This window comes from Curcuma longa, chromosome 8 (assembly GCF_044706935.1).
Source record: "Curcuma longa cultivar G26 ecotype Majalengka, Jawa Barat chromosome 8, ITB_CL_G26_1.1, whole genome shotgun sequence".
In the NCBI taxonomy this organism is placed as follows: domain Eukaryota; kingdom Viridiplantae; phylum Streptophyta; class Magnoliopsida; order Zingiberales; family Zingiberaceae; genus Curcuma; species Curcuma longa.
In genome coordinates this window covers 7,209,468-7,330,437 of record NC_133868.1, presented here as the reverse complement: position 1 = coordinate 7,330,437, position 120,970 = coordinate 7,209,468, and the positions used below count along the sequence as shown (strand labels likewise).

Genomic DNA, 120,970 nt, shown 5'->3' with positions numbered 1-120,970 from the left:
TGTTATCGCAAATGCAACCATGAGCCCTCGAACCGCCCACCTCATGCTGCAAGCACCCATGTCCTGACCAGCTGACCCCGCCCGTGGGGGCGGTACTGATTCATGAATATATTGTGCATGAAACTAGTAACAGAGTTATGTAGAAAAAAAACAAAAGAAATATTCTTACTAGTAACAGAGTTATGTAGAAAAAGAACAAAAGAAATATTCTTACTTTCTCAATGAAAGGTCTAATGGAGTGAACGAGCATCCCAAAGTCGTGGAGATCGATAATTCAGAAATAAGCTTCTTACAATCATAGTTTTGAGATATCTAAAAGAATAATTCTACCCAAATACATTGAAATTGTAGCTTAAGATAGAAGACTACTAAAAAAGTTTAAGTTGTTGATGTTGATTTAGCAATTTGGATCCAATTAGTCGACTCAATGATAAATTAATGGCTTTAACTAATGGAGTTTGGTATAATGATATAGATCTAATTTCGATACACTCTTTTAGATGTCAAGATTTTTTTTTTATAATAAATGTATTTTTTTAGTATTGTCATTGTCGACTTAATCTTACCGTTCTTTGAGCTATGACACACTTCTTCCAATATGAATGAGAGTGTCGAGGTCAAGACAAAAGTGATGCTTTTTTCCATGAGTTTACAACTTATTAGCTATTATCTTCCAAAATACAACAATCTATAATTCGAAATACAAACACTCTAAATTTTAAATTCCAATAAAGTTTTGTGTCTTACATTAATTAATTCATTAGTTACTCAAGTAGCATTCCCAAATTTAATTTATCAATCTATAATTAATTTTTAATATTTAATTGATTAATTTATATTAATTTGTAGACAAATTTTAAATATGAATTTTGATTTATTTACACACACATTCAAATATATTCCAATTAACATTCATATATTTATTCACATTCTTGAAGTCAACAATGACTATATCACTACTCGATTAAAATTCATTTTCTAATCCATGAGAATTAGATTCAATTGATTATTACTCAATCAAAAATATTATACTCACCGTACTCTTACATTCAATCAATTTGTCGATATTGACTCATCTAGTTAATTAAAATCACATTAATTGCCCTGATCCAATTGATGACCGGCCTCCCTTTCACTCAGCTTACTTCTACCATGAACTCATGTACCTAGAATCGAGCTAAGTCCAAATAACTTTGAGACCAATAGTCCTTCCGTCAGATGCTTCATACTAAGTCATTAGATAATTTATCCCCTATATCTAGTTAAATATATCATATACCATGATATTGTACGAAGATAAAAAACTTAAAATTATAATTTCCTGATCTCATAATCTCTCACACTTTCATGAATGCATATCTTTGACCACCCAATGTTCCTTGCTATAGAGTTCATCAAATGCATCAAACTTCTCTAGCTCGTTACATGTCCTATAACCAATCCACATGAATCCACCTATAGTGAGGCGCTTAAAGTTCACCTTGTTTCAAACCTCTAGTCCATTGAATGCACTAAGTTCCCCTCATCCCATCCTCCATATCTATCAAAGTATTAAATATTAATCTCCATGAGTACATCCTTAGCCATTCAATGTTCTATGCCATAGAGTTCATCTTGTGTAAGGCCCTCGATCCATTGGAAGCATCAAACTTCTCAAACCTACTTTATATCATTCAATCCATCTTGCCTACAAGTCCATAGGGTGATTTTAAAGGTCCAAGCTTATTACTTTTAATAGGATTTAGGATTGGCATGTGGATGGTATTAGGGGAAAGAAGCTTCTGTGAAATATATAGTTGAACTATTCAAACCGTTCTCACTTTTTTTCTTTATCGATACAATAAAATGAATTAAATAGGAGGAGGAATTGTTTGTTGTTGGGATTATAATCAAAATTCCATATTGATGCGTTGCTAAGTTTGAAGTCTATTACTAATTAGTTTAATTACAAATTCAAATCTGATTAGCTGCAGATATAAAAAGCTTTACTCTGATTGGATGGATATATAAAATATTTTTTAATGATAAGATTAATGATATATATAAATTGTTAATACACTAAAATAAACACACTAAATATACATATAATTAATACTAAATATTAAACATGGTGAGGATAAAATAACATAGTAAAAGTATTAAGCATGCTAAAATTAGCAATAAATTCTTCGTTGGAGGAGATTGTCGAGGCAGTTGCGGAGGAGGCTATGGTGGAGGCTTTCTTTTATCATGAAATAGGAATATGATTTAATAGTTTTCGATATATCATTTTTTAAAAAAATAACCCAAACAAATGAACACTAATATATATCAAATTTAATATAAAATTATGCTTATAAAAATATAATAGATTATATCAAATATTATAGAAATAAATTTAGATTACTTTAGTAAAAAATGAAATCTGCCATCTAACGATCCAATAAATTTAGATTACAAGTTTTTATTCAGAAACTTGATTGAATCTCAATTTTTTTAAAAATAATAATGGATATAATGGGAATTATAAAAAATAAAATTTAGCCGTGCATTTTGAAAATATTTCTGAATTGAAAATAATTTTAACATATTTTATTTTATTATTAAAATGCCATTATTTAAGAGAATACTTTTTTATAAAAATATTTTTTTGGTTTTCAAAAATAGAAAGAGAATTTGAATTCGCTGCCATGTGTATTATCGTAACGGCTATAAATCGGCGTCGACTGAAATATATAGTCGCGCGTGAGCACGGATTCCTAAAATTCAAAACCCTTGGCCGTTCCCCGTCGCGCGCTATCTTTTCTCTCATTTCCGCTCGATTCTCCTCGTCGTCGCCGTCGAGTCTACAGCCGGAGATGAGCGTAGGCGGCACCTTCTGAAGCCCTATGTGCGCAATGAGGTCGTCGACTTCCTCCTCAACAAGCGCGTCGCCGTCGATCTCTCCTATTGGATCGTCCAGCACGACGCCGTCATTCGAAGACGAAACCTTAACGCTCGGAACCCTCACCCGCGCAACACCTTCTTCCGCACCGTCGCCCTCTTCTCCAAGGTTCGAGTTTCTCGACCCCATCCTCCCCTTTTTCTTCCAAATGGAGAACGAACGGTTAGGGTTTGTGCTCCATTGGCTTAATCGGTTGCGTGGTTATGGCTATGCTATTTTTCTTAGATTGGGGCTTATCCTGGTATTCTTGGTGGACGGAGAGCCGTCTCCATTGAAGTCGCAGTCCAGGATCGAGCGTTTCTTCCGGATGTCAGTTTCGGATCACTCGGAGCCGAAACCCATAGAAGGTGAGGGGAGGAAACTCCCGTGAGGCAGAGGAACCAAATATGTGCAGATGCACGGTGAGCATGAAACCGCTAGCTTTTGGATTCAATCTCTTTTTGCCATCTCTGGACTAATGTTTAAGTTGTCTGTGTTAACATTCATGTTACAGCCGGGGGAAATCTATATCTCTCTGTTCGAGGCATGATCTTGGAAAATGGTTTGAAATATGAAACCCTCTCTGAGAGTAAGAAAACCTCTCTTTCAATTCTTTATGAAAAATATTTTGTGTTTTGTTCATTAGTTGCCCTTTCCTTTTAATCTCTTTGCAACCTAATAGAGACTTAGGTCAATACAAGAGACTTATTTGTTGCACGCTCACACAATAAATAAATATAGGCATGCATTGATGGTCAAATTGCTTCAAACTTCTAGATTTGATTTTAAGCATTGATATGTTTTTGGTTTCAAATCATTAGAATTCAAAAAAATTAAATATTATTTTACATTTATCTGGTTCATTTTTTGGAGAAACACTTTGAGACCTAGTGAGAGAGAGTCTTATCCATACTATATTGTTGTTTGCCATTTACTTTTACCTATTTGTAGACAGGACAAGTGTTGGATCTTACAGCTTGAACGAGGTTCCTTGATTACGACTATGTTGCTTTGAATTTTTTTGTTTAAATTCTTATAAAATAACTGTAATTGCATATTCATAATTCTTTTAATTCACAGGAGCTCCTTAAACTACTGTGGATGCCTGTTTCAGAAGCTCATTGTGAAGCTGAAGCTCTTTCTGCACAACTAAATCATGAAGGTCATGTGGATGCTTGCATTACTGCCGACAATGCATTATAAAATGCTTAAGTTCTAATTCTAAAGTAAGGACCAGACGTATTTTTTTTCATCTTAACATAATTGTTTCATTCATGTTCTTGTTGCGTCTATTCCTTTTCCTCAGTGTTTTATTGTTTGCATAAAATAATTTCCTGCTAATAATTCCATTTTTTTGTTCGGCTTCACAACATTTGTACAATTTCCTTACTTTCTCATTCTCCTATCCTAATGTTTTTGCCACCATTTTATCAAGAACCAGTTCAACTATCTTTTCTATAAAATGGTTCAGGGTTCAGGATTTGGGGTCAGGGGTTAAGGTTTTAAGGCTAAAGGCATAGGGTATATGGATTTAGGGGTTCAAGGTTAGGGGTTGAGGGTTTCAGATTTTGAGTTTGGGGGATGCTGCAGGAAAGTTGGGAGAACTATTGAGACAAAAAGTAGAAAGGATCTTCAATAAATCCTGTCTTGAAAAATCATACGTTTGATGTCTTGATTTGTTGTTGCAAAGTAAAATTACAAAATTCTGGATAACAAATGAATCACAGTATGTTTCCTATTTGTGTCAGCTAGTATGGCATCATTTTTTTAATTTTTTGTTGAAGAAATAAAAATGCAAAAATGTGGATAAAGTGCTGGATAAATTGATGATTATCGATGTATATTAACTTCATGTTTCGGAATGACAGATCTTTATATGCAACCAAACATGTTTCATTTTGGCAGTATTTTACAGATTTTGAGAGTACCATGACATACCTATCCAAGATTAGCAACTAGAATATGGGTTTAGGGTTTAGGGTTTAGGGTTTAGGGTTTAGGGTTTAGGGTTTAGGGTTTAGGGTTTAGGGTTTAGGGTTTAGGGTTTAGGGTTTAGGGTTTAGGGTTTAGGGTTTAGGGTTTAGGGTTTAGGGTTTAGGGTTTAGGGTTTAGGGTTTAGGGTTTAGGGTTTAGGGTTTAGGGTTTAGGGTTTAGGGTTTAGGGTTTAGGGTTTAGGGTTTAGGGTTTAGGGTTTAGGGTTTAGGGTTTAGGGTTTAGGGTTTAGGGTTTAGGGTTTAGGGTTTAGGGTTTAGGGTTTAGGGTTTAGGGTTTAGGGTTTAGGGTTTAGGGTTTAGGGTTTAGGGTTTAGGGTTTAGGGTTTAGGGTTTAGGGTTTAGGGTTTAGGGTTTAGGGTTTAGGGTTTAGGGTTTAGGGTTTAGGGTTTAGGGTTTAGGGTTTAGGGTTTAGGGTTTAGGGTTTAGGGTTTAGGGTTTAGGGTTTAGGGTTTAGGGTTTAGGGTTTAGGGTTTAGGGTTTAGGGTTTAGGGTTTAGGGTTTAGGGTTTAGGGTTTAGGGTTTAGGGTTTAGGGTTTAGGGTTTAGGGTTTAGGGTTTAGGGTTTAGGGTTTAGGGTTTAGGGTTTAGGGTTTAGGGTTTAGGGTTTAGGGTTTAGGGTTTAGGGTTTAGGGTTTAGGGTTTAGGGTTTAGGGTTTAGGGTTTAGGGTTTAGGGTTTAGGGTTTAGGGTTTAGGGTTTAGGGTTTAGGGTTTAGGGTTTAGGGTTTAGGGTTTAGGGTTTAGGGTTTAGGGTTTAGGGTTTAGGGTTTAGGGTTTAGGGTTTAGGGTTTAGGGTTTAGGGTTTAGGGTTTAGGGTTTAGGGTTTAGGGTTTAGGGTTTAGGGTTTAGGGTTTAGGGTTTAGGGTTTAGGGTTTAGGGTTTAGGGTTTAGGGTTTAGGGTTTAGGGTTTAGGGTTTAGGGTTTAGGGTTTAGGGTTTAGGGTTTAGGGTTTAGGGTTTAGGGTTTAGGGTTTAGGGTTTAGGGTTTAGGGTTTAGGGTTTAGGGTTTAGGGTTTAGGGTTTAGGGTTTAGGGTTTAGGGTTTAGGGTTTAGGGTTTAGGGTTTAGGGTTTAGGGTTTAGGGTTTAGGGTTTAGGGTTTAGGGTTTAGGGTTTAGGGTTTAGGGTTTAGGGTTTAGGGTTTAGGGTTTAGGGTTTAGGGTTTAGGGTTTAGGGTTTAGGGTTTAGGGTTTAGGGTTTAGGGTTTAGGGTTTAGGGTTTAGGGTTTAGGGTTTAGGGTTTAGGGTTTAGGGTTTAGGGTTTAGGGTTTAGGGTTTAGGGTTTAGGGTTTAGGGTTTAGGGTTTAGGGTTTAGGGTTTAGGGTTTAGGGTTTAGGGTTTAGGGTTTAGGGTTTAGGGTTTAGGGTTTAGGGTTTAGGGTTTAGGGTTTAGGGTTTAGGGTTTAGGGTTTAGGGTTTAGGGTTTAGGGTTTAGGGTTTAGGGTTTAGGGTTTAGGGTTTAGGGTTTAGGGTTTAGGGTTTAGGGTTTAGGGTTTAGGGTTTAGGGTTTAGGGTTTAGGGTTTAGGGTTTAGGGTTTAGGGTTTAGGGTTTAGGGTTTAGGGTTTAGGGTTTAGGGTTTAGGGTTTAGGGTTTAGGGTTTAGGGTTTAGGGTTTAGGGTTTAGGGTTTAGGGTTTAGGGTTTAGGGTTTAGGGTTTAGGGTTTAGGGTTTAGGGTTTAGGGTTTAGGGTTTAGGGTTTAGGGTTTAGGGTTTAGGGTTTAGGGTTTAGGGTTTAGGGTTTAGGGTTTAGGGTTTAGGGTTTAGGGTTTAGGGTTTAGGGTTTAGGGTTTAGGGTTTAGGGTTTAGGGTTTAGGGTTTAGGGTTTAGGGTTTAGGGTTTAGGGTTTAGGGTTTAGGGTTTAGGGTTTAGGGTTTAGGGTTTAGGGTTTAGGGTTTAGGGTTTAGGGTTTAGGGTTTAGGGTTTAGGGTTTAGGGTTTAGGGTTTAGGGTTTAGGGTTTAGGGTTTAGGGTTTAGGGTTTAGGGTTTAGGGTTTAGGGTTTAGGGTTTAGGGTTTAGGGTTTAGGGTTTAGGGTTTAGGGTTTAGGGTTTAGGGTTTAGGGTTTAGGGTTTAGGGTTTAGGGTTTAGGGTTTAGGGTTTAGGGTTTAGGGTTTAGGGTTTAGGGTTTAGGGTTTAGGGTTTAGGGTTTAGGGTTTAGGGTTTAGGGTTTAGGGTTTAGGGTTTAGGGTTTAGGGTTTAGGGTTTAGGGTTTAGGGTTTAGGGTTTAGGGTTTAGGGTTTAGGGTTTAGGGTTTAGGGTTTAGGGTTTAGGGTTTAGGGTTTAGGGTTTAGGGTTTAGGGTTTAGGGTTTAGGGTTTAGGGTTTAGGGTTTAGGGTTTAGGGTTTAGGGTTTAGGGTTTAGGGTTTAGGGTTTAGGGTTTAGGGTTTAGGGTTTAGGGTTTAGGGTTTAGGGTTTAGGGTTTAGGGTTTAGGGTTTAGGGTTTAGGGTTTAGGGTTTAGGGTTTAGGGTTTAGGGTTTAGGGTTTAGGGTTTAGGGTTTAGGGTTTAGGGTTTAGGGTTTAGGGTTTAGGGTTTAGGGTTTAGGGTTTAGGGTTTAGGGTTTAGGGTTTAGGGTTTAGGGTTTAGGGTTTAGGGTTTAGGGTTTAGGGTTTAGGGTTTAGGGTTTAGGGTTTAGGGTTTAGGGTTTAGGGTTTAGGGTTTAGGGTTTAGGGTTTAGGGTTTAGGGTTTAGGGTTTAGGGTTTAGGGTTTAGGGTTTAGGGTTTAGGGTTTAGGGTTTAGGGTTTAGGGTTTAGGGTTTAGGGTTTAGGGTTTAGGGTTTAGGGTTTAGGGTTTAGGGTTTAGGGTTTAGGGTTTAGGGTTTAGGGTTTAGGGTTTAGGGTTTAGGGTTTAGGGTTTAGGGTTTAGGGTTTAGGGTTTAGGGTTTAGGGTTTAGGGTTTAGGGTTTAGGGTTTAGGGTTTAGGGTTTAGGGTTTAGGGTTTAGGGTTTAGGGTTTAGGGTTTAGGGTTTAGGGTTTAGGGTTTAGGGTTTAGGGTTTAGGGTTTAGGGTTTAGGGTTTAGGGTTTAGGGTTTAGGGTTTAGGGTTTAGGGTTTAGGGTTTAGGGTTTAGGGTTTAGGGTTTAGGGTTTAGGGTTTAGGGTTTAGGGTTTAGGGTTTAGGGTTTAGGGTTTAGGGTTTAGGGTTTAGGGTTTAGGGTTTAGGGTTTAGGGTTTAGGGTTTAGGGTTTAGGGTTTAGGGTTTAGGGTTTAGGGTTTAGGGTTTAGGGTTTAGGGTTTAGGGTTTAGGGTTTAGGGTTTAGGGTTTAGGGTTTAGGGTTTAGGGTTTAGGGTTTAGGGTTTAGGGTTTAGGGTTTAGGGTTTAGGGTTTAGGGTTTAGGGTTTAGGGTTTAGGGTTTAGGGTTTAGGGTTTAGGGTTTAGGGTTTAGGGTTTAGGGTTTAGGGTTTAGGGTTTAGGGTTTAGGGTTTAGGGTTTAGGGTTTAGGGTTTAGGGTTTAGGGTTTAGGGTTTAGGGTTTAGGGTTTAGGGTTTAGGGTTTAGGGTTTAGGGTTTAGGGTTTAGGGTTTAGGGTTTAGGGTTTAGGGTTTAGGGTTTAGGGTTTAGGGTTTAGGGTTTAGGGTTTAGGGTTTAGGGTTTAGGGTTTAGGGTTTAGGGTTTAGGGTTTAGGGTTTAGGGTTTAGGGTTTAGGGTTTAGGGTTTAGGGTTTAGGGTTTAGGGTTTAGGGTTTAGGGTTTAGGGTTTAGGGTTTAGGGTTTAGGGTTTAGGGTTTAGGGTTTAGGGTTTAGGGTTTAGGGTTTAGGGTTTAGGGTTTAGGGTTTAGGGTTTAGGGTTTAGGGTTTAGGGTTTAGGGTTTAGGGTTTAGGGTTTAGGGTTTAGGGTTTAGGGTTTAGGGTTTAGGGTTTAGGGTTTAGGGTTTAGGGTTTAGGGTTTAGGGTTTAGGGTTTAGGGTTTAGGGTTTAGGGTTTAGGGTTTAGGGTTTAGGGTTTAGGGTTTAGGGTTTAGGGTTTAGGGTTTAGGGTTTAGGGTTTAGGGTTTAGGGTTTAGGGTTTAGGGTTTAGGGTTTAGGGTTTAGGGTTTAGGGTTTAGGGTTTAGGGTTTAGGGTTTTCTGCACCCGCTGTCACTCCCTTCGTCATTACGGCCGCGTTAAGAACCCCTCTTCCTGGAACCTCCTTCCCGACATCGACTTAGATTACATGGTTAGCCCCAAGATGGTCTCCCCTGCCGGCGCTCGCTCCGTCGTTCTGATGGTCGTTGATGCGGCCGATTTCGACGGCTCCCTCCCCCAAAAGGTCGCCCGGCTGATTTCCTCCTCCATCGAGAAGAATTCCAGGGCCTGGAAGGAGGGAAAGCCCGCGAACGTTCCAAGGGCGGTGCTCGTCATGACCAAGATTGACCTCCTTCCTTCCTCTAGATTCATTGGTGACAAAGTGAGCCACTTGACAAAGGCTCCTGTGCCGTGCACTACTTTAGGGATCATTAGAATGGAAGGAATTCTCAGTGGGAAGGCTAAACTGTTTGACACACCTAGTATACTGCACCCTTACCAGATCACAACGAGGCTGACACGGGAAGAGCAGAAACTTGCCCATATCAGCAAAGAACTGAAACCTTGGACATACAGAATCAAGGTTTGTGATGTTAGTTGTACTCTCTTATCCATTTACTTGATGGAATTAAAGATTAGGATTGTTTCATTTTTGAGTTACATGCAGTAAAACAATCTGGTACATTTGATTAGTTATCATATCAATTGTTCACATCAAGAATGTTTGAGAGCTTAAGAAAAGGACATTAGGCTAGAGACCTGAATTTAGATAGTGTTGGAAAGGGAATAACAACTAAATTTTATGATGTTGTAATTGCTGAAATAAAAGTGGTTATCGAAAGTCTAAGTCGGCATATTTTCACTAGAATCACAATGTCAGTAAGCAATACGTTAGAAGGTTATCATCTTGCTCATTAGAGTTTTGTGATCCATGCGCCTACAAATGGCTTCTTAATTTGCTTTTGGTGCCTAGTGAGGGCTACTTGGAAATAGCATGAAATTGTTTGTAAGAAAGCTAAAACAGAGCAATATGGTCTCAAACTACATTGTCTTTTTATCCATGAATGGTTGAATTAGTTTGAAGTAGAAATGGCTAATGTGCTACAACGACAACAAAGTGTGAGCTATTTGGGATTAACTGCCAATAAATTCTATACAATGCTACAAAACTGATGGTATGTAGATATTTGAAATTATTTTTGGCTATGTTAAATAAAGTTTTCTCTAGTCTTGCTCTATCCACGACACATTGAACAGGTGAAACCAATGCGCTAATTGGTCAGATTGTGAACTTCACTTTGTGATTCCTGAAAAAGAGAATTGCAATCAATTTGAAAACTATTTGGTGTTGAGGAATATGATTAATATTAGTATATTGATGTTTAATGGGTTTGTGCTAAAAATTAATCACTATGATTTTTTTCTTGAATTCTCAATGGATATCAATCCTAAGAAGTGATCTTGAGAGATCCAATATCTGTTGTTAGAGTAACACTCACTTTGCAGGAAATAGCTACTGATAGGTGCCTAGAACTTCATATTCTACTTAAAAATGAACTTCCCTCACGTTGTGATTATATTATTATGAATGTTTACTTTCATTTTAAATGTTCTATGCTAAAAGCTTGAAAGATAGTCAAAATGGACTTAATTGATGTAATTCTTCCTATATATGATGAGTAGTCTTCCTGCAACTAAATAATCAATCAAGAATTTACCTCTGCAAAATTCCACCATGGAAGGTGCCGATTGCCAAAGGATACACCACTTTAAGAAAATCTGTTAGTTGCTAACTTGCTATTCAATTTGTAGATTTTGAACTATCTCGAATTGTTCAAATAATGAGTTTTAAGGTGAACCTTATATTAATAATTTGGTTCCGTTGGCTTCACGTGGATGATATTAATTCTTTGTTTCTATTTTCCCTGGAGAACTAATACTGAACGTGGATAAATATCCATTTGTATTTGTGAATATATGATGCAAATCTGGTTAGTTTTTTTTTTTGTTGATTTTACAAGTACTCATGATATAAAATTGAGTTGTTTGTCTTTCATGGAAGCGCAGGCCTATTGAATTGAAATCTGCTTGATTCTCGATTACATTTATAGCTTGTCTTAGGGAGAAATTTGTGTTCCCAATGTGTGAGAAAATGGATGTTGCCTTTTGTTGTCCACACTTTTTAGACTAACAGACATATTTCATCTAGTTTTATTGTTTTGCACTGATTCTTCCAGTTTCTTTGGTACTGTTCAATATTAAATTCTTATAATTAATCTTATTGACCTACTTCAAAAATAGTCGCAACATTCTGTTCATATTGGTGGCCTTGTGCGGGTAGACATCGAGAAATCATCAGTTGATTCTATCTATCTCACTGTGTGGGCTTCGCCACTTGTTCCTCTTCACATGGGCAAAACAGAGAATGCAGCCATACTGATAGAAACCCACTTTGATCAACAGCTACAGGAATTGGAAAAAAATATATCATCATCATGGATTGCGTGTTTATGGATATAATGGTATCGTACATTTTCCCTGCAACCTCCTATAGGTGACAAGCGCGTCAAGGAACTCGGTAAATGGGTGAGAAAGGACGAATTTAATGTTACTGGGGAAAATTGGGATAGAAGTTCTGTCGATTTGCGGTTGCTGGTCTTGGCTGGTGTGCTATTGCGCTGAAAGGCCAGGCATTACTGGGCATTTGGACATATGATGGGATTGATGTGTTACAGCATAGCTCATTGATCGCGAAAAGAGCAGCAATATTTGAAGAAGCAGAATTTAGTCATTCAAAGATTGTTTTTGAGGCAGATGGTGAGGCTAATAAACTGAAGCACAGCAAATTGACTGGATCTGCTGCAGCTTCTGGAATTGTGGTTTCCAAATCCTATGTTTCCAAATGAGATTATGGTTTTATCTTAAGTAGGATGGTAAACGGGTAGGCTAAGCTAAATGATGGTCAAACTTATCAGTTTATTTTATCAAATTTGTTTAAACTTTATTTTACAAAATGCTCTTAGAGTTTAAGATTAACTTAAACTAAGGCAATGTATCAAATCATGGACTCTCCACCATTGCAACATTGAATCAAAGTGTTGAGTCAGGTTTTGCTTGCTTCAACTGAATTGAATATTTAGTTATTTTATTGATGATTTATGTCAAATTAATATTATTGTACTCTTCCAGAGTTAATTTATATTTTTTGAAAAAAATGACCATTTTAAGATCATTTATTTTAAATTTATAGTATTCTACACCTAATATTCTCTTAAATTCATTCATGTTTTTTTCTCTTCTAAATATTCATGTTCTTGAGGATTATTAATAATTTTATGTTAAAAGTGTTTGATGGCTTAGTATTAAACAACTACACTTCAATTGATCACACCTTTGCGAAAATATTGAAGCATCTATGTTTTAAAGAAATAATTTGAATAATTATTCAAGATTGATAAGATGAGCGTATCCAACAAATTTTAAATTTTAATTTAATCATTTGTCAATTTAGAATCAAATAATATTTTTTGTCTTGTAAACTAATCAAAAAATAATTTAATACAAATAGAATTTAACATGTTTCTCTTTCAAATTAGATTATCTATTTCTTTTTTTTAAGTTAGATTTACGTCTAAATAAGTATTTTTGTTGTAGATAAGGCAATCGTTTCATTATATAAATTTTAGATATTACGTAATTAAACAATTAAATTTTAGTGTGTGGTCATATAATGTATGAAGATCGTCTAATAAACAACAATCTCGTTATGATTTGCATGGTATATATATATATAGAGAGAGAGAGAGCTAGATAAGAAGTTCTATTTCTAATCAATGCGAAAACTATTTAAGATAATTGAGTCGACAAACTTGATGAATTTTGCCATTTGACTTTTATGGAAATTTATAAGAGCTGCAGTTAAATTGTATTCTTATTATAGGTGTAGGTAATATGCGACTAAGCTTGATCGATGTAAACATAATCAATAATTTACGTTTGAGCCGTGTGATTTTTGAATTAATCATCCATTGATATAAAAGCAAAAAAATTTATGATCTCATTTATGAATAAGTTGCTCAACAAATATTACATACATCAATCAGTCAAGGCAATAGAAATTTAAAAAAATCAATTAGTCATGTATTTATTTGCTCAAAAGATTAAGTTTGTAAATGTTTTTGGATTCCATAAGAATTAGTAATGTCCGATCCCTTTCTAAACATATTTTTGACCAACAAAATATTACTCAACGAGGACGAAAAATAACAAAGTAGACATGTAGAAGAAATAACTACATTCCTAGTGGTAAGATAATTAAGGAACAAGATTGTATACCAATTTTGAGGACATAATTTGGTCACTTAAACTGATGACAAAGTATCCCAGTAATCACACAAGAAACAAAAGTTCACACCATTTTCTCAAGCCAAAAATGATTTCATAAATATTGAAATCTGAAACACGAGATTGCATAAAAGACCTATTGACAAACTATGCATGAGAAACATGTTAGAATATCAGTGGCAGCTAATCTGATATGTGATTAAAGTCATCAATGAATTTCAATATAAATTTATTGATAATAGTACTCATATTGATGTAAATTTAATATTGTTAAAATCTAAAGGATGCAAGGAATTCATTGGTGTTATCTTAGAGTCGGTATAAGGAAACTATGTGTCTAGACTATAAAAATTAGGTTTTAGAACACGATTAAACTCAAGAGAATGTAAGGTATACATTGATCCTAATTTGTATCGATTTTGAAGTGTCTAGCATAGTCAATAAATTTTGACAAAAACTCATTATTGGGCAATGAGATCTTAACTACAAGTAACTAAAATTTGTAGAGGATATGGAGATCCAAAGGATTTATCATTGACTTTTGAGTAATAATTCAGTGATGATAATAATATATTTGCAATAAAGAGGAGTGTTAGAGTCGCAACAATTTAACTTTAAAAAATTTACCATTAGAGAAGATAATCAGTTAGATCATTGCCCTTACGACATTATATAAAACAAAATATAATTAATGTATGAGAAAAAAAGTAAAGGACTTATAAGAATATAATTAATGCATGAGTTGATAAAACAAAAATAGGATGTGAACAATAATACAATTTAAAAATACATGATTCAATAAAATATCATATTTTAAATATTAATGAATCCTTTTGAAAAATTCTCCAGATCGTGTTTTATAATAAATTTAATTTATTTTAATAATCTACCCAATTACTATGATATTAATTTATGACTCATAATCCTTTTGTGTCTATTGTTTTATATTCGGTCGACATATAGAGGCAAAGGTATACGATAGCCCAAGGATTGAAAGCTGAAATTACAAGCTAATGCACCTTAATTCAATAATCGGTACTTTGACAATGCTCAGGTGAAGGGTCCAATTAATCTCAGTACTTCCACGCATTCTTCCTGACATCTAAAAAAAAGTGTTGTAATTAACAGAGGCCATCAAAGCTTTGCAGAAAGTCCATAAAAGTTATGATAAATTCAATAAGCTCAATGACCCAACAAAAATTATTCAATGAATATAGAGTTCATTGGTGACACATAAGGTCCTACAACCCCAGCCTCTTAACTGTGCAAAAGAAACGAATCAATTTAAATAGTAAGAAATTATTGATATTTAAGTTCGAGTTGAAAAATATATAAGATATTCCAATTCAATTCAAAATTTAAAAATATAAATAATTTTAGTTCAAACTTGATTAGAAATAAAATTCAAACTTGAATTCAATTTGAATTGTTTGAACTAGTAGAATTAAATTATAATTTAAAAAAAAAATAAATTTAAATTTAAATTCAGTTCAAATTATTCAAATCGTGCATATTCAAATAAAAAATTATGTAAAGATAAAGAAAGTTCAATTCGTTAGTAGTTTGTAAATAATCAAGTAAAATATTATAAATTTAAATTTGTTTTGAAAAAATTTATTGAGCATGTTTAAGTTCGAATTTGATAATTTGCACTCTTAGATACAGCCCAACAGAAAGCCACTAAAGGCTCAACAGAATGCCTAACAAAGGTCTAGTATGACCCAGAACGTCCTTTAGATGCCCATAAGGTTCAACTTGCAGTTGAAATTATCGACGGCCAATCAGCAGAATGCCTAATAGAGACCGAATGAATAAACAATAAACCTTCACGACAATTAAAAGTACGTAAGTTGGGCAGTTCATTAACCAGTTGTATGGATGGCCAATTAATTGCACGTTGCAAAACCACTATCTCATTTGCGTGCAGGAGGCAATTTAGCTTACATTTATGAAATATCTGGAAGAAACATTCCAACTTCAGATATAGACAAGACCACCGTTGATGAACAGCGTTGCTACTTGATGAGTGATCTCAAAATGGAGACCATCTCTGACGATACACCACAATGCGTAGTTGAAACATGGAAGCATTACTTACCGAATATGCATATGTTTCCATAACAACAGCTACATTCCAACCTTTATTGTATAGTGTATGCATATTGACAACATGTAACTGGATCGTCATATAGTGATCCAATTAACCACCCCTGTCTATGGATCAGATGCATCTCACTGAATGCTTGCAACAGACCATGGGTCCGATCTAGCGGCACGTAGTGAAGGGCTTATGATAGGGCCACGTCTCACAACAGAGAAAGCTTCATTCAGACGAGCTGCATGGATCTTCAACTGAGATGCTTTCTGTAGATGAACAAGAAAAAATGTTAGGAATTATTAAAGATCACCACATTACATGGATGCTTTCTGTAGATGAACAAGAAAAAATGTTAGGAATTATTAAAGATCACCACATTACATGGATGCTTTCTGCAGCCAAAGAAGACATGCAAATAACCTCATAGAAGTGTCCATTATCTGGGCCACTAAGGGAATTTACGAGGGAAAGAAGAGAAAGTAGTACAAAATTACACAGAGATTCATTATTTATGTGCATTTTTGTAATCCTTTCCTTTCTCTCCCTTATATATTTCATTCATGTAATAGGACCCTCTAAAGGTTGTAAAGCAGAAACAGATTGAAAAGAGAAAGAAATCTAACAAAAAAAAGTTGCAAAGCAGCTACAGATTACCTAAAACTGAAACCTTGCTGATGATAAAAATTCTACTCCTAATACACCTGCACAAGGTGAACAAGAAAATACACCTGCACAAGGTGAACAAGAAAATTGTCCCTCAAATGGGAGGACGGAATGGTCAAACAATTGAGAGAACCTATATGAAATTATTTTCCTATCGATATCTTACATAGAATATAAGCGGGATAGTTGAAATGGAAGAGAATGTCAAGTATTCTTTGTGATTGTAAAACACCTTTAAGATTTAAACGAAAGTTTTACAAAACGGTAGTTAAACCTGCTATGTTATATAGAGTTGAATGTTAGACTTTGACTCGAGTACATGAGTAGAAGATGAGAGTTGCAGAGATGAGGATGTTAAAGTGGATATGCAGACATACAAGGATAGACAAGATGAAAAATAAAAATAGTAAAAAGAAAATTGAAGTTACACCTATTGAAGAAAAACTCCAAGAGGTACGTTTAAGATGGTACAAACATATACTTAGAAGACCAATAAATGCTCCCGTTAGGTAATGTAAAACTATAGCAAATATGCAAATCAAATGAGGAAGAAAAAGATCAAAAAAGACTTGGTTAGCAATAATAAAATAAGATAAAATTTATTTAAATATATATGATAATGTAGTATGGGACAAAGTCCAATGACGTATAAGGATCCATATAGTCGACCCCACTTAGTGGAATAAGACTTTGTTGTTGTTGTTATGTATCGATGATTGAAAATCTCATATGTATTGTCTAGGGGATACAAAGGTTTACATAGAGATTTTTGGATTGAAATAAAAATTTGAAAAGGATGATAAGATTTTGAATTTTGCTACAGCATATGTGAGCTTCTTGAAGCACCATATACTAAAGATGACAAAAGATAAGTTTCCAGCAGCATTAATTAACTATATACAATCTTGAGCAACCAAATAAGATCGATAGACTTCAGAATATAAAACAAGCTGTTAGAGGCATTAGGTCAACAGGATTAGTACGTATCCAGTTTAATCTCATACTGACATTTTAGGTTTAGGATGTTTGTTATGAGTCAATGTATCCATGTCATAGGTGTCTTTTGGGAATACAATTAGTACAATATTAATTTCTCAATTTCTACAATATATCAGAGAGACCCCATTTTCTAATGTTTGCTTCTAAAAGACAATATTAACCCAAGGGGGTAGACCACCAACTTCGGCTACTGCCTTCCCCCATGCTCTTTGATCTTTTTTCTGCTCTTGGCATGTTTCTATTGAAGGTTCCTCCTACTCTCTGGGGACTCCACCACCAACTGCCCTTTGCTTCCAGGAATTGAACAAATCTAACTTGTCTTCTCTTCTCCACATTATAGACTGGTAGTGAGACACTGTAGGACAGGGAGTTGAAGCACAAACGGCACTTGGTGATGCAAACACAGCCAGTCTTCTCCAATGAGTCTTCTTTGCATAACTGCTGACATCTAGCCTTCTTTGTGGAGCACTCCTGCTCTGTCCTTAATCTGGCATCTCACTAGAAAGGCGACTAGTGACCTCGCCCGAACCTTCACCATGGCACAATCCATTGCGAGAGACCTGTTATTGCCAACTACCATCCTTCAAATCCATAAGCGCTCCTCTTCCGTTGAAAGCAATTTTCGTTGCAGAAGCAACAAATCCTCTTTGCACTTCTTCTAGCCTGCAATGATGCCCACAGCTCATTCATAAACTGAAGCCTTTCATGTTCTTCTTCCCACACAACAACTACTTACTACTGCTTCCGTGTAGCAACTTTCTGCTTCATTTTCCCAACATCAACTTCTTTTTTGCTTCTCTCAGCAATAGCTTCTTCCAGTCTTGCTTTTCAGATTTCTTGCTGCTTGCATTTCCCACTGGTATCTTCGTGGATTGTTGTATGCATTGTGTCAATCCTATGTCTGTTGTTGAGTGTTTTTTCTTTTCCTATTTCTATGTTCGCCGTATGTTGCCCACATATGGGTGGCGAGGAGAAGACCACTCTATCTCCCTCTTCAGCCTCTCTTGATGAGTTGGCTAGACTGAGGTCAAACAATTGAAGTTTGTGTATTCCATCATAGCTTGATTTCGCCTACAATTGAAGTTTGTGCATTCCATCATAGCTTTATTTTGCCTACGTGCAGGCATTATGTTTTTCTATTTCAGCTTGGTTATGTCAATTGTTTTGTTTTGTTAGAACTAGTCTAGTTTTTTTGCAAGCTGAACATAGTATATATGCTCCATCTTCAAACATGGGTTGAAGGTATTAAGTCAATATAATTATAGTGTTGGGGAGTTTGTCCCACGTTGGTATTCTAGGTTTAGAATGTTTGTTATGAGTCTATATGTACATGAAACATGTGTTTTTTGGGGATACAACCAACATGATATTAATTTCCCAATTGCTAGACTAACAAAATTACATGACAGTCACCAAGATTTACTCAACAAATAATTCACACAAGATCATATGAGATAAACTTTCCAAGTTATCACAGAAAGGACCACACTGCAATAGATAATCGATCACAAGCCTGACTTCATAAATTTGGCTACAACACTGCATCTTCTTTAGTAAAACTATGTCGATTATCAATTGTCTCATTTTGAATATTAATCATAGAAAGAATAACTTTCTAATCGATAAACAATCAAAACCAATTAATACAATAAAGAAACTGAAAAGCGATTCACTAAATAAGGAAATAAGTAGAAAAAGGTTTCACCTTCTCATACAGGATGATCCTGAAAGGAATACTTCTAGATTTCTCTTTCATCTTATACAACCTCTTTCCAAGCATCAGAAGCCCCAAAATGGCCGCAGCTATAGAGATCGACCAAACTGGCTTCGCCTTCAAAGCACAAAACTTTATAAGCTGAAAGGGGAACTTCCACCAAACCGTCTCTCTTTTCTCTCCCCCATTAGCCTTATTCAAACAATTATTGTGGCTGTCCAATTCCGTTGACGAATCACGGATCTTTACAGGTTCACCGGAATCGTTGTTCACCAATCTTCTCGCCTCAATCTCCCTAATCCCCTCGACGCCCAGATCCTTCCCACCCTCCTCGTCGACATCGGCGCTTCCCTTTTCGGTACCAAAAGGAGATCGTTTAAATCCATCCATCCTGATCCTCGAAAAACTCGTCCCTCCCTTGGTCTGGCCGACGAATCCAGAATCGGATTCAGGGTCGACCCAGCTAGGGTTATCTGAATCAACCTGCGCCTCCTCCGCGTGGGTGCTCCCATCAGCTTTTTTCTGGTCGTCCTTACCGGAATCCAACGCGAAGTAGTCGAATTTGATGACACCGTCCACAAAATTGTCTTCTGAAGAAGCTTGAAGAGACTTTGAGCCCTCTCCGACCTCGGACCCGAGGAGGATCTCCCAGTCGTATAATTCGTCGTGCCCTCCCATGGAGGCGAACCAACGGAAATGGTCAGTTCAGTTGGGGGAGAGTGATGGAGTAGGTGAGCTATGCATACCCAGAGAGAAGGTCGAGGGAGGCACAGGAGGCACATAGTTATTTTTTCTTTCGCTTCGGGAGAAAAAATAAAAACAAGACAAAAAAAAAGGTTCGTGCGTTTCACATCAAATCACAGTCGTCCATCATGAATTTGATGGTAAGGATCCTTCCGAACTGTTAGAATCTGGGGTAGTGCGAAAAGATTCCCAGGGTTTAATTTTAGTATCTTTCCTCGGCCCATTGAATATGTTTAACCGCAACGGTGAATTATAGAAATAAAAAAAGTTAGAGATTAAATTACAGATGTCAAAATGAATTTCTTATTCAAATTATAGGGTTTAATTTGAATTTTAGAAGAAAAAAATAGCAGTTCTATTAAAAATTCAGTATTTTTTATAATTTTTTGTAAATCTTTTAACTATAAACATGGGCAATTACACGGTCAATTTTTTGTTTAACCCAAGCCAAGGCGGACTATGTCATGCCGAGAAAATATAAACTTCCGTGGGCTCCACCCGGACCCACTTGTATCCTCCAATTACTGTATTCCACGAATAACTCGGGAAACTGAATTGCAATTTTTTTGTTTGTTATGCTGCTATTTAAGCCATCATGATGTACTCGGCGGAATCAATTTGCGAGCCCCGCTCCTCTCTCGAGCGCTTCTCGAACAGTCTCGTTTTCCTCCGCCGGACGTCGCCGTTCCACGATACTTTTGCGGCGCCACCTGCTCCCCATCTCCCTCCCTAGAACATCTGCTCCGCTATCCGCTTATCTCGACCGCAGGGTAGGTGTTTTCTTGCTCCCATTGAGAAACTTCACACCATTACTCATCTCCTGTTAAAACGAGTACTCGACATCTGTTTCGTTGTAGCTGGATTTAATTCATCTTCTTGAAGCCTCCGGATTTCTTCGATAACAAGGAATTTTCGTTTCCTATTCATTTTTGGTTAGCCAATATTGGAAGATGTGTTGCTTCTTCATGTGGGATTATTTGATGAATTCTAATTTGAGCCCGCTTCTTGACCTGTGAAAATATAGGCTAAGTTTTGTATTCTTCGGTAGGATTTCGTTTGATTGTTTGTTTGTTTTATGAAAAGCGTTAATTTGATTTAGTTCCTGGATCTTGCACCTCACTCCCTTGCAACGTTATGTGTGATTAGAGTTACAAATTGTATTGCTATGACTCTCATCGTCTGCATTCGTATTTATAAGCAATCAATTGTTTGTTTTTGATGTTCTCTTATCCATAGATTTTTGTCTCATTTCTTGTTTTTACTGTTTTTCTGCTTGCATTTAGATTAGCATTAGGTATTATTGTGAAGTAAGATTTTAGAATGTTACCATCTTATCGCTTCCATTAATGGCTTCTCCTTTTCATCCCTCAGTCTATTTTTGTTGCAGGAATTTTTTGATTTCCTTGATGGATCAGTATGATTCTATGAATCACTCATCAGAATCTAGGCACGGACTTCTAAGAGATCGAATTCGATTGGTGAAGCGGAAGGATTGTAATCGTTATGATGTTGTTCCAATTGAAGGTTCATTATCATTTGAAAAGGGCTTCTATGTTGTACTACGTGCATGCCAGTTGCTGGCACAAAGCAACGATGGAATTATTTTGGTTGGGGTGGCTGGACCTTCTGGGGCAGGGAAGACAGTATTTACGGATAAAATTCTTGATTTCCTTCCAGATGTAGCTGTAATATCGATGGACAACTATAATGATCCGAGTCGTATTGTTGATAAAAATTTTGATGGTAACTTATTCTCTGAGTTCATTGCTTTGCCATTTTCACATTTAACTCCTCAATCTCTTTTCCTTATTTCATATTTATGAATGGTTTCAACTATCACCTCACTGAATGCAGTTGTGCTCTTTTTGTTAACTTACAATCTATACTTCTCAGATTTAAAGTTTTTTAGTAATTGCAAACTTCTAAGACATGCAATTTGCTTTTAGATCCGCGTATAACAGATTATAGCACATTGCTGGAAAACATTGGAGGACTAAAAGAAGGGAGATCTGTTGAGGTGCCGATATATGATTTTAAAGCTAGCAGTCGCGTAGGATACAGGTAATCTTTTTATAAAGTTCACTGTGGCAAAGGGGTTGATTTTCAGGATTGAGCTAGATTTTAAGCCCAACAGAACTGCTAGATGTCTGATTACGATAAACATGAGCTATCTTTTTGGTTTTCTTCCTAGCAGGACTGTTGATGTGCCGAGCTCTCGAATTGTCATTCTGGAAGGTATTTATGCTTTGAGTGACAAATTGCGCCCTTTACTTGACCTCCGTGTTTGCGTGACGGGCGGCGTACATTTTGACCTTCTCAAAAGAGTTTTGAGAGACATACAGCGTGCTGGACAAGGACCTGAAGAAATAGTTTATCAAATTACAGAAACGGTCATTTACCTTCAAACTCTTCTTTTTTCAAAAATTATATACTTTTTCAGCTGGATGCACTTAATTTTTTTACTTGCATGATGAGCTAGTTCATAAGACTTATTCTTTTTTTATTTTGGCAAATATAGCTTCTTTTCTCTGTGTTCACTAAATATTTGATTCTATGCATTTCCTCAAAAAAAAAAAAAGGTATTTGAAAGTCAAAATTAAACCCATGCAATATATTTGCAGGTCTATCCAATGTATAAGGCCTTCATTGAGCCAGACCTGCAAACAGCACATATAAAAATTAAGAACAAGTTCAACCCGTTCACAGGCTTCCAGAATCCAACCTATACTTTAAAGGTTACTGTTTGTTTTTCCTTTTTTTTCTTGTAAATTTGGCCTGGTAATTTAAATAAGAAATTTTAACTGTTCCTTTTTCTCATTTTCATTTGTACTAATAAGTGTTGTCCAATATTGTAGTCAACAAAGACTGTTTCAGTGGACCAAATTAAGTCTGTTCTCTCTGAAGAGCATGAAGAAGATAGAGAGGAAACTTGTGACATATATCTATTACCACCAGGTGAAGATCCAGAAACATGCCACTCTTATTTACGAATGAGAAACAAGGATGGGAAGTACAACCTTATGTTTGAGGTTCGCTCTTTTCTCTTTTCTCCATGTGGATTCTCGTTTGAAAATTTTAGTATAATAACAATGTTATAGTATCTTTGTAAGGTACATACGCTTATGATCTGCAGCAAACATAATTCTATATTACTAGTTTCTCTTTATCTTTTTGCACTAAATCCGAACCTATACTAGTTTGTTTTGAACTTTCTTTACCAATTATGCTCTGGGCTTCTAGCTTGATACTCTTACTCGAATCCTTATTGTTTGAATGTAAGAGTATCTACAATTGCAATCCTGACAAGCGCCAAGTCCTACTTGTGACATTTTTTTATCATAATTAAGTGATTTTTGTAACTAATTCATATTTGTAGCTAAATCCATGCTTGTGCGTGTACTTTCAACCTCGTGCATCATGTTAAAACTTCAGATTCTTGATCTTTTGTGGATTGTTGCATTTTTAGGCTTTGGTTATATTATTTTTGCTCATTTATGGAAAATTTTGGTTTGTCAATCTTTATTTTCTTGAGTTTTGTAATTCCATTGAGGCAAGGCATTGTTTGGTAGAGTAGTTCTATCATGACCTACTTGATGAGAGAATTGATCCATTAATAGCAGTAACTTATAAATTTTACCATTCAAGAAGCACTCTACAGAATGTCTACCTATCTCTCTAATTGTTAATATAACATGGATCTTCTTGCCTATAAACATGTATTCATTCTGATTAAATCTGTTAAGTTTGATCATTGTTCAACTGGTGAATGCTCAGGAATGGGTCACAGATAACCCCTTCATCATTTCACCGAGAATTACTTTTCAAGTTGGTGTGCGTCTTCTTGGTGGGTTAATGGCACTAGGCTATAGCATTGCAGCTATTTTGAAAAGAAACAGCCATGTATTTTCTGATGATCGAGTGGTTGTAAAGCTTGATTGGTTAGAACAATTAAATCATTGCTATATACAGGTAACTCCATTTCTTATTTCATGAAATCATCTTATTTTTGAACCATTTAAATCAATTTCATCATTTCCAGTATTACATCATACATTGCCTCGGATTTATTGGAAGATGCATTTGTTAAGTACGTATGTATCTTTAGATAAATATACTAATTGGCAGCTTTAGTTAAGAATAGATTCATGTTAACAAATTTTATTCAGTCACTTTCTTTTCTGATTCTTTGCAAAATTAACTTCTTTCTGCTCTAATAGCCCATCTTCAAATTCTTTTTCCAACTATATTTTAAGGTAGGGTATTAACTTGTTATCGTCCGTCCATCATTTTAATACACATGGTGGAAATTGAAATAACAAATTTGGCATCTTCATCTTAGGTTTTGAAGAAGTTTTTAGGCAGCAAGTGCTAGTCTCACTGCATAACACACATTTTATACGTGGATATGAGATTAGTATTAAAATATATTTAAAGTATTTATAATGATAAAATCACTGACATATACCAAGTGGATCTATCAATCTATCCAAACATAATTTCACATACTATTTTAACATGTACAAAATAAATGTATGTAGGTCATATTATTAGTAACTACTAACTTGCATATGATAACTAAAGTGTTTCTCACTTGCAAAAAAAAAGGTTTAAGTCATCTCTAGTGGACAAAAATCATCACAAAGTTCCTTAGTTCTTGATCATCTAAGGTCATGCCCTTCTAGTGCTTGAACCATGTAAAGAGATGGCATATTGCGCATGCGAGGTGAACCCTACTCTAAATGCCTAGGCAGGTGCATAGGCCACTCTCCAGAAGTGTCAAATTGTGTTATTCTTTGAATGAGAATTTAAGCATCATTTCAGTGTTTTATCATTGTGAGCTTTGAGAGGACAGTCCTTGCTTAGCAGTAAAATTGACATAAGGATGTGTACATCTACACAATGGTGTTAACATGTGCTACCTACTCACTGTTCTTTATTCTCTTTGGCTCAACAACAATTATACTTGAACCTTGTATGATTGAGAATTGTCCTAATTATGATAAAGGTCGAAGGAAAAGAACGAAAGTCAGTCAAGTACATAGCAGAGCAGTTGGGATTGGAAGGTTCTTACATTCCTCACACTTACATTGAACAGATTCAGCTGGAAAAGCTCGTGAATGAATCAATGGTATTGTTTATTTATAAAAGTTGGAATTTTTCATGCCGTCATCTTTAGGATAATTGATGTTCTATCCTTTATTTGATGTGCAGGCATTGCCAGATGAATTGCAGAGAAAGCTGAGTCCATATGATGAAATGGTCTTTAGTCCTAGAGAAGCTCCTGAACAGGCATCTAGAAATACGGTTTTAATGGAAAATAAGAATTCTACCAGGTCAGTAATCTTAACCTTTATATAATCATGAGTCCTGATTACAGTAACTTTTATTTATCGTGCTCAATGATTGATCTACCAAGCATTAGAAATACTCCATAAACAGTAGTTGCTATCCACCTTGTCGAAAACTCTGCTTGAGGATTTGGACAAATATACTCGACCACTTTCGATGTAGTCAAATTACCTACCAATGATTGATTCTGCACTGAACTTGTCCTCCCTCGTGAAAACACTGCCCACGCATCGTCCCTTCTGTTCACAGCCCCGATTCCTTCAACCTTGCAACAACCATGTTCTTCCAGGAGTTTAACAGCGCCGATTAATTCCTCCTCCAAACTTTCTTTTTCCTCTCTATCTGTTCTTTGGTTTGTGATGTCACTAGCCATACTGTCTTCGTCTTTAGTTCTATTACTTTATTGACAACGTATGTTCAATTATCAGCTAACAACCTAGTATAGATATTTAATAATTCCCTAAGGTTCTTGTATATGCATTTGTTCAGAGTGATGTCTCACTCCTACTCGTCGCACGAGGACAAAAGCGTTGCTAAGCTCACTGCACTAACCATCAATGACAGTTCTGAGGAACACGCCTTTGAATCATCTGCAATCGACCAGGTGACCTTTAAAAATATCAGTATGCTGACGAAAAATCTTAATGTTGTTAACTGTTCAATTTTGACTGCGAGGCAAATTCTGGCAATAAGACAAATTAATAAGGTGCTTTTGTATTTATTTCGGGTCTGTCCTATGCAGGAAAGTGCTCAACTCTCAGAACAGATATCAACTCTAAATGAAAGGATTTATGTGCTTAGCTCGCAAATGGAAGAACTCAGCTCAATGTTTAGTTCCCAGAAAATTGTGGCAAATCCACAACGTTTACTTCCTGAAAGTGAAACTCTTCCGACATCACTTTCTGCATCTAACCAAGGCAATGCCACCCTCCTACCCAGTTCATCTTCTTCGCCCAAACTAAACAAAGATTTAACCCTGACAAATGAGGTATGTCTGGCTGGCCTTTGATTAACTTCTTTTCTTTAGAAATTCAATGTTTCTGATAGGAGGTTTTTCTAAAATCTTGTACTACTAAGGATCACGATTGCTATTTTGTTCTGGAAGATAATGCTGATGTCTTTCATTATTTGCAGCTCCAGCTCATCACGCAAGGACATCACCAAATCATGCAACGTTTGAGCAGCATTTCGACCTTAGTTAGTGAGCACTTGACCAAACAACAAAGAATTCAGAGCAAAAATAAACCGCTCGATTTCATGTTCATTGGGACTCCATTTATGATAATGGTGGTCGGCGGCATCGGCAGTTTTCTTTTGAAACGTTTTAAGCAACACTAAATCAAGGCCCGAGTCGGATCAGCATTATTTAGCTCAGGTTGCAGGACTAGAAAAAATTAGTCCCTCATGGTTACAGTCCTTTTTTTTTTTTGTTTTTGTCATTGCTTTCCATATGTTTGGGAGAGAAGATTCATAGTTTTTTTCCCCCACTGATTCTTTTTTTCCCCCTCTCAAGAATGTAGATGTTAATTGTTATTGGGCATCGCCTTTAAATTTTGAGTCAACAACGTCGCCATTTTTTCTCGTCGTGAAAATTTTATAGTTGCATAAACTCGTTATCGTATAGATAAAGATTCCTTTGGTCCACCGAGCGCACGCTTGTTTAATTTATCATGTGATAGACAAGGATTTAGTAAGACTCGTGGTCGTGGACTTTGGCCTTTGCGCCGAGCACTAGAATCTTCTAGCTAGCTTTTGCTGTGAGCTAGAGCTACAGTAAGTTCGATAACGACGGATTTAGGCGTAACAGGAAGCATGGCGATTTACTTTCCTGCTTTCGTATTTTGGTTTAATGTCACATACAAATATACTAAATCCAATTTGAACACGGTTACAGAAAGATACTTAGTCGATGGCCTAAACGAGACGGTTGTGTCCCATCTCAGACAGCACGCTCCAAAATCATCCTCTGACCAATAACAACGCAGAGACTGATTCCGTATCCAGCTCTCTCACTGCCCTTGCCGTTTTGACTAGGAAAATTTTGACTCCGCGTCAAACCCCCCAACGCACTATAAATATTTTAAGACTTTTCAGTCAAATACCCACGCTGTGCCTGAAGGTCAACCTTCAAAATGGTTGACTTTTAAGCTGAGTTGCAGGGCTATAAATACACGGGTCTGACTCAAAGCTCTCCAGTTTCATTCCCTTCTGCTTGTCCAACGCGACCGCAGCGCTGCCGCCCGGTCGGAAAGAAGAGAGACAATATGAATCCACCAACCGGCGAGAGGAAATACAAGGGGGCGCGCCGAAGGCGGTGGGGCAAGTGGGTGTCGGAGATCCGCGTGCCGGGCACCCGCGAGCGCCTGTGGCTGGGCTCCTACTCCACGCCCGAGGCCGCCGCCGTCGCACATGACACCGCCGTATTCTTTCTCCATGGCCCCGGGGCCCCCTGCGGCCTCAACTTCCCTGACTGCGTGGCCGGACTCGCGTGGGCGAGCTTGTCTCCGACCTCAGTGCAGAGAGTTGCGTCGGAGGCCGGGATGGACGTCGATGCTCAGCTAGCTGTTCTTACGTCACCGCAGGCGGCGGCGGCGGCACGACTGGTGGCGCCGGTGGAACCGGAGATGCTGGATGAGGCTCGACGGGAGGAGGTCAGTGGAAGTAGAATTGGGAGGCAAACGGAGGAGATCATCGGAGACGCTTGTTTAGATACTCTTATTCTTCATATTCTGGATTGAAACATTACACTGCAATACACAAGAAAATCATAGACAATTCAGAAAGCTAAAATTTCATTCAGGGCTGGAGACGCTAATTAATCCCTGGATTGTAGAAAGAAATCATTGTTCATTACTGTCAAGAGACCCTGTTAATTACCTCATAATTTTAGTGAAAGGGAAGACATCTGACTACTATAATTATACGAAAGATATTTGTAGAGCTAGCTGACTATTTATGACTTTATTGTTTGTATGACCTGAATGCTTAAGTTTTTTTTTCAAAAGGAACTTATATGTGATAAGAAATAGTCAAAGTTTCCACTCAGTGGGAAAATTCATCCAGATGTAAGTTGTGATGCACAGAACCTGTTGAATTTGTACAATAAAATGAAGGTAAATCACTTAATAAGCTAATTAATTGAAGCATGGAGTTAGTTAGCCAGTTAGTCGAGATAGGCGCAAATCAATTAAGCTAGTGAGATTATAGAAGGATGAAAAGCAAAACAAGGACATCTAAGGTATTACAGAAGGGAACCATGTCATGGTTATAAAGCTCCTCTAGAATTAACAAGTTAACAAATAATTAGATATACAATAATACCTAAATATAAAAATATCAATTATTATATGAGATATATTTTAATTTCTATAACAATAACAAATATAGCTAGCATTCACTATATTACGCCACCAAACTTGATTACGCCACTAAATTGTACAAATGAATGGGAAAGCATATTCCTCAACTTCAATATATCTAATTGATGCTGCAGAAATCCATCACTTTAGTAGGGATCACTGAAGAAACTTTTAAGATTGTTGAAGAGACTTTCTTCTTTCGATGTTGTTAACTCCGTAAAAAATAACATGTGTCAAAGGGTTCATTAGAAGTCAGTTCTTCGATGTTTAAGTTATCATAATATCCCAATGATAGAATGAAAAAAACGAAAATAATAAAAAACAAAGAGTTTAAGAGAGCGGTATATTTGGTAAAAATGTATGAGATATCGGTGCAGATCATAAGACAGTGGGAAGCATATTATGACTCATGTCTCCTTGAACCTGTTGAGTCGGGCTAAATGAGCTCAGATGACCCAAAGGACATAGCCTAATGACTCGGCAACTTAATAGTTTGACAGCTCAGACTAACTCAATAGGTCGACAAATTGACCGCAAGTAGAACTAACTCGACAGGTTGACAAATCAGACCAATTCGGATTAGTTCGGTAGCTCGATTTAGTATGGCTCAAATCATAGTGGCTCAGTAAAATAATTGGGCTAGCTCAGAATGGAGCTGACCTACAGTAGGTATTGCAAATGAATTATTTGAGCACTTTTTTTAATCAATTACACGTTTTCATGGCATTGACCAACTAAAAGAAGTTTTTCCCCCCATTTTTTTTCTGATTGTTTCATCTCCCACTATATTTCAGAATATTATATTTAGCCACCTATAGTATATAAAATAACATGAATATTGACTTCTTACACACAAAAAAATATGTAACGATGTGAACGTGACGCTACAGTCTAAGCCCTGGAGGACGATTACGACTTCACGACACAGTTTTACAGAACCGGAGCAAGAAACATGATGAACTGATGGAAGTCTATCAAAAAGCAAAGCAAGAAACAATGCTGAATTACTAGTATTTATTCAATATCCTGTTGTGGAATTATAACAACTGATCCACATAGTTATGCCCATTTCACATTGCACCCTTTTTCAAGTACCCACTTAGAAATGCAGTAATTAATTGGTGAATAGAGTAAAAAGTCAAAAAGTGGGCTGGCTATGTCATGGGCTTCTCAAGGAGGGCGGAGAGATACCACTCGTTCTTCTCGATGCCGCGGTCCAGCTTCCGGCCGGCGTTCCACCGGCGCTTCCAAAACCCGATGCGCTCGAACATGGGGACGTAGGTGTCGTTGATCTGCTCGCCGAGGCAGAAGAAATGGTCGAGCCAGAAGAGGCCGCCTGGCCGCAGCACCCGGTAGATGTCGAACAGCGCGAACTCCAGGATCGCGTCGGGGATCCAGTTGCTGAGGACGTGCATGGAGTGCACCAGGTCGAGGGTGTTGTCGTAGAACGGAAGCCGGTGGGAGACGCTGAAGTATATCGCCACCAGCCCCCGCGAAGCGATGAAGTTGTTGAACGGGCCGTCGAAGTTCATGCTGCTCGTCACCACAGTCACTTTCCGCTCCCACATCCGCGCCGCGAACGTCCCCGACCCACCGCCGATGTCCAGCCCCACTCGGATGGTCCCTGCCGGCTTCATCGCCAGCACCTCGTCGATGGTGTAGTCCAGCTCCCCGTTGCCCTGCAGCCATCGGTGCTTCTCCCGCCCCGCCACCAGGTCGAAGCAGTCCTTGCAGTCGTACGACCCCTGCGCCTTCCCCCGGTTCACAAGGCACGAGTAGTTCTTGCAAGTGTACGCGTCCCACGTGATGCTCGTGTCTGCCGGAATCGCCCACAGGCTCTCCGGGAACGGCGCCGGTTCCACGTACTGTATCGGCGACTTAGGGTGGCACCGCCGCCGCGGCAGGGGCTCGCACCCCTTCAGCATCAGCCTCTGCGCGAACACCTCGTCGGAGGGGCACTCGCCGCCCACATCGTAGCTCATGTACTTCGCCAGCTCCTCCTCGTACAGACGACAGGCGCTGCCGAGCACCGGGTACAGCTTATCGGAGCCGATGTTGGGGGTGTACCCGAAGGGGAGCTTGTGAGGCCCAACGACGAGCTTGAGCTCGCCTGTGAGTTGGCTGGCCCACTTTTCCAGCTCCTCTTCCGGCGGCGCCGCCTCCTGCTGTGCCTTACCGATCTCCATCAGAAGCGTCTCGAGCAGGGAGTTGGCGGTTGCGAGCCGCCTGCTGAGCAGAGACACCTGCGACTGACTGTCGGACAGCTGGCGCTGGGTGGCGTTCAGCTCCCGGAGGAGAATGCCGGAGTCCCATAGATGCACCGCCGGCACCGCCCAATCGAAGTTCCCAACGAAGAGATAAATTGAAAGCAGATTAGTTACCACCACCAGCAGCAGAATCTTTAGCTTGGAGCTTATCGTGCTCTGCGAGTGGCTTGGCTTCAATCTGGAGCAGTCATCCTCGCTGCCCATCTCTGCTCAACAAATTCTGGAAGGGTGATGGAGAAGAAGACGAAACAAAGAGTAGGATTTATAGGGAGTGTTTGCTTCAGCACATGGTTATAGTCAAGCTCCACAAAACAGTCGAATAGAGTTTCGAGGAAGCATTAAATTCGGCCTCAATCGCTGCTTCGCCAAGTCTTCCCTTAGATCTTCCAACAAAAATCTATAAATAATTGATAAAAAGAAAGATCTAGAGCGATAAAATATGAGCGGGCGAGGCGATCGAGCAGAGTGAGCTTGTGAAATCAACGACAGGAGTGTTATGCCTGATTAAATAATCAACACTCCGACCTCGCCCATAGTAAGATCTCCCACTTGAGATTTGAGAAAGAGTGTTATGTCCGATGAAATTGACTCCAATGGATGGGAATTCGATATCCTTCAACTGTGGATTTACGGGACTCGGGTTCCAAGATTTACAGAGAGGACTCCGCCTCGGTAAAGTCTCATTGTTGATGAACTTGAGCTGAGGTTTAAAATACTCGTACTTTAGACGACTTGACTTTAGTAGTATAGTTGGTAGATTTGGGTTGGATTTGACTAAGCCTTTTGCTTGGAGATGAAGTTGCAGACTTCCAGGGTTTATCTTAAGCGCTTTTGTCACCTAAATCCATTGTATCTAAGCTTGTAGAAATTCTGAAAAGAAAAGAATGTAAAACTTGTAACCAGATTTGTTTTTTTTTTCTTACTCATACATGGAATAACCATATTCTCGTTACCAGATTTTTAAGGGAGAGCAACGAAGGGTGAGCAGAATCAGGAAATCAATGGGAGAAAACGAGCCAAAAAAGAAAAGAAAAAAAACACTGATATACGCATGCAGTTTCCTTTCTATTTGCAAAACATGGAATTGGAGCAAAAGGAAGGTACGTGCATTTCATGGAGAAATTATCATTTTTGTTTAACTGTTGACAAAATGGAGAACTCAACTTTTAGTGGAATTAGAATGTATTCATATTGAAATTAAGTTGATTTGATGATGCACTAAAAATGGTTGAACCCTTTTTTTTTGGAAAGAAGGATGGTTTATGAAATACTTTTTCAATAGAAATTTAAAATTAGAATGTATTTATATTGAAATAAAAGTTAATTTGATAAAGCACTAAAAAGGTTGAACTTTTTCTTTCATTGTGTTGTGTCCCTTTGTGTGAGGTATAAGCAGCATATTTCACCATTTTGGATTTGCTGGAAGTATTCAAGTAAAAAACATCAAACACAGGGCACACATTCGTGCTTTCATGTTCCTTGTTACCTCTGAAATATGTTCAGTTCAGGCTGCAAGTTTAGAGCTGCAGTATAAATTTAATAGAAGATCATCAGCATACATCTATTTGCTGAAGCTCTGTCAATCTTGCCACTATTGCTTAGGATGATAAGTATATACACAGCGGAATCTGTTTATGTTTGCCGCACAAGGTCGATTTTTGGTTTATTTTGTTCCCAACTTTCAGCTTTGGGTACGAATATAATTGGAGCAGTGAATAGAGTAGAAGTTGGTGCAGTAGTTTGGACTTCTTCCAGATTGGGTTCAATTTGTAAATGAACATAAATCCCCCAGGCCTAAAACCTTTTCCTTAACAGATGCTTTGATCTGCAACCATTCAAGTGCAGTGGATAATTTATGAAAATATCTGTGGTGGCCAATTGTGATAAGCAAAAAGCTTGTAATAAATAGTCCCTGGACCAAAGCAGTATACATCTCTATCATTATGACGGGGCATTTTATCAAAAGGCAACTAGGGTTCTTGTGTGTTCTTTTCACAAGGAAAGTATTCTAGCACAACTTTTCTTTTCCGGATTCGAAAATTAAATTAGAAAAGCTCCTTGTCCAGGCCATCCAATTTCCTTGTCATATTGGACTTTCACCACCATAGCCCAACCGTAATTGTAAAATAAAAACAATAAATACGGATAATATAGGTCCAAAAAATTACTAACCCAATTTCTGAAGGCGTCAGTCAATAGTAAATAGTATTCATGGTCTTACATAAAATAAAACACTCAAACAGATGGGCAAGCACTCAAGAAGATTGCACGCAAATCAGGAAAACATCATACGATTTGTTCCGCGCTTTATTAACTCAGGACCCAGCTGCTTAATCCTGCATGGACATTTACCAACAATTAGGAAATTCCCAGGATGAAAACCAAATTTAGGCAGAAACTAGTAAAATGCAATAGGATAGTTTAATAACACGAGTTTAGCAATCTACTATATTCCTTTCAAAAGACTGCCTCTGCAGGAAACAAATAATACATGTTTGGTGAGATTTTAGAGATGTAGATCACCTAAAGCTAAATGAAAATATCAAAATACCTCATTTCTTGCCACTCAGTCTTGCTAAAGAGGAAGGAAAATGGAGAGACTCTAATGTTTGTAAATGACTTGCTTGCCCACCCATTTCTCTTCTCCATGAGTAACCATGCCCTGTCCCTTCTAGGTCCATGCAGATTGCAGAGGTAAAGGCATGTTGCAGAGGTAAATGGCTTCTTACGTCAAGGCAGTAGCAATGCTAATGGTGGTGTTCACTTACCACCATTGTAATGCTGGTGGTTGACGATGTAGCTCAAAACAGTGTGGCTCACGGCAGTGGGGTACAGACTAGCAGCGGGACTCATAGCAATGCACAGGGGTAAGGAGAAAGGATTTATGTGCTTTTCATTTTCTATTTTGTTAAGCAAACTACTTTGTGATGATTTGTATCCTCTCTAATTTTCCTATTTCCTTTTTCATTAATCATTCCACTTTTGTATCTTACTGAGAAATCAATGCCCTTAGGATCAGTTTCCCTGTAGGGCATAAGCAATAAAATGAATTGAAAAGATGGATATACAAGAAAGATGAGAATGGAGACCAAGTATGAGAGAAACAAATTATTCTTCTAGTTATTTCTGCAGTGGATATATAGATGGAGGAAGTATTATTATCTATATTAAGTAATTAAATTTAGCTCCATTGTCTAGCAGATGAATGACAGAGGATCGACATTCAACTGTTCATGCAGATATCGATGTTCCCCTTTTCCGTCCAAGGAAACAACAAAAGGATCAGTTGTTTGCTGACTTTCCATTGCACTCAATCTATCCATCAACTTATTTCTCAAGGTGACAAGAAATGAATACAAAATATTAAGGATACTGTAACAATTTTAAACTCTACTATATCAATGAAGGAGAGATTGCATTGGTGCTTTTACTATACAGTAAGACCTACTGGCTGGAATTTATCATACGGACTAGTTCTCCATAGCAAAGCATTCTACTTATTTTAGAAATACTGTTGGTCTAATTCGTGACAACTCAAGAGGTTCACACTAACCCAAGCCTAAACTGTTTTTTTCATCGTTTTCTCATTGTCAATGTATTATGTAGGTATCTTTATTTGTGTGTGTGTGTGAGAGAGAGAGGGAATAAAGTTCGACAGTCTTTTATCTATGACTCTGTATCAGACTCTAGTGCACAACAGTATCATATTGAGACCAAGCCCTTCATTTGGCGCATATAGATTGCACAAGAGTTGGTAAGCAGTCACCCCATTGTACTGTTAGTGCTCAGAAAATTTCAATCTGCAGGATTCGATGACAAGGACCTAATTTAACCTTGTTAGAGTGCACCCTAGATGGCATGTTCCAGTAAATGTTATGAAGTGCTCTTACAATAGAAACAGAAGACAAACTGGAGTTTGTAAAGAACTTAAGTGGAAAATAGTCAAGCAAACTGGAACTTGCGTTTGGAACTTCTAGCTGAAACAATTAGATCATTGGCTCTCAAGCAACAGCCTTAAAATAGTAAGCATGCATACCAACATTCAAAAGCCGCATTGCTTCAGAAATGAACTTTATCGAACTTTATTGCTACCTTTACAAGTTAGCAATGAAATCATCATGCTTTCCACTGTGAGTTCGTTCCATGCATAAACACAACATTCAAACAAAAAAGTTGTGTGGAAGTCAACATGTGTGGAAAAGTCATGTGCCAACATAAATTCTAACATGCTTGAAGCAATGAGACAGAACGAAAAAGGATCAAGCATACCTCATCATCATCGTCATCATCTTCATTGTCTTCGCCCTTTTTACCTTTCTTAAGGCGGGTGGTTCCACCTTCCTTCTCAATTGGTAATTTCATGTTTCCAAATGGAGTATCAACATCAATATTCCCTTTCATTGAATAACCAATTCCCCTTCCCCTGATCATATCCCAGAGAGCAGAACCAAAGTCCTTAGGCCGGAAACTAATGGGAATCAACATCTTGGTGATCCCATTTTTTGGGATATTTGTAGATTTAGTGAGCTCCGCAGTGCCAATGCTAACATCAGAGAGCCATATTTCATAGTCAAGTGCATTGAGTCCAAGGTCAAAGTCATTCTTGTTTTCTAATTTCAGGTGGAGGTTTGCTATTGTTTCCTCAAAGGAGAATTTTTCAAAGCGTATCTTCTCAACATCAATATCTGGCTTGTATGGCACCGGGATCTCACCAGACTTCTCCAGAGGCAGGGTGAGCCTTCCAATAATTGGAACATCCACAATGAGCGCAACTCTGATTCTGTATGGAATGATACTTCCAGGCTTGATATCATGATAAGTGCTCCTAATGTCATCATAAATCAAGCTCACAGGTATCTTGACGGTCTCTGAACCATGTGCATGGATCGTCCCAGCATCAGGGATAAGTCCAGAGACAAGCTTTCTGCCATCACTTTCAATCAAGTAATCTATGTCTATAAGAGGAATAGGAATGGGATTAGGATTGTGAATCAGCACATCGACAACAATATCTGCCTTCTTTAGATTGATACATGGAAGATGAACCCCGGTAACATCTGCAGTCGGCTTCCCAAACCCTAATGCCCCCTCGATCTTCTCGCCTATGTCATGAATAAAGTCCTTGACTTTCTCAATAAAACCTTCTTTCTCTTCATGCTCATCTTCCTTCTTTTCTTCCTTATTCCATTTCCTCTCAACAACTTCTTGGTCATCAGAGGATGCCATTCCTAATAAATCACGAACGTAAGTGCATTTCGTTTGGAATTTCAAAATTTTCAAAAGCATATAAATGCTATCAGATTTATCCCCAAAAAAAAAAAAAAAATCCGATCTAGTGGAAAAGAATCGTTGACGCAGATATGCACTATGCCGCGACAGGGGAGAAATTTTTCACACGTAAAGAAACAGATACAACATGTAGATCACCGAGCAGGTTCAACTTGAAGCGAAAGCTTCATCTCAAGACAATTAGTCAACGAATCGTCCGATTCAGACACTATGCGAATACAAGTGAAAGGAAAAAAAAAACCTTGTTGATAAACAAGAGGTAAAAAGTCAAAGCAAAATCTTAGATTACAATAGAGCGATCATCAAAAAACAATGTAACCATAAGCTGAACTCTAGGTGTGAAAGAAGACAGATCGAGACCGATAGAGTGACTCTGAATGGATTTTGATCTACCACAGTATTATCGCCAAAGGGAAGAAGAAAGCAAAAGGATCGATCTTTTGGGAAAATGAGAGGAGACGAAGAGATCGGAGGCCGTACCTTGTAGGAGGAGAGGAAGACGCTGATCACAAGAAAGCACGAAGAGAGCCTCGTCGGCCGGAAGTAAATCGGGAGACAAAGTCACGTTGACTCAATTGCCTCTTTCAAGCTCTCTAATTTTCGACCTTCAAAAGGAAAGCACCAAGCCATACGGTTTGATTACATTGAGATCAAGGGTTTTGATCCTATGGGTATCTTTCCGGGTGTCAACGATTGCGCACTACATTTTATTTTCCTCAGTCACCACCGTACCACGAGCACCGTGGCTTCAGTAGACGCCTCCTCAACATCTACCTTTTATATTACTCGTGCAAGGATCGGGCCCGCTTCTTCCTGCCATTAAATACCGGAAGAACTTTGTGGGTTAATTCTGGGTTGACTATAAGAAATTTCTTTACTTTTAGTGCTGCCCATAATTTGATTGTGAGGTCGGCAGCCCTGACACAGGAGGCATTAACACTGGTTTGGGCAAGTGGGTCTGTGATGCCCAACCCGTGGATTAGGCTGGGTCGAGTTCCACATGGCCCGGCCCTTATTAAATACGGTCAGGCATGACTCATTCCAATTCCCACATTTCAAGGCAACACTCTCTGTACACTTCCCACGTATCAAGGCAACACTCTCTAGGGATCAAACACTCAATTAAACATTAAAGGTTGCATAAGAACAACTTCCCACTTTTCAAGGTAACACCTCTGTACACTTCCCTCTCTTTGAGCACCCTAAAACAAAAACACAGAGCCACGTTACCAAGTTTTAAAAGGAATCGGACCAAAGATGAGTTACTACGTATTGCAATCTTTTAATTCTCCTTAAAATTAAAATCATATCTTTTGTATGTGTGGCAAAATCATATCTTTTGTAGAATCTACCAACGATACTACGCTTTTAAAAAACTATATAACCTTCCCTCCTGACAAGTAACAACACTGGAAACGACGGCAGCGCAGTGTTGACTGTGACTCGTATCATCCTTCTCCATGACACCTTCCGTTCGCTGGTTTGTATGGATGATTAACAAATGGATTGTTTTTGTCTTCATGCAATTCAATCACGCAACCCACTCACCGAAAGGGATTCATTGTTCATGTGTACTGTGGATATCTCGAATATTATCGAGCAACCACGCAACTTTTTTGACCAACAAGTTTGAATTCAGGTTTTATTTCGAAATCTTCGTTAATCCAAATCCTCATTGTATTGTAGAAATGGTTCAAAAAAACTTTAATTTAGTCCATATCTTATCTAATTTGTAAAACAACATGAACAAAATAATATCGTACCCCGATTTTAGGGATCTGCTAGACAAATAAGTTAATGGAAAAGGATTTATGCAAAGAAGATAAACTATGTTAGAATTTATTTATTATTATCATCTAATCTTAATTTGATCACAATGTGTGAATGGAGAGTGAAAGCAACAAAATTAAATCTTTCTTGATAAAATTATTATGCATGCTAGATTCTATATTAATTATTCTTTAGTATGAAAAGTTTTTATATATTATTATCCTAATCATTCCTTAATTATTGAGCAATAATCAAACATTTAGAGTGATTGGAAGTTGTTACATGTCATAATCATTATTTTGTATCTCAATGTTTCAAACTTAAAAAAATAATAATAACATTAACGCTTGCTAATTCTAAGGGGCTAGCTAGCTAAGATCTAAAAATGAACAATTATTTCATCAAATTAATTTAACTGAGCCATGAGAAGAGATTAACAGTGAATTTATTCAAGGAATTTATAAATAATTAATTAAATAAAATATTTTTCCCATGCAGAAGTGTAGTCGTATAAATCAAGCGCGCAGCCAGCAGTGTTTACTGCAACAGCGTCGTCGGTGGCTGCATGATGGGCAGGGCACGGCTTATTCCCCCACCGCTTTTGTAGTTGCTGCTCGCTGCTCAGCTCCTTTCATTGCGATCGACGACGAATAAAAATAATAATAGAAAGAGAGGTAAAAATGAAGAAATTAATTAGAGATGCTCTTGCTTCGTCACAACAGACATGGATGACAAGGGATAAGAACGAAATACATGGCAGTCTCTTCCCTATAAATACACATCTTTATCTCGCTCTCCCACTGTCTCCTCTTCAAAAGGTATACTGAGGTTAATTAATACTAAAACTTTCAGCTGCTGAACATGGAGGTGTTGCATTTCTTGTTTGGCATCTTCGGTGCGTTAATTTACTGATTCGTAAACCTTTGTCTTTCTTCTCGTGACTTCAAACTGCTCCTTGTTTGATTCTTACATGTTAGTTGATCAGGTAACGCCGCTGCCCTCTTCCTCTTCTTGGCGCCGGTGTAAGTCTCTTCCTCTCATAAATTACTGCTTGTTGTTTTTTTTTCTCTTGTGAATTCTGAGATTTTTGTGGTTTTGTTTGGATCACCAGCGTCACTTTTCGAAGAATCATCCAGAAAAGATCAACTGAGGATTTCTCAGGAGTGCCGTACACCATGACCCTTCTCAACTGCCTCCTCTCCGCTTGGTAATCCATCAATCCATTCATTCACCATGATTCTAAGTATAATTTATATAGATCTACTTTTTTGAATGAATGATTGGGAATTAATTAAGGTACGGATTGCCGTTTGTGTCGCCGAACAACATCCTGGTGGCGACGGTGAACGGCGCCGGCACGGCCGTGGAATCGATCTACGTGGTTATCTTCCTGGTGTATGCTCCCAAGAAGGGGAAGGCCAAAATGCTGGGTCTCTTGTCCCTCGTCCTCTCCATCTTCGCTGGCGTCGCCCTCGTCTCCCTCCTCGCTCTCCACGGCCAGCACCGGAAGGTTTTCTGCGGCTTCGCCGCCGCCATCTTCTCCATCTGCATGTACGCCTCGCCTCTGTCCATCATGGTACGATCTAATCCTTAACTAATTAATTATATTTCACGTTAATTAGCAAATCGATATACTCGGAACACTAACTAATTCAGATTGGATAGTGCAGAGGTTGGTGATCAGAACCAAGAGCGTGGAGTACATGCCGTTTCTGCTCTCCTTGTTTGTGTTCTTGTGCGGCACATCGTGGTTCGTCTACGGCTTGCTTGGCCGTGATCCTTTCGTCGCCGTATGAAATTAACTAAGAAAATTAAAACTGTTAATTAATTAATCAACTCGTGAGAGTGCAATATAATTAATTAAATCATGTATTATTGTTGCGCAGGTGCCAAATGGGTGTGGGAGCGTGCTCGGAGCCATGCAGCTGATACTGTATGCAATTTATAGGAACAAGAAGGGCACCACTGGCAGTGATGGCAGTGCCGCCGCAGTCAATGGAACAAAGTCGTCAATGGAGATGAACGGGAAGCCCACGAAGACTGCAGGCTCTCAGTTACACCACCCAGTAGCAGAGATGGTGTAGTCTTTAGTTAACTCGCAGTGACGAAAAGATCGCGAGGAGTTGGTAACCTCGCAGTCTTTGATTTGCGATCTTTAAGTATCTTGTGTTTTCCGTTTCACTGGAACTAATTCAGTTGTTAATGATATCTGTGTTAATTATATTGTAGTTGAGTCTTCTGGTTTATTTAAGCTGCAAGTTACTGTAATGTGTAATCAGTAGTGCGATGGTTTAATTTGACCGGTGACAAAAGCGGTAGAGTAATTTGGTGGTGGTAGGCCGGAGAGGACAGAGCTCACCGGAAAACGGGTGAGCAGAGCACCAAGTGAAGGGAAATTGTAGTTTTCCTAGTCGTATGAATTCTATAACCATTATAAACTCAAGAACAAAATTGGAAAATATGCACGAGTTCATAAGATCTAGTATCATCGAATTTATAACGGAGCAACAAAATTAAATTGACGAAATAAAGATGATGATATGAACTTGAATACAACATAATTATCATCGTCTCTGTAAGCGTTGTGTACAAAGTCCAGATCCTATAGAAGAAGAAGAACAACAAAGAGATCCTAATCTTTCAAAGAAATTAAGATGATGATGATGTTGTAGTCTCCTCATCAATGGATAACGTGGAGATTCGTCAAACTACCTAATTCAATGGGACCATATCCTTTATATATAAACTCAATCTATTATCATATTATCAATCCATCAATAATAACGACGTGTATTAATGAGTTTTACATATATAAAGTTCATATATCCAATAACTCACCCCACATCCGATAACTTAAAACCAACATAACAATTAATTAGATTACATAATGAGTTTAATTTTCTCAATGACATATATATGTGTGTTTACAAAAAACATATAAGTCCATCAAATAGAGATAAAATTTAACAATGTCTCATCTGAACTACATGTTATATGTATATAGTACACGAGCAATTCTTATTTTACGTCAATAATAATGTCAAACTTTATGAGCCCCTTATAAAATAATCTAGTACATTAATATTAACTCCTTTGATATAGGACTAAAGAGGGCATAGTCAATGATGAAGCTAGAAATCTTACATCCATTGAGTTAATCAGAAACAAAAGTCTCTAGGCTACCTTCCTCTCTTTTCTTCCCAAACTATTTTCCTCTTTCTCTCTCATTTTTTCCTTTCTCCTATCCCAAATCCGACGACTCCTCAATATTGTCGGCATCAATCGCCCGGTCTACAACCCGGGTAGGTCATCACATGGCTCCGACGCCCTTTCGTCATAGTTATTATAATATGATTATAACAAATTAAACTCTAACAGTAATCATAATACCAATGTTATTAATCACATATATCAAGATGTGAATGTGTAGCACATAAATTACATAAAATGTGATTAGGCCTTGAAAACAAGCCATTGGTCACATCCCTTGACAAGTTTCACAATCGGAGAAGTCCACAGCCTCTGAAGTTTGTGGACGTGGCCTTGGAAGTACATGGCCTCAAAAGTTCATGGATTCAAAAGTGCATGGCTTCAGAAGCGCCTGGCTCGAGTACCTTCTCGGATAAACCCTACAAGTTTTCTCTTTTCATAGCTAGCTAACTATGCAAGAGCATCCTCGCAACGAGGACATTCTCAGCATATTGTCCGGAGCTACAAGAATACTCTATACTCGTGGATATCTCTCTTGGACTCCTGTTATTTTACTCACCATGTAGGAACATCCTCACTTGGGAACTTTCTTAGAATGCTATCTAGGCTACGAGAATACTCCATACTCGTGGATATCTCCCTTGGACTCTGACCTCTCTGGCTATTTTACTCGCCATGCAAGAGCATCTCACTCGGGAGCACTTTCAATCTGTTGTCCAAACTACAAGAGTATTCCCACCGATGGATATCTCTCATGGACTCTGACCACTTTATCTAATCACTCTCAAATCAGGAGCCAAGCAGTGAGCATTAGTCTAAGCATGGGCCAAGCAAAAGTTGAACAAGGGAAGTGATGGCAACCGTGGCAGCTAACTGGGGGCAAACAGGAAGCTTTATATGGTAAGGAGAGGTCAGCAATGGACCCTCACCTGCAGTGTTTGTCAGATGTGTCAAAAGTTATCTCAGAAAAAAGAAGACAACAACCATACTTCTACCCTATAGCGAGTTGACTTCAACCCACCTATGAGTTGATGGCCAAGGCATGGAGGAGAGGAGTTCTCTATCTATATGAGGTGAAGGAAGCTCATTGAGAAAAGGGGAATGACCACTAGGCTCACTCGCTGTGAGTAGTTTTCAATCAACACAGTGCTTAACTTGTTTCAATACTGTTCTTCTTCTTCCTCTCTTCATCCTAGCAGAAACCCTTATACTTTGTTTGGGAGGAGGTGATAGAAGGGGAAAGAAAGGTAAATAAGGGGAAGGGAACTTTGAACCCTATTTGGAAAGGAGTGAGGGAAGATGAGGGAAGGGTAAGTTTTAACCTTTCTTACCTATGAAAAGGGAGATTTTCTTACACTCCAATTTGGAGTGTAAGGAAGGGGAAGACCACTCTAAATATTATTTGTTCCAATTTTATCCCCGTTTTAAAATATTAATTCCCAAATAACTTATTTAATTTATTTAATTTATTTAATTTTATTTTTTTTTTAAATTCTCTCGTTGAGCACGATCTTTTCACTCTTTTCTACATCAGTACATTTTTATAAAAATATATGTAAAATACTGATTTATCCTTTATCGTATCAAAATGTACAGATTTTATATTTTGCATACTTATTGTATGTCTACTCATTATTTTTTTAAAAATTTTTATTTATTTAAATTGTAAATATTAATTTTAGTTAGTCTCACAAGATAGTTTTAGCAAAAAAAATCTTGCATCCATAGGTTTAATGAGCTATATATATATTTTTATATATATGTAGATTTATTTTAAGAAATAAAAATATTTTTATAATTTTATATATTTAATGATCATTCCCTTTCCTTTCCTCTCAAACAAGGTAAGACATGTTACGTTAATGAATCTTTCATTTCTCTCAAATAAAGATAATATAAATACTTTCCTTCCCCTCCTTTCGTCTTCCATCAATGAACTTTTTCTCACCCCATCCAAACAGAATATTAATGGAAGGCACTCTCTCGTTTTTCAAGTCAAGCCCTTCCCTACTAGAAGCTACTCTCGTTTTTCCAACTCAAGTCCTTCTCCCTCAAGGAAGGCAATCTCTTTTTCAATATTGTGTTAACTTAACCATCAGAGGGATCATGCCAACAAACATCGACCTCCGCTGACCAGTGTTGATTCACAAATTAAGGGCAGGGATCGAGGGCAAGGACTAGTATGAACTCAAAACAGGTGGCAGTTGAGCAGAAGGTCCATAGCCGTGAAAAGGGAGATTCATACCAAGATGTCAATTTGGGTAGGTCAAATGGGTTCGAGTGGGGTTGAAACAAGGGTATTACAAAAAAAAAAAAAATCAAGCCAAATTCAACCCAAATCCGAACTAACTTGAAAATTATAAATCCGAACTCGAATAACCTGACCAACTAGAATAACCTAATTGATCTGATCTATTGCATGGATTTATAACCCATCAAGTATGCATAATTACTAGTAATTAGTAATAACTTTCTTACTATTTTATCTGGTAATTTTTCACTTTTAGCTCAATGCTTTATTATTGTCATGCTAAACTTCTACATTATCTGATATTGATGTCCATAAAATATTTTAATTTTAAAATAAAATTTGATTTAACTGAAAATAACTTTTTCCCTTTAAATTTAAATCAACTCTAATTCAATCTAATCCAAAAAAAATTTCAAGTCTAACCCAATTCAATCAAAAAATTTTTTAAGTCCAACCCGACCTGACCTAAATTCTAAAACTTTTAATTCTAATATGATATTTTTCATATCGACTCCATTCGAATTGACAAGCCAAATTCATTTTTGAAACCCCTAATTCAGACCATCTAAAATACTTGATTAATGAAAAGTTGATGCTATTTTTGTAGGATAATGATGTCCAAATGAATTATTTTTAATATTTTAGTATTTATGATGTTTAATTGATTATTTTTTATCTTTATTTTTTATTATTTTCTTACAAATTTAACAAATATTTATAATTTCATCGAAATAATTCTAATTAAAAAATATATATATAATTATAGGTAGCTAGTAATAAGGTATTTAGGTTGGATATGAAATTCGATTCTCTTATGGTTATAAAAATAAGAATAAAAATTAAATAATCAATGAAAATAAAAATAAATATAATAAATAAGGATGAAAATAAAATTATAAAATCCGATTCATTATAAACTAACGAAAGGATGAATTGACAATCCATCAAAACTAAACCTTCAATGATGACTCCAAGTTGAGTATCAAGGACATTGGTTGGTCCTAGAAGTGCCCATTTACGTAGGAAACAAGGTGTCAACAACCTCTAGCTGCCATTCCCGAAGAATAAGAAATCAATCTTAAAATATTTATTTTTGTTCACACTTGGAAGAAGAGTTTTTTTTAATTGGCACCCGATACTTTTACATTAAAAATTAATTATGAATCTTTTTAATTGATTTCATATATTTAATCTTTTAGATTGATTAATTTTAAGGATTGATTAATTAAAAATTTCTAATGGACGATCTAACAATCTAACGTTTATCAACCCGTCATTAAAAAAATTTATCATTATAGTAATTGAAATTGGAATTAGAAACTCAAAATTGAATACTACGCGCTTTTTTTAATGACATGTTGACTTGATAGATCCGAATCCGATATGGAAGTCTTGACGATGGTTAAGTTGACTCGGCTCGATGGCCACGAAAGAACCGTCTGAAACTTCAACAAAGGCGGCAAGGGAACAGATTGTGACTCTCCGTCGAGTTCTAGAAGCTAACAAATTGAAACATATAATATAAAAATATTTAGATAAATCTAAGAATATATAAGATAATATAAAATTTATAATGAATTGGTACTATTAATTATTCACGCGTATTTATCATCGAGATATTTTCTGGACAAAAATTAAAATAATTTTATCATTATTTTAGGAACACCACACGTAAAGATTAGGAAAATTCAAGCGGACTTTGATCTGTATTGAAGTCATCGTCAACGGTCCACCTCATATTTATTGAATCCATTTCTTCCGAATTAAATCCCCCCAATTGGACGGCTTCTTCTTCTCGTTCCGATCGAAATTCGTCTCCCAATTCCCGGTTGATCTCGATCTCTTCCCAATTCCCTGTCTGCAATCTCCACCCTAATCGATCGATCGATCATTAGTAGGAGCGGCGACGGTGGCTATGGATTGCGAGCCGGAGGAGCTCCAGTTCCTGGGCATGTTCGGCATCTATCAAGAGGCCGCCAAGATCCTCGTCGGCTGGCGCCGGCTATTCGCCCGGATCGCCGGCGCACTCGTCCTGCCCCTCTCCTTTCTATTCTTCGCGCACATCGCCATCTCCCGCCGCCTTTTTTCCACCATCGACCGCGACGAGATCGCCCTCGACGGCTCCCCCCCGGGCTCCGCCTCCGAGTCCTATGCCCTCAACCGCCTCGCCTCCGATTGGTCCTCCTTCCTCCTCTTCAAGGGCCTCTACCTCCTCGCCCTCCTTGTCCTCGCCCTCCTCTCCACCGCCGCCGTCGTCTACTCCGTCGCCTCCATCTACACCGCGCGCCGCGACCTCACCTTCCGAAAGGTCCTCGCCGTCGTGCCCCGCGTCTGGCGCCGCCTCATGTCCACCTTCCTGTGGGCGTTCCTCATCCTCTTCGCGCTCCACTCCCTCGCCGTCGCGATGTTCTTCGTCATAATCCTCGGCGTCGGCGACGACTCCGTCGCTGGCCCTCTCCTCGTCATCTTCGTCCTGATCCCGCTCTATGTCGCCGCCCTCGTCTACATCAGCGTCGTCTGGCACCTGGCCAGCGTGCTTTCCGTACTGGAAGATGCCCGCGGGCTGGAGGCGATGCGCCGGAGCCGGCTGCTTATCAAGGGCAAGCTCTGGCTGGCCTGCGTCATCTTTGTGAAGCTCAACCTCTGCTTTGGGCTGGTGGAGTGGGGCTTCCGGTGGCTGTTGGCAGAGTGGAGCAGCAACGGCTCAGGGCTCAGCCTACTGCTCTCCCTCGTCCTGCTGCTGCTGCTGGGCCTGGTAATTCTCTTCGCCCTCGCGGTGCAGACGGTGGTCTACTTCGTGTGCAAGTCGTACCACCACGAGAGCATCGACAAGACGAGCTTGGCGGATCATCTGGAGGCGTACATGGGGGAGTATGTGCCGTTGAAGTCGCAGGATGTTCAGATGGAGCAGCTGCGTGTTTGATTCCTGCGAACAAAGATTGGATGCCTGATAAATTGAGTAATATTTCTCCCTGTTGTTACTGAATTTATGATACAAATTCACAATTTGCTGGTTGAAAACTTGCTGATTGGAACACCCACAATTGATTGCTTCAATGAATGCCTTGCCTTCTAAACTAGATTGATTTCATTATGCCGTCATTCCAGGAATGCAAATAGATATATATTTACTCAACGTTAAAACCTTGATTGTGTAACAAGATACGATGCCATTTCTTTCGATAAACCTTGAGCCTTCTTCTCTTTGCAGAAGATGTTAGTTACCAGGTCGATGGGATAGATGATTTCTTGTACAATTCAATTCCAACATTTGGATATGAATTTATGATCATATCATTGAAATGACACACTCCGTTCCATGGTCTAACAGTAAGTTTGATTCAGGAAATGAATTTGATGGCAATACAATCATTAATTTTGGATTAAAAAACAGAAAAGAGCAAGAATAAGAAGTAAATACGTACATGTTAGTTTGGTTTATTGAATGATTTATGTTAGTTTTCTGGAACTACTTGAAACAATCCTCTTTCTAAAAAGTGCTCCTGCAACAACTTTTTATCACAAAACAAAGTGTCAGATTTTTTCATAAAGAAATGAAAAAAGGAGTATTAATATTCTACATGAATGATTTTGGAGCTCATTTAGGTTTTTTTTTTGTTTTGAAAGTGAACTTTTATTTGAAATCAAAAGCTAATTTACAAAACAAAAGCTCTTTTAAACTACAGAAAATTACTTAGAGATTTAGGGATTTTAAGTTCATAATAGTAAAATATTTATAATTTTAAAGGCACAAGATGCTTTACAATTCAATTTGAAATTTAAAAATATACACTACTACTTGTTTTATAAAATAGCTTGTTGTTACAATATTTTCTATAAGTGAAATATTTTTAATATAAAATATTAATATTTCATTTAGGTTGTTAATTTTAAAGTTTGTAAGGGTTAAATGTTTGATTTTGAAGGGTCAAATTAATTATAAATTATTTCATAATTTTAGTTATATATATATATATAATATAACTAAGCCTTATAAGTTTTAGTGTTTTAGTTAAGATGTTATGATCAAATTTTAAATAATTTATATTTATTTTATGTTAAATTTAAGGTCTACGCTAGTCTATCATTCAACTTGAATCTTCAAAATCATTTATTTTAACTATTACGAGCTTTTAGACAAACTAAATAAACATACTAATTATTTTAATAATCAATTCAATCACAAGTTAATTTGTAAGCCATTTTTGTTTTTCATTTTTTATATCGATTTTATAAATGCAAATTGATTTACAAATTAACTTACATTTTAAAATGAAATTATTTTACTATTATATTATAAACTTTTCGTGTAGAATACTAATATTTTTATATTTTAAAAATAATATTTTGATAAAAAAATATCTGACTGCAATTTATCTTGTAAAATAGCTTGTGAAAAAAACAGTACTATTTGGTAAAAAAAAAATAGCACAAACTATTAGAGAAACAGCTTCTTTTGATCAATGTCAATTATTATTCCAGTAAATCGTCCTATCTTAACTAAACTTTAAGAAGATTAAAAAGAAAACAAAGCACAATTAAGAAACAACAATTATATTAAAATTGATATTCTACGTTCATGCTCACTCAACACGTGCATGCGGTTTTCTGACGATATTAAGACACCAAGTGTTCTCTTCAGCACAAAGAGGAATCTGTCATCCCATCGATCTTATATGATCAGTCTCATGATCATTTATGAGAAGGTAAATTGAAAAATTACAGTTGACCATGATGGGAGAGGGCATTACTTCAGTTTCATCGAGATTTGACCCTTGCTCACTTTAATAAGTCTGTCCCGTCATAACCAACTCAATTATGCCCCGAAGGCTAAGACACCATGTGTTCTCTTGAGTAAAAGGTTAAATTCGTCATCTTAGCGGCCCCACACAGTCGAACTTACGACTATCCGTGAGAAAGTAAATTGAAAAGTTACACACTATGTGTTCTCAACATCACATCGGGACGCTTCCACAATTATTGAGGGTTCAAAATTCACTCAGCATATGGATGCAACGTTAATAATTAGTGACGTTGGGACAGGGGCGGCTCAAGCCCACGGAGGGCCCTAGGCGAATTTTTTTTTAAATTGACTGAGAACAAAAAACACACAAGGCGACTGGTTTGGCAACTGCGGTAGCGGCAATTGCAGCAGCGACGCTATTATTTTCACGCTCACGCCCAGGGAGCGCACTTCGCGTGCTGCGCCAGTGACGCTAAGCGACCCTTCACCGTCTCTCGGATTCCTGTCCTCCGCCGCGTACCCAGGGGCGGCTCAAGCCCGCAGAGGGGCGAGGCCCTCTCGGTTTCACTCGACCAGAGGTCCAGAGGGCAGAGGGGCGAGGCGGTTTCGCCGGGAGGAAGACGGTCGAAGATTGAAGAAGAGGGCCAGAGGGCTGACCGACTGAAGGGCGAGCGGCGAGCCTCGCGGTTTCGCCGGCGAGGAAGACGCCAAGACGGCAAGAGGGGCGAGCTTGAAGCCTCGCGGTTTCGCCGGCGAGGAACGGAGGAAGACGGCCAGTCCAGAGGGGCGAGGCGGCAGGAGATCGCTGTTTCGCCGGCGTCGGTGAGGAAAACCCTCAGGGGAGATCGCTGTTTCGCCGGCGTCGGTGAGGAAAACCCTCAGGGGAGATCGCTGTTTCGCCGGCGTCGGTGAGGAAAAGTGGAAAACCCTCAGGGGATCGCTGTTTCGCCGGCGTCGGCAGGAGATCGCTGTTTCGCCGGCGTTGGCAGGAGATGAAAAGTCGACAGTCGGCTGTCGCGAGATTGGCCGTTGGCGTTGAACGAGAACGAAAGAACGGGAGAAGGAGAACGCGGAGAACGAGGCGAGGAGAAAGAGAGCGGGAGAAGGAGACGCCTCGAACGAGGCGAGGGAGATAAAGGGGATATCGGTATTGGGAAGCGGCGAGATTTCCTGGATCCGATTTTAACCATTTATTTATTATCTCTAAATAATTTAATAATTTAAATTTTTTTTGGGGGCCCCTTTTAAACCTGGGCCCTAGGCATAGGCCTTACCCGCCTATGCCCAGAGCCGGGCCTGCGTTGGGACATCAAGTGTTCAAACTATTGGTGACATTGAGACATCACGTCATAAGTCATCTCATTTTTTGAATTTACTTGGTGGTTGAAATACGAAATCAAATCCTCCATGCGAAAATTAATGAGATCGCAAAAGCTGAATATCTAATGGAAAAATCTAGTATAATTAAAATCAAAATAGAACAGAAATTGTGGGCCAAGCATGCTGACGAGCGTGGAATTAGACATTCCATCTCTACAAATCACAATCTCATTTACGGATTCCAAATTCTAAGAATAAACTCGGCGGAAATGATGGATCCTTTTAGTTAAATTGGACAACCGACGACTAACTTTAGCGGGTCAACCACTTTACATTGAATGTTAAATTTAGTTGACTAGTGAATCTTAAAGGCGAGACATGTTGGATGCGTCAGGCCTGAATCATATTGTCGGCCAAGTTGGAAAAGACTCTGTTAAAATGTTACATTCAAGAAAGAAACCCTCGATTTCGTTGGGTCAATGGCAGATAGAAAAGGGAAATTAAGGATGAAAAAAAAAGGTTATTAATTAATTGACCAACGATGCTTTCCGTGTACACTAAACAATACCCAAATAATACTAATGACAAACCTCTTTCTTTTCAAACTATACCACCAGTTTCAGGAGAAAGATACGACCCGTAACAATGGAAGGTCAACCAAATCCACCAGAAAAAAAAAGCTAAATTAAGCAGCTGGTGTAATTTGAAGTTATCAACCTCACAATTATGGATGGCTAGCTGGTCGTTGACTTTCTAGTTTGATCGCCATAAGTCAGAGCTCAGGAGTGGCTCACCTTTGTCAAATGTTTAATTAAACAGTACTGCATAGAGCTCAGATTGAAGGTCATGCTGCATCCGGATCTCGATGGTTAGCTGCACCATTTAATGCTAGCAGTCAACGTGCAACCACACTCTGATGATACATCTATTGTATCAGAAGACTGATGTGATATGTTTCCCTTTCCTTCTCCTTCTGCTGCACCTAACTTTTGCACAGGACACAGACGGATGGACTACTTCCCAGCAGTTCACATGCCTCCCCAGAGAGACTCTCTTTGCTTATCATTCAAAGGAAAAAGCTGGTAGGTGGGAGAAGATAACAAGGTAAGGTAGTCGATACTGCAGAGAATTATTCATTGCCGGTCACAATACTGAAATCAATATTAACCCATATGGTGCATAGTATTGTTGGTTGTAGGTACGTAGGGACGATATCGTTTGGTTCTATTTAACAACTCTGCTATGTCATTATCAAAGAGGACAACATATATAACAGTTTATCTAACAACTGATAGAACATATATAAAAGGTAAACAAATCATCATTTCAGGTTAACAGAACATCAAAAGCTGGATGATTGTTTAATTTTACTAGTTGCAGTTTACAGTCAAGTCAGAACAGTGGTCATTGTAATTTAATATATACAGTTGATGCTTGTACGTCACAATGTTCTTTGCAACAACTCTAAACTAATCTATTTTAATGCGACATAATCTCCCATAGAATTTCTTGATGAAGAACATTTAATTTAAGCACCTACGGCTACCAAACTTTTATGTGTTCATACCCAGAAATATATGATGGGTACAAGAAGAAATGATGGCTATTAAATTCATTAAAAAGACGTATCTGCTTGCTTGCCGACGAATGCTTCTCAGCTTAGCCTACGCTGTATACATTGTAGGTGCGAATTAGAGAGTGAGAATTCAAGTGAACTGATAGGGAAATTGTCAGAGGTTTGGCAGGTCTCGTCGGTCAGTCAGGATGACCTAGGGTTGGCCCTTGAAGCATTTTGCCCCGAGGTGTTTTCTCTAGTTTGCAGTGTGAGTTCCATGATAAGACAGGAGCACATTGGTCTTTGTGGCATTTTGGTATAGTAGCCCCATCACCCATGGTGGGTTATAGTTATATGGAGGTGCCTAGCAAACCATATATAGGATTTAAGATGAATGTTCATGTTAGAAGATATCAACTCGTGTTGAGCCTTTTCGGTTCTAAGTCCGGTATTTCTACCCACATCGTATTGGATTTGAGTTCTGTTTTTTAGTTCAAAGTTGTGATTTAACAAACAATGCTGATAGACTTTGATGAATAATGCTTGATTTGCTATGCAAACAAAGTTGACAAATTGAAGCGAGCACAAAGACGAAGTGATCAAGTAACTTGCTGCCTTTTTTCTGAGAGGCCGATGGAAGCCACCGAAATTGTGGCATAGCTCGTGTGGCAGCTGCAGGCCTCGCTCGCGCGGAAACCAAGATGGTGGCAGAAGCAAATAAGCCGGGCATGAACAGGCACCGGAGCAGCCTCTGCTTCCGAAAGCAAGTCCTCCGACGAAGTGGAGCAGGACTTGGGAGAGGCGTGAGGAAGGCTAGTGGCGAGGTTGAGGTCGAGGTTGAGGACAAGACTGCTTGGTTGTTGCCGTCCTTTGTCCATGCTAATGACCCCGCCGCTGCTCTGCCTGTCCTCCGCCGAGGACTCCTCTTTAGACAACAGCACTGAGGCCATTCGCCGGTCGGACGAAAGCGACGAGCTCTCGGAACCGCCGCTGATCGGGAGGTGAGTCTGGGGATGGAGCCCCCGAGCAACGAGCTTGCGCTTGATGTGGGTGTTCCAGTAATTCTTGATCTCGTTGTCGGTTCTCCCGGGCAATCGACTGGCTATCACAGACCATCTGCAAACATAGAAAACCAGCTGCAATCTTTATCTACTCTGTTCCATCAAATTAAACTAACACAGCCGCGACGGAGGAGAGAAACTGCAGCATACTTGTTCCCGATCATGCCGTGGAGTTTGATGATGAGCTCGTCCTCTTCCTCGGTGAAGTTGCCGCGCTTGAGGTCAGGCCGGAGGTAGTTTATCCACCGGAGCCTGCAACTCTTTCCGCACCTCTGAAGACCTTCAAATATAAAACGAAGAAAAATCAGTAATCACACAGCACAAAAAGTATACATCATTCCTACGAAAGCAGCAGACCTGCAGCTTTAGGGAGAGATCTCCAGCAGCCTTTGCCATGGGACTTGATGTAGGAAACGAGCAACTGATCCTCCTCCTTGGTCCACGCTCCCTTGTTGGTGTGCGCCTTCTCGCAGCAAGGAGACCTGCCCATGATTGATGCGCACAGAACTGAGAGAGGAAGGAGCACCTCCCTCTTTATACGGTAGGAGATGAGGATCGACGAGCGACCTACCAGGCTACCAGTCCCTGACGCCGTTATTTATTCATTTATTTCTTCCGTCCTCCCTTCTCATTCCCATTGACTGATTCCGCACCGCTCCTCCCCTCGATCAATTGGTTGGCAGTCATATCGCAGGAGTCGCTACCTGCGACCGGTGGTTGCAAGGATGGCGGTAGGTGGGGGAGGCACGGCCCCTATAATGACTGCGTCGATGATCCATTAGTGTCCATCCTCTCCACGTTTTTCACTTACCAGCAGAAGATCTATCCACTTCTCCCTCCGTGGGGTTCTGGAATCCAAAGGCTGTGCGTGGAGATGTGAAGAGACAGATACAAATTAAAGGCAGGGGAGCATTTGGTGGCCAACCTCCTGCCTGACCGCCTCATTAATTGCTCGTTTTTTTAGTTGCGGTTAAATATCCGATTTTTACTAATTCTAGAGATGAAGATGAGAATTCAATTTAATAATTAATATTTTTGGATTTATTATCCATTTGAGATGAAATTTTTCATAACAATTGAATTTTGATCTCTAAATATTTGACATCGACAAATCTAACCATCTGTAAGGTGATAAACATGTTGCTTGTTATTGCAGAATCATCAAAATTAAGAAATAATTAGTTGTTTGTTTTTTTAAGTATGGCATGAGATTGACAATCAATGTATCTTGCATTAGGCATGATAATTATAAAAAAATATATATATAATGTGTGTTTATTTATCCATTGGGTTATATTATATTTTTAAAAAAATTAGTACATAAAAAAATTAGTATAAAAATTAGAGGCATATAAAAAATTTCAGTTTCTCAGTTACGTATGTATTCAATTGTTTTTTTTATTATTTACAAATAATTATGTAAATTAGAATATATAAATACCATTTATTTATAAATACTTGAATAAAATATTGTTCATTAGATATTTTATTTTGACAATATCTCTTATTCTAATATTGTTATAGTAACTATTTGATGGCGATTACAATTTAAAAAATTAACTATTTTATTTTAATCAAAATTATTATACACAAAAGATTGTTATATCAAAATAACTTTTACTAACTAATCAAAATTATTTAAACATCATCAAATTTTTTTTAAATTATTAAAATTATTTTAAAATTAGATAGCTATTGCAACAAAGTTGAAAATAAGATATTTTTTTTGACATATATTTTTTAAAAAAAATTTTTTTGATGATTTATATAATTTGAGATGTCCTTTTCCTTCTTTTCCTAAATACTTTTATGGGTATTTAAGAGTTTTATGTCAGCATTTATTTTATTTTATTTGGCATTTAATTTAAGGCAATATAGATGTTTTATTTATATAAACCATTCGGACACAAGTGAGAAATAATTATGATGTTGTATTTAACTAATTAATTAAAAAATTTAAATTATGAGCTATAAAATAATATTTTCTTTAACTTTTAGACTCATTTTGAAAAAAGAAGAAAAAATAAATAAATACAATGTGAATATTTTTGAAAAAGGAACTTTAATTAGACAACAACGGCAATAATGATAAACGGAGGCCTTGTTAGGATAATGGTCCAAAATCAATCTTAAATTCGTTAGAAATCCGGAGCTCACGCCGACACACGATAAACGATCGACTCTACGTATTCTACGATACCCAATGTGTACCCAATGTTTTGATTGGCAGTGCTTGACCGTTTGCTCTATAGGGCGGGAGAAGCAAAGATGATAGGGGCTGCCTATTTTGCCGATAACGACAACTTCTCGCTATTCCTGACGAGTTTGCTTCCGGTGAGTACACGCGTAATTTTGTGAGAGCGAAAGGGAGGGTAGCGTTTGGGTTTTTGTTCTTATGCTTATCTCACTCTGTCGCCGGCGCCAATCTTCTGTCCTTGATCGGCAAAGCCATTTCCCGAAACCCTAGCCGTCATGGCGGCCGACGAAGTCGACCCTGCAGTGTGGAAGGCCTGCGCCGGCACCGCCCCTCGCGTCCCCGCCGTGGGATCCCGCGTCTACTACTTCCCCCATGGCCATGCCGAGCAAGCCGCGTCGCCACCTGATGTCCTCGACGGCATCCCCTCCACGGTCCTCTGTTGCGTGACGGCAGTCCACCTCCTCGCCGATCACGACACTGACGAGGTCTTCGCCCGTATCAGGCTCGACCCCTGCTTCCACCTACTCTTCTCTCAGGCTCCGAAGGAGTGTCCTCCCTCCTCACAGGAGGAAGATGGCGTCTTCCTGTCGTTTTCCAAGATCCTGACCGCCAGCGACGCGAACAATGGGGGTGGCTTCTCGGTTCCGCGATTCTGCGCTGAGACCATCCTTCCCCCGCTCGATTACGAGAAGCGCCCCCCATGGCAAACTATCTACATGCGTGACCTGCACGGGAATTCCTGGAGCTTCCGACATATCTACCGCGGGACGCCGCGGCGTCATCTCCTGACCACGGGATGGAGCACGTTCGTTAACGAGAAGAGACTTGTTACAGGTGATTCGGTTGTTTTCATGAAAAATTTGTCGGGACAGCTCTTTGTCGGTATCCGACGCACCAGCCAGTCTCGCGGCACCACGGAGTATTCGCCTTATAACCCAAAGGCAACATCGTGGAAGATAGAGAAACATACCGAGGAGAAGGTACTCACTAGAAATGGTAGGGGTGAAGTTCAGGCCTCGTCCGTGGTGGAGATAGCCAGATTGGCTGGGAGGGGTATGCCTTTTGAGGTATTGTACTATCCTAAGTCTGGCTATCCGAACTTCGTAGTGGCGGCGGAGGCTGTTGATACCGCGATAAAGCTGCATTGGACCATTGGATCGAGAGTTAAGATGTCAGTGGAATCGGAAGATTCAGCGAGGATGACTTGGTTTCAGGGCACCGTTTCCAAAGTGACACAGGGTTCACCGTGGCGAATGCTTCAGGTGCTTCACTTTCTTAATCACGTTATATCTTTTTTCCCTCTTTCCCTTTGATGATCAGATGCTGTTCTAGACTTGAAATCATATTTAAGTGTCGTTTGTCATTTTGGTATTGATGGAGTTATTGATATTTCGTTCTTTAATTTTTGAAGTGTTGAAATTTATAAACTAGAATCCTCTTATCATTGCTTGAATTTGGTAGGAAGAAGCGCCCATGAACAAGTTTGATTTTTTTTTTCCTGAAGGGAGTTTAAATGATTTGTTTAATCTAATTGAGGAGCAGAAGTCTCCATGCAGTCATGTAAGAAAATATCTGAGAATCTTTGCTGGGCTTGGTTTGAGAGCTTTAAGTTAATAAATTACAGTCAAATGCAGGAAGATCTTTAGCAATACCATCCGCGTGAATTCCCATCACGAAGGATGTGATTTACTTTAACATGTTACTACTTGTTTAGGATCTCTATAAGTGTTAAGATCTCTGAGTCAATGGGCTGGTAGGAAGAATTAGGAACAACCTTTCTGTTTAGTAGCTGTGAAGCAAACAGTGAGTCAGTTTCGCCTGCCATACAGTAATCTTGAAGAAAAGTGATCCTTCTTTTATGCTCAATACATCTTCCTGGAGAGGGGAAGGTTGCCAATAAGTAGGAATAGTCTCTGGGACATTGACCCATTTGGTCTCTTATTAGCCCTCCAGTGTTTGCAAGTCCCTTGATGATCTTCGTGTTGTGTCCAGAGTTCAGCCTCCATGTTCCAAGCTGAGCCAACGACAGGAACTTGTGCATGTAAGGTCAATGAAATAGTATAGATGTCAGTAATTTCGGGATCTGTTATGTGGCAGTATGGGGACATTTAAAATAATGAGTCAGGTCTGTTTTGTTTCTCCAATTTCAAAGGAAAGATAGGAAGTTGTACCAAAAAAAGATTGCCCAAGGGATTTTGCGGATGAATAACCTATGTTGGCAAAAGTCTAACAGTAGCAAATGTAGAAGTTGGAGTTGTCTAGGAAGGGATGGAAGGAACTTCACTTAAAGCTCAAGAGAAATGTAAGATATGCAGTGCCAACTAGCTTCTTGATGGATAGAAGTGACCAAAACTTTTGGTGCGATAAATTTAGCTTGATTAACATTGGTGAGGCCATCATGAGCAACCAGCCAAAAGAAAGCGTCAGACTCATTGTGGGACAGTTCAGCATCCAAATGCACTTCAACAACATGTTGCTTCCTGAGAATTAGAGAAGGTTTTTTCATATTCTGATTTATAAAGACCATAATTTGAGAGAATCCAGAATGGCAGGTCCTATGACTGGTGGTCAAGGTAAGTTGAAATCTGTAATTTCAATTACTAACAAAGCTGCAAGGATAGTTTGAATTAAAATCATTCCATCGACCAATGGGTGCTTTGGCTGCAGCTACATATGCTCCAATTAATCCTCTCAGAATTGTTTGTGCCAGCAGTGATCTTGATGCTTGATTATGACCAAGTCGTCTTCTGCCAAATTGGTTGATTCTCCTAAGCCCATTGACCAACCAATCCTACAAGAAACCTAGGGCCAAGGCCCAAGTGCTGTAGATCCCTCACCAAGTTGGAGAAACTACGGATAGGCTGTGAGGAACCACAGAAATATATTTAGGCCTCCATGCTTATTCAACAAGCTTGATACAATAGCTAGGATTAATCTACACTAGATTACAGTGGAGTTTACCAAGCGATACTAGATTACCCTTGGATTCCTCCTAATACTGAGTTGTGTGGTAGGGTAAGAATTTTCAGTTCTAGGAGAGGAAACTTCTTTTGGCAAGTAGAACCTCCTTATGTAATCTTCTGCCTTGCTTTCTCACCTCATTGCATAAGGATAGAGGTAATTCTGGAAACTCCTTTCTACAAAAGTGTAAACTGCAATGGGTGACAGCATCACTTGAGTGAGAGTAATCCTGCCTACAAAAGGTAAGGTGTTAGAACTTAGAAGTCCTCCTGCAAGGTTAGCATTGATTTTTCCCTTAGTACATTGTTATATGTTTTGTTACTGATTGATTCAAAGGACACCAAGCTGCTACTTCTCCATGTTGTTTGTAGTTTTCAAGCCACTTGGTACATAATTTTCATTTGACACACCAGCTTTGCCACTCTGTTGCTTCAGAAGAAAGGTGAGATAATCTTTCTTGACACATGATGATGATATATGGTAAATGTGGGGATCCTTTACGGGTGCCCCATGAATCATTGGAAGAGTTGGAGACTTGTTTGGTTGAGCATTGTTGTTGACTGTTTATTAGGTAAAGATAGTTATGGTGTTTGCTCTCGTGTTGGTGGTACAGTGTGTTATAGCTTCTCAATGACCAAACCAGATGGCTTGATACAATATTCTAATGTCAATTAGCCAACACTCTTCCCAATCAGATAAACAATAAATAGATGGAACATATGAATATTGCTTCTTAGATGAACAACTGAACTGTTGTGTGACACTTTGGATTACATTTGCAATGGGGCTGATCTTGACACCAAGATGATTCCTCAGCACGTGAGTTATGGCAGATTCTCAATCCTTGGATGTACTTCAAGAACAAAAAGTAGAAAAGTTCTTTGTGTGTCATTTAAATCAATGTCTCATCCAAGTAACCTATGTTGTTGACAATTATAGTGTTCTAATAAAGAATCTTCTTGATATTGTTCTTAAATGTAAAGTCCAATAGAAGAAATAAGTCTTTGACTAAACAATAAGATGGGCAATGATTTGAGATGTGGCTTTAATACTTTCAAGAAACTAATTGATCACGTAGCTCTGTCTGTCATTTAATATTTCATTAATTCAATGGAAATGATAAACTAATAGTATGTCGTTGATTGTAAAAGTGGGATTCTCTGATAACTTTTACATTGTTTATTAGGTTACTTGGGATGAGCCGGAGGTTTTCAAAAATGCCAGAAATGTTAGTCCATGGCAAGTTGAGTTGGTTTGTGTTAGTTCTCAGATGGATACTCCATTTCACCCTATGAAGAAATTGAAGGGAACAGAAAGTTCAGAATTTTTTCATCATCAACTCATTGGAATGTCCAGTTTTCAGATGACTGGATTGGATAGTAGAAACCTAAGACTCTTCAATTACCATTTATCTCCTCCTAGCATACAGGGAGCCAGGCAAGATGCAGTCAATGCATTAAATATATGTGACTGTATCAACCAATCTAGCAAATTGTTACTCAATGGTCTAGCATCAGTAAAGAAAGATCTCTTCACAGATTTGGGTACTAATATCAGCACACAATCAGGAGTTTCCTGTCCCCCTAGCGAGAATAGCACCCAAACTTCAGATGAAAAAATTAGTGAACCAGAACATAGCACGGTCAAGTCTTCTACACGATCATTCCGGCTTTTTGGTAAAGTTATTCACTTGGGGCAGCCTAATAATGGTGATACTGTTGATGAACATCAGCTGTGGGCCATTTGATTCTGAAGGGATTCTTGTCAGGAGCTTTGTTAAGGTATTCCTTTGATGCATCCTCTGAATGGTTAAATTATTAATACTCCATTGCTAGTCTGAAATTGCTCATGTTTCTCCGAGACTAAGAGAAAACTTGACATATGTTTTATGCGAAATTAACAATAAACTTCATATATTTCATATCCATTATATATTATGATTGTAAAGCTGGAGCATGGATGTATCTAGTCATTGATTGATTTTATTTATTTTTCCCCTCTCATAACTTCTCTTGTTTTGTCTGATTAGTTTGTTAAAATGTTCATCTAGTTCATTTAAACTAATTCATTCATGCCTGAAAGTTAAAAGCTATGGTAAATCCTAGTAATTGCTGGTATATTTGAATTTCGTGTATGGCTACCATGCTCTTTCTCATCGTTTAGTTCATAGTTCCATGATATCTTGAAACTATATTCATTGAATGAACATCTGATTTAAGACAATAAAGTGAATGATTTTTACTTGCTAAATGTGACCTGCAAATTAGATATTTTATTAGACATAGATCTGAATCAATTCTTCAGTTTTTTTAGTAGAAACAAAAGGCAATACGTGATAAGCCATACAAGTAGTGAACTGATAGGTTTCAAAAATATAAGAAACTTAAATTTGAATTACTTGGCTGTATATTCTCGTCTGTTCTCCAAATCATACTAGCCTTAGTATTTTAGAATAGGTTGATTCACCTGGTAATTTAAACCAAACTCTGAAGGTCTCTTGTTCAATTTTTACAATAGAAAAGACTTTTGGCAATGTCAGAGATGGCATATGTTCTGTTCCACCATTCTATAAACCTTAAACCAAGTTGACCAACACAAATAGATGAATTCTCAGTCAACATTCTAGTTAACTAACTTGTTCGAAAGGGGATAATAGTGTTAAATACTACTTGTAGTAATTGAGGGTTAGAGAACATGGCTATTAATCACAGTATCTTGAATCCCTCCTCGACCACAACCTTCCCTTTTGGGAAGGGCCTTTCCCTCTAGAGATAGAAAAATAATAATCAGGTAGCAATATAACTATTGATCTTGGGTGCATTTTTTTTTTTTTTGGAAATTGAATGCCCTTTCTTTTCCTTTTCATTTATGTGAAAGATTCTATTGTTGCATATAGGAATAATGTCTGGAATCAACATATTTTTGCTTTACTCCCTGTATCACTTCCTCAACCAGGCTTGGGCAGAATAACAGAGAAGTTATTAGTAGCATAATAAAAATGTGTTCCTTGTAATTGATATGTTTGCTCATGGGGTAATAAGTTAGAACTGTTACATATCATGAATTGCATTGTTTCATGGAGTAAGTCGCTGATATTCTAACTGCAACAGATGACCTGAGATAAGATGTAAATCTAATGCTATGGGCCATATTGGCTAGCTGGGAATGCAGGAGTTGGATGACAGCTTTGAATTGACTGTGTCGAGAAAGGAGATTATCTTCCTACTTTTTTATTGTCTTCAATGCCAAAATAACTTCTTTATTGATCATAATTTCCCACTATCTTGAAGTTTAATTTTTCTTCAAAATTTTGCATTTTCCTCCTTAGTTTTTCCATTATTGCAATATACAACATCAAGTAGACTTCAGCTTTATGTCATGTATCAGTGTCATTCAACTTTAGAAAACACTATTGTTTTTATCAAATGTAATCAGTCATAATCTCCTCTTTCACACTTCTCCTTGTTTGATCTCTAATAGATGGGAGGCTGCAGGTCTGATATAGTAAATACAATCTTCCTTCTGGTTGAATCAGCACTCAGCGCCTACTTTTCAGTGCTATTGTTAATACAACCTTCCCTCAGGGTAGACATCTACTTTTCAATGCTATTTTCTGCATCTTGGTATCAATACCATGACTTGTATCCCTAGCAATGCTCTCATCTTTTAGTCGACACACTTACTGCTAATGGCCATTACTACCCTAGCCATCAAATTTTCTTGACATAGGAACATCTCTATATGATCAACTTTGAAAGCCTGCTGCCATAGTGTGTCTTTCTCTTCTCACACAGTGTTTCAACATCGGCCTTTGTATTAAACATTCACACTGAACTGTTTTCCCATGGTCGATGGCATGTAGTGGTCTCTTCCTAGTCTCTCTATTACATCGACAACTGGGACACTGACATCAACTTTTTTCTTATTTTGCTTCTCATACTAAAGCATTATCCACTATTACTTGTGGTTGCACTTTTTCATATTACTGGTAATGTACCATCCATCCACAAATTATTGCAGAAATCCAATCTATGTGCCAAGTACATCCATTGGGTTGAGGTGTTTGACCTAGCATTAAGAAGAGTAATCTGGATCTCCTGCATTCGTGGCTTTGTTGTGGATAAGTCATCATTTCAATTAAATGTATTACTCAATCTCACATAGTACGGTAGTCTACTGTGTGAGAGTCTGCACTGTAAACGCTGCCACATCTTGAATCTTAAGGGAGTGTTAAGCAAAGAGATTATCCTCTTATTCTGCTAAAATTTCTCTCCAATTCAGCTCCAAATAACTCAAGTTTTTGCATGATAATGTACTTTGCTTTACGTTTCTTGTTCGATCTTACTATGTAACCACATGTATTTTGAGTTTTATCTGTGTATATCATTGAAGAATCTAAAGAACATCGTTTTCCTGACAAATTGCATTAATTAACTTGTGCTAACATAGTTAAGCTACGTAGTGCCTTGCTGCATTGTCAATTTTAACTATTTGCTTGATATCTATCTTCTTTTCAGGCTTCCACTGACGAGGATCGTGGGAAGGTTTATGTTTTAAGTGATCTCGCAGTACCTAGAAGGAATCATCTATGCTTTATCCTTGTACTATTAACTGATATCTTATTTCTGCTGTTGCAGCTACCATAGCCATGCTTTGACATTTAAATTGTCTTTCAGTGACGTGTTTGCATCAAACTGATTGTTTTATGTCGTATTCTGAGGTTCTAGTTGGATATATTACGAACTCCACTGCTTGCTCTGTAGAAACGGCTTCATTAATTGATTGTATCATGTGAGACGATAACATGTAATCAAGCATGCTGGATCGGCAAAGTAACTATTTATTGACCGGAATTAATTAGTTCTTATATCATACTTGCCATAATTACGCCATGTGCGTCCACCAATCACCATGAACCAACCATGGCAAGAAGCATGGTTTGATACTTTGATTCCGCTCTACCGAACTCTTACGGCAATAGTCAGAAGCAGAGGAGGACGACGGAGGCGGAGACCATGAAGCCGTAGGTGCACACGAGGAATCCGAAGTGCAAGGCCCAGCTGCGTCTGAACTTTCCCAGGTAGCTCTCCGGTGCCTCCTGATAGTGGACTTCCAAGTCTCCGGTTCGCACCGGCGGCGGCTTCTGCTCCGGCCACGGCGGCTGACGCGAACCGCATCTTCAAGAGCTTGAGGCGGTCGGTGGCGAGTGCGAGGGTGAGCTTGTGGCAGCGGCGCTGGTACTTAAATCCGTTGACGCAACGCAGGGTATGGGCGACGGCCACGTAGTAGGCTAGGTGGGCGAGTGAGAGGAGTCCGATTGGGACCCATGAGTGCCGGCACCGGAGGCGGGCCGGCGGCGCCCCCATCTGTGCCATCAGCACCACCGCCAGGAAGAGAAAGAAGAGCTGGAAGAGGCGCCAGAGCTCCTTCTTCTGCGCGTCTATCTCCCGCTTCTTCTCCATTATCTTCTCCAGGTGGAGCTGCACGATGCTGTTCAGCGTCTGGATCGCCGATTCCCTCGTCATCGCCATAGTTCGTTCACCGATCAGCTACCAGACTTGTACTCTCTCCTCCTGCCAGCTCCACTGGGTTATATTAAAGATTCATATGGCCATTTTAAAATTTATAACGGACGATTCATATCGTGTTACAGAGTCCATCTTTGTCGTAACGCTGCTATATACTACGAGTGGAATCATGGCATCCGCTAGATGAGGGTCCACTGGGTACAAATTTCAGAAGGATAAATTTCGTAAATTTGTGGACCGCAATGTAAAGTGTGACCACTTGCGCACCATACGCGATCTTTTCTGCTGGTCGCAAGCCCTTGCCTGCTTCGTCTTCTTCGTCAGTCTGTAGGGCATCAGAGGGGTGTTGCGAGATGGTTGTGACCAAAGAAGAGGTGGAGGCCACCTTGAACTCCAGCCTCAAGCCTTCTCATCTCGTAAGCATTGATCCGAAAAAGCTTCTTTGTTTTCTCTTCTTTTCTCGCGGATTTTGACGAACCCTAACGATCTTCTTTTCATCTTGTTATCATCAGTCGGTGATCGATACATCGGGAGGGTAAGCATCTCTGAATCGTCCTTTTGATTATTATTTTTCTCCTTTTCTTTGTTGTGAAATGTTGGTGGTGATGAACGGGAAGGTGCGGTGCGAGCTTTGAGGTGGAGATCGTTTCGGAGCAGTTCGAGGGGAAGCGCCTGCTGGAGAGGCACCGCCTGGTGAACTCGGCGCTGGCGGAGCAGATGAAGCAGATTCATGCCCTCTCCATCAAGAAGGCCCTCACCCCGAACCAGTGGAACCCTAGCCCTGCCCCAACCGAGTAAACGTAGGAAAAACAATACCAATGGAACCGTAGAATAACTGCAGGTATGTGAGGATTTATATCTCTCAAAAACCCATACCCATGCTTATATGTAACTTGCTAGTATACCTTGATGCATTCTGAAGTATTGCGATGATGATTTTAACTGTTGGTTTCTTTCTAATTGCTGCTTGTGTGACAATCGAAGTTATTTCTCTGTGACAATTTGTTGTTCTGTTCATAGCGCGCTCAATCTTGACAAATTATTCTGCTGTTTCTGTATTGGAATGCTCTGATCCTATGAAGCAAAACCCGAAAATTCCCTCTCTGCTTGCTCTGATGGATTTGTTTTTTGGAAGTGAAAAGAAATTTGACAGCTCACTTGCCTTCCAAATTCACAAACATAAGGTGTTTCCTCGAACTTTGCTTTTGTGAAACATATAGTTGTCGAGAAATTGGATGGTAAAGTATGTTCAGACATAGAAAAACTTCTTTCTGCCGATTTCTTCATGATTTTTTTCATCCTTTATTTTTCTTCACCTGTTTTCTTTTGCATATAACAAGGTTAATGGACAAAAATACTAGTTTTATATGTTCGTTGAGCTAGCATATATTTTAAATAAAACATTTTGAATGTTGTGCTCTCTATCCATCTTGCTTGCTCGATATTGAGGTCTATCAAATTGAACTATTTGGATTTTCCTTTTTGATGGAAACAGTCACTATATGGATGAGTGGATCAATAGCTGAGTTGGTTACGACGTTCAGTAGATTTGCATGGCTCTCTATCCATCTTGCTTGGTCGATATTTAGGTCTAAGGTGGTGAATTCCACCTTTGCAGAAGAGTGGATCAATCATATAGTTGCTTCTATAACAATTCTTATTTATGTGGGTTGGGTTGTGAAGCAAAAATAAAGAGATGTAGATAAATCGAAGGATGAGAGAAAGGAAGAACAAAAATATCAATGATATATGATCCCAATATGTATGGTTTATGAATTACCTTATAAAAGGTAATGTAATAAAGCATCAAAATTGAATAAATAATAAATATAAAATAATAATAAAATAAAGTGATATGAATATCTTGAATTGGATTTAAAATTGACGGTTTAGTGTAAGTTGATCCATGTGGTTATGTACTTTTCGAATAGGAATTTATTTTCTGAAAGATATGCTGGCCCTCCATGATAGTCACTTATTCTCATGGTGTGAACTGAGATGTCACACATATCTAAACAGGCCAGGACGTCATCTAAGCAAGCTGGGCTGTCTAGGCGGATCTACGTAGGTTGTGGGTTTAGATCTATTTGAATTCATTTTAAAATGAGTTGATAAAATTTTAATTTAACTTGTTTAAATTATTTGACAAATCACTCTGACATATTGAATCTAAATTGACGGCTTCACCATCACTCACTGGACATTTTGAAATGCGTCTTGCCTTGCTCGACTTGACTCAATCAAAAACAAACTGAGTCATTATGTGGCTTACTTGATATGGACCGTTTTGAATTTTTCTGTGTTTGATTCCCCAAAGTTTTTCATCATTTCATTATCTAGTCGGATTCTAGAACCCTGAATAGGATAATACAATTTCTCGGATCCTCTATTGTTTATCTCTAATATTTTTTTAGAATAATTTAGAATTTGGAAGTACAAAAGGAGAGGGTGGTTTTGTAAGTAGAATTTAAATTTCTCTTGAAGCTCCAATAGAGCTTGTGAAATTTTAAGAAGCTAATTTTAATTTTGAGATATAAAAAAAAAGGAGAGGGTTTTGTAAGTAGAATTTAGTAAGTAGAAGGTTTAAGAAGTAAAATTATCAATTAGTTACTCATTTCAACATTTATAATTAATCCCATAATTAAAATAGCTAAAAGTACTAAAAAGGAGAGGGTTTTGTAAGTAGAATTTAGTCATATTTCCTTTCTAAGATATTTTGATATGTTAGCAATTTCAATATGATTTAGAAAAAGAAAAATTCAATGTCAAAGTTCTTCCTTCCAAATTTAAAATGACTATTCTTCGATGGAAAAGCATGATCAAATTAATAATTCCTTTTTTTTACTTCATTTTGGCTAATATTTCCTTTTAATTGCGAATTCAATCAACTAATGAACAAAAGAAGGTGCCAAGCAAGGACGAGGTATCCACGAACTGTTTCATTCATTTTTCTTATTAAATATCTAATTAATTACTTAAATTAATTTAATTTTTATCCTATCCATTTGCTTGGGTTTCAATTGACTGAACCATAGCAAAATTTACAATATAATCAAAAGTAAAACACTTTGTTTATTTTTTAAAAAGACAATTGATTGAAATTTTATCTTCAATAACTCAAGATCTATAACACTTTGACTCTTGAAGTCAATAACACAAGGAAAAGCAAGGCCACAAGTTGGCAAGTCGATTAGAAATAAGCTAAGGTTATTAATTTTTTTAAAACAAACTTTTATTAAAATATTTTGATTTGGGATAAACATTTTTATTTTATAAAAATTGAGTGCTTACTTGATGCGGACCGTGATTCTGCGGCCGATAGAAAAACAGAAGGAACAGTTGTCTCTGGAGTGGCATCCTCTATTGTTTATCTCTAACATTTAAAAAAATAATAATAATTTAGAATTTGAAAGTATATGTCGTAGGAAAATTTTGTATTTATTTTTTATCCTGTTGAAGGGCATATTCTTCAATGAAAGCAATAATTTAATGAACAGTGAAAGTTTTTGTTTAATATTGTACTTGATATATTTATTCCTTCAGTTTTAATGAAATGGTTTTAATAAGTTTAAACTAGCTACTTTTTTTAGAGTGCAAGTCTTTTTTTGAAACTAAAAAAGGGAAAAAGAAACATTCGCGTTTAGTGAAAAGACAAAAAGGTTTGTTGGGCACCACATGGTGATATGTTCAATTGGGGTTGATGCATGACACCCAAAAGACACTTGATGGAAAGTAAATGCCAAAAAGGAATGACTACCAAAAATCAAATAGTCAAAAACCAATTCAAGGAATGAATTCTGTGGGCTTTGTTCTCTAATGTCCAAGGAATAGAATGGTAGTTAAGTAGAAATATAAAAATTAAATAACAAAATTCTTAAAATTATAACAAAAAGTCTAACATGATTTGTATACTTTATTTTTTTTAAAAAAAAAGTAATTTATCTTTTTTTTCCATTTTGGACCAATTAATCTTGAAAATGATCAACTAGATCCCATAAAAATTTTCACTTGATTACAAAACGCTCCCCTACCGATGCATTTTTACATCCCACAGTTTTAGTAGATCGTTTAATCCCATTCATCTTTGGTGCAAGAGTGCTCAATTAGTGAGTTTACACACTCTTTCAAGGGTAGCTGCTTCTAGACAACATTTTTGACTGTCTTTACATTCCTACCTCCTTTATCACTGAGTAGTCATTTAGAGCCCTTAATTGATGATTTGAGTTATTTCTCTCTCGACGATGAAGCTTATCCCCATCATCTCACTAGCCGACTTTGATCTATTTTATTTATTTATTTTTTTATGGGGAGGAGGGGAGAGGTCATATCTAATATTCAAAGTTTGTTTCAATTTGATACCACTCTTGCGGCCTATACTGAAATAGTATTTTACCCCTAGATGTCTAGTCAACTGCTGCGGCTCAATATATTTCGAGAGAACCAACTAGCTCTGGGGTTTGAATGACATTTTACCCCTAATCATAATTCATCCTTTGATTCTTTAACATCAATCGATTTGGACCTCCATTTAATTTCATCCAAACTTCATCCTCATCATAGATAGATCATGAGGTAGGCGTTTATTGAAAGAAATAATTAAAATGATTATGATCCAAAAAATATTTTATAAATTGTACTTGTATTTATCAGGTAGGCGTTTATTGAATATAAAAAAATCGATTTAATTCATAAATTAAATTGAGAAGACGATGGCCTCATGCATGAGTGGATAAGTGGATTAGCCCCGAAGTTACTATGCACAAGGCGCTTTCGTAATTAATTATATATTTATGGATTAATTTTCAATGAAAATCCAATAGTAAACTAATCCTGAAACATTAATTGGGGAGTGATATATTATTTGTGCTTTTTAAAAAAAAATTTTGAATCGAATTGATCATATTCAAAATTAATTGATTGGCAGAGTTGAATATGTGAATTTTTAAAAAAATGGATTAACGTCGACTCTTAAAGTCAAGATCATAAAAAGAAGGACTCTGACTGGAGGTTGATCGTCAATTCCTCTCTGGATGCGTGCCAACTCGCAGTGATTTTCGGAATGATGAACGCAATAAACACGCACGAAGACAACTGGACTACCAGAAACGCTTCCCTTCCTGCCAAATTCGTGTTTTTTTTTTCCGGGGTTTGGAAGAGATATAGAAACCCTAATTCGACGGGTTGTGCAGTCTCTGATAGAGAAACTTCTCGTCCATGCTCTCGAGGTGGAAGATTATTCTGTGAGTATAATTTTTTTTTCTTCTCGATTTCGATTTTTCGATGTTTCGGTAGTATATTTATTTATATCGGTGTCAGTATTTGATGTGGACTGCTAGGACTCTGAAACTGCACCGTGTTGCTCGATCTCGATTCTCGGCGATGGTTTGCACCGTTCAAGATTGAGTGTCCTCGCGCCGTCCGCGCTCAATCTACGGAATGGGGCACCGGAATCCGATAAAAATCCTACTTCTGTGTCTTCTCCTCGCCGCGTCGGCGGCGGCCGCCCGCGGCACCACCGACCCCGGCGACTACGAGATACTCGACAAGTTTCGCAAGGGTTTAACCAACGCAGAGCTTCTCGGGTGGCCCGATGACAACCAGGACCCATGCGGCACCCCGCGGTGGCAATTCGTCTTCTGCTCTGGCTCCCGCGTCACGCAGATTCAATCCAAGAATCTCGGCTTGAATGGCTCTCTCCCCGCCGACTTCAACAAGCTCTCCATGCTCGAAAACATCGGCCTCCAGAGCAATCAGCTGCAGGGGCCTCTTCCCTCCTTCAAAGGTCTCTCCAAACTCAGGATCGCCTTCCTTGGAACCAACCAGTTCGACTCTATTCCGGCCGACTTCTTCGTCGGCCTCGATAGCTTGCAAGTGATCAGTTTGGACAATAACCCGTTGAACGAGAGCACAGGGTGGATTCTTCCGCCGGATCTGGCCAACTCGGCTATGCTCACCAACTTGTCCTTCTCTAGTTGCAATGTCATCGGTCCGCTGCCTGATTTCCTCGGCGATATGCACTCCTTGAGCCTCCTCAGGCTGTCGTCCAACAGCCTCACCGGCAAGATCCCGGCGAGCTTCTCGGACTTGCCGTTGCACACCCTATGGCTCGACGACAACAAGCTGGTTGGACAAGTTCCAGTTGACTTGGCAAATTCGTCGCACCTTCAATCGTTGCATTTGGACAACAACGACTTCATGGGGCCGATTCCAAAGGCGAACTTCGTCGACTTCACATATTCCGGGAACTCATTTTGCCAATCCGTGCCTGGAGCTCCTTGCCCTCCGGAGGTTTCAGCACTCTTGGATTTCCTTGACGGTGTTGGGTACCCGCAAAATCTTATGGCCTCTTGGTCTACGAACAATTCTTGTACTGCTTTGGGCATAACTTGTTCTGGTGGCAAAGTTTCTGTGATCAACTTGCCAAACTATCATTTGAATGGCACCATTAGCCCTTCACTTGGGAACTTGGATGCGCTTACCCAGATTTTTCTTCAAGGCAACAATCTCACTGGCACAATCCCTTCAAGCTTGACTAAGTTGAAATCGTTGAAGTTGTTGAATCTTTCTTTGAACAGTATTTCACCTCCTTTTCCAGAGTTCTCCAGTGCAGTCACTGTTATTCTCGATGGCAATAAATCATCTGGTACGCCAGGCTCTTCGAGTGGCTCATCTTCTTCCAGGTCAAAAATTTTGGTTATTGTTATTCCCATTATAGTGGTCATCTTAGTTACTGTAATCGTTGTTCTGTTTCTTTTTTACTCTAAGAAATGGAAAAAGAATAGCTCTCCACCATTCAGCATGGTTGCTCGTCCTAGAGATTCTTCTGATCCACATGGACTAATCAAAATTGCAACTGCAAATAATGCTAATAACAGAGCAGCTGATAGAGAGCTGTTTAGAATAAACAACAGTGACGACACAGATGCACATTTGATTGAAGCAGGGAACTTGGTGATATCGATCCAGGTTCTCCGTGCTGCTACGAGAAATTTTGCCCCAGAGAATGTGCTCGGCCGCGGAGGATTTGGAATTGTATACAAGGGAGAGTTACATGATGGAACGATGATTGCAGTGAAGCGAACAGAATCTTCAGTGCTGAGTAACAAAGGTTGGAACGAATTCAAAGCCGAAATTGCTGTTCTTTCAAGAGTCCGCCACCGTCATTTGGTGTCAATATTGGGCTACTCTGCGGAAGAGAATGAAATGCTTCTTGTTTATGAGTACATGCCCCAAGGGGCTTTAAGCAAGCATCTTTTCCACTGGAAAAAGGAGAGGTTGGAGCCTTTGACGTGGAAGAAGAGGCTTAACATTGCACTGGATGTTGCTAGGGGACTTGAGTATCTCCATAGATTTGCTAATCAATGCTTTATTCACAGGGATTTCAAGTCATCTAATATACTTCTTAGTGATGACTACAGGGCTAAAATTTCAGATTTCGGGCTAGCCAAACTTGCCCCTGATGAAAAACATTCTCTTGCCACTAAACTTGCTGGAACTTTTGGGTATTTAGCTCCAGAGTATGCTGGTATGCAACTTTTGTTCAGTATTCCAGTTTACTTATCTTTTACTCTTGTATATAATACAACTTCGATTAATTTAAATCCTCTTGCCATGGTTGAACCAGCGACCGGGAAGGTTACAGTAAAGGTTGATGTGTTCAGCTTTGGAATAGTGCTGATGGAGCTATTGACTGGTCTGATGGTTCTGGATGAGACTCGTCCTGAACCAAGTCGCTACTTATGGGTGTGGTTTCGTAGGATGATGAGCACCAAGGAAACTTTGAAGGAAATAATCGACCCAGTAATCACGCTTACAGATGATACCTTGGACAACATTTGTATCATCGCTGAACTAGCAGGTCAGTGCGCTGCAGAAGACCCCCGCCGGCGGCCTGACATGTGCCATGCAGTGGGTGTACTCGCACCGCTGGTCGAGAAATGGAAGCCTGTCGACGGCGACGAGGATGATGAGTATTGGGGGATCGACATGGGCAAACCTCTCCTTCAGCTGGTGGGTGGTTGGCAAGCAGCTGATGGAGATTCCGGTGTAAGCTCGACGATCAACCACAACACAGAGGGAAGCATCCCTAACGTGCCTGATGGATTGGCGGCGTCTCTTGAAGGCGGCAGGTGAAAAAAAAGAGTACAGCGCTGTGCTTGAACTGGTTTCTCATTTTACTGCGTGAACATTTTGGGGTAGAGCGTCAATGTAAGAACGTAGAATTAGTTTCGTTATGTATTTTATATTAAAATGAGACATTTAAGTTCTTTCTAACTTGGTGGTACGGTGGTTCTTTATTGACCTAACGTGGTAAAATAGAAGTCAATAATCAATTTGACCTGATAAATCATTAGGTTAAGGACCAGATCCTGTTTGATTGGTCCAACGGCGATTGCATTCAATCTGACCTTATAAAGCTCTCGGACTCGGCCAGCTCGGCCGCTCGGTCTTGCTTTCAGACTCAGCTAGCTTGGTTGCCAGGTCTTGCTCTCGGACTCGACCTGCTCGGTTGCCCGGTCTTGCTCTCGGACTCGACCCGCTCGGCTGCCCGGTCTTGCTCTCAGACTCGGCTAGCTCGGGCGCCCGATCTTGCTCTCGGACTCGATCAGCTCGGCCGCCCGATCTTGCTCTCGAACTCAGCCCATTTGGCCGCTCGATCTTGCTCTCGGACTCGGCCAACTCGGGCGCCCAGTCTTGATCTCAGACTTAGCTAGCTCGGCCGTCCCGTCTTGCTCTCAGACTCAGCTAGCTCTGCCGCCGAGTCTTGCTCTTGAACTCGGCCAGCTCAGCCACCCAGTCTTGCTCTTGGACTCGGCCAGTTCGGCCGCCCAAGCTTGCTCCTGGCCTTAATCAGCTCGGTCGCTCAATTCCATTCTCAATCTCGATCAGCTCCACCTCAGTAAGCTCGTTTACTCTACTCCACTCTGGCGCAACATCTCTCTCATAGCTCCCCACCAAAGGACAACATAGCAGCTAGACAACCAAGCGTACGGACTCTGCAGCAAGATAGGAGTAGTTACTAGGTCGTCAGGTCTGGTCCCCTAGATCCTTCTCAGTTTCCATTCTTGACTAGAAGACAAGAATAATCTGCATGAACAGATTATAAGGCGATTACTAGGTTCACAGACCTTGCCCCCTAGATGTTCCTCTATCTGTCCACTTGTTAGCAATGTACAGAACCTATTTCTTCAGATATCGACATAGCTTACGTCTACAAGAATATATTTTTCAGTGAGTATAAAGACTCCTCGACAGGTACAAAAACTCTCTCTTGAATCTCATACATTCTAAGCATCATTCCTTCTCTATTTCACGACTTCTGACTTGAACATCGGAGTGGCTTGTCGAGAATCTTTGACATTCTGCTAATTCGTTTGTTCAGTTCTTTTCTTCCTTAAATTTTCTTGTCGGCGAGATCAATGAAGATTAAGGTGGCATATTATTGACTAGTGATTTAACCGTCCACGATATCCAATCGAAACACTAGATATTATGATCACTAAGTCTTGATCATAGAGTACATCCGTCGCCTTCCACGATCACCCATCAACTAGCATTCATCACCTACTCTTTTGTCATTTATTTTTTCTCGTTTTTTAATGAAGAAAAATCAAGCAATAAGCCAAAACCAGCAGCATCTTGTTGTTTTATATTTCTTATTTAGCAAAAGCGACAAGGTTAATTTGCTTTCAAATTTCAGCGAAGCCTATTTAATTGATTTCTTACCATTTACCGCTAAATTAGAAAAACTGCTGGTTCACCCGCCACTTCACTTTTATAAGCCACACCCCGGTGAATTGCCAAACCGTCTTCTGCCTCTCTCTTCTTGATCAAATTAAGCATCGATTGTTCTATTGCCGATGTCGGATAAGAGGGACTGCGGCCACAACGACGGCGAGTGCGAGCGGCGCCGGATTTACCGCCGAATCATCGCTGTCATCCTCGTCCTGATCGCTCTCATCCTCCTCGTCGTCCTCATCGTCTGGCTCGTCCTCCGCCCCAGCAGGCCCCGCTTCTACCTCCAAGACGCCTCCCTCGTCCAGCTCAACCTCACCGCCGACGCCGCCATCCTCACCTCCGTCCTCCAGGTCACCCTCTCCTCTCGCAACCCCAACGACCGCATCGGGATCTACTACAACCGCCTCGTGGCCTACGCCCGTTACCACAGTCAGCAGATCACCGCCTCCACCATGCTCCCCGCCGTCTACCTGACCCCCCACGAAAAAGTCGTCTGGTCCCCTTACCTCTTCGGCGCCGCTGTCCCCCTCGACCCCAACCTCGCCGCCGCTCTGTACCAGGACCAGCAAGCGGGGTACGTCCTCCTCTCTGTGCGCGTGGACGGCCGCCTCCGGTGGAAGGTCGGCACGTGGATCTCCGGCCGGTACCACCTCCACGTCAACTGCCCCGCGTTGCTGGTGCTGAAAGCTGGATCCTACGACTACCGGTTCCAGCAGAGCACCCGGTGCAGCGTCGACGTCTGATCGATGGAAATCTACTCGATCCAATAACTTGTTTGCTTGCTTACGTTAGTGATTAGAGTTGAGCCACACGTGGCTTTCGTGTTGCCTTCCCATATCGTGTTTGTTGCACTGTCTTCTCAGACATGGACTTCGCAACTACTGTCTTTTCCAGGGCCCACTACAACAAAAATTGTATGTTGGGGCGCTCAAAAAGTGCCTCAATAGATTTATGTTGTGACACTTTGATTTGTTGAGGCGTTAGGATAAAACGTCGTACAAGCGGGTGTCACAATAAATACTAGCGCCCCAACAGATATTTGTTGAAGCGTTACTAAATGTTCCTTAAAGTGTTTTTGAGGCATGAAAAAATGTCTCATCTGCTATATGTTGAGGCATTTTATTGTGCCTTTTAAAGTTCATTTTAAGGCATCCAAAAGTGTCTCATCTGCTATATGTTGAGACATTTTATTTTGTCTCATAAATTTCATTTTGAGGCACAAAATAATGCCTCACCTGTCATATATTGAGGCAATTTATTGTGCCTCTTAAATTACATGTTGAGGCACAAAATAGTGTCTCACCTGCCATATATTGAGGCAATTTATTATGCCTCTTAAATTACATGTTGAGGCACAAAATAGTGTCTCATATATAATATGTTGAGGCGTTTTATTATGCCTCTTAAATTACATTTTGAGGCACAAAACAGTGCCTCATCTATCATATGTTGAGGCGTTTTATTATGCCTCTTAAATTTTCTTTTGAGGCATGAAAAAATGTCTCATCTGTTATATGTTGAGGCGTTTTATTATGCCTTTTAAATTTCAGGCATGAAAAAGTGTCTCATCTGCTATATGTTGAGGCATGACAAACGTAACTATATCAACTCAATTAAGAATTATGTAATTTCAAAAGTTATACACACATTAACATACTTTACAGGGTGTTTAGTTTAGAACAAGTTGGAGAGCATTTGCTCAAATATCGACCAATCGGTGTAGTTATGATATCTATGAACAAGTAGAATCAGCAAGTCAGTCTCAGTTTCCATGAACAGCTGCTCTTCAGATGAGTGTTTGTTGTCTTTTGAGCTTTGCTGCCTCGGTGAATCTTACTAGCTTTTGCTCCTACAAGAACAAGATAGAACATAAATTATGATTAAAATTCTTGAATTTTCACAGCTAGAACTTGGAAATCGGAAGACTAATGCATTTCTCTACCTGATTGTGAATGAGCGATTGGAAAACCTCAAGCTGCTTTGTTCTACTTTTGTAAGACTTTTTCCTCCTCAAGCAATTCATTGCAGCTGTTTGGGGAAAAACGAAGATTACATCATTCTTTCAAAAAAAATTTCCCATTGCAAGTTGCAACTAAGAGACGGCCTTAGATTGAAGTTTTTTCTTTGCAGGAGCTTTAATTCCTGATTGTTGTAATATGGCATGCATATCCAGAAAAATAGAAGCATGGTGAGAGCACTTAAGTTCTTCAGGATGCAAGCTGAGTTTTACTGGGTCTTTTATTGAAATAGAGGAATCCTAGCTAGCTAAAATGAAATGAAAGTCCTTTTGGGACAATTGTTACGTTGAAGACAAAAAAGTCAAGACAAAATTCACGAGGTCAGAGTCTACAAGACTACAACAAAATAAATAATTACCAATCTTTTTCCAGACCATGCAACGCTGCGTACTGGCACTCTAAATATTTTTTTATTAGTTCTTTAATAATTTGACTATTATTTGTTGGTGGATTCAAAGCAGTAAAATACCAGCCTAAATATGTGCACCCTTCGAAGCTTGGTCAACGCACTCGCAGAGGACTGATGTAGTTAACCGTACGTTTTTCTTGGATAGAAATCAAGCTAAGTGGTCAGAAGAAAAGAAGAAAGAAATTAAACAAGTCTAATGTCAAATTAAGAGATCAAAAATTATACTTCACTTTCCATTTTATCAGCTGAAGGAATCAAGAACTGGTCAAATAAGTTTCGATAAAACGAGAGGCGTGTAAAGATAGACATCGACTAAAAGACAAGGCATTCACTGGCTAAATTTAATCAAGTAAAAACATTCACCATGTCATAATGTTCATCTATCCTAATACAATCAAATTATCTAAAATATCATTTGTTATATTTAGACAAGTCCACAACAATTAAGCAAAGATATTTACATTTGAAATAATTAACATAATTGATCTGAAGGTTTAGATATTCCTAATGATATAGTATTAATTATATGGAGATTAATTGAAAAAGTAAGACGTTTCAAATGATTCACTGGGTATTTTGTTTATCAATATCCATGCTTATCATATTCGTGTTTATCAAATCTGAGTTTACGTTATCCAAACCACAATGTTTGAGCAACTATCCCATGGCAGATTGTTTAACGACCAGAGTTTATATCTAGATACTAACTAACCTATATATGCTTGCTTTAGCTTCTTGGCAAATTAATTGAGAACATTTGTTTTAAAGATATTGCCAGAAATATCAATCCAGAAATTTGTAACGATGCTTGCAGCTTAGTGAATATTACATATTTGTAATTTTTTTACTCCATGTCTTATTAAAATAGCTAGAATGAGCATAATACATAACAAATTAATTTGAACTGAACAAATTAATTTGAACTGCTAAAAAAGATTTAAGGAATATTTTCCCTCACATTTTAATTATTTTTTGATCCAACTTCTCGGACTAATCTAACTGAACAAAGCCACCCACAACGCCTTGAGCAACATGTCGTTGTTGCTTTGAGATCAAAATGTTTACACAAGAGGACTAATTGGATTGAATTCATTGATCAGCACCATGCTTCTATAAATGAAGTTGTATAGGGGCAACCAAGCTTTCATACATATAGGCTCTATTAAAGTGTTCCACAAGAGGACAAAATACATATAGAGATTGATTGTGACTTAATCAGAAAGCATCCAAAAGTATCTATAATACTTTTTAAAAGAAATATTCATATATTTATAGATGTTACTCGATAACAGTGTATCAAGAGTATCAGACATTCCAATAGCAACCCCACTTAACTGATCATATCAGTTCAAGGATAATTCCAACAGATCAATTAACCGATCTAACAATAGTTAATCAACAGTTAATTCAACCTAATTAGTTTCTGATCAATGCATTCAATCTAATTCGCATATAGCAACATTAGATTTAAAACAAGGACTCACCTCAAGATCAGCTATTCTTGCTCTAGTTCCAATCTTCTCTGCCGATCCAAGTTCTCCTTCTTCCTTTCTCACATCCGAAACCCACAGAAGGTTCCTCTGATCTGTCGATCAAAACCCCAAGGAAACCAACTAAATCCAAAGAAATCTCACGAATCCAAGAATTTGCCTTACAAGGAAGCTTACCTCAGATCCGTGCCCTAGAACCATCTTCACCTCTACCCCTTCTTCCTCCTTGCGGCCGACACAGGGAATCAATCTAATTCCAACATTCGAATCTGAAATCCGGAAGAATCATAGAAATGAGATCAAGAAACCCTAAAGCCTAGAAATCCAAGCTTGCTATCCACTCACCGATCTTCTTCCTCTTCTTCGATTCGCTGTCGCCAGAACCACCACCACTCGTGCGATTCCAGCCACCTCCAGCGAAAGCCAATCCCCAACGGATCCAGCCTTTAGTCGCCGGCGATTCCTCCGCTTCGGCAATGGCGTTGGGTGACGAAAGCTCCCGGCGGCTTGGCTGCGGAGGTGTGGTCACGCGAAGGAATCGCGATCGGGAGAGGGAACTCGCGATTTCCTTCGTTAATGAGAAGCTACAGTAGGGTTGGGTTTTTATGGTTAACGGGTTGTGGGTTGAATCCAATAAGTCTTTAACCATTAATTCATTAACCTTTATTATCAATTAGCCCACTAATCTAATTCATTTAGGTTAATTAAACCCATTAGAGGTAAAGTCCATTTACCTCATAATTAACCCCAACATTTAGGGCAATAATTTGTATTATTACAAATCAGCCCTTATAATTTTTTGGTATTTTACACGGCTGATGGTGGGGAAATGGACGGTTGGTGCTGCGGGAATGATCGACTGATGCTATAGGCTACGGGAATGATCGATGGAAGAAGAAGGAAAAGTGGTATCGGCAAAATCAGGGTTCTGTGAAGTAAGAAGAGGGAAAATGAAAAGGAAAAGAAAAATAAAAAAATTATAATTTTCATGATTTTATTACAAAAATGCCACTCAAATTTTAAGTGCCTCAAAAATTACATGTTGATGCATTTTAACTAAAATGTCTCATTAGATAGTGTCTTCTAAAATCATTTTTCTTGTAGTGGCCGTAACCAATGCTCTTACAAATCTATTGAACCGGAAAGATCAATCGATTAAATTGTAAAAAAGATTGTTTATCTCCTGCAGTTCAATCTTACAACCACTGACGACCATAATAATCCTACTCCACATCTACTTTAATTAATTTGGATTAATGGACAATAAAATGGGATAAAGTTTAGCTGTTGAGTCGCTTCAGGACGTAAGGAGGAAAAAAGGGCTTACGATTTACAAGAGAGAGGCAAAAATAACTTTAGCTAGAGATGAGGCGCCGTCTCACTATAAGTAGAAGATTAATTAGAGTTCGAAAACGAAATGGTGAAGGTCTGACGGCTTACAAAAATCTTCAGGATTGGAATCACAATCTTGATTAAAGAGTTCTATGAAGGATGAATCTGGATCTTCCATTCTTTGACTACACTTTTTGCAGCAAACAACTGATCAAACACGATCAGGATTCATTTTTTTCATACAAAACGGGGCCTTCGATGGAATTCTTTCAGCCCGCACTAGCTCCTCCTCGACTTGCCAGTGCCGGCGCCACCGCCGCCGCTGCAATGTAAGTCAACGAGGACCGTGCTCTTGCACTTGGGATCCTTCTCGGGGAGCATGACGTACATGAGGCATCGGGAGCATCCGGCGAGCAGCATCGTCGCCGTCTCCAGGGACTTGCTCTCCCGCCCCTCCTCCTCCTCCTCCTACACGCACGAGCTTGGCGGCGACACCGACGTGTCCTCCTCGACCGCCGCCCCCGCTCGCCCTCCTATGCCTCCCCGCCATGTTCACCTTCAGCTCCATCCTTGGGTTCCATATATCCATGATTGTTCCGGCTCGTGATACAACCCGTCTACCAATCCCCAAGTAGCTAGGGAGGTGGGATTTGGCTCTCCACCACAACTGCGACGCTGCTTCATTATATAGAGGAAAAGTAATTATATTCCAGGCTCATTGCTTTCTTTTAATTATTAAAGAACAGATACTTCTTTATTGCACCTGTTAATTGCTTCCTTACCTTCCCTCTCATTGTCTTTTCTAAACATCTTCATATGTAGAATGGAGAAATGATCGAGAAGAGGTGAATGCTTTAATGGGATTTAAAATTGGGTAGCAGACGTATAAATTGAAGCCTGTGCCTGTATTGATGGCTGAAATCAGGGCCGGCTCTAGGCATAGGCCGGTAAGGCCTGTGCCTAGGGCCCAATTTTAATTGGGGCCCATCTAATTAAGATATTTAGGGTTAATGGATAGGTTAATGGATAGCAGAATTATTAAAATCCGATCCGGAAAGTTCCGATCCGGCATCCAGCTGCTATCCCTTCGCATTCCCGCTGCGTTTCCCGAATCCCGATCTCGCCTCTTCAATACCCCGATGGCCCGATCTCACCTCTTCATCTCCCCTCTTCCTTCTTCTTCGACGCGAGCAGCGAGCTCAAGCAGGCTCCTCGGCTTTCCTCGGAGTTGTCCCTCGGCGCTGAGATTTCCCTGCGTTCTGCGTTCGGCGTTCCTCGGAGCCGCATTCTCGACGCTGAGATTTCACTGCGTTCGGCGTTCCTCGGAGCTGTCCCTCGGCTTGATTTTCGCTGAGATTTCACTGCGTTCGGCATTCCTCGAAGCTGTCCCTTACTCCCTCGGCTTGATTTTCGCTGAGATTTAGGGTAGGACGGCCGCTCCATTTCTCTTGCTGTTGATTGCGTCCTGTTTCCCCCATATTTGGGCATCGGATCCGGGGGTCTTGGGTCTTCGGCTTTCTTTGGAGTAGGGCAAAAGGAGAGAAATTCGTTGCTTGAAAAAGGTGCTCCTGTTCCTCTTCTGTTCCTTTTGAAAAAGTAATTCCTGTTAATAAAGTAGATAAGGCTTCGCCTCCTGACTCCTGTTCCCAACTTAGCCGAGTCTTCTTTCTTCTGAGTGGGCGGATAATAATGAATTCCTTCAAGGCAGGTAACGAGCAGAGTTGCAGAGTTAAGCTACGCGCAGCAGAGTCAAGCGACAACGCGATCTTTGTATGTCCAGAATTTCCTTCGCTTCCTTCTTCCTTAACTTCCAGTATTATTGTTGCTGAGATTTAGGTAGTGTTTTTTCGTGTTTGAACCAGCTGTTCTACGAGTCCTTTGATGAATCGTTCGAGGGGACAAGACGGACTACTAAGGTAGATTTCTTCCGGATCTATTACAAGAGTAAATATTCATATTTCAGTTTCTTTTATTAATTCTAGATCGTTTACAAATCTAGAAATGACGAACAAGAAGCATGAGGGAATTATTACCATAATTAGTGTTCTTAATTATGGTACTCAATTGCGTTATTCTAGATTACTTGTTAAGTCCTTAATTTTATTTTATATAAAAAAATTATTTTTAAAATTAATATTTTAATTTATTTTAAAAAAATTTTAAATCCACCATTGTCGGTCTCAAGTTCGAATAAAAAAGAGTGAGAGAAATGTTTTTAAAATAATAACAATTATTTTAAAAAAACATTCGCCTAGGGCCCCTTGTAGGCTTGAGCCGCCCCTGGCTGAAATCAATAAACGAGAAGTAGCCCATGTACAATAGAAGTTAGGATTCAAGTATTTATAACTTGGAGCATAGTTGAGTTATAGTTATGACAGGACAGATTTATTGAAGTAGACAAGGGTCGAATTTCAATAAAGCCGAGACAATGTCCTTCTCCGTCGTGACCAGCTGTAACTTTTCGATTTACCTCCTCACATATGATCATGAAATTGATCGTGTAGGGCCTTTTGCTAAAGTAGAGTTCAAGTACTTGTAACTTTCGAAACACGATTGAGTTGGTTAATATAGGACAGATTTATTGAAGTAAATAAGAGTTGAATCTCGACAAAGTCAAGGCAATGTCCTCTCCATAATGGCTAACTGTAATTTTTTGATTTTTCTTTTCACAAATGATCGTGAGGTCGATCATGTGAGATCATTGGGATGGTAAATTTCAAGTAGGATTCAAGTACTTGTAGCTTCCGACTGGGTTTTGTTTATTGCAGTGAGAAAATTGACACTGTGAGCACAGTAGGGTTGTGTTGTTTGGCAAACTTTTTTTTTTTTTTTTGTAAAGTAGAGAATTAAGATGACTGGAAGCTTAATGCCACTAATAATTAATCCATTTAAGGTTTTCATGTGATTTTTAAATTAATTTTAAGTTTATAAAATAAAAAATTCATAAAAATATTTTTAATTTTTAATTTATAAAAAGATTTCATAAAATATTTAACTGATAAAAATATGAATATGATATTAAAATCAAACAAAAACTATTACGTTTTTATAAAATATGTAATATAATATAAAAACAATTACTTAAAAAAGTTATACCTACGTTTGTAAAAAAATATAATAATAATTTTACGGTTTCTACTTAACCGTCCAATTAGTAAAAAAATAATAATTCATTTACTAAAACAAAATTACCATATCAATAAAATTAAATGTTTAAATTTAAATTTACAAAAAAATATTATTATAATTTTACATAATACTTAACAAAAAAGATAATTACTTTTACCGAATAAATATTATTATATATGTTCTTTTAATAAAAAGATTAAGGAGGATGATTTTAAAAATTTTGGATGCTGTTTAAATTTTGCTTTTTTTTCTCATGTCAAATTCATTTTATCTATCAGTCCATCACTCTTTTTTAGATCGCTAAACCAAATAATGGGGTTATTTGTAGCTACGTGAGTAAATAGGAATAAATCCACATGAACAGGCACTGTTCGTCACATGAACAGGCACTGTTCGTATATATGTAAATCAGTAACTGAAATATTAAATGGGTTATACTTTGAATAAATGGGCTTTATTTCTAATTGTCAATCTGGTGGATAGGTCAAATCTCTAGAAATACTAATTGACATTTATTTAAACACACAAATCCAAAATAATTAAAATGTTAATGCAAACAGTAACTGAGAGGTATACCCCTATTGGATCTTTGGGAGAAGAGGAGCTTTCCATGTAGAAGGTTTTCTTTAAACCCCAATTACATATAACTCCTTGTTAATTATCTTTTATATGTCATCTTCTGAATTCTTCTCCATGTATAAATTACTTTTGTTTATATTTTGCATGGATGTTATAAAAAAATAAGTGCTTAAAAGGATTAAATAGAGTTCCTGGTTACTAAACTATCTAGGTTTTTTACTTTTTTTTTAAGACTAAGCAGTAATTAGTATAATGTAAACAAGTAGAATTGAAGGTTCACAAACAACAACAACAACAACAACAAAAAAAAAAAAAAAAAAAAGGATTCCCGTCTTGATTCCATCTCATCTCATTACTCCATCTCATCTCATTACTGTACTCGTTAGTGTTAGTTCATACATATGCTAGACATCTTTGTCACTCGTGAGGTCCAGGAAGGCCTGGAATAGGGATGATCAAAAATTTGATTAAATCGATTAAACTGAATTGAATTAAAAATTTGATTCGGTTATTTCAGAATTTTGATTATCTTTTTTTTTTAAAATCGATTAATTCAATTCAGTTTCGATTTTAAAATTTTTTATCCGGTTAAACCGAATTAATCAAATTAAAAAAATAATTTATAAATTTTAAATAAATAAATTTTTAAATCTCTAATTCATTAATAAAATTTTTATAATATTTAAAAAAATTTGATTAATTCGGTCAAAACCGAATTAACCAATTAAATATCAATTCGATTTATTCAATTTTTATTGAAAAATTTGATCGAATTTAGTTGATTTAAAAAAAATCAATTTATTTAATTTTTGATTAATTCAATTCGATTCAATTTTAACCGAATATTACCCCTAGCCTGGAAGAGGAGAGTAACTTCAGAAGGCATTGATTGATTGAAAGTTTTTAAGTTTATACTCCCAATTTAACAAATTTAATTGAAACTCTCTTCAGTATTACATTTTAGGGCTTACAAAGACACAAACTTAGGTAGCTTTATTCTCTATGATCTCTTCTTAACACTAATCTTGGAGGACAATGAGACATTACCAACCGAATAGAATTTCAACGAAGAAACAAATATTAGATTAATTACCACTAATAACAGTACCACACCAAAGTTAAGACTGGAATGTTCCCACTCATATACAACCCCCAAATAATAATATAAACAAAAGTTCCATGTCCTCATCTTCGATTGGCAATTTTTACGATAGCTCTTATAAGAAAAGGCTGCGTCATTAGCAACCATAACAAAGCAACAACCTCAATTCCATTTGCCAAAAGCTCATTCACAAGGAATAATGCGCATTAAGCATCTCCCGATAAACCATATCAATAAAATTGTTATTCTGTCAAAAACAAAAAACACGGATAAGCAAGATTCTTATAATCCGTCTAGTAATTACACAAGAACAAGGCTCGACTTTGGCTATGTGGAGATCATTTTTAAAAAAGAATTCCGCTAGTCCTACTAGTCATCAGAAATTGCATCCGAAAATTACATTGTATAAAATAAAATTAAGAAAATAAATGAGAATTGCATGATGCAACTTTTGATGCGAAAAAAAAAACAGAGTTCAAAGCAAAAGCACCTATTTTAAAATTTGAATTATATGGTTTACATGCATAACCGAGCCAAGGGTTCATCTTATTTGAACTAATGCTTATGTTTATGAAATTTGATCAAAATCTTAAGTGTCCAACATTTTTTTGTATTTCCAATACTTTCCTTCTTCAGAAGATGTGTCTGCTCTATTTTATTTTTTCCTATATAGTATCTGTTAAAACGTAATGGTTAAGTGAGTTAACCAAAAAAAAAAAATCAAGATCCTCACCTACCAAAGGGCAAAATTTTCAGCAAAACAATCAGACTAATATATACAAAAGAATATAACATGATAAATCATCTTTTACATCTGTTTTCATGCATTCTATGGCGACAAATATCTGAGACTAAAAGCAATTTTCAACTATTAATTGAAAAACCAAACTTCAATATTAAATATAAATGAAAAATCAGAACAAAATAAATATTAAATGAAAATATCGATCACAAGTGACGTGATTGTTACAGCATATACGTGAATAGCATAAATATCACAACAAATATAAATGAAAAATCAGATACCAGGCAATCGGAGCAATATATTAGCAGGAAAAACAGAAAAGAGAAGGGTTAAAAGGAAAGTGAAAAAGGAACAAAATCAATATAATAGAGATTGAAGACGATAGAAAGCAATAAAACTACTATCGGATAAAAGGCTTTATAGACGATTCTTGTTACAAACAATACTAGACGAAAAATGAGCTATAATACCTAATGATCACATCAAAGGATTTCAAGGTCCACTGAACATCTTTCAGCTCAGGTGTGGAGGTACAAAATGAGACAAAAGCAAACCACACAGAAAAGAATCAGTTAATGCAATTGTGAATAAACAAGTTGGATTCTACATCCAAAAAAGCAATGACAACTTAATAATGAAGAAAGAATGGTAAAGCAAATGAGGAGAATAATGGAAAGAAACTTACTTGAACAAGGCTCAATAGTGCATCACGAACTTTGTCTCTTGTGATAACCGGTCCAATGTTTTGACTAGGAGTAAGCGATGCAGATGGAGTAGGTGGAGGAAAGGGCTGAAGTAGTGGAGTTCCATATGGTTGCTGCAGTGTAACTGGAGGATAGAGGGGCGGAGATGTAGGGGCAGAGGATGATACTGGAGGCATTACCAGTGCAGAAGATAAAGCAGGTGAGAAAAATGAAGGTTTCACCAGATTCATAGCATGGCTGCCGCTCCCATTTCCAGATTCAAGATTATCCAGGGGTTTCATTAGAGGAACAGATGAAGCAGAGGGAATGGGAATTGATGGAACGGTTGGCAAAACAGGCAGATTGACACTTGGCGCATGAGTAGTCACAGGAACAGGTGCAGCAGCAAGATATAACTGGCTGCCCACTGTTGCATTTGATGCATTTCCAGTGCTTGTAGCATTCTGAGAAAAATAAAAGTGTTTATGTCAAGAAAAGTTACTGAAGAACAAACTCTGTGGCTTGTAGTACACAATACTTAAGTCTGGAACTGCAGCACATACAATGATAGCAAACAATGAGTAGTAACAATAAATAGCAACCAATAGGAAGCACGATAAGGGAAACTATTTAGCAGAAAACATACACTGAAAAAGTTAACAAATGCATCATCAGCAACATCAGGAGCTGCTGCAGAAACTGATGTTATTGGCTCAAGAGGGCCTTCAATGACAGATGAAGTAGGTACAATTTCAAGCTCCTCAAACTCACTGTCACAAAAAATAACATGTCACACAGCCATCATGATGTTATCATCTATAATTCAAGCAATTGATAAGGAGAGAAAAATATCAGCATCTGATGTGAATGCAAGGAGCTGAAAAAGAAAAAAAGATAGAGAATCCAAGCTATTTTATGAAATAAAACCACCATTTATTATAACCATAAAGCTGAAGTCCATGTGATCAACCATAGGAAATATGTTATCAGTGGATCGATGAAACTATGACACCATAATTGTCAAAATTCTACAATGGCAGCAGAAAAAAGTAACAAATCAACACATGATCAACAACAACCATACCTTCCAGCTACCTATGTTCTTGAAACCAGATGGAATCTTGAACCAGATAGCCTCACTTTCTGGTTTGTCCAGTCAATGGTTGGGTTGGCTTAGTCAATGCTACTAGAGAGTGTGTGCGTGCACAACTAATAGATGCCATAGTCTCTTCCATCTGACCAGCTGCTACCAATATTCCAATATTTCCCTCTTTTCCCTTCTCTCTTCTCATCTAACCTTTTCCTTAGTCACACCTAATCACACACACATCTTTAGGAAGAGACTAGAAAATAGAAGGGAGATGTGAGTTAGAATCTGAGTTGTGCATGTCATGTAATTTCTCTTTCAAGACTGTGATATCATGTATTAATTTTGATGTGTTCATGTTTTAGTTTGTTCATCCGTGGACCTAGTTTTAAAACTTCCAACAATTTCTTTTTTTCCAGCCTTATCTTTATACATGATTATGCCACTTATAGAATAATAGGCAATGGCATATTCCATTCTTTCAGTATCTCCTTCCCCTCTTCTCATCTCACCATTTCTTCATTTGCGCCTAATCTGAACTAGTGGCCTGGTTTAGGCCAGGCCAGGCATGACACGATCCACTTGTAGGACGAGCCTATGTTGGGAAAGACGAGCGGAGGTAGAGTCTCAATGGTCAAAGGGGCAAAAAGACCAAAATACCTTTTGTTTTGAATAAAAATGGCTAATTTGGGGGCATTCAATCACCTTAAACCTAAACTCACCTAATTACCCCCAAAAAATCTGAAAAATTTTAAAATTTCCCTATAGACATCTCCGAATTGTATTTTTGAATTTTCTTCCTATTTTCTGATTTTTTATATTTTTTCCATTTTTTTTGGCCCGATGGGCCTGTGCCTACACGAGTCGATCATCCAGTGTCATGCGAACAAAGCTAACTTCAAGCACGGCATATAATGAATCGTGCGATCCCTAGCCTAACACTTAAATGAGTCGACCAGGTCAGTGTCGTGCTAGTGTCAAATTGTGTCGTGTCTAGTGCAGCTTTTAGACTAAAAACAAGAGGATGATAAATGGAGAAGGGACCTCCACTCCTTCATCTGAGTTGAACATGTTTTTTTTTCTTTTTATAAATGTGGTTTGCTCATGTATTATTATTTTTAGATTGCTGTTTTCCTTTGTTCATCTATGTTTTTCTAAAAAATTCAACAAGCTCCTTTTTCATCCTTCAACTGAAAGAGACACTTGAAGTAACACATTAGAAGTTGGCCTAAGAGCCACTTGAAGATTCTCATTGTTTCTAGGAATTTTTCACGAACCATTAACTAATTAGTAACCATTCCAATGCATGGAAAAGACCATTATTTTTATTGTCACCAGTCAGTGTCACATAGGAGTTCTACAGAACCAAAAGTAAAGGAATTGCTAATTGTCAACATGGAATGGACGTATTCTGAAAGAATGCTATCCTCATATTCTGAAATATAAATTTACCAGAAGGATATAAGATACCTTTTAGAAGTTAGCTTGGACTTTGGTGGCACTTTGGAATATGCATTTAGTATCCTGAATAAAAGAAAGACTATCAGTCTAAAGCATAGAAATAAATGAAACGAGACTGCAGCTCACTTCCTATGTCTAAAGTTTCAATTGTGTGTGTGTGTGTGTGTGTGAAACGAGACTGCAGTTCACTTCCTATGTCTAAAGTTTCAATTGCAAGGATCACACAATTAAAGAGTAACAGTTAATAGCATATGTTATGCTAAACAATCAGCTGCAAAAGCAAACCCGATTTCAGAAAGTTCCATCAAAAACAGATCAACGGATAGAAATTGAATTCCCATTATGGGATGCTATGCTTTGGTTCTTCCAATACCATCCAATATTAAAGGTGAACAAATATGAGGCTTCAACTTTGTCCCATCTACAGCAAAATCTACCTAATGGACACAAATCTGGTAAGTGATAACTAGAAAGTGATGGATCTGTTACTTGGACATTGACTTCCCAGCTGCGATGTAGAATAAAACAGTGATCAATAGAAGTTTTAAAAACTGCATCTGCAAATTGATGGTTCCCAGATTGGGAATATCGATGCTTACAAATCATAAAAAAATAAATTTACCTATACCCTTTTGTTTGTTTGTCTGGACACATGAATCTTTTTTATGACATCATTGGATATTAGAACATTGCACAAATATATGATTGCACATAAATAAACTTTCAGATAGTTTTGAATAAATATTGGTACATTAATGATAAGAAATAATCCATGAAGTAAAAGATGTCAAGCAACATTCTTATCTACAAATAAACTTCTGGTTGTAAAATGATTCAGATGGTCAAATAAAAGCTTGATTGTTCTTGACCAAGGTAGATGCTCCAAATGGTAACTAGATTTCACTAGCAATACGTAAACCATTGATGAACTATATCAAAAAAGCATCACATGATACAGCTGGCAAGTAATGTTCTTTGCTGCCTTTACTTTCCCACTGATAACCAATTTCTTTCAAAGGATTGCCAAATAACAGTATGGCTTGATTGCCAACATAGAATCATAAAAAAGGAATTAGGATGAATGGAACAGGAATGCCTAATTTCATATCCTTTATTTCGTTCAGTATGAAATATATAGAAATGAGAATGATGCACCAGATAATTGTTTGTATTTTGAAATCCACCATATGAAATTGAAGAGCAGCGAGTTAATACACTATCCTTGAGCAAAGGTTTTGAGTAAACATGTTATTTTTTCATCAATAAAACATCTCAATATATGTTCTTTTATTCATCATTACTGATGGACTTAAATAAAATAAGGTGGATTAACACAAAAATGAACTAGATGAACATTTGAAAATATAAGTATGATTTGGCAAAAGTTTGACATCAAATTAAAAATCAATCCATCCCCAAACCATAATTTTAAAATAAAGTTCACAAAATATTAAAATAATGTTAAGTTACATAATATGAAATAGGAAACAACATCCATAGCAAGTAAATCTAATATGTTCTTTGTGTAATAGAATATGGGAATGGGTATATATTTGCATTTAGGCAAGAAGATGGGTATAAAAGGATAGAATAAGCAAGAATATTCTTATGGAAGTGATCAAGAGCAAATTGACACATCAAGGATCACTTTAGCAGCACCGTACCTGCTAAAGAGATTTGCCACTGCTTCACAATCAGGTGAATTATAAAACCATATGCCATTTACTTCTTGAGCTGCATTTCGGTATAAAAGATAGGGAACCTGAACTTCATACTCAAAGTCTCCCAAAAGATCCTCAACTAGATTATCTGTCAACCAAAATAAGCACATACAGTGAACCTGGCTACCAAAATTGATAAATCACAGAGAATATACAAGCACTTTTCAAGAAACTATCAATCATTTCTAACAAATTAGAATGTGTTTGAAGCACATCTTAAAACATGCTGCTAATTCACAGTGGTATATACACAAATACAAGAACTTTTTTTGGCTGTTGCAAAAAAGCTCCTATGTCTTCCTCCCTTCCAACAAAACACAGCATAAAGGAAGAAGCCTAACAAAAAAATATTAAGAAAACTGCAAAAATAAATAAATAAAAGAACTTTAAAAAATGACTTTAACATGAATCAATTTCCAACCTGTGTTACGTCTATTCATCACGATAAATTGAAATCTGGGCTGTGTGTTCCTGCAAATACATAAGCACTTAATTCTTTTCATAATTGGCAATAAAAGAAATAACCAAATTAATTAAAGTGAAAGCAACAATAAGATTACAAAAACTAAAAACTAAAAAAATAACTTCAATGAAGCAAATTAGAAGCCAATGCCCTATGAAAATAACATGAAGAAGAATACAAATATATATAACGCTTGATCCTATCTTTACCAGAGCAATTGTCGGAGTGAGGGACAACAAGAATTCACGGGTACCTAAGATTCGAATCAAAAGAAATCTATAATAACAAAACGTAATATCTTATAAGGGAGACTCCCAACTACCTCTTGACAACGAAAAGGGATCCTTCAACGTCTTTACGGCTCTGAAGTAAATCAAAATAACCCCAGATCAGATGCAATAATACCAACCAAAAACCCGCCGAAACATTATTTATCAATTACGGATGAAATTTTCCAGTCGAGACGCACCCACTGGTTGAGCTCGATGCTGAACTCGTAGAGGGTGACATGGGCGGCGGTCATGAGGATCTCCTCTACGAACGGGTCAATCCGCTGGAGAACAGTGAGGTTAAGGACCTTCGTACTGTTCTGATCGAGATTTGGCATCAGCTTCCCATTCGTCATCCTCTCGGCGCGCGACCAAAACCCTAAATCCAGAAGATCCGTAGCAGCAATCGAGAAGTCGTTCGATCGAAGCAGAACAGAAGGAATAACCACGAAAACAACGTTTGATCGAGACAGATGCTAATAGTGACGTCGCACTCCTCGGAGAGTAGTGATTGGATTTGGATCGAGATGCGAGGAAATCTAAAGAAAGAGGAAGAGATAGAGCGAGGTGTTGGGCCGAGAGGCATAGTTTTATAGGCGAAAATGTACGTTGTTAAGGTTACTTTCATCGTTGTTACCCAGACGAATACCCTACTTGACATGGGAATAACTTGTGGAGCCAGCCGTGGCTCGAATGAACACTTCACATGCTCATTCATGCGATAGCACTATTGCAGTTATCCTTATCCTTGTAGATTGAATGAACAAATGTTGAATTTATCAGCAATGAAAAATGTGCAACGTAGGAGAAAAAGAGAAGAAGAACAGCAGAAACTATAATGATGCATAAAAAATAGTCATTAAAATGAGACTTAGAATAGAACGATCTTTACACTTCAGTTAAGACATAAAAATAGAGTATCCAAGACTCGAAGGGACTAAAAATGAAATAAGACTGATATATATTTATAAAATGAAGGGACTATTAAAATTATACATCATTCATTTATATTTAAGGGAAGTATTGTTCTTACTGTCAACATCGAGCGAGCCATTACTTCATCGATGACACTTACATGAAATAATATTTTTGTTTTTGGTGGAGGCCCAGCAAGATGGGACAAGTTTCGGCCTATCTCATTGACCCATCAAACATCAGCCAGGAAGAAAACGCATCATTGAACAAAATCAGACTATCACTACCAGCCATTAAACCGATTAAATTACTTTTTTTATTGAATAATAAAAATAATATATTTTAATAAATTCAATTCGATATTCAGTTTCACTCGGATCCTCGTCCCTAGCAAAACAATCATGGGATTATGGAGTTGAGAATTGAATCAATAGCGGTTTCAGTGTGCTATCAGCGTGGTGGAATAACCAGGCCGATGTCCTTTTCAGAACATTTGTCTAATGGATATTTGTTTGCGTTTCAGTGTGCTATCGACGCGGTGGAACAAATTCAGAGCGAGGCCCATCTCCTTTTCAGAACACTTATCTAATGGATGTTTGTTTAGATTCGTTACGCCTTTTTTCCATGTTAGTGGCAAAAAAAAAAAAAAAAGAAGATTCGTTGGCACCGAAAAATGTGAGGACAGAACTTAATTCAGCACAATATTAATCTCGAACCAATTCCACTGCCAGTCCATCTTCTATATGCCCTGTTTTTGCGTCCATTCAAGAAATTCGAAGGAGACGTTACTACTGGAATTGTTATGGTCGAGAAGGAAGAGATCAGGAGAAACGATCCTCGACGCATACACTGTTCTGGCCTCGCCATGGAAAACACTAGATCAGCTTTGCTCTTACTCTTCATCATTTGCTTTAATATATGCGCTCTGCAACCACTCCACTCCAAACGCACAAGTTTAATGCGTGATTCAGGTTTTAATTCCCATGAGTTTTCCATGTCTTCCCTGTTAGCGATCGATTAATTCTTTAGGGAATAATCTAGCCAGAAAAAAAAAGGGGATGAGATTTAAAAATTCAATCTTTACGCTCCTGCAGAGGATGAGGAGAAAGCAGCAGCAGAAAGGTTGTTAAGGAGCAGCGAAAGCGGCAGCACACACGGAGGGAGCAGCGAAAGCGGCAGCACACACGGAGGCAGCAGCGAGGACAACGTGCCGTCGTCGAGTAGCTCGGGCTCTGGATCAGCAATTCCAATCCTTGGAGCTGCTGCGGCAGCCAAGGCGAGGAACGACCATACTAACTACCGTCGCAGCAACAATAGCACTGCGAGCAACAACGCCAGTATGCTTCTAATCTTGTTGACCATGGCTGGTGAGGTTCTTGCTTGTGTGCAGTTTTAGGCTTTTCATCAGTTGCAGAACATACATGTGACAGTACTAACATATCGTTGTGTACTACTGTAATTAATGGTATGATGAGAAGTTTCATGGTTCTATAATGGTTAGCGTGTTAATCTTGTAGCTGTACGTGCTGGTAGTTTCATGGTTCTTCGCATGTACCAGAAATTAATAACAAGAATATACGATGATCACAATATTGTAGGCACTTGACTGGATGAACCAGCCAGCAACAAGATCAAAAGAATTCAGGAACATTTTAATATAGAAAACGAGCAAACAATTTTCCATATTAACAATTGCAATGAATACTTCAGCTGCAGAAGTCTTGAAATTGTGACAAAGCTTATCGGCAATAACACAAAGAACCAGATGCATTTTTCATTCCTCCCTGTTCTTTGGTTTTTCATACCAAAGAGAACCTCATTTTTAGTGTTCTAGTTATTTTTATTAGAAGGCAAACACTAGAAAGAAAAAGATAATAAAACTAAGGAATTTTTTGTCGCATCAAATATCACTCTTTTATTTATTTTTATTTTACAATAATTTTTAGTCTAATAAGCCTGAGCTTAAGTTGACACATAGATGGACTAGGTCCGTGCTGAAGTTGAACAGGCGAGTATAATGTCACGGGTTTGATCCGTACGTGGGCCATGTCTGACCTGGCATGGACTGATCTGATATCGTCCAAGCTAGATATGATCCGTTGACACCAGGATTTAGCCGTTGCCATGTCATCTTTGACTAGAGATCGCAACATCTTATCGACTCACCACAAATCTCTATGAGATTTGGTTCGTCTCCCTTCTCTTGACTTCTCCATGCAGCTGCAAAGCCTGGTCGCCACCGAAGAAGGCGAAGAGAGAGAGAGAGAGAGAGAGAGAGAGAGAGAGAGATGGAGTTGCAGTTACCGGATGACTTCCGGTGCCCAATCTCCCGGGAGGTGATGACGGACCCGGTGATTTTATCCTCCGGCCACACCTTCGACCGCGCTTCTATCCAGCCCAATCTCCCGCAGCGCTGGCTCGACGCCGGTAACCGCACCTGCCCAGTCACAAAAGTCCCCCTCCCTCTCTCGCCTTCGCTTATCCCCAACTACGCCCTTCGCAGCCTCATCTCGTCCTACCTCGCCCGTCGCCCCTCCGCCGCCGCCTCCTCCTCCTCCTCCGATGATCACCTCGACTCCCTCCTCCTCTCTCGATTCTCCTTCCCCTCCGACGCCACTACTCTCTCCGCCGTTCTCCGCCTCGCCCAGAGTGGGAGCGCCGCCTCTCGCCGCCTCGTCGTCGACTCCGACGCCACCTCTGTCCTCATCCGCCACGCAGACGCTCCCGACCGCCCCGACATCCAGGACCTGGCCCTCCGCGCCCTCCTCCACATCTCCCTCGATGGGGACGACACGCGCCTCGGTCTCCTCGCCGAGGGCGCCCTCGACCCCGTCGTCTCGGCACTCCGCGGTGGACCTGTCGCGGCCCTCGCTGCTACCTTCCTGACCAGCCTCGCCATTGTTGACGTCAACAAAGCCACAATCGGAGCCCACCCAGCCGCCATTCCCAGCCTAGTGGCCCTACTCAGCGGCGGCGACGGCCGGCAGCGGAGGGAGGCGGCCACGGCTCTCCATGAACTGTGCAAGTTCGCCGAGAACCGGAGACGGGCTGTGCGGGCTGGTGCGGTGGCGCCTCTCATCAGCTTCGCTGGTGAAGGGTCGGAAAGGGCCGTGCGTGTCTTAGGACTCCTCGCCAAGTGCCGCGAGGGGAAGGAGGAGATGAGGAAGACGATAGGATTCCTTAGAGCATTGGCTGACGTCGTTAAAACAGGGAACCCAAGGGGCGTGGAACACGCCCTCGTGGTGCTCAGCTTGGTTTGTTCCGATAGCAAAGAGATGGCTTTGGAAGCCATCGGAGAAGGGATTTTGGACCTCTGCTCTGTTTTGGCCAGCGATATGAATCAAAAGATTGGGAAGAATGCCATGGAATTAGCTTGTAGTCTCAGAATTTTCTCCTCTCCCTGCATATCAGCAAACATAAGTCAGTGAAGCTACTTGCTTGATGGATTTATTTACCTGAAACCTCCTGTGAAAAGAATGAAAATCAGTTTGATCCTTTTTTTTTTGTTTGTTAGAACCCTTCTTCTTTGTTTTGTAGTAGTTTTAGAAAGAAAAATCCTGTTTATATGGAAAATGTCGTAACTTGTTAGCTTGATCTTAGTTTCTCTATGGAAAAATAATATGATAGTGGTGTTTCCCTCTGTTTCATTGATGCTGACCTGAAGATTATCATTAAAGTAGTTCAGCATCTGTTTCTTGTGGGAGAGCATTTTCTTGGTTTCTAGTGAGTTGAAATAATCTGTTGCTTTTTGTGAGTTGGGAATACCTCGAGTCATTGTCTTTTGCTTGAATTCTTAATCACTCTCTATCAAGTCATCACATTATAGAACTATTAACCTTTTTATTTTGATTCAAACTGTGATTTGAAAAGTTCGGCTGTCACAATTCAAGCTACTATGCAAATAATGGCTGATAATACATATGTTCAAAGTCAGATAAAAAGGACCTGTTTCAATTTTCTTTCTTCAAGTAAACCCATGAGTGACGTGAATGATTTTGGTAGATACTGGTTCAGATATAGATATTGCTCATACTTTAGTTACTTTTCTGTTTGTTTGTTTGTTTGGAGAGTTGAACAAGCAAGTTTATATTACTTCTAGTCGTTACTGAATATTCGAGAACTTCTGATTTAATTTATTCCCTTAAGGTGTAAAATTAGCACCATTTATGAGGATTTGTTGTTGTTTAGATTTATCTAAGATGTTATCTAGATGAATTGTACATGTAAGTCTGTAACCCCTGGTATTTTGCTAGCATACAAATATTCATCAATGCATTTGCATACTGTACACCATTGTTGTCTTCAGATGCATGAAACTTCACTGGAGACCAGAATTAGATATCAATAATGGATCTTCTCAGGATATTTTTGAAACATTTAATATCAGAAGCTGGAGATGCCAAATAGAACTATTAGAAGCTGGATGCCGAATACAAATAGGGAATGGACCACCATGAAGTTTAGGGAGAACTGTGATTCCTGAAGCAGGAAATAGATGGATGATAAAATAGGAAAGAGGTCTTTAATGAGAGGGACATGACAAAGCTATGTGGGATCGTCTTCGGTTACTTAAGGTAAATAGTTGCTGGCATGCTGCAACTTTTTTTTTTTTGTCACTGACAATGCTGGTAGAAATAGCTAGTTGCAAGTGATGGATGACTATAATAGCAATTTGCCCGAACTTTAATCACTGGATGCATTATATTTGAGGACAATGTGGAGGCTGTTTCTCGAGTTGATGAGAGATTCAAAATATATGAAGGGCATATGATTAAATCATGTCACTGACATTCAGGGATTCTTAGCCAGGGTTGACTACTTTATATTTACACGATTAGGAAATATGCTGTAAAAACTTTTGATACGATCACAGTGTTACTTCCAATAACTGAATGTTTAGGAAATTCTGCAATTTAATGGCTCTGGTGAATGTAATATGCTTGAACTATGTTTTTAGGAACTGTTAAACAGTATGCAGGTGTTAGAAGTGGTTCAGAATTCTTTTTGGGGGATTAGATGTTGGTCACTTGACCAATCGAAATTTGGAAGCTCTCCTGCATAGAAACAAAGAAGAGGAGAAGCAAGCAAAACAGCCAATATGGTATTATTTGAAGTAATAAGTAGGCTGAGATAGGAGTTGATCCAACGAAGGCCAACGCCTAACGACAATCTGTTGCATTCCTAGCAGCAGAGCACCATTTCCCAGTTCTTCCTATACCCAGTAGGAACTGAAGCTGTCCCACAAATCCAACCTCGCATATCCTCAAAATATCTAGAATCTGTTTCTGTTTTTGTTCATGGTGGCTGAGACATGGAAGCTCCTCTCCTCTGCATATCTTTGACGGTTGTATGGAGCTGATGGGGATTGACAACGAGCGACTCGTCGGATCTTGTTATGGATGTATATATCCGATCTGGTTAAACGAACCAGATGGAAGAGGTCGAACACGATATCTCGACATCGGACCAAGGGACCAAACCAAGGCCTATGGACCCAAGGACCAAGCCGTCCAAGGACCGAGCCGAACCCTCTCCAAGGACCGAGCCGAACCCTCCTACTCCGTCAACAGTAAGGGTCTCCAAGACCGGTGTCTTATCAAGACACGAGTGTCGCAGCACGTCCCATCCACTCGGCTCGTATAATGCTCTTATCGGTGCTTGTCAGGTGGCTCGATCTCATAGGGTCCACAGACCTTCTTCGTTATTTGGTTGGTCCTGCTCGGCTCGGGCATGCATCCTAGGTCATTAATATACTCTAAATCTCTGAAAAGACCACTTCCCTATCGTTAGGTTATGAATGTTCCCCTGACATTCCGGTATGTCATCATAGTGAATCTTCGATAAGTGGTGTAGCGGATCCCCTAAAATGCTGACTAATGATGGGACGTTAGTATGGGTCATGCCTGTTCTCTGACACATTCATAACGGCGATGGGACGTTAGTCATATCCTCGATTTGACTCTCCAATACCCAACTATATAAAAGGTTAGTGGGTCATCGAAGAGAGGTATGCGATGAAACATTTCCTACTTCCTCTCTCCCAGTTTCACCTCCTTTCTCCCCCTACTGACTTAAGCATCGGAGTGGTCGCGCCAGGACCCTCCTGGCCTTCCCTCTCACTTCCCTTTTCTGTGCAGGTGCTATCCTCAAGCTTTCCTCTTCGTCTTCCCCTCTACAGTCTTAGTGTGGGAGAAGGTGGTCGAAGCTTCCAGGTGCAGATCTCAACAGGAACAGATCTTAACTCGGCCTCGAAGATTTCTGGGGTGGAAGTGATTGTGCTGATGTTTGAAGAGCTTTGTGGAGCAGGATTTGTCGGCGGACATGGTCAGGCATTAGGGAGATAAGTTAAATGCACGACGTTTTTGAGGTACCATAAATCGTTAATAGGCACGACGAATTTCAGTTGAAAATTATTATTTCTTTGATCCAAACAGTAAAAGTTATTTGAGGCCAGACGTTTTTGTCCTTCGGTAGGAGAAGAGGCTGCCCTAAAGAATAAAATTATTTTCACAAGTCAAGGCTCTTAGTCAACGATGAAGTTAAAGATGATGCTCAAAACGTATTTTAGAATCAATTTTAAATAACTTAAGTTAGGTCAGCCCTTGTAGATGGTGAAGATCCGCCAAATGCGGAATTCTAGTCAATGATTCTGCAAGGATTATGTTTTGGAAGCTGCACGTTGAGTTCATGCCTTTGACTTTATTAAGGTCGTGTTTACTATAAAGAGCAAGCCATGAAATTTGCCAGAAAGAAACGGAATCATTTTTGTTTATTTCATGGTCAAGATTATAAATATTGTAATATCCATACAAAACCCGTAAAATCTTAACAAGTAGAAATTGGATGAACAAATTTAAATCTATAGGCCTAAAGCCATCATGACCGTTGCCAGACCCAATCCGAGCGTCACCTTGGCCTCCCCGGTAATGCTGCCGGGCACCGCCGCGTTCGGTGGCGAGGGCAGCGGGGAGCGGGGGCGGCGGGGTAGAGGACGCTGGCGCCTGCGCTGGGGAAGCGGAGCCAGAAACAGGAGATGGTGGAGGTGGAGAGTTGCTCGGCGGGGAGGCCTTGCCGACGGCACCGACGACGTCGATCTCGAGTTGCATTCCCTGGCTGCAGTGGGTGGCAACTCCGCAGATGAAGTATCGTTTGCCGGTGGTGGTGAGTCTGACCACTGTGTTGCCTGTCGCACTACGGAATGTCGAAGAGCCCGCGTTGCACGCGCTGTAGCCGGTGCTGTCCACCTCCAGCACGTCGTGGGCCGCCGGCGGGTATGTGAAAGCTGCAATCGATGGACCATTATGTTTTCTCACTCACAAATAGCTAGATTTGAAACAAGAACAAGCTGAAGATTTAAAAACTCACTCAGAGTGTCCCCGAGGCGAAATGTCTTGCCGGAAACCCAGTGCGTGTAGTTAGTTGAGAGATCCCAGGCGCCGGCTGGGCCTCCGACGTCGTAGTTGACGCACAATGCGACCTCAAAAAAGGTCACCATTGCCATGGCCGCCACCAGAGCTCTCAGCGTCGCCATTTCTGCTCTGCTTCGATGCCGGGGAAGAGGCTGCAGAGGAGATGCTTGATGCTTAATGCCTAATGCCTGCTAAGAAGTAGATGGATGGGAGAAAGTAGAAGAAGAGAAGGTGTTAAATAGAGATCAAGAAAGCACAAAGGTGGTTGGTGGTGGCCGGGTAAGATCCAGCCTTGCTTGGTTAAAGAACGTGCAAGTTCAAAGTCGTCGAAATTGGCCAATAACCAGCGATGATAACAGACTGTGTCGTAGTGGGGAAGAGTTGACCTTGTGCCGAGTCGCCATGAACCAATCATTCATTCTTTGCGTGTTTTTGGTCAATTTGGAAGTCGTGTTGGGATGATTTATCGATTGATTGGAATTTTCACTGATCGAGGAGGGAGTTAACGATTTATGTTTGGCCCAACGTAGCACAAGCTCGACAAGCCTACAAAATATCATCCACGGCCCAATTTAGTTCAAATTTAAAATGTAGGAGTAAGGGATACACATCTTGTTTGTCCAACTCACTTATCTACTTGTGCAACTTGAAAGGTTTGACAAGTTTGATGGACCATCCAATCCAATTGATTGGTCCAAGTAACCTAACAAAAATATGTGACAAGCGTGTTCTACTCATATATATGTCTACTTGACTTAAAGTCTTACAGGTCCCATTAGACATCATCTAATAAAAGTGTCTGATGATTTATTTGTCTAATTAGGCTCTCTCTGTATCATACACTATTTGAGCTTTCTAAACATGAGCGATCAATGCCCATGTTGATCTAAGAACCAATACTTAATACTCTCGTATCTTTATGAGACTTCCTACAACAAAAGTAGTCACCACCAAACGCAGAAAAGAAGCCTCTGTTTATGAAGATCAATGGCCTCCGTTTGAGAAAAGCCTCAATTTGATGGGTAACAGACTTTGTCTCGATTTATATGAGCCTCAAATTATTTCATCCTCTCCATTACCTCATAATAGAAAAGGCACTAAAGAATTAAAGATTGAAAGTGCCAACACCAAGAAAAAAAATGGAAAATTCTACCTTATCACTTAGAACTCCTTTAAGATATATTCATTTCAAGTTGCTTTTCTCCATGTTTACTTTCTCTATCTTCCCCCTAGGCTAAGTTGGCTTAACACTTTAGTTAAGAAAAAAGGATGTAATTTACTTAAAAATTCTTAAAATCTTAGTTTGAGATTCAGCTACAATATTGATTACTGTTCGTAATCTCCCAACTCATTGATGCTTTTGAGTTCATCTTACTCAAAACTATTTAAGTCATCAAACCAACATTTAACCGCTTAATCTTTCAATCAACTTACACTCTGAGCGCACATAAAAAACTAATCAAATTTAACCACTTATGAAACATGATTGCACTATCAATTTCAAATAAGACTATGAAAAACCTTAATAAACAAAATAACATTTGTGAATGTCATTGTGTCCGATAAAGATGATGTAAGTGTTAGGTTGGAAAGCTTGTTGTTTCAGAAATGAAAACTACGAAAAAAAAATCTGAACACGAAGAACACAAACACCAGCCAATAGTATATTACGATGTGCATTTGCATAGTTGCATTGCACTAAACTTTTAAACTAGAATCAGAAACACCACATTGTTTAACAACCGACAATACCATGAAGGAACGGAGCACAAACACAAACCATAACACCAACACTAACAGACTCGACACACAGACAGACTACTAAATAGGCATTGATCATATGAAACTTGATAAAAGACCCCCGAAAACAGCGCAAAGGATGGCGGAAGTTTATTGGCCACCACGAAGGCGGAGCACCAGGTGAAGGGTGGATTCCTTTTGAATGTTGTAGTCCGCCAGGGTGCGGCCGTCCTCAAGCTGCTTCCCTGCAAAGATGAGCCTCTGTTGATCCGGTGGGATCCCCTCCTTGTCCTGTATTTTCGCCTTCACATTGTCAATCGTGTCCGAGCTCTCAACCTCCAGAGTGATGGTTTTACCAGTGAGGGTCTTGACGAATATTTGCATTCCTCCCCTCAGCCTCAGCACCAAGTGAAGGGTAGACTCCTTCTGGATGTTGTAATCAGCCAAGGTGCGGCCGTCTTCCAGCTGCTTGCCGGCAAAGATGAGTCTTTGCTGATCTGGGGGGATGCCCTCCTTATCCTGGATCTTGGCCTTCACGTTGTCGATGGTGTCTGAGCTCTCCACCTCGAGGGTGATGGTCTTGCCCGTCAAGGTCTTGACAAAGATCTGCATGCCACCTCGCAGGCGGAGCACAAGGTGGAGGGTGGACTCCTTCTGAATATTGTAATCTGCTAGGGTGCGGCCGTCCTCCAGCTGCTTGCCGGCAAAAATCAACCTTTGCTGGTCTGGGGGGATGCCCTCCTTGTCCTGGATCTTAGCCTTGACATTGTCAATAGTGTCGGAGCTCTCAACCTCAAGGGTGATGGTCTTGCCAGTCAAGGTTTTAACGAAGATCTGCATACCACCACGAAGGCGGAGCACAAGGTGAAGGGTAGACTCCTTCTGGATATTGTAGTCGGCCAACGTGCGGCCATCTTCAAGCTGCTTGCCAGCAAAAATCAACCTTTGCTGGTCCGGGGGGATGCCCTCCTTGTCCTGGATCTTGGCTTTAACATTATCAATCGTATCAGACGATTCAACCTCAAGTGTGATAGTCTTGCCGGTTAGGGTTTTAACGAAGATCTGCATGCCACCACGGAGACGGAGCACAAGGTGGAGAGTAGATTCTTTCTGGATGTTGTAGTCCGCAAGGGTGCGACCGTCCTCGAGCTGCTTCCCGGCAAAGATCAACCTTTGCTGGTCCGGAGGGATCCCCTCCTTGTCCTGAATCTTGGCTTTTACATTGTCGATGGTGTCAGAAGACTCCACCTCAAGGGTGATGGTCTTGCCAGTCAGAGTTTTAACGAAGATCTGCATCTGATTGACTAATAAAGCATAATTAGCATACAATCACACAGATCGAAGATAACTATAGATCAATCATCAGAAACAAAAGAAAAAAGAGAGGGAAAAAGAGACTAATTTGCGTCGAACAATTTGAAGAAAATATCATCAACAGATCTGACCTAAAAAAATACAGAAATTACAAGAAACACGTTGAGACAACATAATCAAGACTAATAACAATCTATCAAGACAACCATATCAACAAAGAGAACCCTCAAAATAAAACAATAATGTTGAATAATCAAAAGGACATAAAAAATTATATATACCTGGAGAGAAGAGAAAGGACTCGAGAGCCTCTTGATGAGATGATCAAATGCAGAGGAAGAAGCACCCCAAGGGTCTCATTTATAGCAATCTGGACGAATATGAACACCGGGAGGTGAGGTTACCGAACTTGCGTCATTGTAGGGACGTCCAACCTTCAATTATTACTCTTCGTAATCTTATCGGCCTAAGTCGGCCCACGTTTCTGCTCCAACCAAACTCCGAGTACGTTTCGTGGGCGTCGAAGACACATTTTCGTCCATCAGTTGATTAGTTCTTATCACTTTCCCTGACGGTAACGGCGTATCATCCGAGGTCCGCTTCGTCCGTTAGCTCTTAAATTCCTGTTGTTTATGTTGATTATGTATTTTTGTATTATTATTTATTAATTTCACTATTCAGATTTAATGTTTTAATCGAGTAAATAAAAAAGAAAAATTAAAATGAACCTAGTCCATAAAGATTGTCTGATATATTTTAAAAGAATATACCTTAACTTTCTTTGTTACTTAAATAGTTTTAAATATTAATTTTTTTTATTTACTTAAAAATTAATTTACAATAATTCACCCAAAAAAAATAAATCATCTGTATTTCTTCAATAGGTTTTTAACCTTTATACTGTTCATAATTTCCAAGAAACCCAACCGGGTGCGGTTCGTCACAGTTCGGACCGGACTCCGCACCATGACGAGCCGGTCGGGTCATCTGAATGCTTCATCTTTATAGTTCACTTTCCGTTCCCGAAGCCACGCCGCCGATTGGAGTCTTGGAGGTCTCACTCACGCTTCTTGTTCGCTGGCGTCCGCGAGACGAGACCTCGTTCATCTACTTGAATTCTTTTGGTACTAATCTCTATCTCCTCCTTCCCCTGTCCATGGCCATCTCGATGTTTGTCGTGTTGCTTGCGCTAACTTGTTCCTTCTGCCGGATTAATTTCGGTTTAGGGTTTCGATCTGAAGTCGTACGGTCGGTGTCATTTCGTTTCAGGAATGCCATGAGCAGAGATTGCTCCTCGATCCGCTTGGTTTTGTATTATCATTTTTTTGTCATTTTATCTGAGAGGTGTAGAGTCAAGAATGGTTCTTTTTGTTTTCTCTTACGAAAATGTCATGACTAACACGACTTGCTGAGTCTCTGTACCTATGAATATAAGCGTATCATTAGTGAATGATTATTTTGATTTGTTTGGAACTGGTCCTCCTGCTTTTGAACCTGGTGTCTCCGTCTCTATCCCTCGATTTTTGTTTCAAGAACTTTGGAGTGATATCTGATGTTCTTTGCTGATTTTGGGTCGATTAGGATTTTCACCTATTATAAATTCCTGACTCATTTCTCATTTGAGTCTGAGTTAAGGCTTGCTATTGCCGCCAAGTTTCTTGAGAAAGAAAATATATAAATGTGTATAGGTGATCCATGACTCATGATCCATATGTACTCTTGTGACGCTTCCTTCTCTCTCATATTCACCTATATTTTTGCCAAATAAACCATCATATACATTCATTGCTTGAGATACGTAAATTTCCAACAGTGCTAGAAACAAAGTGATATCCGCTATAGGCATGATTACTTAGTTCCATTTAAACTAATCAATATGATTTACTGGCGAATTTCCTGTAATAATTCCTTTGGTTTTTTGAGCTCAGGTTACGCGTAGCAGCAATTGGGAATCTAGAATATTTTTATTCACTCTGACATAATGAAGGAGCACTGTTTTGGAGCTGATTCCTTGAGCGCTTGATACAAAATTTATAATGTCTGGGTTTTTAAATGTAACTGCTACTTCCTTTGGTTTTCACAAAATATATTACTTCCTTTTCCTATTGGCCTCGATACTTTTAATGCCAAAATTGAGTTTTGCTTTTTGTCTCTCCTTTCTATTATACTTCCAATCGAGCATCTGTATGGCATTTATATTTTTCCTTTAGTTGTTGACTGTAACACTCTTCTTATTTATCCAGATCTAATCATTTAAAAGCTTTGACTATAATTTACAGGTCTATTGAATGATTTAAGTGGTTTGCATTGTCAACAATTGCTTGATAATGGAATTACCTTTTGTTTCTTAAACTGTTATTTGTTATTTATTGCACTACCACTGCCTTTTGTCATTCAGTCAACTCTTATTAGTCTCGTTAATTTCATAGTTAAGAAGCTGGGAACTTTTGTACGAGTCTCAAATTTAGCTACAAGTGCTTAACCTTTTCTCAGTTGTATTGTAAAGTAATGGCTAATGGGTTCTTCATTGATATCCTCTATAGATATGTTTATGCATAATTGTTATATATACATAGATCCGACTATTGCAAATGCTTGAGTTTTTATGTGAAGATTGGTATAAATTCAGTGATTACCAATTTTTCTCCATTTATAACTAGCTTATGTTGTTTCATTAACACATGCGACAAGATTGCATATTACCTGAACTTGAATTTTGGAATTTGAAGATATAACTAACTCAGGTCAGACCTATGATGACTTGAAAATTGTATGCAAGAAAATAAAACCCAATGCCAGTTTTGCCAAATTATCTGCTTGCAAGCTGCAAAATTTTTGCCGTCCCTTTAAACTTATCTACAAGCTTTGGGACATTATTATATTCTTGGCAGTCTAAATTGCCTAATGATCAGTTTCTTTTGAGTTGTTGTATTAGATTCTTCAATGTCAGTGTTAATTCTATAGTAATACTTGTGATTACCTATTTTAGCGTATTTTACATGCTTTTAGGGAACTCAATTTGCAATATGGATGAGTAAGCTAATTTGTACTAAAAAGTAATACAAAATGAGTAATTTTTGGTGTATCTTGCAAATGTTCAAATACAATACGTGACATCATGGTTTTTGCCTTTAACCATACCAAGTTAGATAAAATTTGGCATATGGTAGTGTTTTATCTTGTCTCCCTTTTCTTGATAAAAATGCTGGACCTTTTGGTGACAGTCAACACATAATGGTTCAGCATCAAATCTCAATTCCTCAGGTCAACCCTACACTACATCGTTTTCTGGTCAGTCTGCTACAACACCTGGATTTCATCACTCCGGTTAGACTTTTTACTTAAAACCTTGTTTATACACAGTTTTTTTTACTGTTTGCACAAAAATAGGTGCTCTGCAAGGGTTGTATAACGTTCATGGAAGCTACAACCTACCAAACATGCCTGGTTCACTTGCATCAAGAAATGTAACTATGGGTGGTGTCCCATCAGGTAGTGTTCAGCAACCAGGGGGAAACATTTCTAGTGGGCAGTTTGCATCAAACAATATTTCGGTTGCATTGACTCAGGTTTGATCTCAGTTTAATGGCACAATAGTTCACTTCATCAGGTGGTGTTTTGAATATGTTAGCTGGTGTGAATATCTGCTTAGCCATGTTTTCTTTGTCCCATCACACTTGGAAAAGGCTTATATAGTTGGGAAGGGGGTTTTATTGATAAAATGAATAATCCACTGCAGCCAATATTCTCTTGGGCACGACCATACATAACCTAGAAATTATAGTTGAAAAGGGTGGACAATTAGTGAGAGCTGTTATTTAATTCCACCCACTGCATCATATGTATGTTCAATGTCGCATTGGTTTCTGCTGAGCTATGTGTGGTTTCTGTATTCAGACGTTATTACTATGAGCTATATTGTCTTTTGCATTTATTCTCGTCTAGAATCTGAGTTTTTTATTCTGAATTTTTTTCTTCATGCAGATGACTCACGGCCCTAGTGTCTCAAATAGAGGGGGTATTAATGTTGGAAATCATTCTTTTGGTAGTAGTAACATGAATGGAGTTGGTGGGTCAATTTCTGGCCTGTCCTCTAGTTCAGCTACTGGTAACCGTAGCTCTGTTCCTGATTTCGGGGTATCTCCTGTTTTGGGTAATGTAGGCCCGCGACTTGCAAGCACTATGGGAACCATCATTGGTGGTGGTAACATGGGAAGAAACATCAGCTCTGGAGGATTATCCATGCCTGGTTTAGCCTCGCATGTAAATTTAGCTGCCAATAGTGGATCTGGGAACTTCAATGTACAAGGACCCAACAGACTGATCGGTGGCATGCTCCAACAGGGTAGCTTCCTCGATGTCTCTTGAAGATTTATTTGCATGATTTAGAAACTTTAATTTGACAAACTTGTTTTGTTGCATTTTCACACAGAGAAATCTCTCTAAAATTTAAATACACTGCTGTGCAAATTACCCTGAGAAACTAAACTTGTGAAATTAGATCTTTCTTAGAAATGTTTTAGCCAATATGAAATTTGCTGTAACTTTGGTACATATATTTTGATTTCCTGCATTTATCTCAGGTAAATATTAGCACTCTAATTCAAATTTTATCGATAATCAGCTCCTGTACATGCAACAGTTTGCCTAGAATCTCATTCTTGTTGATATTTGTATGTTTACATGTATTTGTGCTTTAGTCCTACTGAGACATCTATTCCTTTTTATTGAAGTAATTGGGTGAGCAAGTAAAATGAGATTGTTCTACTTTAAATTGTTAGCTGCACCACAAATGCTTGGCATGCTTGGTAACTCATATCTTACATCTGGCGGATCACTATCCCAGAATCAAGGTGGGAATAATCCTTTAAGCTCTATGGGAATGTTGAATGACATTAATGCTGCTGATAGTTCTCCTTTATATATGAATGATTTCCCTCAATTAACCCCAAGGCCAAGCTCAGCTGGAAGTCAACATGGGCAACTAGGTATGCGGATTTGACTTATTTACTTAATTGCTGTTATCAAAGTTTCTTCTAAATTTTATTTAAATGCAACATCAACTGCTTGTGAATTCTTAGGTGCAACACGAAAGCAAGGAGTTGGTGTTAGCTCCATTGCTCAGCAAAATCAAGAATTTAGCATACAAAATGAAGATTTCCCAGCTTTGCCAGGATATAAAGGTTCTTTTTCTTGAAAATGAAACTGCCTTTCTTTGTTGTGTGAGTTGTTGCATGTTTATGTGCTTCCTCTAGAAGCCAATTTACATCTTTATTGTTATTCTCATATTCTTGGTTCAACTTTCACTAGTTTTTTTTAAAAAATTGAAATTGGACATGTTATTTTAAATTAAAAAACCTTGTGTAGTTATTCCCTTAGTTTGATGAGCTACTTTAGTATTAGTTCAAATCTAATAACAAATGCAATAACAAGGTAGGGTTGCCTAAATGGATGTTTTTTTTATAACATTGAGCTTTTATAAAGGTATGGGGGATTCATACTTGTTTTTTTCCATTTCTAATGAAGTCTATTTTGTTCTTTGGGTCTAAACCTCAGGCTATTTATCCTATTAAATTCGATTTGTGCAACACTATTGTCCATTATATCTATCACTTTTAGACATTTTCATAATATTTAAGGTAAAGGATCTTTTTGCTCTGCATTCCTCTATTGGCTTCACATTTTAGAACACCTCAATAACAATAACAATAATCAAAACATTATTTCACTAAGTGGGATTGGCTATATGGATTCTCAATACGTGACATTTATCTATATTTTACATTGGATGACAACTTAACGCAACTCTTCTCCTCTATCCGGACTTAGGAATGACCATGCTGGAGTATTCGCTATGGACAGAGTTACATTTCAGAATACCTATAGAATGAAATTGATGCTTTTACAATATGGATACTCTGCCATGGGCAGATTTACATTTTAGAACACCTATAGAATGAAATTGTTGCTTTTACAATATGGATACTCTGCCATGGGCAGAGTTACATTTCATAACACCTATAGAATGATATTGTTGCTTTTACAACATGGATAAGTTGCTCTTGTCAAACTATCGTTATGATTATACTGTGTTTGCCCCAACTACTCAGATTCAGCTGCATGAATCTTATCCTCCATTGAGCTTTATGAGACACCATATCACCTGTAATATTCAAATTAATTTTTTAAATCATACTTTATTACATTGGCTAACACTTTTATTGGTCTCCCTCTACCATCACCAAATTGAGTGTGAATCTATGTAAATGTTTTCTCTCTCAATCACTCACACTTACACACACACACACACACACACACACACACACACACACACACACACACTTTAATATACATTTTGTCATAAGCACATTTGCCTAGAGAAATGGTCTCTCACAAAAATTTTTTGCTGTAAGCATTATTACTCAAGGAAAAGGTTAAATTATATTTAACATTGTGTATTTGGAATTTCATGTATAGTACATATTACATTTCTTAATATATATGAATATTGTAGGTTTGTCTAAATTTCAACTACATGTACTAGATGAATATAGTTTGAGCTTGAGGGTTTATTTGTGAATGAAGTATCTGTTTTGTGATTATATTAACATGCTTGTCTTATGTCTTTCTGAGATGTAGTAATGTTTTCCATTTGCACTATACAATTGTTAATCATCATCATGATCAAGCTATGCTAGTCTCAATTATTTGTGGTCAGCTACTTGGATTTTATTCCTCCAGTGATCTCTATACAAAGCTATAGCTATACCACTAATAATATTTAAATTAAAATCATTTTTAATTAAGTTAGATAGAGATTACTATGGCCCCCTACCCATTACACCTTCAGTTATATTCAGCTTATATCTTTATAGTGAGTCTTTGAGTGTGCCCTTATCATTTTAACCTATTCTGTCGCATTTTATCATCCATTAGAGTTACACCGATTTACTATCAAGTGCTTCTTATTTTATCTTTCTGATAATCCCACAAAACCATGGTGCTACTAGTATGCATTAAAAAAGAAAGGTGAAAGAAATTTATGTCATCATTGAAGATATTGTATTGGAGAAAAACAATAATATCATGTGAATACCACCAGAGCTGCTAATTTAGCAATAGTACATGCTAGGTGCATAGACCACTGCAGTCTTCTTCCATGTTTGACAGGAGGCCATCGCATTACCTTTTTTTTTTCCTTTCCTGTTTAGGTGGTAGCTCAGATTTTTCTGTGGATTTGCATCAGAAGGAACAACTCCATGAAAGTATTTCTACCTTGCTGTCTCCACATTTACCTGTCAGTTGAACTTGGTGAATTCATTTGGTCGTCCAGTCTTCAATCATAAATTTACTCCACTCATCTGTTATTTTGATAATCAACTAGATGACTAGATCTACTGGATTTAGCATAGGAGGGACTTTCCCACCTAATCGTCAACAACAGCAGTTGCATGCTACTGCAGTTAGTGGTGGTGGACTTCCATTTACACCTGGAAACAATCAAGATCTACTCTTACATGGCTCTGATTTCTTTCCTTCATCTCATGGGAATTATTATTCACAGGTATCTTACTCTATCTAATGTTTTTTTTTCTTCTAGACAGCTTACATTGGGTGATTGTATATATTGCTATTAATTATATGGTTTCACCCTTGATTTTGTACAGATTCAAAACAGTGGAGCCCCTAGTATCGGAGTGAGACAATTGAACTATCCTTCTCCAGCTTCTGGTATGAGTGCATATGATCAGCTGATGCAGCAATATCAACAACCACAAGGCCAATCTCAATTTCGACTACAGCAGATACCTGATGTTAGTCAATCCTATAGGGATTGGAATGTTAGGTCAACTCAGGGGTTACAAATTCCTCCTGATCCATTTGGTTTACCGGGCTTGTTGAGTGTGATGAACAATCCAGATCTATCATCTCTTGCGATGGGAATTGATTTGACTACACTAGGACTGAACTTGAACTCATCAGACAATATTCATAAAACATTTGGTTCTCCATGGTCTAATGAGCCTGCAAAGGGGGAGCCTGAGTATTGCGTTCCCATGTGTTATAATGCCAAACCACCTCCTCCCCTACATGTAAGCTTGTGCATTTTTTATATATGATAATGTTAATGAATAATCTTGAGTATATAACTAAATAGATTTTTTTGTGCTTGTAGCAAGTATATTTCTCGAAATTTCAGCTATCAACCCTGTTTTACATTTTTTATAGGTATTTTATTCCTCTTTTATTTTGATGTTTCTCTTGCAAGTATTGTTCCTTTATTTTTTCTTTGTTATTCCTGATTCTTGCAGTATGCCAAAAGATGAAGCTCAAGTTCATGCGGCTTATGAACTGTAATTTCTCCTCTTTAGACTTATTTGCATACTCCAGTATCTATTTTTATGGTTCTCAATTTGGGTTCCACTCCCTAAACTAGTATTTGTATTGACAATCTTAAACTCCTGGCAATTTTCTCCAATTCCAGTTTTCATTCTTTGCTGAATAATTTGTGCACCTGTTGATCATAGATGCAAGAAATTGTGTACTATCTTGGTATCTATCTGTCATTGAGAAGGAACATTTTTATTCAAATTTTTGCATCAGACAAATCAAATGCCGTGCTTTCTGTTCCTTGTCCAAGGAAATATGTGAGCTCCAGTTTGTTAGCATGTAATTTTTATTAGTGTCTTAACAATTGGCCTACATTACAATTTATGCCTGCATTCTAGCCTTCCAACTGTCTCATCAAAAGTTTTTGCAGGTACTCTCGAGGTTGGTTATACCACATAGACCCACAGTTTTGGTTTAGAAGAGTTGCAACCACGGAGCCTCTTGTGAAGGCACATGCATATGAAAGAGGATCATACCTATGTTTTGATCCGAACATATGGACCACAATTCCGAAGGTTTGGCATAAAGACATGCTGCATTAATTACCATTCATTTTCAGTTACTTCACGTCTCTGCTTGTTCAACTACAGGAGCACTTTGTTTTGCAATCTGAAGCAGTGGAAAAGAAACCAACACTCCCTTCTGATTATCTTTACCACTGACCAAAAACAGGTCCTTGTAAAACAGATCTTGTCACTTGTAGAATAAAGCATTCCAATCCAATTCTTCATTTCTTCCCCATTTGAGTGTTTTATAGTTTTTCGCCTTGGTTCGGCTTGTCCTTGCAGAAATGGCATTTTCTTTCACTGCAGCGTAGCGTTAAACTAACCGTTTCTAAAACCCTCAATAATATTTTGAAAATGAGGTATGTGTCATGGGAGTGTAACAAGGAAAGTACACTTGACCGGCTTATTGAGTTTGCAACTACAAATCAAGTTATTTCTTATCATCCTCTTATTGAATCCTATGGGCTTTGTGATATGATCATGTTTAGGCTATGATCCTTAATTTGTTCATGGAACAATAGATCGTCTTACTTTCCTTTCCTTTTTTGATGATTTAGGATGATAACAATGAATATATCGCCACAAGCAGCCTTCTAATTCCTAAGCTCCATGTCTATTCAATACCCATCTTAACGTTGAGTCGTTTGACCTTGAGGGTCAATGATAGGTTGTGTACATAAAACTACTAATATAAATTCCTCCAGTGATCGCAGATGATGCCTCCCAAACTCACACAATTGAAAAGATCCACTGAGTGATGCATTTATTTTAGATTCATGAGGCAAAATATTTGATTAATTGGATAGCCATTGTCATTCTAGATGGATCATTTAGTATATGTTCAATAATTATTTGATACATTCAAAATATTTATATGTAAGAGTCTACCTTTATGATTATCATATTGACATTCAAATGGATATCAACAAATATGGGACCACAAATTGTGTCAACATATTAATCATGGCAGAAAATTAAAAAAAAACATTCATACTTATCCTTATCATCCAAGTACGGTCTCCTCTTTTAAAAATTACCTTAAACAATATTTTATCCATAATTATATACCCAAAATACCTGTATACACCACTGTAAAGTAGTTTTGTTTAAAATTATATCATTTTAAAATAATTTTAATAAAAATATTAGATTTCCGACAAGTTGGCATTACTCCTCCATATGGGTTGCCAGATTTGGCCGGTGGGTTGATATTTAATAATAAACCCAATGGGCATATAGAAATATATCATATTTCAGCTCACAATAAATGCACAACAACTGGACAAGGCAGCAACTTAAGGATTGTAATAATAGTAAATTATAATTTTGTCATCCTCTCTCTCTCTCTCTCTCTCTCTCTCTCTCTCTCTCTTCTTTTGCGGTTCATTTTTCTAATGAATTGCTTTACACGGGTTGGCATGGTTGGTTCACGATATTCTCTTCTTTTGAATTGCCCTCTACGGGTTAACATGGTTGGTTCCTACATGAACATTATCACAATAAAATCTCGAGATATGAAATATCCCATTAGATACCTCACCCCTCATACAAAGGGCCGCCATGCCTTGGCGAAGCCGCCGTAATTTACATTCCTTCCCAATCATTTAGAACAGTAGTAGAACAGCCCTCGGAGTGAAAATATAACCTTTTACCTCAATTTGTCTCATTGAATCAAGTTTATCTTAACATATGTGACGAGCTTAAATAAATTAACAAAACCAGATATTTTTCTCATTTGAATGTTGCTCTTCTAAGGAGTAGACTATTAGATCATAATCAAATCATGGCTTTTTAATTTGATGCTAAACACAATGAGGAACAAAGGCATAACTAAGGAGAACAGGGAAGAGAAATTATTTGTTTGGACTTTTGCTTGTGAATAATTCTGTGTATTGAGGTCAGCTACAATATTGGATCAGTGAAAGTAAAAGACTGAAGGAGTGGAGGAACAAGGGGAAAGATCACTGCAGAACATCACATGCATGCACGTACAACTTCCAGCTCTGTCTTGGCCCTTCATGGCTCTTCACCTCACAGTGGTCCTTCACCTCTCCTGCTCTCTTTTGCTGAACCTATCCATTCTTTGTCAGGACTCAGTGCGGCTTTCTGTCACCTTGCCTGGGGTTTCCTGTACCTGGTGTGGACGATTGTTGTATTTTGATGGGTGGTGATATAGCTAACAGTTATGGTGGAAGTCACAGTAATTAGTACAAAGCATGTATGAGTGGCGAATTGGATGAGTGATAGATGGCTCATGGCGAGGGAAGAGCAAATGGTAGGCTTGCCTGCCTTCCCATGAAGCTTACAATGGAAAATTGCTGGAAAAAACAAAGGAGAAACATACACGGACATTTGCAACTTTTCTTTCGCTATATTCCACTATCTTTTTTGCTTAATCAAAAGTTTGAGAGAGAAAAGAGAGGGATCACGATCCCCTAATGGAGTATATATCGGACTGAGTCTTACATGGATGGGGAGAGCTCACTCACTCCCCCTTGGCTATATATTGAACTTCACATTCCAATGGCTCCATGGCCAGAGGGCAACCTGATGACAACACCAATTGTATTGTAGCAATATTTTATGTAGTCTTGGAAGTATGCAAGCTCAGAGACTTATTTTGACAAACTTAGGTTACTAGTGGTTTTACCTTGGCATGTGGAGGAAGCATGAACTTATAGAGGGCTTGTCAGGCAAAGAAGTGATTGGCAGCAATGTGGAGGCTATTAGATGATCGTGATTGTTGCTTGTATTTACAACAGAAGTACCATCTTCATTGTTAGGGAGTGAATCAAGCATGAAGAGTGATTTGGTCGGGGAGGCAAATGGACTATCAGGCAAGTTATGTTGAGAGCTGCAGCGAAACATGAGAACAAGTTGTAGCAGCTATTCTTTGTTGCTTAAGGATAAAAGAAAGAGTCACCTTTCTTGCAGATCGCCGCCTTCGTTGAGGTTTGATTCACCAGCAGCTGCATTCTTATCATAACCATTTGATTTCTCTTCTATTTCAGCAACACTGAGGCTCTTCTCTGCATAAAATTAAACAAGGATCATCTTAAGCTAAAAAAATCTACGTTTGGATGGAAAAGTAACTACAACAATTGGAGGTGAACACACCCTCATCATTCAGTGAGTCTTCCTGGCTACTGCTGCTGCAGATGTTGGAACCATTATTGCTGCTATCCACACTACCAATTGGTTGTGTGGCCGTAAGAGTGGGAGAATTGATGGATGCTGGAGCAGATGAGAAGCTTATGTTGTTTAGGTTGAGTCGGAGTCCCGTGAATCGCATAGCTTGCAGTTCAATTGCTCGCTGCAGCTCTGCTGCTTGTTGCTGCTCTTCTAGCTTTCTTCTTAGTAGTAGTTCCTGATTGAGACTGCCATTATTCAACATCATCCGCGCTCCCACTGCACCATTTACATAGCATTAGGGTGACTTTAGAACAAAAGAAGGATAGACAGGTTGCAAAAACTAACCAAGCTGTTGAAGGTCTAAGGTCTCAGCCTGTTGCTGCTGCTTCCTGAGATAAGATAAGATCAATGAGACAAATCAGAACAATATTGTAAACCAATTGCAAGGAAGAAAAGGGACTCTAACAATGTTAAGGAGGGCATGCCTGAATTTTTCAGGGACCTTCCCCTTCTCCTTGTAAGGCTTAACGAGAACCCGGGAATCACATACAAAGTGAGGGTTCCCCTTGGCTAGGATCAACTTCACAGTTTCCGGGTAGACGAAGGTCACGAAGCCAAACATTCTCTTCTGCTGGAATGGGATTCTCACGTCTTGCACTGGCCCGTAAATGCTAAAAACAAGAGTAAATGATCCAAGATTTGAGTTTTTGTGCACAAGGAAGTGAGACCGGACTCATCGAGAGTAATAAGTATTTATTGGTGCAAGATCTCCAACCAACCTGAAGTAATTGGAGACATCCTCTTCGCTGAATGTGCTGTCAGCTGGGAAGGTCAAATAGATCTGCCTTGAGCCAGGATTTGTCATCAAATCGTTTCTTTCCATTCTCGATCTACCTATGAACTTATGGGAATCGTCTCCAGCCAACATCAATGCTGCAGCTGCCGCTGCGGCAGTCGCCGCCCTGTAGTAATTACAGATTCTTGATTCTGTCTGTGTGTGTGAAAGAGAGATAGAGAGAGCTGCGGGAAAAGAGGTACCTTTGGCTTTCATTTTGCTGGTGCTGAAGCCAGAAGTTGAGGCATTTGCTCGAGGAAGACGAAAGCGACGGCGGCAACGAACCAGTAGGTGAGAAGGGGAAGGCGGACGCCATAAGCTGCGAGACATCGCCTATCCTCTGGCTTTTCGATCTTTGCAGAAGCTCTTGGCATTGCTGCTCCACCGCCGCGTCCATTTTTTCCGCCACACCATCCTCCGGGAGTCCGTGGAGAAACCTGCAAGCGCTTCCATTTTTGCAATAGCCTCTCGCGAAGTAGAGGCACGGCTTCCAGCCGTACCCAGCGGCCGGGTCGCCGAGGCAAAGGTCCGCGGCGGAGCTGCTTCGGCGGTGGTGGTAGCCGTTGATGCCCCAGCCTATCCTGTTGGGGAGCATGGCGCCGTCACCGTTTCCGATAGGGCTCCGGCATTCGATGTCCAGGTTGAACGCATCGCTGCCCCCGCCGGCGTTCGCAGCGACGGAAAGGGCATGGTTGGAATTGGGAGCCGTCCCGTGGTCGCCGAGGAAAGATAACTGGTCCGCTAGGTGGAAATCATCAATGAGGTCGGCGCCGCCATAGAAGGGCGAGAGGCCGAGATTATTGGGGCTAACGAGCTCGTCAGAGCTCTGGTGTTCATCCAACGACGGACTCAAACCATTGCCGCCCGCGCCGCTGTTGGTGCGGGAGAAAACGGGGGGCGGAGCCCACGAGGATGGCGAGCAGGCGGCGAACAGGCGCGAGGCGGAGTTCTGTCGGAGGAGCAATGGTGAGGCGTCGCCAGAAGGGGTTCCGGGGATCGAGGGCGGTGCGAGACCCAGCTCCTTTAGGGTTTTCAAGACCACGGACTGGAGCAGCGTCTCCGGGGCGAAGGCCAAGCGAATCATCTCCTGCTCGCCGTGCTCCTGCAGCAAGAGCAGCCCCATGATCCTGTGGGCGTTCTCCGGGTCCAGGCTTTGGATCCTCGACAGCACCACTCTCGTCGCCTCGTAGGCGTCCATTGCTCGAAGCAAATAGATGCAAGCAGCAGCTTCCTCGCTCCACTTCCCCTGTTATAGCAACGCTACAAGGAACAACAACAGAGGGCGACAGAGCATTAAAGCCTGGTGCTAACTCCTATTGGCCGCTGCTGCCATTAAAAGACATCGGAAAGAAGTAAAGCGCAAAGAGGAAAAACAAAACAAAAAAGCAGAAGCTTGTACCGAGAGACTCGCTCTTTCGCCAATGAAAAAGCTTCCTTTTCCCTCTCCTCCTCCTCCTCCTCCTCCTCCCCCTCTCTCACTCAGAAGTTCTCAAGCGATCTCATTTCCAAAGAAACTTTCTTCGTCCTTCTAAATCGAACTACAGCCATAGCTTTAGCTGTTCCCCCTTCTACGCTTCTGCTCCGCGCCTTGATCACAAAGAAGGGATAGATCTTAGATCTCAAGCAGGTCTCTCTCTCTCTCTCTCTCTCTGCTAGATACCCTAATTCCTCTTCCCCGAGACAAATCCAAATGGTGTTGGAATGGTCAGGCGACCCCTCCACTCCATCTCTCCTCCCTTTGTCATTGTTCTTTCGCCGTCGCTGTTGCCAACTTTTTACTGATGAGTTTTAATATATATCGTAGACTCCCACAATTACTATTCTGCAACGGGAGCTGACGACGCACCTCAATAAATACGATATTAGTTCCATAATCTCGACGCCGGGGACCGTGTAGGAGATGGAAAAAACTGGTGATTCAAAACTTTAAAAGATGATCGCGGAGACAGGAGAGGTTCAAATCGAATTGGTCCGGGTATACCAGGCTTGGTGAAGGATGGGCTTGTCTTGGGTTCAGAGGAAGCAGCAGCAGCAGCAGCAGCAGCAGCAACCAATGCATGGCATGCAGAGTTGAGGCAGCAGCTTTTTTTTTCCGACTTCATTACTGTTGTGCTCGGCGTTTAATCAATGCACAGTAGAATCTCGCAGCGGCCACGTGTTTTACGGCACTGTAACCAGGTTTGGACTCTTCCTCTTCCCCTGGCTCTGCTGGAATTAAATGAAGATGCCCCCTCAGTCACTGTCTCGTTAATCTATTTACCTAATTAACCATGGCATCTCCGCTCCAAGAGATGAGGCATGAACTGAGGAAGATGAAGGGAGCATGGATAAGCAAGGTCACGATCCAATTTCTTCCCATTCCTAGCCAATTCGCTGGAAGTGAAGGCATGCATTATCTACTGCTGACAATGGATTGTTCCCCGGAGGCGATGTCGTCCACCGCTTGACTCGTGGTTCTTGGGAAAATACTCTCTGACTCAATCGAAGAAGTTTATATTTTATGTGTGCGACCCCAAAAATGGCTGTGGCAGAGAAAGACAACTCTTTGGTTGGGAGAGGTTGAGAGGAGTTTGTGATTGCTCTCTTTGCTCTGCAGCACAGCAGCGAAAGAAAAATAAAAGAAATGCAGACAAAAGAGGAAAAAGAAGAAGAGAAGGAGAGCGGGCCACTATTTTTTTAAGAAAAGAAATCCTAATGATTCTTTATTAGCAACTTAACCAAAATATAGTTGAGTGTTAAAACATGATATATAATTATTATAGATCGCATAATGGGTCCAATGCCACTATTTTTTTTAAGAAAAAAAATCCTTTTATTTTTGGTACTCCATTATTTTTTAGATTTCTTATATTAAATTTAGGTTAGGACGCATTTAATATTCTTAGCATGTGTTATAATCATTTGTGATATTTTATTGAAAAATCACACATAATTGTTATTCTTTTAACATTTAATTATATCTTGATTAAAAATTGCCAAAGTGTAAAGTAATGGATAAAAAATGCTACTCTTTTTCTAAAGTCTTTATAGATTTTTTTTTAGCGATGTGTTGGAGATTGAGAATATGTCGGTCAACAAAAGATAGTACTTTGTGGGTAAAAAAAGGCGCGATGAGACATTGACCAAAAACAACAACATCTTTTTGGGGAATCGAATTTAGTTTTTTAATTAACTCAATTGGGAAAAAAAATAATTCAAATGATTTAACCGATGATACCGCGAAGCTGAGCAGATGTATATTTCATATATATATAATTTTGTATGTATTTTGTTTAATCCTATTAGTATATTTTATATATTTATAATTCTTTTATATTGATTTTATCTTTATAATTTCGAGATCTATTCTTTATATTTTTATTGATAAGGTACGAATTTAAAACTTAAACAGAATTTAAAAAAATTTGGAACATGATTTTTCAGCATTAAACACAGTCTAAAATACAATGTCTTGTCAGACAATCGTGCTTCACTCACAAAGTTAACCGCAAAATGTATCGAATTTTTGAATCTCTTGAAAGAAACACAGACTAGTCGTGCTTTTAGGCATGCCTGTGTTTGTCTCAATTGCTCTTAGAAGCCAGATTGCATCAGCTCACGCACCTAGACCATGTTTTTCCACACGATCGTGATACGAAGTGGCCGCCTCAATGTTTTTGAAAGGTTTCGACGAATATAGAAGGTTTTAAAAGGACCCAAGGGCCTCAAAATTAGGGGAGGAGGGGTTTACTTATGACAAGAAACTCTAGGAGAGCATTGTTTCTAAGGAGTCATCAAGATTCCGTCCACCAAGGAGCTTGGTGATTAATTCAAAGACAATTACAAACATCACAACTAAGTCTTCTCTCTTTTCTTCTAAATTTGAGTTGTAGAATATTTTCCTTCATGTCTTCGTATTGTAACTCCATCTCCATGAAATAGTCTCTTAATTTTATAATGAGGGATTAAACCGATAAATTATTTATAGGACTGATGGGATTGATACAGGGGAGAGTGTGAATATCAATTTTGACTTTTCACATTTTCATTGTGTTCATTCTTTCTACAGAATATTAGTCGCAGCAAAATATATAAATAACAAAAACAACTAAACACGACATCAAAATTTACTTGATTCCCAACCCCCTAGGATTGATACTTCAAGACCTATGTACGAAAGGTGCATGCCCACTACCATATCTCATTTTTGGAACTTTTTCAAAGGCAAAGTAACCTCTTACAATTTAAGTACAAACAGATACATAGAATGAAAGTGCATATACTTAAATTATTATAAATATATTTACTGGCAATCAATCTGGAAGCCCTAAGCATCTCACACTCCTTTTGATGCTTCTCCAATAGCACGAGCAGAGTCTTATTGTCTTTTGAACACGAAGTCAGGGAGCTAAATATGAGACTTGATCATCTGAACATTGTGCTCGGGGTTTCTTTTTTGGTCTACTGATCAACCTTAATCAGCCTACTGATGCTGGTCAAACTTGATCCAAAAGATCGAGCTCTTCGCGATCTAGACCAAGCCTCGCGATCTCGTCTTTATCAAGTTTATCGATCTACTAAATTGGTTTTTCGGTCTACTGAATTAAGCAATGTCATCGACTTGAGTTTGGATTCAAACACGGTCAATTGAACACAATCAATCTACTGATCTTTGGGATCGGTCGATCGAACCAACTTGGATCCAATTCAACTCAAGTCAAGTCTGATTCACCTTGAATTTGATTTGACTACATCTGATTGTCTTCGTCTACTTTCCATCTTGCTCTCAGTTCCAAGTTCATGTAAGACATGTATACAAGCAAGCAACCAAGGTTAATCTTGTAACATGCATACAAGCAAGCAACCAAGGTTAATCCTGTAACATGCATACAAGCAAGCTACCAAGGTTAATCCTGTAAGTCTATCTGATCTACTAGACTCACTTAACTCTTAACCTATAAGTCTACCTGACCTATTAGACTTATCTTTTGCTAGAAGTTTAATCCTTCAAGACTTTACCACTTAATGGCCACTTTCTTAGGATTAAGCCTAACCATGTAAGTCTACCTGACCTACTAGGCTTCTTTCTTGGAGTTTCTCCAAGACTTCTCACCACCTAAGGGTCACTTCTTAGAATTTTCTCATTGCCAAGCATCCGGCCACCTTGACTTGTTTGGACTTGACACTTGCCAAGCATCTAATCATCCTTGACATGTCTTGATTTTCTTTGCCTAACATCCAGTTAGGATTTTCCTTTGTCTAACATTCGGTTAGGACTTTTCCTTGTCAAACATCCTGTCACTCTTGACCTGTTTGAATTTTTTCCTTGTTAGTCATACAGTTAACCTTTAACTTGACTAAATTTAGCTGACTTCCAAACATCAAGTTCAATTTAGATCAACCCTTGATCAATACATGATCAGACATATCTATATTGTCAAACATCAAAATCTTAGAGATTGATTACACCAACATTGTTGACACTTGATTTATGGTCATTCATCTCTTTTTATCGCACAACATGTTTGGTTTTATGATTCGATTTTAACATGCATACATGATTACGACACCAGCATGTATCTTCATATCCCACGAGATGTGAGAATGAACCAGCAATGAACTCAATTCTCCAACCTCTAAAGTTTGAGACTAAGGGTTGATCACAAAAGTAGTTCAAAACTCATGAGGGCATCATTAGCTATCACAGGAACCAAACTTAATGGGTTTACGCTGATTCGACGTCATAAAATAGGAGATAGCACCTAGAGGACAGTAAGACATTGTGAGAGGAGTCTTCATGAGAAAATGATCGCTTTAATAAAGCTACCTTGAAAGTAAACGTCACATTTAAGTAGACATACCGGTATTATTCTAAAAGTATATATCAGGTACTTTGGGATAGACCACCTTCATAATTACCAAACACAGAGATAAAAGAATAAATAACATTAGGATGTCAGCAATCATCATAACGAAATTTAAATCCTAGAATTGCTTTCCCAAATCAATTTTTCCCCACGAATTCTCCTTACTTTCTTAGTTCATTTTCTTTTGCTTATGATTCTCTCGTCTTTAATTGATTTAAATAGTCTGCTTCGCTATTCAAATTGATACTCAATTTACAATTCCAATAGAATTATATTTTATAATTACTTAATGACAATTGTATACTTATAGATTTCGCACATCGAATAATAATTATTCTAGAAACTCATTTTCACAGTGAAAGTTCAAAGAAAGACATTAGAAATCGTAAACACAAAGAAGTCGTCTTTAAGTTTAACCAAATAAAATTGATTCAAAATAAAAGATAATATTTTAATAGCAACTAAATAAAAGTTTAAATAGTCTCAAAACTATAATGATATAAAAGATGAAATAATCATAATATAACGATAAAAATTATTTGGAGCCTCTGAAAAAAAGATTATGATATTTAATAGCTCTAATCCCCTTACATCATCATATGACTTCTTGTTTGAATGTATATCGTGTTGCTATATTATTATTATTTTGTAATCTAGATATCTAACTATTTGAATTGACTAATCCTCAAGAGATGATCGATTCAGTCTCATAAAAATTTTATCGATTACTAGTGTAAATTAAGAAACGCGAATGATACGTTGATCCACAACTAGCATTCCAGAGTTATTTTCTCACTAAAAGAAATTAATCCATAGTACGTCATAGTTAAGAATCGATCCGTAAATATCTGATTAATTACAAAAGTATTTTATCGTTGTACCGGAGCCCTAGGGCAATGATTACATGACTCTAGTGTAAACAATGATTACATTGAAAAAAAAAATCAAGTAGATAAATAAACAAACAAATGCAAAAGAAGAATTTCAGTAATGAAGAAGCATTGAATTTGAATCATGTGTCTTAAAGGAAGATAAAGAAAATGGTTCCCTTTCCGCAAGTCTTGCCGCTTGCCGGTGCATGAAACATGGGAACATGGGACAAGCCATTTAAGAAGTAATGGCTGAAGAAATTAATATGGTTGTGTAGATAAGGTTTAAGCTTCAACGGCTACATACATAAATTAATGATCTGTTTGGTGGAACTATTCTGAAATAATTATTTTTATTATGATTATTCAAATATTAATAACGATGGATATCCGTTTTCACTCACTCGCTCTTTTTCTCCCTTCACTTTCAAGGCGGAAATTTTGATCGTTCTCAGGCATGCTCCCATGGCCTACGAATCAAAGCGGATCAATGGGAGAATGGCATTGTCGGTGCACCCCTCCGACGGTCAAGTCAACGTTGATTGAAAGAGAAAAAAACTTGTGAAAATGTAAGAGAGAAAGAAATGCTCAAGAGAGAGAGGAGAGATTGTTGGTGAAGAAGAGTTGTCTCTGCGTGCGATAAGAAAATTATACTTTAACTTACCATCATCGACTATTATATAGCTGGCAGAACGGAATCTCCACGTAGGATATCGCATGCCCACTAGCTATCCCTTTGAGAAGCGGTTAGGGCACAAAACAGGAGACAACCGTTGAACTGTATGTTGACATGGTCTGGCGGAATCTCCATGTAAGATGTCACGTACCCACTAGTTGTTATCCACATGAGAGGTGGTTAGGGTATCAAAGGGTGATAGCCGTTGAATAAAATCTCCACGCAGGATAGCATGTGTACCAATTGTCTGTATGAGAAGCGGTTAGGGCACCAAGTGGTGACAGTTGTTGAAGAAAATTTCCACGTACGATGGCAAGTGCTCGCCATATGCATTAGTATCTTCGCTATAAGGTGCCAAATCATCGAAATTTGAGGCCAAGTACTAGATTGGCTAATTCCAGATAGGTCTCATGAGTCCAAATGGATCACTGTTGGACGAACGCCTAGTGCTCAGGAGTGCAGACCCTCAGCAGCCTTCCTGAATCCAAATGAGATGTTGTTGGATGAATGTTGAATACTTGAGAGCATAGATCCCGAGCAATCTTTATGAGTCTGAATGGGACACTATTGGACCATCTCGAATGCTCGAGAATGTAAGACTCAAGCCGTCTTTATGAGTGCTCGGGAGCATAGGTCCCGAACAACCTTCTTGAATCCAAATAAGGTCGTTGCTGGACGAACATCAAGTGCTCAAGAGAGTGGGTTCCGAGTGGCCTTCATGAGTGCTTGGGAGTGTAGGTCCCGAGTAGCCTTCTTGAGCCCAAATGAGGTCTTTGATGGATGAACACCGAGTGCTCGAGA

The 120,970-nt window shown here is 38.9% G+C and overlaps 19 protein-coding genes, 1 non-coding gene and 3 pseudogenes across 28 annotated transcripts; 12 read left to right on the top strand and 11 right to left on the bottom strand.

Annotated features, from left to right (window-relative positions):
• Positions 1-2,876: 2,876 nt before the first annotated feature.
• LOC141833950 (GTP-binding protein BRASSINAZOLE INSENSITIVE PALE GREEN 2, chloroplastic-like) lies at positions 2,877-11,793 on the top strand (annotated as a pseudogene).
• Positions 11,794-15,147: 3,354 nt separating this feature from the next.
• LOC141833441 (uncharacterized) lies at positions 15,148-19,470 on the bottom strand. Its single transcript, XM_074720889.1, has 2 exons — positions 18,697-19,470; positions 15,148-15,595 (listed from the first exon to the last, which is right to left on the bottom strand). Exons 1-2 carry the CDS (start codon positions 19,381-19,383, stop codon positions 15,464-15,466), a joined length of 819 nt encoding a protein of 272 aa, XP_074576990.1. The 5' UTR covers positions 19,384-19,470; the 3' UTR covers positions 15,148-15,463.
• Positions 19,471-20,855: 1,385 nt separating this feature from the next.
• Positions 20,856-26,136, top strand: LOC141833780 (inorganic pyrophosphatase TTM2-like). Its single transcript, XM_074721275.1, has 11 exons — positions 20,856-21,192; positions 21,396-21,510; positions 21,644-21,839; positions 22,071-22,184; positions 22,305-22,478; positions 23,224-23,418; positions 24,455-24,577; positions 24,661-24,782; positions 25,288-25,402; positions 25,541-25,786; positions 25,933-26,136. The coding sequence occupies exons 1-11, from the start codon at positions 20,856-20,858 to the stop codon at positions 26,134-26,136; spliced, it is 1,941 nt and encodes a 646-aa protein (XP_074577376.1).
• Positions 26,137-27,021: 885 nt separating this feature from the next.
• LOC141834116 (ethylene-responsive transcription factor ERF020-like) lies at positions 27,022-27,726 on the top strand. The gene has a single exon (XM_074721565.1). It carries the CDS (start codon positions 27,063-27,065, stop codon positions 27,534-27,536), a length of 474 nt encoding a protein of 157 aa, XP_074577666.1. The 5' UTR covers positions 27,022-27,062; the 3' UTR covers positions 27,537-27,726.
• A 1,585-nt stretch (positions 27,727-29,311) lies between these two features.
• LOC141833145 (putative methyltransferase At1g29790) lies at positions 29,312-30,628 on the bottom strand. The gene has a single exon (XM_074720530.1). The coding sequence runs from the start codon at positions 30,626-30,628 to the stop codon at positions 29,312-29,314; it is 1,317 nt and encodes a 438-aa protein (XP_074576631.1).
• Positions 30,629-32,573: 1,945 nt separating this feature from the next.
• LOC141833146 (uncharacterized) lies at positions 32,574-36,307 on the bottom strand. Of its 2 annotated transcripts, none has more exons than XM_074720531.1 (3): positions 36,194-36,307; positions 34,694-35,652; positions 32,574-32,760 (listed from the first exon to the last, which is right to left on the bottom strand). In XM_074720531.1, exons 2-3 carry the CDS (start codon positions 35,648-35,650, stop codon positions 32,755-32,757), a joined length of 963 nt encoding a protein of 320 aa, XP_074576632.1. In that variant the 5' UTR covers positions 35,651-35,652; positions 36,194-36,307; the 3' UTR covers positions 32,574-32,754. The 2 variants fall into 2 exon arrangements, with proteins under 2 accessions (XP_074576632.1, XP_074576633.1); XM_074720532.1 differs by lacking the exon at positions 36,194-36,307 and adding an exon at positions 36,074-36,159.
• Positions 36,308-38,292: 1,985 nt separating this feature from the next.
• Positions 38,293-39,729, top strand: LOC141833147 (bidirectional sugar transporter SWEET1a-like). Its single transcript, XM_074720534.1, has 6 exons — positions 38,293-38,378; positions 38,469-38,505; positions 38,595-38,690; positions 38,780-39,059; positions 39,154-39,273; positions 39,370-39,729. The coding sequence occupies exons 1-6, from the start codon at positions 38,345-38,347 to the stop codon at positions 39,565-39,567; spliced, it is 765 nt and encodes a 254-aa protein (XP_074576635.1). The 5' UTR covers positions 38,293-38,344; the 3' UTR covers positions 39,568-39,729.
• Positions 39,730-44,710: 4,981 nt separating this feature from the next.
• Positions 44,711-46,024, top strand: LOC141833616 (uncharacterized). The gene has a single exon (XM_074721100.1). The coding sequence runs from the start codon at positions 44,860-44,862 to the stop codon at positions 45,865-45,867; it is 1,008 nt and encodes a 335-aa protein (XP_074577201.1). The 5' UTR covers positions 44,711-44,859; the 3' UTR covers positions 45,868-46,024.
• A 5,062-nt stretch (positions 46,025-51,086) lies between these two features.
• LOC141833617 (myb-related protein 308-like) lies at positions 51,087-52,178 on the bottom strand. The gene is made up of 3 exons (XM_074721101.1): positions 51,982-52,178; positions 51,775-51,904; positions 51,087-51,679 (listed from the first exon to the last, which is right to left on the bottom strand). Exons 1-3 carry the CDS (start codon positions 52,112-52,114, stop codon positions 51,163-51,165), a joined length of 780 nt encoding a protein of 259 aa, XP_074577202.1. The 5' UTR covers positions 52,115-52,178; the 3' UTR covers positions 51,087-51,162.
• Positions 52,179-54,002: 1,824 nt separating this feature from the next.
• LOC141833615 (auxin response factor 17-like) lies at positions 54,003-61,461 on the top strand. Of its 2 annotated transcripts, XR_012602231.1 has the most exons (4): positions 54,003-55,083; positions 57,969-58,563; positions 59,679-60,367; positions 61,300-61,461. XR_012602231.1 is itself a non-coding variant. In XM_074721099.1 (3 exons), the coding sequence occupies exons 1-2, from the start codon at positions 54,097-54,099 to the stop codon at positions 58,527-58,529; spliced, it is 1,548 nt and encodes a 515-aa protein (XP_074577200.1). In that variant the 5' UTR covers positions 54,003-54,096; the 3' UTR covers positions 58,530-58,563; positions 61,300-61,461. The 2 variants fall into 2 exon arrangements, 1 of the variants encoding a protein (XP_074577200.1); XM_074721099.1 differs by lacking the exon at positions 59,679-60,367.
• Positions 61,462-61,570: 109 nt separating this feature from the next.
• Positions 61,571-62,315, bottom strand: LOC141833618 (uncharacterized; annotated as a pseudogene).
• A 245-nt stretch (positions 62,316-62,560) lies between these two features.
• Positions 62,561-63,270, top strand: LOC141833629 (protein BOLA2). Its single transcript, XM_074721114.1, has 3 exons — positions 62,561-62,726; positions 62,823-62,845; positions 62,928-63,270. Exons 1-3 carry the CDS (start codon positions 62,664-62,666, stop codon positions 63,106-63,108), a joined length of 267 nt encoding a protein of 88 aa, XP_074577215.1. The 5' UTR covers positions 62,561-62,663; the 3' UTR covers positions 63,109-63,270.
• Positions 63,271-67,443: 4,173 nt separating this feature from the next.
• Positions 67,444-70,521, top strand: LOC141833176 (receptor-like kinase TMK3). Its single transcript, XM_074720562.1, has 3 exons — positions 67,444-67,550; positions 67,627-69,835; positions 69,935-70,521. The coding sequence occupies exons 2-3, from the start codon at positions 67,747-67,749 to the stop codon at positions 70,441-70,443; spliced, it is 2,598 nt and encodes an 865-aa protein (XP_074576663.1). The 5' UTR covers positions 67,444-67,550; positions 67,627-67,746; the 3' UTR covers positions 70,444-70,521.
• A 1,615-nt stretch (positions 70,522-72,136) lies between these two features.
• On the top strand, positions 72,137-73,005 carry LOC141833701 (NDR1/HIN1-like protein 1). The gene has a single exon (XM_074721189.1). It carries the CDS (start codon positions 72,171-72,173, stop codon positions 72,789-72,791), a length of 621 nt encoding a protein of 206 aa, XP_074577290.1. The 5' UTR covers positions 72,137-72,170; the 3' UTR covers positions 72,792-73,005.
• Positions 73,006-73,659: 654 nt separating this feature from the next.
• On the bottom strand, positions 73,660-76,614 carry LOC141833949 (uncharacterized). The gene is made up of 5 exons (XM_074721439.1): positions 76,311-76,614; positions 76,143-76,234; positions 75,960-76,060; positions 73,991-74,076; positions 73,660-73,897 (listed from the first exon to the last, which is right to left on the bottom strand). Exons 1-3 carry the CDS (start codon positions 76,612-76,614, stop codon positions 76,028-76,030), a joined length of 429 nt encoding a protein of 142 aa, XP_074577540.1. The 3' UTR covers positions 73,660-73,897; positions 73,991-74,076; positions 75,960-76,027.
• Positions 76,615-82,123: 5,509 nt separating this feature from the next.
• Positions 82,124-89,074, bottom strand: LOC141833543 (mRNA-decapping enzyme-like protein). Its single transcript, XM_074721019.1, has 8 exons — positions 88,737-89,074; positions 88,590-88,630; positions 88,226-88,275; positions 87,748-87,892; positions 86,093-86,146; positions 84,182-84,305; positions 83,538-83,999; positions 82,124-82,354 (listed from the first exon to the last, which is right to left on the bottom strand). The coding sequence occupies exons 1-8, from the start codon at positions 88,890-88,892 to the stop codon at positions 82,295-82,297; spliced, it is 1,092 nt and encodes a 363-aa protein (XP_074577120.1). The 5' UTR covers positions 88,893-89,074; the 3' UTR covers positions 82,124-82,294.
• Positions 89,075-90,173: 1,099 nt separating this feature from the next.
• Positions 90,174-90,985, top strand: LOC141834173 (uncharacterized). Its single transcript, XM_074721623.1, has 2 exons — positions 90,174-90,422; positions 90,546-90,985. Exons 1-2 carry the CDS (start codon positions 90,254-90,256, stop codon positions 90,845-90,847), a joined length of 471 nt encoding a protein of 156 aa, XP_074577724.1. The 5' UTR covers positions 90,174-90,253; the 3' UTR covers positions 90,848-90,985.
• A 669-nt stretch (positions 90,986-91,654) lies between these two features.
• On the top strand, positions 91,655-93,052 carry LOC141833071 (U-box domain-containing protein 8-like). Its single transcript, XM_074720468.1, has one exon. It carries the CDS (start codon positions 91,740-91,742, stop codon positions 92,877-92,879), a length of 1,140 nt encoding a protein of 379 aa, XP_074576569.1. The 5' UTR covers positions 91,655-91,739; the 3' UTR covers positions 92,880-93,052.
• Positions 93,053-96,237: 3,185 nt separating this feature from the next.
• On the bottom strand, positions 96,238-97,053 carry LOC141833072 (umecyanin-like; annotated as a pseudogene).
• A 1,472-nt stretch (positions 97,054-98,525) lies between these two features.
• Positions 98,526-100,251, bottom strand: LOC141833069 (polyubiquitin). Of its 2 annotated transcripts, none has more exons than XM_074720467.1 (2): positions 100,196-100,251; positions 98,526-99,904 (listed from the first exon to the last, which is right to left on the bottom strand). In XM_074720467.1, exon 2 carries the CDS (start codon positions 99,894-99,896, stop codon positions 98,751-98,753), a length of 1,146 nt encoding a protein of 381 aa, XP_074576568.1. In that variant the 5' UTR covers positions 99,897-99,904; positions 100,196-100,251; the 3' UTR covers positions 98,526-98,750. The 2 variants fall into 2 exon arrangements, with proteins under 2 accessions (XP_074576568.1, XP_074576567.1); XM_074720466.1 differs by having other exon boundaries at positions 98,526-99,896; positions 100,196-100,248.
• A 705-nt stretch (positions 100,252-100,956) lies between these two features.
• On the top strand, positions 100,957-109,035 carry LOC141833526 (putative NOT transcription complex subunit VIP2). Of its 5 annotated transcripts, XM_074720998.1 has the most exons (15): positions 100,957-101,038; positions 101,843-101,968; positions 103,139-103,241; positions 103,305-103,483; positions 103,899-103,983; positions 104,077-104,259; positions 104,696-104,902; positions 104,996-105,097; positions 107,126-107,211; positions 107,299-107,478; positions 107,582-108,007; positions 108,091-108,143; positions 108,227-108,268; positions 108,676-108,820; positions 108,896-109,035. In XM_074720998.1, exons 2-15 carry the CDS (start codon positions 101,951-101,953, stop codon positions 108,965-108,967), a joined length of 1,881 nt encoding a protein of 626 aa, XP_074577099.1. In that variant the 5' UTR covers positions 100,957-101,038; positions 101,843-101,950; the 3' UTR covers positions 108,968-109,035. The 5 variants fall into 5 exon arrangements, with proteins under 5 accessions (XP_074577099.1, XP_074577098.1, XP_074577097.1 ...); XM_074720997.1 differs by having other exon boundaries at positions 103,139-103,205; positions 103,899-104,259; XM_074720996.1 differs by having other exon boundaries at positions 103,899-104,259.
• LOC141834258 (small nucleolar RNA snoR35) lies at positions 103,164-103,241 on the bottom strand. Its single transcript, XR_012602307.1, has one exon. It is a non-coding gene; the product is annotated as a small nucleolar RNA snoR35 (small nucleolar RNA).
• Positions 109,036-110,653: 1,618 nt separating the features above from the next.
• On the bottom strand, positions 110,654-114,274 carry LOC141833637 (zinc finger CCCH domain-containing protein 53-like). 2 transcript variants are annotated; one of them, XM_074721121.1, is made up of 9 exons: positions 114,178-114,266; positions 112,982-114,038; positions 112,723-112,905; positions 112,429-112,614; positions 112,289-112,332; positions 111,929-112,219; positions 111,735-111,840; positions 111,462-111,665; positions 110,654-111,358 (listed from the first exon to the last, which is right to left on the bottom strand). In XM_074721121.1, the coding sequence occupies exons 2-9, from the start codon at positions 113,974-113,976 to the stop codon at positions 111,325-111,327; spliced, it is 2,043 nt and encodes a 680-aa protein (XP_074577222.1). In that variant the 5' UTR covers positions 113,977-114,038; positions 114,178-114,266; the 3' UTR covers positions 110,654-111,324. The 2 variants fall into 2 exon arrangements, with proteins under 2 accessions (XP_074577222.1, XP_074577223.1); XM_074721122.1 differs by lacking the exon at positions 111,462-111,665 and having other exon boundaries at positions 110,654-110,945; positions 114,178-114,274.
• Between the last annotated feature and the right edge of the window lie 6,696 nt (positions 114,275-120,970).

What these genes read in the sequence shown, in the direction of transcription:
- LOC141833441 (XM_074720889.1), bottom strand. Translation starts at nt 19,383, where the DNA reads ATGGGAGGGCACGACGAATTATACGACTGGGAGATCCTCCTCGGGTCC. An exon ending in GGATCATCCTGTATGAGAAG is followed by an intron (nt 15,596 to 18,696) that starts GTGAAACCTTTT and finishes GTTCATCTACAG; the next exon opens with AAAGCATCTCAGTTGAAGAT.
- LOC141833780 (XM_074721275.1), top strand. Translation starts at nt 20,856, where the DNA reads ATGGATCAGTATGATTCTATGAATCACTCATCAGAATCTAGGCACGGA. An exon ending in TGTTGATAAAAATTTTGATG is followed by an intron (nt 21,193 to 21,395) that starts GTAACTTATTCT and finishes ATTTGCTTTTAG; the next exon opens with ATCCGCGTATAACAGATTAT. An exon ending in AATCATCTGCAATCGACCAG is followed by an intron (nt 25,403 to 25,540) that starts GTGACCTTTAAA and finishes TGTCCTATGCAG; the next exon opens with GAAAGTGCTCAACTCTCAGA.
- LOC141834116 (XM_074721565.1), top strand. Translation starts at nt 27,063, where the DNA reads ATGAATCCACCAACCGGCGAGAGGAAATACAAGGGGGCGCGCCGAAGG.
- LOC141833145 (XM_074720530.1), bottom strand. Translation starts at nt 30,628, where the DNA reads ATGGGCAGCGAGGATGACTGCTCCAGATTGAAGCCAAGCCACTCGCAG.
- LOC141833146 (XM_074720531.1), bottom strand. Translation starts at nt 35,650, where the DNA reads ATGGCATCCTCTGATGACCAAGAAGTTGTTGAGAGGAAATGGAATAAG.
- LOC141833147 (XM_074720534.1), top strand. Translation starts at nt 38,345, where the DNA reads ATGGAGGTGTTGCATTTCTTGTTTGGCATCTTCG. An exon ending in TTCCTCTTCTTGGCGCCGGT is followed by an intron (nt 38,506 to 38,594) that starts GTAAGTCTCTTC and finishes TTGGATCACCAG; the next exon opens with CGTCACTTTTCGAAGAATCA. An exon ending in CCTCGCCTCTGTCCATCATG is followed by an intron (nt 39,060 to 39,153) that starts GTACGATCTAAT and finishes TGGATAGTGCAG; the next exon opens with AGGTTGGTGATCAGAACCAA.
- LOC141833616 (XM_074721100.1), top strand. Translation starts at nt 44,860, where the DNA reads ATGGATTGCGAGCCGGAGGAGCTCCAGTTCCTGGGCATGTTCGGCATC.
- LOC141833617 (XM_074721101.1), bottom strand. Translation starts at nt 52,114, where the DNA reads ATGGGCAGGTCTCCTTGCTGCGAGAAGGCGCACACCAACAAGGGAGCG. An exon ending in ATCTCTCCCTAAAGCTGCAG is followed by an intron (nt 51,905 to 51,981) that starts GTCTGCTGCTTT and finishes TTATATTTGAAG; the next exon opens with GTCTTCAGAGGTGCGGAAAG. An exon ending in CACGGCATGATCGGGAACAA is followed by an intron (nt 51,680 to 51,774) that starts GTATGCTGCAGT and finishes CTATGTTTGCAG; the next exon opens with ATGGTCTGTGATAGCCAGTC.
- LOC141833615 (XM_074721099.1), top strand. Translation starts at nt 54,097, where the DNA reads ATGGCGGCCGACGAAGTCGACCCTGCAGTGTGGAAGGCCTGCGCCGGC. An exon ending in CACCGTGGCGAATGCTTCAG is followed by an intron (nt 55,084 to 57,968) that starts GTGCTTCACTTT and finishes ATTGTTTATTAG; the next exon opens with GTTACTTGGGATGAGCCGGA.
- LOC141833629 (XM_074721114.1), top strand. Translation starts at nt 62,664, where the DNA reads ATGGTTGTGACCAAAGAAGAGGTGGAGGCCACCTTGAACTCCAGCCTC. An exon ending in GCCTCAAGCCTTCTCATCTC is followed by an intron (nt 62,727 to 62,822) that starts GTAAGCATTGAT and finishes TGTTATCATCAG; the next exon opens with TCGGTGATCGATACATCGGG. An exon ending in GTGATCGATACATCGGGAGG is followed by an intron (nt 62,846 to 62,927) that starts GTAAGCATCTCT and finishes ATGAACGGGAAG; the next exon opens with GTGCGGTGCGAGCTTTGAGG.
- LOC141833176 (XM_074720562.1), top strand. Translation starts at nt 67,747, where the DNA reads ATGGGGCACCGGAATCCGATAAAAATCCTACTTCTGTGTCTTCTCCTC. An exon ending in TTTAGCTCCAGAGTATGCTG is followed by an intron (nt 69,836 to 69,934) that starts GTATGCAACTTT and finishes TGGTTGAACCAG; the next exon opens with CGACCGGGAAGGTTACAGTA.
- LOC141833701 (XM_074721189.1), top strand. Translation starts at nt 72,171, where the DNA reads ATGTCGGATAAGAGGGACTGCGGCCACAACGACGGCGAGTGCGAGCGG.
- LOC141833949 (XM_074721439.1), bottom strand. Translation starts at nt 76,614, where the DNA reads ATGGTTAAAGACTTATTGGATTCAACCCACAACCCGTTAACCATAAAA. An exon ending in GAAGAAGAGGAAGAAGATCG is followed by an intron (nt 76,235 to 76,310) that starts GTGAGTGGATAG and finishes TCCGGATTTCAG; the next exon opens with ATTCGAATGTTGGAATTAGA. An exon ending in TTCTAGGGCACGGATCTGAG is followed by an intron (nt 76,061 to 76,142) that starts GTAAGCTTCCTT and finishes TTTGATCGACAG; the next exon opens with ATCAGAGGAACCTTCTGTGG.
- LOC141833543 (XM_074721019.1), bottom strand. Translation starts at nt 88,892, where the DNA reads ATGACGAATGGGAAGCTGATGCCAAATCTCGATCAGAACAGTACGAAG. An exon ending in TCCCTTTTCGTTGTCAAGAG is followed by an intron (nt 88,276 to 88,589) that starts GTAGTTGGGAGT and finishes ATGTATTTGCAG; the next exon opens with GAACACACAGCCCAGATTTC. An exon ending in GTGGCAAATCTCTTTAGCAG is followed by an intron (nt 86,147 to 87,747) that starts GTACGGTGCTGC and finishes TCTTTTATTCAG; the next exon opens with GATACTAAATGCATATTCCA.
- LOC141834173 (XM_074721623.1), top strand. Translation starts at nt 90,254, where the DNA reads ATGGTCGAGAAGGAAGAGATCAGGAGAAACGATCCTCGACGCATACAC. An exon ending in AAGTTTAATGCGTGATTCAG is followed by an intron (nt 90,423 to 90,545) that starts GTTTTAATTCCC and finishes ACGCTCCTGCAG; the next exon opens with AGGATGAGGAGAAAGCAGCA.
- LOC141833071 (XM_074720468.1), top strand. Translation starts at nt 91,740, where the DNA reads ATGGAGTTGCAGTTACCGGATGACTTCCGGTGCCCAATCTCCCGGGAG.
- LOC141833069 (XM_074720467.1), bottom strand. Translation starts at nt 99,896, where the DNA reads ATGCAGATCTTCGTTAAAACTCTGACTGGCAAGACCATCACCCTTGAG.
- LOC141833526 (XM_074720996.1), top strand. An exon ending in CGGTGGCATGCTCCAACAGG is followed by an intron (nt 104,260 to 104,695) that starts GTAGCTTCCTCG and finishes TTAAATTGTTAG; the next exon opens with CTGCACCACAAATGCTTGGC. An exon ending in AGCTTTGCCAGGATATAAAG is followed by an intron (nt 105,098 to 107,125) that starts GTTCTTTTTCTT and finishes TTTCCTGTTTAG; the next exon opens with GTGGTAGCTCAGATTTTTCT.
- LOC141833637 (XM_074721121.1), bottom strand. Translation starts at nt 113,976, where the DNA reads ATGGACGCCTACGAGGCGACGAGAGTGGTGCTGTCGAGGATCCAAAGC. An exon ending in AAGGTCCCTGAAAAATTCAG is followed by an intron (nt 112,333 to 112,428) that starts GCATGCCCTCCT and finishes ATCTTATCTCAG; the next exon opens with GAAGCAGCAGCAACAGGCTG. An exon ending in TGCTTCCTCCACATGCCAAG is followed by an intron (nt 111,359 to 111,461) that starts GTAAAACCACTA and finishes TGTTGTCATCAG; the next exon opens with GTTGCCCTCTGGCCATGGAG.